The sequence below is a fragment of the Xenopus laevis genome, chromosome 9_10S, assembly GCF_017654675.1.
Source record: "Xenopus laevis strain J_2021 chromosome 9_10S, Xenopus_laevis_v10.1, whole genome shotgun sequence".
Classification (NCBI taxonomy): domain Eukaryota; kingdom Metazoa; phylum Chordata; class Amphibia; order Anura; family Pipidae; genus Xenopus; species Xenopus laevis.
In genome coordinates, this window is record NC_054388.1 from 10,574,585 (window position 1) to 10,718,763 (window position 144,179).

General features: G+C 40.7%; 1 protein-coding gene and 1 long non-coding RNA gene across 2 annotated transcripts; one reads left to right on the forward strand and one right to left on the reverse strand.

The window, feature by feature from the left end:
* Positions 1-26,393: 26,393 nt before the first annotated feature.
* zfp64.S (ZFP64 zinc finger protein S homeolog) lies at positions 26,394-38,833 on the reverse strand. Its single transcript, XM_018238181.2, has 6 exons — positions 38,365-38,833; positions 33,672-33,905; positions 31,616-31,774; positions 31,414-31,476; positions 29,528-29,779; positions 26,394-27,984 (listed from the first exon to the last, which is right to left on the reverse strand). The coding sequence occupies exons 1-6, from the start codon at positions 38,408-38,410 to the stop codon at positions 26,744-26,746; spliced, it is 1,995 nt and encodes a 664-aa protein (XP_018093670.1). The 5' UTR covers positions 38,411-38,833; the 3' UTR covers positions 26,394-26,743.
* LOC108702603 lies at positions 37,182-97,864 on the forward strand. Its single transcript, XR_001933316.2, has 3 exons — positions 37,182-37,472; positions 67,132-67,276; positions 97,394-97,864. It is a non-coding gene; the product is annotated as an uncharacterized LOC108702603 (long non-coding RNA).
* The last annotated feature ends 46,315 nt before the right edge of the window (positions 97,865-144,179 follow it).

Genomic DNA, 144,179 nt, shown 5'->3' on the forward strand with positions numbered 1-144,179 from the left:
ATGATGCTCTCCTCTTCCTCTGCTTTTGCCATCAAATGATTTGAAGTTGTATTTCATTTTTAATTCTTGACTTGGAGGCATTGGAAAGCATTCCACGATCCACTGCGCAACTCTTCCCAATTTGTACAGACCCTTCTAAGGTCTATGCCAGAAAAAGACGTACTTGGGGCTTGGCTGCTATAGTACTCTAGGTCTAGGAGAACTACAGTTGGGTTTGACAGCATGTGGATACTATTAGGGGGTTCTCTTTTGGTTAAATACACAACACTTAAATTCTTGATTTTAAAATTAGGATTTTGTTTGGACACATCTCTGATTCAACAAGAACAGTCCTCCCCATATCACAACTGCAATACCAAAACCGTGGCCAATTTGTCCAAAACCTTTAAACTCAAAGCCAAAATTGGGGTGTGTCAGGGGGCCTATTGGTTCCCAGCAGGAGTAGTCCGGACCAAGGAGGAAGCCCAGGGGACAAAGTCCAAGTTCGTGGTACAAATAGGGTCAGGCAAAATCGTGGTCCAAATCCAGGTAAAAGTCCAATAGGCTGGAGTCCACAATCCACTGCACAACTCTTCCCAATTTGTCCGGACCCTTCTAAGGTCTATGCCAAAAGAAAATGAACTTGAGGCTCGGCTGTAACCTAGGAGAACTACAGTTGGGTTGGCAGCCTGTGGCTACTATTTGGGGTTCTCTTTTGGTTATGAGTAAGTGCCCATTTTGGCACGAAACTCGTTAGGCTAATGCATGTCCTAATAAAGATTTTTAAATTTTATATATAACTTGGGCTACTGCTTCACTAATAGTGGGTCTCTTCCCATTTTGATTTTTCACTTATTCTCTTTTGGTTAAATACATAACACTTACCTAAATTCTTGATTTTCTTTCTGGACACAAAATAACCCTTCTCCCCATATCACAACTGCAATGAACTCCAAAACCCTAGCAGTTTAGCCAAAACCATCTCCAAAGTCAGTGCCAGAAGAAATTGGGGCTTGGCTGCAGAAGAAGATTAGGAGAAATGGAGTAGGGTTGTCAGCCTTTGGCTACTATAGAGGTTCCCAAAAGCAAAAAAGTGTGAATCTACTTAATGATGACGTTATAGAGCAGTGAGAAGCAACCAGTAGCCACATATCGCTCTTCTACCCCCTTTGATTTTTCTCCTAATCACAGCCTTTATTTAGAAGCCACCAGGATAATTATGTGGCTCCCCAACACTGTGGCTTACACCTACAAAAGTGTGGATACCACGGAACATTTAGTTATGACGAGACTACTAACCGATTATTTGGGGTTACAACAGAAGCTCACTTGTGTTTACAAATTCTCTTTAATAATGGAAAGTCCCAAGATAAGACAAATTTGTTGAATGTATGGAACATTGTCATTAGTTTTTTCCCAAAAGTCATATAGATACACAATAATAACAATGAACACCAGGATCTCTAGAGGGATCAAGGAGATATTCCCAAGTCCAGTCTCTCTGTTTTATCACAGGCTGCAGGAGTGTACCCCTTCTTTAATTGTGGAGTGAGTTATAGAACAAAATAACTTAATCTGCATGAAGAAGCCTGTTGCTTTATTCTCCCTCCACCCCCAACCCAAAAAAAAATAAAAGGACTGTTCTTTAACTCATTGCTTCATTACGTGGGGCCTTTTCCATAACACAGCAAAAAAAAAAAAAAAAGTTCAATTTGTTCTTAAGGAAATCTATTTCTTGTCATAAAACCTTTTAAGCCATCTGGTCACATTGAAAGAAACTCATAAAAAGCCCCCGTTCCTCCTCCTCTTCTCCCCCATAAAAGGCTAAAGGTCATTTTCCACTTTGGGTCAAGGGGCCTGGAACGGGGTTTGTGGTGGATGCTTGGACTTTCCTGAAAAACTTGTCAGAAGGGATTATTGACAAATTATTGAACATTCCATCTGCAACAAGCCCAGTTGTGGAAAAATAATAAAAGGAAGGGGGGGGGGGTGGTGGTGTTATTAACCTGGTTAACTTTCTAAACTTCTACTTTATGAGGGTTATTTATCAAAGTCCAAATTTATCTCATTATTTTCTGCTACAAACTCCGATCAAATCCGCTCAGGTTTTTTACGCTTATTTGTTATTAAATTTTACCGAAAATTTGCTTTGCGGAAAAAAATCTGATTTTCCAGATTTTTGGGGATTTTTCATCTGATTTTCACAATTTTTCAGATTTTTCTGAAACCCAGCGCACATCAAAAAAATCATTGGGACTTGACTTATATACAACCCTGACAGGTCTGAGGTGCCGGATTTTCTGATTCGGACTTTTCCATCCTCGGGATTTAATACATTCCGAAAATTTTTCAAAAATTTTTTCGTGAATTTTGCATTCGGAGTTTAGTAAATAACTCCCTATGAGTTGTGGGCACAGAAACTTTACCCTTGAAATTAATTTGCACTCTCAGTTTTGCCCATTGTATTGTACTGGTTGAGGGGTATTCTTGTTACTAAGATGAATGAGGATATGGAGGTGCTTTATGGAATCAGAGCTGGTAGCAGAGTCAGTAAATATGAATTAAATAGCAACGTGTCCCTGAGCAAGATAATCTTATTCCTTCTACTGAAACATATTTTCCACCAGGTGAAGTCCACCCTGCCTCACCATAAATCAACTAGGATTGGCACCTGGTCAGTATTTAACGGCCTGGCTGATATAAATGTTGCTTGATACTTGATATTAATTGGGTAAAACCATAAATAACTAGGAAGGCCGGTATTTTTTTCCCAGACAATGCAGCAACTCTAATGCCAACATATTTTAATGATCCATCCCACCTTGAAGGTTTGGTTCACCTTTTTATGAACTTGTAGCAAGATAAACCGAGTGATACGGGTATGGGACCTGTTATCCAGAATATGGACCGGAGAGGCCTGAATAGAAAGATTAGGAATAAAAAGTAGCAATGACAATACATTTGTAGCCTTACAGAGCATTTGTTTTTAGATGGGGTCAGTGATCTTTTGAAAGCTATTGAGAGTTGAAAGAATTATTAAAAAACGATAAAAAAAGAAAATAACGGACAATGTAAAAGTTGCTTAGAATTAGCCACTTTATAACATACTAAGGGGCAAATTTACTAACCTCCGAAAATTCGCCAGCGACGGCTTCGCTCACAGCGCAATACTTCGGCAGTCGTAGATTCGCCAGGACAACGCTAATTCACTAAAATCCGAAGTCGCGTCCAGGGCACAGAACGCTGGCGCAGTTGCAATAGTGTTACTGCGGCAAGCAAAGCGAAGTTGCACTAGCGTTGGCTAATTTGCATACGGCGGGAAGTTAAAGTTGAATGGACGTATATGTTGCAGCAAATACATTACAACAGGAAACCTTAATAAAATAAAATAAAGTTGTTATATTGCCCTACACATGAGCCCACTGTATAGTTTATGTGCCATATGTTAGGAAATGTAGGGGGGAAGCCGGTTACCTAAACCTAAAAAAAATTTTAGGCTCTTTTGCAGCCTATCACCCTGAAAAAGGAAAAGATGCCAGCGTTTTTTGGGACTTAGAACTATTTTTTGAGGAAGTTCTATCTACTCTATTGCACTTTGCCTGGTCTGTGGTGGCGAAGGCAAGTCTGGCGCAAGAGGTAACGTAAAATCCGCATCTTAGTAAATTTGCGTAGTTACGTCCATTCTTAGAGCGTAAATTTGCCAGGCGTTAGGGAGCAAAGTATCGCTAGAGGCTACCTCGTTTGCTAGCGAAGTTACGCTATCGACCATTAGTAAATCAGCAAAGTACTGAAATGACGTCACGCAGGCAAATTTCCGCTAGCGTTAGTAAATTTGCCCCTAAAAGTTAACTTCACGGTGAAGCAGCCCTTCAAAGGTGACTATACACTAGGCTTGTGGTGTATTGACTGATGAGAAAGTGAAGATGATCCACAGCTGCTGTTTTGATCACTCAAGATCTTCGCACAAACAACTGGAAAAATAGGAAGGCAGTTATACCATGTGTGGCCCCTTGGACACTCTCCATTTGGCCCATGGGTGATCATTTGGAGAACATACCTGATCGACCTGTGTATGGCCACCTCCCAAACTGAAATCTGCCATTGTCTGTTCTCTGTGGGTAAATAAGGCACTGACTGCAAATCTTTCCCACTTCCCATCCCACTTCCCTGCAAATCTGTCCCACGTTGCATCAGAATTGTGCCAAGATGGACTAAAGGTGGCATTCACGGAGAGATCTGCTCGTTTGGCGATGTCGCCAAACGAGCAGATCTCCCTCCGATATCAAGATCAACAATCGGATCCTAACGATGCCTAATGGGCAGTCGGATCGCGGGACCGCATCAACGAACAGATGCGGCCGTGATCCGACGGGATTTTTAGTCCCTTCCGATCGAGATCTGGCCGACTTTCGGCCAGATCTCAATCGGGGAAGCCCGTCGGGGGGCCCTATACGAACAACAAACACAAGGAGCCAAATCACACAAATCTCCATGTCCCATGGGACATAGGGTGAATTTATTACAGGTTGGCCCATATACACCACACACTTGGGTCTGTTTCAGGACCCAATTAAGGAATCTGTAAGTTCTCCAAGTGTAGATGGAAACCCACAGACATTAAGGGGGTTATTTATCAAGCTCCGAATTTATCTCAGTATTTCTAATATAAAAATCCCAATTCCCGAATGGACCTTATTTATCATTTAAAAAGTCAGAAAAAATAGGTTTAGCCAAAAATCGGAACAATTTGGACCTTTGCCCAAAAGGTCTGAATTTTTTGGACTTTTCCGCTAAAACTACAATTTTTTCGGACGTTTTGGTCCAAAATCCCCGAAATCATCAGATATCGGTACGGACAGCAGCGTAGACACTGGGACCTTCCCCGTTGACTTATACAGGACCCCGAGAGCTTTGAGATGCTGGATTTTGGGATTTTTCAGACCATCGGACTTTAATAAATCCCGAAAAATTAAGATTTTCTTTGAAAAATAACGGGCAGGTGGCAACCCTACCGCCAGCACATTCTGAAAAAAGAGCGCTCAGTGGGTGCCATGGGATATCTACTTGTTTGCAGCAAATGAGAATAAGCCACATAGCTGATATTAAGGGCCACACCTGCACAGACCATGACACAATTACTACTACGGCATGAAACGCGTGTCTGTCTGCGTTCATCTCCTGATGATTCACTCCTCTGGGTCAGGACACTGTTTCTGTTCCAGACAAAGAATAACAATATGCAATCAAAACACCACTTTTCTTTAATATATTTTATTCATTATTTTGAATCTGAATTTTAACTGATTTTAATTCCTAATCCCCCCGCCCCTCATATAATAGAAGCCGAATATCGTTTTTTTCTTTCAGGGTTTTGTTTAGACTCAGGAGACGGCGCTGGACTCAATAGGCGACTGTACAAAAAAAAAAAAGAAATCTTCAGATATGAAACATTTGCATGGCAATAGGGGCCCTTAACATAACAGTAGATGACACTTTCGCTGCCTCGGATTCTTGGAAGGAGTTCATGATTCTGCTTCATGCCTTGCTGAGCTCGGAAAAAGGAAGGGAGAATGAATTATTCTTGTAGGCAAGTGTCATATTTCTGGGGGAGATGAAGTTTGGGCTGTGATGGGGAAACGGCGCATCCTCAGATAAATCCAGAATTCTGTACGGCCCATTACACTCTGCAAGGGGAAAGGGGTTTTGCCAATTAATGTCTGGCCGGCCAGAATAAAAGCCAATGAGTTGGGATTTTGGATACAGCTGAGCAGAAAGGTAATCCTCTGTGCCCGGCATCATTTCGGAAAGGGCACAGAAAGGTCATAGAATGGTGGATTGGTCGACCAACTGTCTCTAGCAGGTGCCCTGTACCCAGTCTGGTGGAAAATGGGGTGAGAGGAACAGGGAGTTGCTTTAACCCTATGTCAGGAGAGAATGTTTAGATCCATCATCCAGTTTTCTATTTCCTATACTGTATATATCTGTCTAACTAAATTAGCGGCGAACTTACGCGTTCTGCTGCGTTTTGCAGCGACACTGCAGTGAAAATTCTCAAAAACTGTCAGAATAATCGCGCGCATTAATAATTGTTGTGCGCCAAAATGATTCAGACGCTCGTTGACTTTAATGCATTTTGACAAAATAGGCGCACGTATAAAAATTGTCGCAGGCATCAAAATTGACATACATCAAAATAATTTTGATGCCCATTGATTTCAACGTGTTTTGCAAACTTTTCGCCGTTACACGAATTTCGCAATAAATTCGCGAAATGGGACAAATTCGCCCATCACTAGTTATCTCCTGTTTGTTGCCCTACAGATTTTATCAGGGTGTCATTGGTTTAGCTTGTACTTTCAGCCTTGCCTACAATGCCATTATCTCAGGGTGGCTAGCCACCTCCTTATTAACCACACTAGCCATGTTCAGCAGCCAGGTCATGGCTTAGCAGCAATGGATCCTTTGTTTGACATCACATCAGTACTGGAAAATTCCAGGATTAACTGTAGCAGGAACAGCCCCCTAAGTTTGCTCATAGTCTGTACAGAGAGATCCCATAAAACTATGGCAGCATAGGTATTCCCCTGTACTAAGCACAATTCAGCAGGAACAGCCCCTAAATTTTCTCATGGTCTGTACAGAGAGATCCCATAAAACGATGGCAGCATAGGTATTCCCCTGTACTAAGCACAATTCAGCAGGAACAGCCCCTAATTTTTATTCTTATACGTTAAGGATATTTATGATCAATGAGCCTATACGTGGATACTGAAAAAAATGTTTAATTTGTCCCATGTAGGGCAGTAACGATTGTTAGTGCAACACCACACTGAGGTCAGTTTTAGGTCCCCATTTGGGTTTTAAATGTGAGAATATGCAACTCAATTATTTTTTGGGCATTTTCTTGCATCTCTAAAAAACAAAACGTCAAACACAATAGTAAGGTTTACTGCCTGCACTGCTCTCATTTCCCTACAGAAATAGGGATTGGTAACACTAGATAGGTACCTAATATATAAGGACAGAGACAAGAGGAAAGTGTTGGAAGGGTTACTGTCTGCTCTGCTCTCATTTCCCTACAGAAATAGGGATTGGTAACACTAGATAGGTGCCTAATATATAAGGACAGAGACAAAAGGACCTTAGCACAAACATCACCAATTGGCTAGATTAGAGAAGGAGGAGGAAATACTTCAAGAACGGTTCACCCACATTATAGCATGGGGAACTGCACCCATAATTCTTGATTTTCCTGAAATGTATTTACTTGTACATGATAATTGGAATCTAGATGATAATGTATTTTAAGAAGACTATTTTGTGATGACTTTCATATTATTTTTAGATACTAATCTATCTATCTCACTATCTATCTATCTCACTATCTATCTATCTATCTATCTATCTATCTATCTATCTATCTATCTATCTCTCTATCTATCTATCTCTCTATCTATCTATCTCCTTCAAGCTACATTAGGACACACACAGACACAATGAGCAGTTGAAGGCCCAGTATATCTAACAAAGGATTTACAGATTCCAGCATAATGATGTGATTACTTAGCATTGTTTAAATATCCTCTCTCTTTATGTTTCTATAACAATGTCACAGGGACCTCCAACCTTGTGTGTTTTTGTGTGTTTAAACACCGATGACCTCTGAGCTTATATATATATAATATATATAATATATATATATATATAAAACGTTTCTCTGAAGAAGCCAATATACTGTTATAAGGATGATTTGCAATCTTGCAATCAGCCTCTATTAAGATTCATACTCTGCTTCCTCCTATTAAGAAAGTGTTAGTCACATTACAGGAAAAGAGTTGCCTTTTTAGCTCATTATTGAATGACAATAGAAACATTGTGACTTTGTTCCCCCACCAGTTGGAAACACTTGCAGTCTAATGCCTTGTGTTATAGCCCCGAGGGGAGCTGTTGAAAATCTATTCTAAACCACAATGATATCCTTAAGGGTTAGTTCACACGAGGAGATTCGGGGAGATTTTGTCACCTGTCGACTAATCACCTCGTCTTCTGAGCGACAATCTCCCCGAACTGCCTCAGCGTGTCTTCCTATAGGCTATAATGAAAAGTCGCCTGCGCTAAAGCACGCGCGGCGCTGTGTTTTCTGAAGTCGCCCAAAGTTTCCTCCGTGAGGCAACTTTGGGGACTATGGAAAACACATTGCCACGTGTGCATTAGCGCAGGCGACTTTTCATTATAGCCTATGGGAAAACACGCTGAGGCAGTTCGGGGAGATTGTCGCTCAGAAGACCAGGCGATTAGTCGACAGGTGACAAAATCTCCCCGAATCTCCTCGTGTGAACTAACCCTTAGTCATGTGTCGGGCTGCAATATAACGTGTATGACAAACCCGGCAGTTTAATTAACTGCCAGGAAATCTAGCTCAGTGATCTTATAGCGTCTTAACAGTTGAAACAGTTGTACGGAATATAAAGCTACCAGCTAATTTATATTCCTCCTAAACCACTTCATAGAATGTCTTTACAGGTGACACCTTTTATGTATTCAAAATAAAAGAACAGAAAAGAACAGATAACGATTAACTGCCTGGGTGTTTGATTGCGTTTAAGATAAGGAAGTTACTAAATCATATTGGCTGTATTTTAACCAAAGGGGTGATATACTGTGTGTATATATATATATAGTTTCTGCTTAAAATAGAGACAATAACATGTAGGCAAAATGATAAATTATTATTAATTTAATCATTATATATAAGTCTGTATATGTATATACGTATAGACCTTAATTTTTATAATTTTTAAATGTTTTTCAAAAAGTTAAACACAAAGTATATTTTCTAAAAAAAAAAGCATAAACACATTTTTTAATATACAGGTATCCGTTATCCGGAAACCCATTATCCAGAACGTTCCGAACTACGGAAAGGCCGTCTCCCATAAACTCCATTGTAATCAAATAATCCAAATTTTTTCTCTCATATCATAAAACAGTAACTTGTATTTGTTCCCAACTAAGATAGAATTAATCCTTATTGGAAGCAAAACCAGCCTATTGGCTTTATTTAATTTTTATATGATTTTCTAATAGACTGAAGGTATGAAGATCCAAATTATGGAAAAACCCGTTAGCCAGAAAGCCTCAGGTCCCGAGCATTTTGGATAACAGGTCCCATACTTGTGTATAATTATTGTTTTGTAAAAAACATTTATTTTGAATTCCTGCACTTAAAGGAAACCCTTTGTTTATTAACTTTTTGACAAATAACAAAAGTTCTAATTAGATTTTTTAATGCAACATATATATATATATATATATATATATATATATATGTACATATATATATATATATATATATATATATGTGTATATATATATATATATATATATATATGTATGGGATCTGTTATCCAGAAACTCGTTATCCAAAAAACTCTGGATTAAGCAAAGGCCATCTCCCATAGACTGCATTTTATCCAAATAATCCAAATATTTAAAAATAATTTCCTTTTCTCTGTAATAATAAAACAATAGCTTGTACTTGATCCCAACTAAACTATAATTAATCCTTATTGGAAGCAAAACCAGCCTATTGGGTTTATTTCATGTTTACATGATTTTCTAGTAGACTTGAAGATCCAAATTACAGAAAGATCCATTATCCAGCAAACCCCAGGTCCAGAGCATTCTGGATAACAGGTCATACTTATGTGTGTATATATATATATATATATATATATATATATATATATATATATATATATATATATATATATATAGATATAGATATATATATATAAATGGTCGTTCAGTAGTGATGGGCGAATCTGTGCAGTTTAACTTTGCTGAAAAATCCACAAATTTATCATCATGAAATTATCGAAATTAATGCGCGTCAATTTTGACGCAATCATCATCAATTTTTATACACGTGACAATTTGGTCCAAGTGTATTAAAGTCAACGGGCGTCCGAATAATTTTGATGCAACAATTTTTATGCGAGCGCCAATTTTGACGCGCTTCAAATTGTTTTTTGATGCAGAGGATTTTTTGGCGGTGAACTGTCCACGCAGTTTCACAAATTAATTCACTTGCGGCGAAACACGGAAATTCACGGGGAATTAGTGTCTGACAAATTTATTCGCCCATCACTATTGTTCAGTTCAAAAAAGTTTATTTTTAATATGTGTATAATTAGTATTGTTGCATTCAAAAAATGTATATTTTTAATTTCTGCATTTTAAAAATAGAAACCTTTGTTTATTATCTTTAAAACACATCGCAAAAATTCAAACAAGATATTTTTAATGTAAAAATCATAGATATGTGTATAATTATTGTTGCATTCAACCTATTCTTTTTTTAAACCTCTTAAGGAAACATATTTATAAAACACTGTTTATCACAAAAATACACTTTATTCTAACACTTTTTTTTTAAATTCAGCATTAGCATCACATTTAAATCATTATTAGATTTCACGATGAGACTCAAGTCTTGCCTTTGAAATGCATGACTTTATTAAAGTAAAAGAAAAGCTGTAGTATATGTTAAACAATCTTTAAATCAAATCCAAATTGTGCTAAATTGCCTTGCAGGGACCTACACAAGATTTATTGTTCAGTGTCTTCTCATGAATACTGTTGGACTGTTTTCTATTTATTGCTAATTACTGTTAATCATTGAAACGTGTTAATCCCAAAAGAATCTAGCTGGAGGTGGAACTCCTGGGAAGTTACATTTTCTTGTTTAGAATGTCATTATCCCATGGTTTTCCAAAATATTTGCCTCTAACAAAAGAAATTGTCTTTAACAAAGCAACGAACAATGCTAACAGCAATCCCAGTAATCTGTATTTTTTTTTTTTTTTTATTAGCTGTAAAGATACAAAATGTTTTCTTTTTCACTGAAAATGATACATTTTGGGTCTATAGAATACACAAAAAACATGAATATCCTGTAAATTATATCTTTATAAATGGCTCTTAGTGATGCCATCGGTTATAAATGGAGCTTAGTGATGTCGTTTTTGTCACATGATTCACTAAAACGTGTGTATTATAATAAATATAGTAACCCTTTTTGGAAAATATGAGGATATTAGAAGGAACCTCTGACTTTTTTATGGTCATGAAACTCCTCGGTGACATAATATCCTTATTACCCTAACTGGCCTTCAGGCTGGGTCCCCTTAGCTCTTAACAAGGTTACAGATATATAGAAACATTGGGGTAACAGTCACCCTGCTATAGTTCCAGGGGTACCCAGGGTACAAATAAGCACTCACCCCAAATCTCCCCCTAACTGGCCTTCAGGCTGGGCCTCCTTAGCTCATAACAAGGTTACAAATATATAGAAACATTGGGGTAACAGTCACCCTGCTATAGTTCCAGGGGTACCCAGGGCACAAATAAGCACTCACCCCAAATCTCCCCCTAACTGACCTTCAGGCTGGTCCCCCTTAGCTCATAACAAGGTTACAAATATATAGAAATATTGGGGTAACAGTCTCCCTGCTATTATAGTTTCCTGGGTACCCAGGTGTAACATTAAAAAAAAATGATAACCCTCTGCTGTTTCATCAAATACATGGGATTACCTGATCAAAGCAATAATGGCTACTTGTAATCATGTGAATAAAACATGCAGATGAATACGAGAATATACAGAAAGATCAAGTTGGTTGACATTGTTACTTGTTACACTCTCTATATGGAGTTTGTCTGTTCTTTGCGTGTTTTGTGGGTTTCCTCTCTCAGCCCCAATATCTATTGGTTGGCTCATTGACTTCTGATGAAACTGATGTTAGTGCTGGGGATATTGGATTCGAAGATGCTTTCTGGCATAGATAGATTAGTTAGTAATTAAATATTATTTTGTGGTCACCTTCTTGCTAAGTCTATGCTGAGTGTTTGGTGGTGATTCTAAAAGGTATGTTCTAGCTATCCAACAGCTGCTAGGTATAGTCGGTCATGTTAAATGGAGGAGCCCCCCAATGTGCTTTGTTTGAAAATATGTACCATTGTAGGAAGCATTGGATGTCAATGAAGTTTTCAACGTCAATAGACTTTTCAGCCAGTTTTAGACAGTCATGAAAGGTGAGTGAGCACCACCTATTGGTCAAGAGGAGGTTGTCCAAAAATCGTGAAAAATTCTATTTTTTAACTATAAAACCAGAATTTTTAGTGGAAAAAACCCTGAATTTTTTGAGATTTTTTTTCCTCAGAGGATGGAAAAAGTCTGAATCTGAAAATACTCCATCTCAGACCTGCCTAAGTTGTATATAAGTCAATGGGAGATGTCCATATCGTATTTGGACCTTTCTGTGGTCTGCGCTGGAATTCCGACTATTTCTGGCTTTTTGGGCAAAAATCTGAAAAATTCTGACTTTTCGGGAAAAATTAAGCAACGTGGGAGAAAAAAAATTATGTTTTTTTATTAAAATAATAAATAAGGTCCAATCACGGATCCTAGTTTGGTTGGAATTTTTTATTTTCATTTTTTATTATATAGATTTTGATAAATAAAGCCCAGAATGTTTGTCCAACTCACATAGGAAGGCATCAATTAACAAGGAATCAGGGAAAATAAACAGCCTCACTGGCTGAGGTTTCCTAAAACTGACCAGAACTGCCTTTGTCAACCCCCCCCCCCTCACAGACCCTAAAGGCTCTAGGTTTAGCCATTTTAGCCAACATATTATATGACTGAGCCTTTCTTATTGTATCTCCTATAATACCCCAACAATCCCCTCAAAGTCTCAAACGTCTCTTCATTTAACCCTGGCAGCAAATACTAAGGAACCAATCGGGCAGATTTGAAGAACCTCTTGGACAAGGAATGCATCTTTGCATTGATGAAGCCCTCACCCGATGGGTCTCTGAAGCCTGAAGGCAACACTATATGAACCCTGGGCTAACAATCAGATCAGCTTGATGTGGCATGGGGTGGCCAAACTGGGCTGAGATCCGTTTTTTGTGGAAAGTATGGCTCACAAATGGAGCAGAAAGCCACAAAAACACAGAAAGCTGCCGATGGAACCTGAAGAAGAGGAGAAGCGAACACTCCAAGAAGAGAAGAATGAAGAAGACCTTTAAAGGTAAGTTCCAATAAACACCAATGGTCTTTTTTTAAAAAATAATTAAAATCTGGCCACCAATGGTCTTTTTTTTAACGTTTATGGAAGGCCCTGACCACCAATGAGTTTTTTTAAAAAACTTTTGTTGGAGACACTGGCCGCTAATTTTTCTTTTTATACTTATGGGTGGGGGGGGGGGCTGGCCACCAATGCTTTTTTTTAACTTGTAGGGGCCCTGACCACCAATGGCTTTTTATAACCTGTGTGTGTTTACCGTTTTTAGCGCTGATGTCTGTGTGGCCTTTAACTGTAGTGTGGAGTGGGCGGGATCTGGGGTGGGGCTTGGGGGCTGGGCTGTAGTGGGTAGGGACTAGGGGGCCCAGATCATTTTGTTGTATGGGGCCCCATGATTTCTGATGGCCGCCCTGCTCACATACACACGTGTTCTAATACACACTTATGATATTTGACATTCTGCTATTAAAGAGGGATCCCCATTTCCAGGGAGATGCATTTCCAGTAGACATTCATAAAAGAACAATATGAAGTATATTTTACTGAAGTCTGTGCAAAGGGCAGCCAGGAAAAGTCTCCGAAAATGTTTCCTATGCTGTTTCTATGGCAGCATAGGTGTTCCACTGTACTAATTCAGCAGGAACAGCCCCCTAAGTTTGCTCATAGCCTGTACAGAGAGATCCCATAAAACTATGGCAGCATAGGTATTCCCCTGTACTAAGCACAATTCAGCAGGAACAACCCCCTAAGTTTGCTCATAGTCTGTACAGAGAGATGCCATAAAACTATGGCAGCATAGGTATTCCCTGTACTAAGCACAATTCAGCAGGAACAGCCCCTAAGTTTGCTCATAGTCTGTACAGAGAGATCCCATAAAACTATGGCAGCATAGGTATTCCCCTGTACTAAGCACAATTCAGCAGGAACAACCCCCTAAGTTTGCTCATAGTCTGTACAGAGAGATCCCATAAAACTATGGCAGCATAGGTATTCCCTGTACTAAGCACAATTCAGCAGGAACAGCCCCTAAGTTTGCTCATAGTCTGTACAGAGAGATCCCATAAAACTATGGCAGCATAGGTATTCCCCTGTACTAAGCACAATTCAGCAGGAACAACCCCCTAAGTTTGCTCATAGTCTGTACAGAGAGATGCCATAAAACTATGGCAGCATAGGTATTCCCCTGTACTAAGCACAATTCAGCAGGAACAGCCCCTAAGTTTGCTCATAGTCTGTACAGAGAGATCCCATAAAACTATGGCAGCATAGGTATTCCCCTGTACTAAGCACAATTCAGCAGGAACAGCCCCTAAGTTTGCTCATAGTCTGTACAGAGAGATCCCATAAAACTATGGCAGCATAGGTATTCCCCTGTACTAAGCACAATTCAGCAGGAACAGCCCCTAAGTTTGCTCATAGCCTGTACAGAGAGATCCCATAAAACTATGCATAGTAGGTATTCCCCTGTACTAAGCACAATTCAGCAGGAACAGCCCCTAAGTTTGCTCATAGTCTGTACAGAGAGATCCCATAAAACTATGGCAGCATAGGTATTCCCCTGTACTAAGCACAATTCAGCAGGAACAGCCCCTAAGTTTGCTCATAGTCTGTACAGAGAGATCCCATAAAACTATGGCAGCATAGGTATTCCCCTGTACTAAGCACAATTCAGCAGGAACAGCCCCTAAGTTTGCTCATAGTCTGTACAGAGAGATCCCATAAAACTATGGCAGCATAGGTATTCCCTGTACTAAGCACAATTCAGCAGGAACAACCCCCTAAGTTTGCTCATAGTCTGTACAGAGAGATCCCATAAAACTACGGCAGCATAGGAATTCCCCTGTACTAAGAACAGAGCAGCAGAAAAAGTTGACTTTATTTGTCCCTTTAAGGGAAACTTTATAAACTTTTGTAAGTATATCCTCCCTGTTCCAGTGACAGAATTGCCCTTATAATGTTCCTTTCCTTGTCCGTCTGTTGGATACAAAAGTGCACCCAAATGCTTTTTTTGGGTCTATCATACTGTCAAGTGATGAGAATTTACATTGGGAAGGAAGGAGGGTCCATCTCAGGAATGGATAGTGAAGCCATTAGAGCTGAAAGCAAATCGATGTCGAGCTTTTTGCAGACGCTCATGGCCACAGAACTCTCCCGTTAGCACTTTTGTGTGAGCGTCACCCTGCAGCCGAAAGCCAGAACTGATTGCCTTGATTTAGAGGCAGCGTTTGATGTTGTTTCAGCTAATTAAAGGGTCCTTGTACTGTAACGATGTGTAGGGAATAGCAGCACACAACAGCCATGTGTTAACCCTTCCATAACAGGGAAGGAGAATTTGGCACCTAGACACCAAATGGGTTATTTATCAAAATCCACATTTTTCTCATGTTTTAAGTAAAAAAGTCCAACTAAACTAGAATCCACAAATTACACTTATCAATCATTAAAAAAAACACAGAAAAAATGCAACGAAAACCGCTACTTTTTAGGATTGTCACGTGAAAATCAGAATTTTTCGGAAATCAGCGGAAAAGCCCAAAATGTTTGGATTATCGTACAAAAACCCAGCACAGACCATAACATCTTCAAATTGCATATAGGACCCCTGCCATTGACTTCTACAGGACCTCGACAGGTGGAAGATGAATCATTTTGGATTCTGACTTTTTGCAGCCTCGGGGTATAATAAATGTAGAAAAATGCTAGTTTTTTTTTTCCCCATGGATTTTATAGTAAAAAACCTAGAATTTTCGAGTTTTTAGCATTCAGACTTTAATAAATAACCCCCCCCCAAGTGACCATCCCATCCCATTTTTGACGGCGTCAATTCGCGGGCGTCAAAATTCAACAATTCCGACGCTGGCGACAATTTGACACACAGCTATTTTATTCAATTACATTAAAGTCACTGGGAGTGCAGTAAATTGTCGCGAAACTCGGAAATTCGCAGGAAATTCACCCATCACTGCTCTCCTGTCTTTATCAGGCTGTTCCTGCAGAACTGGGCAGCACAGAACAGAAATGTACATACTGTGATCTCTCTTGTACTACAACTCCCAGCTTCTTGGCCAGCTCTCTTCATTGTTTTAGAAAGAATAGAAAAGACATATTTATGATAAGTCTGTCACCAGTTTTCCCTGGGAGAGATCCCGTTTCCCTGGGGAATGATGAAGGGCCCTTGGGAATGTAAGGAACGGAATTCACTGTCCATTTGTCTCCAGATCAATAGACCTACATCCCAGTCTCCTAGAAGAATAATCAAAAAGCTGAGGGTCCTAATTGAGCTGGGACATACGTAATGGTAAAACTATCCCCATCAGTTCCTGTCCCAATGGAGCTTACAATCTATGGGCCCTATCATCGTCACACACACACACAACAGGAGCAGTTTTATCAGGAGCCAATTGACCTGCCTGTATGTTTTTGGAGTGTGGGGGGAAAACCGGAGTATACGGAGGAATCCGCACAGGCAAGGGAGTAAGTAGTGATAAGCAAAATTTTCGCCGGGACAAAAGACGCCCATAGACTCCAATGGGAGAAAAAAATTGTCGAGAGTCGAAACAATTGGTTGTGCGTCAACAAAAATTGTCGCCCATAAACTTCAAAGCAAATGTTCTCCTCTATCACTAGTGAGGAGAACCAGGGTCGTAACTAGGGTTGCCACCTGTCCGGTTTTGACCCGGACAGGCCGTTTTTTTGGATGGCTGCCCGGGTCAAAAACTGCCAGCCTGGTTTTCCAAATTAGGAATATCGAGCAGGATTCCCTATGATTGACGCAGGGATTGGCCAATCGAATGTCATAGCCCCGCCCCTAATATCACAACCCGCCACCCGGTGCATCACAGCCAGTCCCTGTTATGTCACGTCCCCGCCCCTGGCCGGAGTCAGATCGGGGGGGGGGGGGAAGTGGCAACCGTGTTATAACAACAGAGGAAAAAGAGGGGGCCGGAATTATAGACGGCCCAGTAAGTCAATTTCAATATATCAATATTTTATTTACACTGGGCAGAACATACGAAATGCCTAACTAGAATTAGCCAGGCTTCAGCCTTTTCCAGCAGGATTTGGATTCGGCTGAATCCTTCTGGCCGATCGAACCAAATCCAAATTTGCATATGCAAATTAGGGGCGGGGAGGGAAATTGCGTGACTTTGTGTCACAAAACAAGGAAGTAAAAAAATTTTTCCCCTACCCACCCCTACTTTGCATATGCAAATTAGGATTCAGATTTGGTTCGGTATTCGTCAGAATCTTTCACCAAGGATTTGGGGGTTCGGCCAAATCCGAAATAGTGAAATCGGTGCATCCCTAGCTAGAATCAAACCTGGAATCCAAGCACGGCAAAATGCAGCACTGGAAACCACTGCACCGTCGGTACTGGATCCTTTACTGTATATAATGTCCTAGTATGTAGGATTTGGAGCCCCACAACCTGCACCCAAATAGGGTTGCCACTTTTGCAACGGTGGAGACAGGGCAGGGGGGCGGGGATGTGATGTCAGGGGGCAGGGCTGTGGTGTAGGCGGGAGTGTCTGTGATGTCAGTGGGCGGGGCTATGATGCAGCGATTGGCCGATCGCTCAGTCAATCACGGGAATCCTACCGGGACAGGTGGCAACCCTACACCCAAATCAAGGAAAATCCAATGTGTGGATTTACATTGATTTGTTAATGGGATGCACCATTGTGCCCCCTACAGGTTGGAATGGGAGGTGAGACTTTTAACCCTTAAACTTCCAACCTCTTGCTCTTATTCACCAAGAACCAGGCTAAATTTTATTTTAGGACTCCGTGATTGGAAGATACCAACCTGTAACTCATTAGCCAATCAGTTGCCCTTTAACTATTATCATTATATCTCATTATGTCGGCTAAATTACAATGACTAGTCAACAATAAAACATACAGCGCAAGCAAATAAAATAGATGTATTCACAAAAAAGGGATAAAAAAAAAACCCCACTGATATCCGAGACATTATTTTTGTGACCTTTAGGTCACTTTGCCCTGCATTGTCATCTTATCTCAGGTCAGCGGGGATAATTGATGGAGCAAAAGAAAACACAGTTGTTTCATTTGGTTTCTGCCCGGCATTTTCTGCATAACTTCATTAAAGCCCATCCTTGTTAACAGCAACAGGAAGAAAGGGCTTTACAGACACTCCGTCTGCTCCACTGACTATTAATTACTACCTACAATATACTCACTTATATTTGTATCCAATATATTTATATATATATAGGCTTGAAAAAAGAAGTGGAAAGCTCTAAAACGTCATTTTTTGCTATGTGTTTTTAATAATAAAACATACATGGGTTCAGGGCTTTTTTTTGGATATTTATATATATATATATATATATTTCCTGTAATTTATCCATATTAGGTTTCCTGAATTTTTGGACTTTTTGTTTTAGAAAAAATAAAATATACAGGCATGGATGGGACCTGTTATCTAAAATGCTCGGGACCTGAGGTTTTCCGGATAACGGATCTTTCTGTAATTTGGATCTCCATACCTTAAGTCTACTAGAAAATCATATAAACATTAAATAAACCCAATAGGCTGGTTTTGCCTCCAATAAGGATTAATTATATCTTAGTTGGGATCAAGTAGAAGGGACAGTTATTGATTATAATGGAGTCTATGGGAGACATCCTTTCCATAATTCGGAACTTTATGGATAACGGGCTTCTGAATAATGAATCCCATACCTGTATATATATATATATATATATATATATATATATATATATATATATATATATATTTTTTTTTTAAATGATTTGGCCACATTATGACCACATTCCTCAGGCAAGGGGACATAGAAAATATTTCAATATATATATATATATATATATATATATATATATATATATATATATATACACACACACACACACACACAAAAATAGAACAAAAGAAAAATAGTTCTGTTTACAACAGATACATACTATAATATATAAATATATTTATATAATATAACAATTTTAATGTTTTATTCCCATTAACGGGCAGATTTGTCAAGGGTCGAATTTCAAATTTGAAAAACTTCGAAATTTTAATTAAAAAAGACCAACCGAAATTTAAATCAAAGGTTTTTTTGGTCGAATAGGTCCGTTTTAGATCGAATTAGAATCATACGATTCAAAGTAATAGCGCATACGATCGAATTCGATTCAAGGTTTTTCCAAAAAATATAAAAAAAAAAAACTTTTGATTTTTCAAAGTACATCAATTGACTCCAAATAGGTCCCCCATAGGCTACAACAGCAATTTGCCAGGTTTTAGATGGCGAATGGCCGAAGTCGAATTTTTAAAGAGACAGTACATGTTAAATTTCGAAATTCTAATTGAATTTGTACTATTCCCTAGTCAAAGTACACAAAAATTTGCTTTTTCAAAGTCGAAGTTTCAAAGGGCAGTTATAAAGGGTGGAAGTGAAAATTTGAATTAAAAAAAATCGAATTTCGAGCTAATTTTTGTGTACTTCGACTACAGAATAGTCCAAATTCGATTTGAATTTGAAAAAAATGTGAATATTGAAACTTATCATGTATTGTCTCTTTAAAAATTCGACTTTAACCAATTGCCTATGGGGGACCTCCTAGAACCTATTTGGAGTCAAAATTTGATTCAAATTCGATTGAATGTGCTATTACTTTGATTCGTACGATTCAAATTAGAACGAAAACAGCCTATTCAAACGGAAAAAAACAAACGTTGATTTTTTTAAATTAATTTCGGTTGGTCTTTTTTTATTCAAATTTCGATGTTTTTTTTAATTTAATGTTTGACCCTAGATAAATCTGCCCATTAGTGTAGAGTTGCACGCCATGAGACAATAAGGGGGTTATTTATCAAGGTCCGAATTTATCTCAATATCGGCTGCTACAAACTCCGATCTAACCCGCTCGGGTTTTTAACGCTTATTTATTATTTCATTTTCCCTAAAATTACTTTTGCGGGAAAAGCTCAGATTTTCACGAGTTTTTCGTGAATATTTGTGATTTCTGGGAATTTCGGGTATTCGGAGCTTAGTAAATAACCCCCTAAGAGATTCTCCTATATGAGATCATAGTTAGTGTATTTAAGCAGGCCATGGTTCAAAACACCCATTAGTTTCAGTTGTTATTACCTTGGTGCCCAATAATTTCATGTTAAATACAGCTTCTGGCTTTCTTTATTATAAAGGAATCAGTCACACGGCTTGTTTATCTGCTGACCAGTTTGAACTGACCCCGACTGACAATGATTCCATTATGTGTAATTACAACTATTTTTTTCCCTTGGAATTGAATGAAGAAAAGCAGGTTTTTGAGAAAAAAAATCAAAACGTATTTATCTTCCACCCAAATGGATTTATATAACAAAAGAGGCTGTGAGCGAACCAAAAATAAATCTTGACTTTCCGGTTTATCTGAGAAAGAAAAGAAAAAGGGCGAGTGCGCTCGGGGCTTTTATTCTCAGATTCGGGGAGATTTAGTCGCCTGGCGACTAATCGTCTTTTCTTCGGGGCAACAATCTCCCCAAAGTGCCGTCCCCCTGCTATAATGAGAAAACGCCAGCGCAATGGCAATTTGATTTCCGAAGTCGCCTGAAGTTGCCTCACGAGGAAACTTCGGGCAACTTTGGAAATCGAAGCGCAGCAAGTGCATTGCCGCACGCAATTTTTCATTTTAGCAGGTGGAAGGCAGTTCGGGGACATTGTCGCCCCGAAGAAGAGACGATTATTCGTCAGGCCACTAAATCTCCCTGAATCTGCCCGTGTGCCCCTGCCCTTAGGGTCAGGGCACACAGGCAGATTTGGGGAGATTAGTTGCCCAGTGGCCTCTCCTGCCTTCCCGGCGGGAAGTAAATCGCCGGTGGGATGGCACTCGGAGCGATTCATTTTCCGAAGTCGCCCGAAGTTTCCTCGTGAGAAACCTGAATAGAAAGATGAGTAATAAAAAGTAGCAATAACAATATATGTGTAGCCTTACAGAGCATTTGTTTTTTTAGATGGGGTCAGCGACCCCCATTTGAAATCTGAAAAAGTGTCAGAAGAATAATTAAACTGCTAAAAAAAATAAAATAATGAAGACCAATTAAAAAGTTGCTTAGAATGAGCCATTCTATCACATACTAAAAGTTAACTTAAAGACAGCCCACCCCATTAAAAGCTCAATTGCGAATATTCCACGGAGGTGGGAAATTATGAATTACGGAAGGGGCGTCTCCCATAGACTTCATTAAATCCATCAAATCATCCGAATTTTAAAACATTATTTCCTTTTTCTCTGTAATAATAAAACAGTAGCTTGTACTAAGGGTTGTCAACTTTTCTTAAAAAAATACCGGCCTTCCTATATTTTTATGGTTTTTCTCTATAAATAACAGTGGCATCAAGCAACATTTTTACTGGCCAGGCCTGTAAAATCCCGGCCAGGTGGCAACCCTATTTGTACTTGATCCAAACTAAGATATAATTAATCCTTTTTGGAACCAGAACACGCCTATTGGGGTTATTTAAGGATTACATGATCTTCTAGCGGAGTTAAGGTATGAAGATCCAAATTATGGAAAGATCCTTTACCCGGAAAACCCCAGGTCCCGAGCATTTTGGATAATCAGTCCAATACCTGTACGATCCACTGCTGCATAAGCCCTGCCTTTTCTGCCCTAAACTTTTCTATCTTGGGGCACCCCTCTCCCACGAGGAACCTGAATGCTGTAACTCATTGATGGTGGCCCTGGCTGTAGAACTACAACTCCCAGCATACTCCAATATATATTCAGTTAAGAAAGGATTCTAGCAATATCAGGAATGGATTAATTGAGGGCCAGCAGTCAACTTAGTGCAACAGGGTCCTCCAATGAGAATCCTGCCTACTCTACTAAATATAAAAAGCCTTTTATATTACAACTGAGAGAACCAAATTATGGTGAAATTGGGATTTGGAAATCCGACAAACGAACTCATCGGTCAGTCTATGCAGCGTGTTGGTACCATTTTGATAATACTGAAAACGAAGCATTCCGATGCCATTCCCCTGGCGATTTACATTCTAGCCGTAAATCTTAAAAATTGTTTATTGACTTGTTTAATCTTCCCTGGGTCAGACACTCAAAGCTGCATGTGATATCACTGGCCTAGGGATGGGCGAATTTGACCCATTTAGTTTCGCCAAAAATTCACTGCCGGCGAAATGTCCACGACGCCCATTAAAGTCTATGGGCGTCAAAAAAATGTTGTCACGCGGGGAAATTTTGACGCGCGTCTTTTTTTTTTATTTAACACATTCGCCATACAAGTCTATGGGTGTCATTTCCGCAGTGAAGCAAGGTGAAAAAAAACCATCCGATATCACTGCCTTCATCAGAGACCTGCGCGGGTCCATTGTTTTAGACCCATATTTGATCCATACCCCCAACCCGCAAATTTCCCCCACTAAACCGGCTACCCAACCCCATCCTCAATAACCCAACTTACCCTCCGATCTGGGGCCCTGCGAAACCGGAAATTACATCACTTTGGGTCGGAAGTGATGTCACCCCCAGCGCCGAAAATGCCGAGAAAATGGAAGAAACCTCCCAGTACCACAGGGAAGGGTGGGAGAGATAAAGCCCACATCTCTACCCAGCTGAGTTACCTGCAGACTGCCCGCATGGCTAGGGAATCTGTAGGGTTGCCACCTGGCCAGTATTTTACAGGCTTGGCCAGTAAAAATTGATGGTTGATTTTATTAATAGGGAAAAAAGATAAATATATAGGAAGGCCGGTATTTCTTTTCAGAAAAGGTAGCAACCCTAACAATCGGTGACATTTTTACCCGAAACCAGAACACTTAGCAGGGTATTCCGCAGGTCCCCGACCCAGTGCAGGACTCTAGGCTACACATATACAGATATATATTTAAACACCTTCACACGTGTCACACATTGGACCCTGAGGAAGTGCCTGGTATAGAGGCACGAAATGCGTAGGATTTTCTTTGCACACCCACTGTTTGGATCACCTTGAAGGCTAAAATAAAGCCGGATTGATATTGTTTAAAGCGACTTCAGTGTGAATTGGTCTGTGCTCGGAATGGGAGATTGTTGCTGTTAGTATTGGAATCTTCAGACGAGTTACCGAAGTTTCGCGAGAGCCGCGACCAGCCTGAAGACGTGGAGTCCTGGTGCGTTCCGCCATCAGCGCTTCTTATTAGATACAGCCTAAATACTTTAAAGCACCCTATCTGTGCCCCTCTGTCCTATTGGAAGACAGGAACTTAAAGGAGAATTTAACTGTTTAACAAAAAACCCTCCCCCCCAGCCTAGTTGCCCCCCCCCAGGAAATGCCTCTAACTTTATACTTACCCCTCGGTGCAGATTCGGGGATCAGAGTTCATCACAGCCATCTTCCGTGTCTTCGGTAATCAGTCTGAGATGGAGACCAGCGACAACTGCGTATGCCCAGAAAATAGACGGAAATTGCAGAAAAGCCGGAAGATGGCTGCAGGGAACTCTGATGCCTGAATCTGCACCGACGGGTAAGTATAAAGTTAGGGGCATTTTCCAGGGGGCAGCTAGGCTGGAGGGAAGGAGGGAGGGGGGTCTAGTGGGGTGGGGGTTAGGGTTTTTTTTTGGTAAACGGTTGAATTCTCCTTTAAGGAGTTTAAGCAATAAAAGTGGCAGCATCTGATACTGTTCACTACTTGCAGCAGCCAATGAGCTGGTAACATCTACTTTTCAGCTGTTTAAACATCCGATTGGTAGCCAAGGGTTACTAGACCAGGGCAAAAGTTGGACATTGTCCTTTATGAGAGATTTGACAGTTCACTGCTTGTTGGCTCCATAGAAAGAATCCTTCTACCATTTCAGCTGAAGAGTAAGAACTCCATTACACCAGGGGAGGCTACACAAGGATTCCTTGTTCTCGTGTCCGATAAAAAAAAGGACATTTACATTAGATCCTGAGGAGGATTCCCAATTTCTCTCTGAACTTTACTTTCATTTCTGAAACTTTCCTCTTTCTGCATTACACTTTGGTACTTGATCTCTTGCGCCATCTGCCTGATAGACTGTGAAATTGCATCACTAGTGGCAATTGAGAACATCGTGTAGTGGGTTGGGTACCCAGAGGTCGGGCTGCGAGTAGAAAATCCCTGATTCCCTGACCATGCAGGTAGTCCATGGGTAACCCAATTGGGTACTCGGCAAATGTGCGGGACTGGTCCCTCCCTGGTGTTGTAAGGAAATTTTTTTCACTTTCCGGTAGGGTACGAGTCCCGGGTCGGGTGGTAAATTTGACTTTTAGGGGCTGGTAGTGGCTCTGGGTAGGGGAATGTGTTATTATTATTATTTATTAACATGTATTTATATAGCGCCAACATATTGCGTAGCACTGTAAAGTAAATGTGTTAATACAACTAAATCACATGAATTATATACATCGAACATATGGAGTTACATACATCACAATCAATACTGGTACAAAAGGTGAGGAAGGCCCTATGCAAAAGAGCTTACACTCTAAAGGGTGGACAAGATCAAATTAAGTGGGTGAGAAATGTGGTACTGTATGTGGTGTTGCGTTTGGTAGTTAAGCAGAGTGCGGGTAGGCTTCTCGAAAGAAGTGTGTTTTAAGAGATTTCTTGAAAGCAGAAAATTCAGGAGAAAGTCGGACAGACCGTGGGAGAGCGTTCCAGAGGAGGGGTGCAGCCCTTGCAAAGTCTTGAATGCGAGCATGTGAGGAGGTAATGAGAGAAGAGTTGAGTAGCAGGTCAGTAGAGGAGCGTAGTAAGCGATTGGGTGAGTATATAGAGATGAGTTCAGAGATGTAAGGTGGGGCAGAGTTATGAAGTGCTTTGAATGTCAGGGTCATTAATTTAAATTTGATTCTGAGAGGTAATGGAAGTCAGTGCAGGGATTGACAGAATGGCGAGACAGAGGAGGAGCGGTTGCTGAGGTGTATGAGCCTCGCAGCACTCAGGTGTCTCCAGGACTCCAGGCAAGGGAGTCAAATGTGTAGTCTGGGGAAGGAGCCGGTAAAAAAGGAGCTGGATGTAATCAGACAGAACCAGATAACAGGAGCAGAATCTTAAGGCAAACGCAAAGTCAGGAACAAGCTAAGGGTGTTGGGTGGCCAGGTCCAAATGGACCCCTGCAGGACTCCTACGTAAATAAAATATACACAATCTACACCAGTGATCCCCAACCAGTAGCTTGCGAGCAACATGTTGCTCACCAACCCCTTGGATGTTGCTCTCAGTGGCCTCAAAGCAGGTGATTAATTTTGAATTCCAGGTTTGTGGACAAGTTTTGGTTGCATAGAAACCAGGTGCACTGCCAAATAGAGTCTCCTATAGGCTGCCAGTCCACATAGTGGCTACCAAATAGCCAATCACAGCCCTTATTTTGCACCCAGGAACTTTTTGTGTTGCTCCCCAACTCTTTTTATTTTTGAATGTGGCTTTAGGGTGAAAAAAGGTTGGGGACCCCCGATCTACACAAAAAGACTTTGTTCCTTTACAAAAGAAAAATTGCCTCTAAGAACATGGTTACTCCTTCAGCGCTAACATTTTCTGAAATTTTTCTAAAGCCGATTTAGAATTTCTTTAGAGATATACTATTTTTATAGGGAAACTTTTTGCCAATTGTGTATTTTGTACACTGTATATTTAAACAAGAACTAAAGGAGGCAATACACAGGCAGAAAAACTGCTGACACATTGGAGGGGGATTCACAAAAGTATCGGGAACAAATTTTTTTTTTTTTTAAATGTCGTAGAAAGTGTCGTAGTAACAGCCGACAAATTCACAGAGCATTTACCCGCCAATTTTCAGACACTTTTGAAATAGCGTCTTTAAAAGTGGTCGTGGTTTTTCCGTCGCCACTTTTCCCGACATTGCTCGTAAATTCATTTGTTTTGCCGACACATAAGGCTCTCCCCGAAATGAGAATGTCGGTCAAACTGTCTTTTGAAAACGCTCGGTAAAATGTCTTCTGTCCGCTGAAAAGATATACGACATTTTAGAAAATTGTCGGACTTACGAGACGGTAACATCTGCCTTTGTGAATTTGCCGTTCGTATGACATTTTACAAGTTTGTCGACCACCACTTCTGGGTTACTTATTTTGCCGACACTTTTGTGAATTCCCCCCATTGAGTTGGCAGCGTATTTTGGGCCCCTTCAATGGGCATCACTTTAACGATATCTGAATGAAAAATCAGTTGGCTGATGTTGCCCTCACTCCAACCATCGGTATTTCCCTCGTTGTGGCCTAGGGCCTGGTTCAGCTCAATCTCACCCACCTCAGGGTGAACATATCAGAGAAAGATCATTTCGCCAAACAAGCGAACCTTCAAGTGTACAACCAGCTTTAATCCAAACCCATCTAATAAACTGCGACAGTTCTCATCTCCGGAGAATAATTTAAGGGAAAAATGTTTTAGAAAAAAAAAAAAGAACATTGGTTTATTTTGGACTACTCCACTTTCATCGGAATAAACCACCACAGTACCTACTAGTCTTTGTCATGAGACGCCGCCATTACTTTTATGAAACAATGAATAATCGACCACAGTACCTACTAGGAGGCCAACAGTCTTTCTCATGGGACGCCGCCATTACTCATGTATTTCTACATACAGACAGCTGTATGCCAAGGCAAAGGAACATTTCAGTGTTCATTATAAAGAGCCAAGCGGGTGTCAGTCCGGTATGGAGTCTGCTGGACACAGAAGAGCACAATGAGGATCCTCCTGGACAACGATGTAACTGCGTTTGGGTGGGTTAACAAGAGGGGACGGAGAAAAGACGGGAAACTGATGAGGTTCCTCCATTCCGATATAGTCTCCAGCGTCACTAACAATAGTCACTTCTAGAGGCTCGTCTTTGATTATATGAAGATGTTCGAGGTCAGGGCACTCATCGATGCTGGAGGCCGACATAAAAGCCTCGTTGTTGGTCTCCTGGCCATTGTCCGTACCACTTTCATCCAGATGATGTTGGATGGGATTGTTACTGATATCAAGAAGTTTTTGGGGAGTCCTTTGGACAGCAGAAGGCGATGCCATCAAATTGACCTGACTCAACAGTCTTAGCTGGCTGGTAGCCATGTGCTCTTGGACCTTGGACACAACATCTAAAGCTCTAGCAGGCTCTGATGTGGTCTCTGCCGTACTACCTTCTATTAGGGGATGGTCGGCCATGAGCTTTACTCCATCTTGCCCAAAAGGTAGAATCGCAGGGGGGAACTTAATATTCCTGATTGCGATGGTACTGGAACGTGGCGCCTTGCTCGGCAGAGGTAAAAAGTCCAGGCCTGAAGCCTTCTGGGCAGCGATGATCTCCCTGTGTTGTTTCTTATGACTGCGCAGAGAGTCTTCCCTAACAAACGACGCATCGCAAAGGTCACAATTGAAAGCTTTCTTCGCTTCTAACTTGGAGCCTTTCCGGAAAGTGTAAATCCTTGGGGAGTCCTCTTCTTTTCTGTGCAGAGAGCTCTTTCTGGGTTTCACCTGATCCCCGTGACATTTCTTTATGTGGGTGGCCAAGTTGCTGCGTTGTTTGGTATCAAACAGGCAGACGTTGCATTTAAAGGGGCGGTCTTTAGAGTGAATCCGCTCGTGCACTTTCAAGGCGGCTTTGCTGGAACAGGAGTAGGAGCACTTGGCGCATTTCACCGGCTGCTCCGGGAGGTGGGACCTCAAGTGTTGCCTCAAGTCGGCTTTGTTGCTGCACTGGAAATTGCACTCCAAGCACCGGAATGTGGTCTCCGCGTTGTGTTTCATCCGGATATGGGACTTTAAGTTGCCTTTCATGGCGCAGACGAAGTTGCAGAAATCACAGCGAAATGGTTTCTCCCCCGTGTGAACCCGCAGGTGCCTTTTTAAGTCAGAGTTTATTTTGAATTTGGCGTTGCAGAGGATGCACTGGAAAGGAGCGTCTCCTAGAGGAGAACAAAATGAACACATTTAAGGGCAGATTTATCAAGGGGCGAATTAAAACTTCTAACGTTTTTATGGTCAAAACTGTCAATTCGACTAGGGTGTTTATTCAACTTCGGTTCAAGTTTTTCAAAAAAAAAATTAGATTTTCGAAATTTATCATACTCTGGTCGTTTAAGAACTCGAATTCGACTATTCGCCACCTAAAACCTGTCGAATTGCTGTTTCAAGTCAATGGGAGACGTCCAAGGACCATTTTGGAGTTGTTTGCAGTAGGTTTCCCCCCCTCGAATCCTTTGCAAAAGATTTGGCCGAATAACGAACCGAATCCTAATTTGCATATGCGAATTAGGGGTGGGAAGGGGAAAGTCAGACGATTTCCCTCCCCACCCCTAATTTGCATATGCAAATTAGGATTTGGTTCAGCCTGGATTTGGTGCATCCCTAGTTTGCAGCCTTCGTGGCATTCTTAAAAATCGAATTCTGTTCAAACTCGATTCGAGTTTTCAGATTGATCCTATTCACCAGAGTTGAAAAAATATATATATATTTTTATAATAAATTTTGGTTGGTTGGCCCTCATTTCTTTTGTGGTTTTTGAATTATTTAGCTTTTTAAATCAACAGCTCTCCAGCAATCTGGTTGCTAGGGTTCAAATTCCCCTAGCAACCATGAACGTATTTGAATAAGAGACTGGGATATGATTAGGGAAGGACCTGCATAGAATGAGTAATGAAAAAAAGCAATAATAGAACATCTGTAGCTTTGCAGAGCATTTGTTTTAGATGGGGGGTCAGTTACCCCCATTTGAAAACTGGAAAGTATCAAAGGAAAACAGCAAATACTTAAAAAAAAACATAAAAAATAAATAATGAAGACCAATTGAAAAGTTGGTTAGAACTGGGCATTCTATTACATACTGAAAGTTCACTGAAAGGTGAACCACCTATTTAAAGAGCATAATTTTAGTTGGGGTGACCCCCATTTGAAAGCTGGAAAGAGTCAAAGGAAAACAGCAAATAAAAAGACCAATTGAAAAGTTGCTTAGAATTTGTCATTCTTTAACACACTAAGGGGCAGATTTATCAAGGGTCGAATTTCGAAGTGATAAATACTTGATGAAATTCGACATATCGAAGTCGAAGCTTTTCTCACCAAATTTGACCGTCTTGCGGTCGAAGTAAAATCGTTCGATCGGACGATGAAATCCTTCGAAACAAATGATTCGAAGGATTTCATCCATCGTTCGAACGATTTTTCTTCGACTTCAAAAAACTGCAGGTTTAATTTGGCGAAGTATTGAAGTCAAAGTTTTTTTTAAAAAGACAGTACTTCGATTATCGAATGGTCGAATATTCGAAAGAGTAGTATCCTATTCGATGGTCGAAGTATCCACAAAGTATCTTACTTTGAATTTCGAATTTTTTTACTTCGAAAATTCACTTAGACCCTTGATAAATCTGCCCCTAAAAGTTAATTTAAAGGTGAACCACCCCCTCTAAGGTACAGCAAGATGAAGTCCAGCTGCCAAAATGTGAGACTGACCCGTGTGGGAGCGAAGGTGTACAGTGAGCTGGCTGGAGTTTCGGCTGGCGTACGGACAGATCTGGCATTTAAACGGTCGCTCGTTGGTGTGAATTCGCTGGTGTTTGCATAGGCTGCTGCTGTCTGCCACCCTGTAGTCACACTCCTTGCACTTGAATGGTTTCTCCCCCGTGTGGGAGCGCATGTGGGTTTTTAGCTTGTCCTTCCTGCTAAACGCTTTATCACATGTTGGGCATTTGTGGGGCTTATCACCTGCACAAAAGAAATACAAGTTCTCATTTCTACATGTATTACCAGATAATAACCACAAGGGGGCAGAATAGCTTGCAGCTAGGGGGCAGCGGAGGATATTATTATGCCAGGTGTCTGCAGAGCTTACAATCAGGAAAACATTAAAGGGTAACTATCACGAAAATGAAGATTTAATAGAAGCTTCCTCGTACTGAAGTAAGAAACTTTCTAAATACAATCAATTAAATATTCTGCATTATTTCTGAAATAATCAAGTTTATATTCACTATCCCTCTCTCAGCATCTGTTTCTCTTCATTCTCTCTTCATGCAGCAGTTGGGTGTCAGATATTAATTGACAGTTAGATCCAATATATCTTATAGGGGGGCTCCTTTCCTAGCAGATGTATTAGAGCTCACTCAAATAACTGATTCCAGTACAAACGAAATCTAACAAAATAACTGCCTTTTGCACAAATCCTGCATGTAGAGAGACATGATGTCTGGTGAGTTTAGTAGAGTGAGCTCTAATACATCTTCTAGGCAAAATGAGCCTCTCTATAAGATATATTGGATGTAACTGTCAATGAATATCTGACACCCAACTGCTGCATGAAGAGAGAATGAAGAGAAACAGATGCTGAGAGAGGAATAGTGAAGATAAACTTGATTATTTCAGAAACGGTACAGAATATTTAATTAGAAAGTCTCTTATTTCAGTACACTGAAGCTAATATGAAATTTTCATTTTGCGATAGTTTGCATGTAAAGGCAAAAAAATTAAATCCCATTTTTACTTTCTTTAATGAAAAAAAAAAAAGTCTATCTTCAATATACTAAAAAATATGTACTGTTTTTATAAGAAACCTGACTGTATGCGGTGAAATTCTCCCTTCATTTACTGCTGTGGATAGGAATTGTCAGACGGTCCCTAACTGCTCTGCAGGGAAACAATCATACTTATGAACAGCAGGGGGAGCCCCCGCCTTACTTCCCAGCCATGCAGAACTCAAGCAGCTTTGTTTGTTTCCCTGTAGAGCAGTCGGCGACTGTGTAGAGATTTGTGTTGGATTTTATTTTTGCCTTTACATCCCCTTTACTGTTTCCAACTCCAGCTGCAGGGACAAAGATCATGGAGCCAGATTTAAACAGATAAACTGGGATTCTATTTGGAGGATTATTTTGCTGCAGCCACTGGTTCTGCAGAGTTGGAGAAAGTTTGTATTAAACAATACAAAAACTATAAAATCCACATTAGATTACATGACAACACAGGACCCAGTGCAGTCTGTATATTCTGATTATTAATCAGTCTTGCTGTATCGGCTTCTGGCAGATATTATTTGACTTGTGCTGTTTTGATCATATTATGACGATCCCTAAGCAGCCCAGATCACACTGAGCATGTGCACAGCCTTGGTCTTGCAAAGATGTATAACAAAGTTACAAGATGGTGACCCCCTGTGGCCAACTTTGAAAGAATAAATCATTTGTTTGATTAGGCTTGTGGTACAGTAAGTTCATGTTTATGTTTAGTATACAAAATACAACATTTCTAGCCTTATACTATTTTACACTTTACTTCCCCTTTAACAAAAGTCAGGGAGAAGCTTTGGAGATAGGTTTCCCCATCACTAGCCCTGAGAGCATCGTTACCCGTGTGAGTTCTTAAGTGACGTTCCAGATCTTTCAGCCCATACGCAGTCTTGAACTGACACCCTGCAAAACAATGGGGGGAAACAAGACTTTAAAACAAAACAGGACAAACATTTCCGCACACTGTGTCTGTGCTAGAGCATTAGCGCCCTCTAAAGGCTACACAAGGTACAGACAATGGCAGCTCATTGTAAAGATCTACCAGGGTAGTTGCAGCAGTTTTTCCTGCGGGATGAGGACCCCGACGCTGTCCTACGGCACTTGGTGGGTGGAGAGACGCGTTCTGAGGTCTGGGACTCTGCCTTCTCACTCGGCAGAAAGCTCTGATATCCGTGCTCAAAGACAAACTCCGGAGCAGAGACTGTATAAAATGAATTTAAATTTAAAAAATGTTAGAGAAGTAAATGTTGTTTAAAGGAGAAGGAAAGGTTAAAACTAAGTAAGCCTTATCAGAAAGGTCCATCTAAATATACCAGTAAACCCCAAAAGTAGCGCTGCTCTGAGTCCCCTGTCAAAAGAAACACTGCATTTCTTTCCTTCTATTGTGTACTCATGGGCTTCTGTATCAGACTTCCTGCCTTCAGCTTAAACCTCATTGCCCTGGGCAAGAGCATGCTCAGTTTGCTCCTCTCCCCCCACCCCTCCCTTCTCTACTGTAATCTGAGCCCAGAGCAGGGAGAGACTCAGGCAGGAAGTGATGTCAGACCATGTTAATACTGCAGCTCCTATCCTAAACAAACAGAGAGCTTCTAGAGCTATTTACTCAGGTATGGTAAAACATTCTACAGAATAAATATAGCATTCTAGCTTGCACTATTGCAGCTAATCTATTGGCAATAAAATACCTCCGTAGCTTTCCTTCTCCTTTAAAGGGATTCTATCATGATTTTTATTTCTAAATTACACTACAAATAATTCACTCTACAATATAAAATTTCATTCCTGAACCAACAAGTGTATTTTTTTTAGTTGTAATATTGGTGTGTAGGTGCATCTCAGGTTATTTTGCCTGGTCATGTGCTTTCAGAAAGAGCCAGCACTTTAGGATGGAACTGCTTTCTGGCAGGCTGTTGTTTCTCCTACTCAATGTAACTGAATGTGTCACAGTGGGACCTGGATTTTACTATTGAGTTCTTAGATCTAACAGGCAGCTGTTATCTTGTGTTAGGGAGCTGCTATCTGGTTACCTTCCCATTGTTGTTTGGCTGCTGGGGAAAAGGAAGGGGGGGTGATATCACTTCAACTTGCAGTACAGCAGTGATTGAAGTTTATCAGAGCATAAGTCACATGACTGGGGGCAGCTGGGAAACTGACCATAGGTCTAGCCCCATGTCAGATTTCAAAATTAAATATAAAAAAAATCTGTTTGCTCTTTTGAGAAACGGATTTCAGTGCAGGATTCTGCTGGAGCAGAACTAAAAATGTGTTAAAAAAAAAAAAAAAAATACCCATGACAGTATCCCTTTAAAGGGAAAATAAAACAAGCACCCACCAAGATTCTCTTCTGGAAACTCACTCGGCCAATACCTCATTAGGGTCCAACGCACACAGAGAGATAGCGAGGCCTCATTCTTTATGTTTGTGCACCAGTGATATACACAGTAACTAGGTAGTATATAGCATAAGGTAAATCTGGAGAGTCTTCAAAAGTATGATCAATGTAGTTTTTATTACAGCACTATGACTAGGTAGTAACCTATAGCAACCGCACATTATCAGATCCGAAAGAACAGACGACAAATTTGTCCTGCTGATTGGTTGCCAAGAGATACTAGACCTGGAGCAAGTTTTTAGCTCCTACATTTCACTTAAGGGCAGAGGCACGTGGGCAGATTCGGGGAGATTTAGTCGACTAATCGCCTCTTCTTCGGGGCGACAATCTCCCCAAACTGCCTTCCCCCTGCTATAATGAGAAAACGCCTGCGCAATGGCACTTGCGGCGCTTCAGTTTCCGAAGTCGCCCGATGCTGCCTCACAAAGAAACTTCGGGCGACTTTAGAAATCGAATCGCCACCAGTGCATTTTCGGCGGAAGGCAGGGGGAGGGCAATTCGGGGAGATTGTCGCCCCGAAGAAGAGGGAGGCAATTAGTGGACTAAATCTCACCGAATCGGCCCGTGTGCCCCTGATTCCGTACCAGTAAGAAGTTTTTTACCAGTGAGAAGTTTTTTACCAGTGAGTTTTTTACCAGTGAGAAGTTTTTTACCAGTGAGAAGTTTTTTACCAGTGAGAAGTTTTTTACCAGTGAGAAGTTTTTACCAGTGATGGTTTGGGTCTCTGAAGTGATGGTCCGGGAAGAATTCTGAGTGGGGGTCTCGGGGTCATTCTGTGCAACAAACTGTACAGCGGCCGTCGCCCCAGATCCAGAGTTCAGTTGGCACCCGCTCTGCTTGTGGCCAACGAAAGAGTCCAAGTTGGTGAACTGCTGCTTGCACAGGCCACAGATGTGGATGTCTGTAGTGATCTCCACCAAAACGGCGGCTCCACCGTGAACTGGAAACAGAAGGGAAGAAATAAATGTTATGACAGATAACACAGTCCTGCCATAGAATCACCACTAGGTGGGGCTGTTATTTTGTTCAACTCCCCACAGATATCAGTTATGCAAAAAAAAAAAACTATTTCGTGATTTTTTTTTATATAATATCTGAAAAAAATCACAAATTTTTCACAATTTATTAAACCCCCGAGGATGGAAAAGTCAGAATCTGAAAATCCGGCATCTCAGACCATCTCGAGGTTGCATATGAGAGAAGTCCCAATGATCTTTTTGATGTGCGCTGGGTTTTGTGCAATACCCCGAAGTTTTCTGAGATTTCGGGTGAAAATTCCGGAAAAAACGCGAAAATCGGATGAAAAAATCGCGAAACTCGGATTTTCTCCCGCAAAGCAATTTTCGGGAAAATTTTATAATAAATAAGACGAAAAAACCCGAGCAGATTTGATCGGAGTTTGTAGCAGAAAATATTGAGATATATTTGGACTTTGATAAATAACCCCCTCAGTGTACTTCAAATAGGGAATAGTCCAAATTCGTTTTGAAATTAAAAAAAAATCAAAAATTCGAATATCAAAATTTATCATGTACTGTCTTCTTAAAAACTCGACTTTGACTATTCGCCATCTAAAACCTGCCGAATTGCCGTTTTAGCCTATAGGGGACCCCCTAAAACCTAATTGGAGTAATTTGGTGGACTTTGAAAAATCAAAGTTTTTTTGTTTTTTTTTTAAATACTTCAAATCGATTTCACTCGGTTAAAAAGTTTGATTTTTGAATGAGCTTCGGTTGGTCTTTTTTTTATTGGAATTTTGAGTTCATGGGAGTTTAAAAAAAACTCCCATCACCTCGAAATTCAACCCTTGATAAATCTGCCTCTTCGTATGTCATAGAGTAGCAGCTTCTAAGATATTTTTTAACTGGTCGTCATTTTTAAATAATTTACCTTCTTCTTGTGACTCATCCCAGCTTTCATATGGGGGGGGGGCGGGCAGGGGGTCACTGACCCCAGCAGCCAAAAAGCTACTGTTTTATTGTTACTGTTATTTTGTATTTCTTTTCTTCCTTTTCATATACAGATAAGGGACCTGTTATCCAGAATTCTTGTGACATAGGGTTTTCCGGATAACGGATCCTTCTGTACTTTGGATCTTCATAACTTAAGTCTACTAGAAAATCATGTAAACATTAAATAAACCCAATAGGCTGGTTTTGCTTCCAATAAGGATTAATTATATCTTAGTTGGGATCAAGTACAAGCGACTGTTTTATTATTACAGAGAAAAAGGAAATCATTTTTAAAAATTTGGATTATTTCATTATAATGGAGTCTATGGGAAACTGCCATTCTGTAATTCTGAGCTTTCTGGATAACAGGTTTTATACCTGTACCAATCTCATATTTAAACCCTTCCCTGCTTGTTAAGGTAATTTGGGCCCTAGCAACCAGATGGCTGCTAAACAATAAAAAAAAAAGATACTAATAAAAAAACAAGACCAATTGCAGTTTATCTCAGCTCTACATCATACTTAAAAGTAAAGGTGAACAACCCGTTTAAATCACAAGCTGATCAGCCAATGGAGGCCTAGCACCGCAGGGCTGCCATAAATATTTTATCAGCCTCTTCAATTAAAAAGAAAAGTCTAATCACACGCTCGGTAGCTGCATTATTGATGTACTTGGAATAGAAATGAAAAGGCTGCCGAGTCCTAAGCATTACGGGCAGTATATTGCATATTGCATTCTCACTATTGCTTCGTTGCATTTGTACAATCATTAGTTATAAAGGGAAATAGAAGCTTCCCCTGGCCCAGCTCATCTCTCCCTTCCTCCTTCTATACGGAGTGTAATGTCATTAATGGGGATGCCCACCCTAAAATTAACTCTTAGTATCATAACAATTAAATTCTGACACAATCTGCAATTGGTGTTAGTTTTTAGTATTTTTTTTTAATTATTATTTGTGTTTTTTTTTTAAATTATTTACCTTTTGGTTCAGCAGCTCTTAAGTTGGGTATTTCAGAAGCTATTTGGTTGCTATGGTCCAAATTACCCTAGCAACCAAGCAGTGGTTAGAAAAAAAAGAGACTTAAAAATGAATAGGAGAGGGTCTGAATAGAAAGCCATGTAACAAAAAGTAACAACAATAATAAAAATGTAGCCTCAATGAACAATAGATTTTTGGCTGCTGGGGTCATTGCATCCCCCCCCCCACACACACACATACTTGAAAGCTGGACAGAGGCAAATTAAAAATAAATAAAAATAAAAGCCATTTAGAAAGGTGCTAATAATTGACCATTTTATAACATAAGCGATTTTTATTAAGTGACAGAAAATCATACCCTATGCTGCATTAGTAACAGACGTTTTTCTGCAGCAAAGAGTTACATGACCTGTGTAAAAGCACTTCTAATATCCTTATCATACTCAGAGTTCCTTGTATAACTCAGCCTGCAGCCTTGTGTTTTTATATGGTCACAGAACAACCCCTTAGTGACTTCTAATATCCTTATCATTTACAGTAGGGGGTACATTATCCCTTATAATACATGTGTGATACTCAGAGTTCCCTGTATAACTCAGCCTGCAGCCTTGTGCCTTTATATGGTCACAGAACAACCCCTCAGTGACTTCTAATATCCTTATCATTTACAGTAGGGGGTACATTATCCCTTATAATACATGAGTGATACTCAGAGTTCCCTGTATAACTCAGCCTGCAGCCTTGTGTTTTATATGGCCACAGAACCACTCAGTGACTTCTAATATCCTTATCATTTACAGTAGGGGGTATGTTATCCCTTATAATACACGAGTGATACTCAGAGTTCCCTGTATAACTCAGCCTGCAGCCTTGTGCCTTTATATGGTCACAGAACCCCTCAGTGACTTCTAATATCCTTTTCATTTAAAGTAGGGGGTATATTATCCCTTATAATACATGAGTGATACTCAGAGTTCCCTGTATAACTCAGCCTGCAGCCTTGTGCCTTTATATGGTCACAGAACAACCCCTCAGTGACTTCTAATATCCTTATCATTTACAGTAGGGGGTACATTATCCCATATATATATCTATATTATATTCACGCACACATGTTTTTGTCAATTGTACACCAAAATACAGCGATATAAATATATAAATGCTTCCATTTATACTGCACGAAAACTCTATAACATCAGACACATTAGCATCATTACAAGTTAGGGTGCCCTAAGTCACATGTTTGGGGTGCCTAGTTTGGAAAGCTAGAGGGCACGACAGATATTTTTAACCAAAGCTTTGAGGAAGGGGTTAGTCTGCCCTTTCCTCCAGGTGCCACAGGTGTAGGGTTAATTAGCAATCAGTCTCAGGTGCTACAGGACAGGTGAGTGATCACTTGCGGCTGCTCGTGGTTCAGTGAGAAGCTTGTGGCCCAGTTATACGGCCTGTTCCTGGGTACAGAATACTGTATAGATGCCCTGCAGCGGGCGTGTTTTATAAGTGCTGCTCTCCCCACTCATGAAACGTCACCTCCGAGGAAGCTGCAATGGGACTCAATTCCTGCAGGTGGAAAAGGTAAGAGATTATTAAACCTAAAATTCTCTCATTAGGTTACTGTGTGCCATGACTTATGCTGTAACTAGGGTTGCCAACTTTTCTGAAAAAAAATACCGGCCTTCCTATATATTTATCTTTTTCCCCCTATTAAGAACATTTGGGCTCAACCTTCGTTTTTACCGGCCAGGTCAGTAAAATACCGGCCAGGTGGCAACCCTACCTGTGTTTTAGGTTCAGGGCACACGCTCAGATTTGGGGGGGTGGTTTAGTCAACCGGCTACAAATCTCCTCTTCTCCAGGGCGTCTAATTTCCCCAAACTGCCGGCTAGAATGTAAATCGCCGGCGGAATAATGGCGCTCGGAGCGCTTCGTTTTCTGAAGACGCCTGAAGTTTCCTCGTGAGGCGACTGTGGAAAACGAAGCGATCCGAGTGCCATTATTCCGCCGGCAATTTACATTCAAGCAGGCGGGAGGCCGTTTGTCGCCGGGCGACTTATCTCCCCGAATCTGAGCGGGTGCCCTGACCCTTAAAGGGGTAATTCCATTGTGAAAGGACCAAGTATAATAATCCCAGGAATCCATTTCCAGACACAAAGCGACTACAGGCTGGAAAATTTACTTGTGATTTACAAGGGTTCATTGTGGGCAGAGAATCAGAATGACAGGGCTCTGGGAATAAGGAGATATTTGAGGGGGACAAGCTTAACCCACAACTAAATGACAATTGGACTCCTCAGCATTAAAGAGATCTATAGTGTCACGTGGTGTCACGTGTCGCTACACAATAAAGTCACAGATAGAACAGGAATCCCCGGAGCGGCAGTAACAGTGAGTGTCATTGCCGCACACACATTCCGGGGCCGCCCGGGAACCAGCCTGTCCCTCCCCCACTCGTCAGTCACATACTCACACTGCACCGCGGGGAAGGCCTGGCCGGTCACTGCTCCGGGGTTCATGGCCGCGCCGCCTCCTCCTGCAGCTGCTACTGGGGCTTGTGGGGTCGCTGGAAGGGGCGGCGGATAAAGGAAACACCGAGACTTCCGCTAACTGAGGTGCCTGGTTCTTTATACCGGGAGCCTCCCCCAGTGTATCGGTCTGACCGCCCCGCGCATTGACTATAATGTAACCCGCCCCCTGTATAGACTATAACACTGTCTCGTCTGCACATTATATATACATTATCCTGTGCCCTGTATATCTGATACTCCCTCCCTACTGTGCCCTGTATATCTGATACTCCCTCCCTACTGTGCCCTGTATATCTGCTACTCCCTCCCTACTGTGCCCTGTATATCTGATACTCCCTCCCTACTGTGCCCTGTATATCTGATACTCCCTCCCTACTGTGCCCTGTATATCTGATACTCCCTCCTGTGCCCTGTATATCTGATACTACTCCCTCCTGTGCCCTGTATATCTGATGCTCCCTCCCGTGCCCTGTATATCTGATACTCCCTCCCGTGCCCTGTATATCTGATACTCCCTCCCGTGCCCTGTATATCTGATACTCCCTCCCGTGCCCTGTATATCTGATACTCCCTCCCGTGCCCTGTATATCTGATACTCCCTCCCGTGCCCTGTATATCTGATACTCCCTCCCGTGCCCTGTATATCTGATACTCCCTCCGTCCCGCACCCTGTATATCTGTATATCTGATACTCCCTCCTGTGCCCTGTATATCTGATATTATGTAGTTTAACCATGTCTCGTGCACCCAAAATTTGCTTGTATACTATAGGATGTGCAGCATTACTGGCTGCTAATTATGTATATATGTGAATATATAGAGCGAGAGAGATTCTTTCAGTGCGTGAACCAGTAAATATACTGTCTTGCATTGTAGACCTGTGTGATGCCAATCCACATCATACGCTACATTGGTTCAAATAACAAACTCCCCTAGTATGAATTATTGATCTGAGCTCTATAAACATAGGCTGTGCTTATGAAAAATGCATGTTCCCAGCCTCCGCTGCCTCCTCTGCTTTATCTTTCCTGAAGGCTCCGCATCAAGTAGTACTGTCATCTTATGAAAAATACATAACCCAGGCCTGTGTGGTTAATGGCAAACGGAGTTACGCGTTGCTTAAAGTCAGCAGGGGAATATTTAGAGGCTATAGCATAAGCCTGTAACAAAATCCTGCATTTAGCACAAGTTATAGGGTAAAGTGTAAATCAAAAAGTATAAAGATATGGGATCTGTTATCCTAATACTCCAAAAAATGATTTCCTTTTCCTGTGTAATAATAAAACAGTAGATTGTACTTAATCCCAACTAAGATATAGTTAATCCTTATTGGAAGCAAAACCAGCCTATTGGGTGTATTTATTGGGTATGAAGAACCAGATTTTAAAAATTATGAAAAAATCAGTTACCTGGAAACCCCAGTCCCTGAGCATTCTGTATAACCGATCCCTTAACTGTACACATTTATATTCATATAAAATGACTGCTTTTATGCTGAAACACTTTGCTTTGATACAAGTAAGCTTACAGTTATGCTTACAGAATCAGCAACCAACAAATAGTTAGAATCTCAGCCATAAAGCAGGACAGGACTGCTGCTTACAATGGGGATCAGATAGGATCTGTGCAGCCACTGGGACAGAATGTTCTGTTATACAGATAGCTAGAATCTCAGCCATAAAGCAGGACAGGACTGCTGCTTCCAATGGGGATCAGATAGGATCTGTGCAGCCACTGGGACAGAATGCTCTGTTATACAGATAGCTAGAATCTCAGCTGCCATAAAGCAGGGCAGGACTGCTGCTTACAGTGGGGTCAGATAGTAACTGTGCTGCTGGGACAAAACGCTCGTTTCCTTCTCTCTAACAATGTCATTTTAACAAAAGAAACTTTATAAAAATTACAAGGTCTTTACCTTTGTCCATGTTCCACTGTAGATCTCTCTATACAATTCCCCCACCTAAATGGAACGCAATTTAAAGGATCCTCTTGTGCCTTTCTCCCAGCTACGACTGAGGCAGAGGGTTTTATACAAGAGAGCAACATGAGAATCATGTGATAATAACGCAGGGACACTTATGGAGGGGGGAAAAATGCAATTAACATGGCAGCACTGATTGCATTTCAATGCCGATTATCAGACCATCGGATGATTTTTGGACCCTTATAAAGAATGCAATTAGCAGGGCTGCATTGATTGCGCTTTATTAAAATTGCAATCAGGGAGGCCCTGTGTATTTGTGTTTTTTCTATACAGGTCTCCCAGATTATGTGGATGATCAGTATCTGTAGATTCAGGATCAGGAATGGTGTGATCAGAGGTGTCAGTGTAGGTGCCGGAGGCTTTGCAAGGTGCTGTTATTATTGGTATAAAAGGGACCAACACTATGTTTAAACCCCAGGCTATGTGTTCCATAGCACGTTTGTCGTAAGCCGTATAAAGTCCCTGTTTTAGGTTGACCCAAAACCCACATTGGCGCAAAAAAGGTGAATCCCGTTCTTAAAACCAGCAAAAGTGGCAACCCTAGATTGAGCCTATTTGCAGGGCCATTCCTGCCACGAGGCAAGGTGAGCTCAAGCGGCAGTGAACGGCCAGTTACAAGGGGTGGCCAAAAGCCGTCTCCTGTAACTTTAAAGGGATACTGTCATGGGAAAAAAAAATTTTTCAAAATGAATCAGTTAATAGTGCTGCTCCAGCAGAATTCTGCACTGAAATCCATTTCTCAAAAGAGCAAACAGATTTTTTTATATTCGGTTTTGAAATCTGACATGGGGCTAGACATATTGTCAATTTCCCAGCTGCCCCAAGTCATGTGACTTGTGCTCTGATAAACTTCAATCACTCTTTACTGCTGTACTGCAAGTTGGAGTCATATCACCCCCTCCCTTTCCTCCCCCCCAGCAGCCAAACAAAAGAACAATGGGAAGGTAACCAGATAGCAGCTCCCTAACACAAGATAACAGCTGCCTGGTAGATCTAAGAACAACACTCAATAGTAAAAACCCATGTCCCACTGAGACACATTCAGTTACATTGAGAAGAAAAAACAGCAGCCTGCCAGAAAGCATTTCTCTCCTAAAGTGCAGGCACAAGTCACATGACCAGGGGCAGCTGGGAAATTGACAAAATGTCTAGCCCCATGTCAGATTTCAAAATTGAATATAAAAAAAATCTGTTGGATTTCAGTGCAGAATTCTGCTGGAGTAGCACTATTAACTGATTCATTTTGAAAAAAACATGTTTTCCGATGACAGGATCCCTTTAAGAGCCAAATTTCCGGTTTTTAAACCGGAAATTCGGCTCTGCTAGTGCAGAAAGCGCAGTACGCGCTCGCTGCGCTAGCGGCATCGGGGTTGCTGCCTCAGGCGTCAGCAGCGTATCGCCCCTTCCTATTTGGCTGATGAGGCCTCTATCAGTCGAATTCTTATTCCAGGGATTTTATATTAGAAATACTGCCACCCGTATGGGGTGACTTGAGTTTGGGACAATTAAATGTACTGTAATTGCTGTTTGTTTATCCATTTGAGAACATTAGAGGATATTATAGACAAATAGCAGGGGACCTTATTACCCATAAAGAGAATCACCGTACCAGAGGCCTCCCCTTTAGACTAGAAGAAAAGAACTTTTAATTAAAGCAACTAGGGATGCACCGAATCCACCATTTTGGATTCTGCGGACCCCTGAATCCTTCGTGAAAGATTACCGAATACCCAATCCTAATTTGCATATGCAAATTAGGGATGGGAAGGGGAAAACATTTTTTACTTGTTTTGTTTCAAAAAGCCTCGCGATTTCCCTTCCCCAGCCTAAGTTGCATATGCAAATTTGGATTCGATTCGGCCAAATCCGAATCCTGCTGGAAAAAGGCCGAATCCCGAACCGAATCCTGGATTTGGTGAATCCCTATAAGTAACGTAAGTGGTTCTTCACAGTGAGGTTGGGGAATGCACTGCCGGGTGATTTTGTGATCTATTATACAGAAACTCATTATCCAGAAAGCTCCAAATTACGGGAAGGCCGTCTTCCATAGACTCCATTTTTATTAAATAATTGATTTTTAAAACTGATTTCCTTTTTCTGTGTAATAATAAAACAGTAGCTTGTACTTGATCCCAACTAAGATATAATTAATCCTTATTGGAGGCAAAACAATTTTATTGACTTTTTTTTCATGTCAGTTTTTAGTGGGTTTTATAAATGGAGATCGAAATTATGGAAAGATCCCTTATCCGGTAAACACGAGGTTCCAAGCTTTCTGGATAATAGGTCCCATCTCTGTATATAGTTGTATATGTGAGGGTATAGATATGCAGGTATAGGATCCCTTATCCGGAAACCCGATATCCAGAAAGCTCTGAATTACGGAATTCCCATAGACTCCATTTTATCCAAATTTTTAAAAATGATTTCCTTTTTCTGTGTAATAATAAAACAGCAGCTTGTACTTGATCCCAACTAAGATATAATTAATCCTTATTGCAAGCAAAATCAGCCTGTTGGGTTTATTTAATGTTTAAATGAATTTCTAGTAGACTTAAGGCATGAAGATCCAAAGTACAGAAAAATCCGTTATCCGGAAAACCCAATGTCACAAGAATTCTGGATAACAGGTCCCATACCTATGTATGTACAGGGATGGGAATCGGGATTTATCGGGAAACCCGTTATCCAAAAAGCCCCGTATTACAGAAAGGTAGTCTCCCAAATAATCCAAAATGTTAAAAATTATTTCCTTTTTCTGTGTAATAATAAAACAGTCGCTTGTACTTGATCCCAACTAAGATATAATTAATCCTTATTGGAAGCAAAACCAGCCTATTGGCTTTATTTAATGTTTACATGATTTTCTAGAAAACTTAAGGTGTGAAGATCCAAATTACAGAAAGATCTGTTATCTGGAAACCCCCAGGTCCCAAGCATTCTGGATAACCGGTCCCATACCTGTACTACTGCTGGCAGTGAAAGGGTTAAAACCACAGCTTTTCGAAGAATATTACTTCTGATTCCGCTTTCTTTCATTAGACGAAAATGTATTTTTGGGTTAAGCCCACATTATAAATATATAATACAGGTATAGGACCTGTTATCCAGAATGCTCGGGACCTGGGGTTTTCCTTATAAAGGATCTTTCCGTAATTTGGGTCTTCATGCCTTAAGTCTACTAGAAATTCATTTAAACATTAAATAAACCCAATAGGCTGGTTCTGCTTCCAATAAGGATTAATTATATCTTAGTTGGGATCAAGTATGAGCTATTGTTTTATTATTACAGAGAAAAAGGAGATTGTTTTAAAAAATTTGGATTATTTGATTATAATGGAGTTTATGGGAGACAGCCATTTTTATGGGAGCTTTCTGGATATCGGGTTTCTGGATAAGGGATCCTATACCTGTAATAATAATAATAAAAAAAAACAAGGAAGACCAATTGCAAATTGCCATTAAATATCGCTACATGCACAGCCTGCCAAAAGTGTTTTTTTAAATTTTTTTTTTTGAAGGCGGATGTTCCCTTTAAGCCATTACTACTTATTTTATTTGATATTTAACAATAACTCTTAAATCTGGGAACATCCCTGGACTTGTCAGGCATCTCGCCGAATATCCGTGTCGTTAGTCGGGGGGAAATGATTTTTCTCGTACTCGCTGGGTGACACTTGTCAATTAGCGACTGAAGTCGAAATCCCCCGCTGCTGCCGGCAGGAATAAAAAAGGGGGGAATAAAAATTCCTTTAAGGAACAAGCTGATCAGCGTTTGACATATTTGTGTCCTAAACTGGAAAGTAGAAGGTTTCCCACGAGAGCTTTTTTGGCATTAATAAATAATAGATCCCCCAGGCTTCGGAGAAAACTGCTCTTTCTAAATTTCACTTTTGTTTTCTGACGTCTTTTCCTGGCGGATTAGAAACCGACGCCCCCCCCTCAAAAAAAAAAAAGAAGAAAAAAAAAAACCATCTCTCAATGACTCGTTAGTTTGATAAACTGTCACAAATGACTGGCTACACTGGCAGCCGCCAGCACAACTGCGCTTATAGCACTCCGGGGATTTGTGCTCAACACAAAAAGTCTTTAGCAGCTGAAACGCAGCCAACAGTTTGGAATTTTTATCGTTTTTCATTTTCGTTTTGCCACAAAAAAAAAAAAGTATCGGACCTGAAATATGGAATCTTCTGTTCCCTGTGGATTCCTCTTACTTACATCAGATCTAGAGGGTTATTTGCTTTGTAATGTGAATATGGAAGTGCAAGTGTTTGTGACTTGTGTTTGTTATGACATTCTGCAGCGCTGTACATGAAGCTTACACTCCAGGAACAGCCCACTAAGTTTGCTCATAGTCTGTACAGAGAGATCCCATAAAACTATGGCAGCATAGGTATTCCCTGTACTAAGCACAATTCAGCAGGAACAGTCCCCTAAGTTTGCTCATAGTCTGTACAAAGAGATCCCATAAAACTATGGCAGCATAGGTATTCCCCTGTACGAAGCACAATTCAGCAGGAACAGTCCCTAAGTTTGCTCATAGTCTGTACAGAGAGATCCCATAAAACTATGGCAGCATAGGTATTCCTCTGTACTAAGCACAATTCAGCAGGAACAGCCCCAAAGTTTGCTCATAGTCTGTACAGAGAGATGCCATAAAACTATGGCAGCATAGGTATTCCCCTGTACGAAGCACAATTCAGCAGGAACAGTCCCTAAGTTTGCTCATAGTCTGTACAGAGAGATCCCATAAAACTATGGTAGCATAGGTATTCCTCTGTACTAAGCACAATTCAGCAGGAACAGCCCCTGTTTTCTCATGGCCTGTACAGAGAGATGCCATAAAACTATGGCAGCATAGGTATTCCCCTGTACGAAGCACAATTCAGCAGGAACAGCCCCTAAGTTTGCTCATAGTCTGTACAGAAAGATCCCATAAAACTATGGCAGCATAGGTATTCCCCTGTACTAAGCACAATTCAGCAGGAACAGCCCCTAGGTTTGCTCATAGTCTGTACAGAGAGATCCCATAAAACTATGACAGCATAGGTATTCCCCTGTACTAAGCACAATTCAGCAGGAACAGTCCCTTTGCTCATAAAGAGATATTATAACACCAAAGAGTCTAAATATCTAAACTTTAGAATAGGTGGGTTAGAGGGGAGCAGATGGATAACACTGTACTGTCTTGTAGTTATGCGCATGATTGGAGTCTGTAGTAGATCCACAAGACGTTAAACTTCCTAAAACTTTTCATAGAGTGTGTGAATGCCATAGGGATTCACACTAGATTACATTAGACATTAGATTGTAAACTCTAGGGCAGGGACTGATGGGAATGATATATAATCAGCGTACACTATTGAGGTGAATGTTATTACTAAATAATGAGTTAATTAATTTTCTTTGCTCATTTCAACTACAGTATTCTCTTCTTTTAGAAGCACTTAATTGGCTTTACGTATAGTTCGCATGTCTTCCCCCATCAACCAAACTTCTTAAATGAATAAAGGGAAAATATTCTGACTTTAATTTTATACTTTGAACAAGGACATTCATTTCAAATTCCTTATATACAGTATTATCTGCAAAAGGACACTGGAGCAGCTAATTGCCATAGGATTCGTTTTATTAATACGATTATATGAAGATCTGCAGTTTTCAGATATTTTAGATACAAGCCTTCTCGCAAGACCAGCTCAAATTTGCAGATATATAGAAACATTGGGGTAACAGTCACCCTGCTATAGTTCCAGGGGTGCCCAGGGTACAAATAAGCACTCACCCCAAATCTCCCCCTAACTGGTCTTCAGACTGGGCCCCTTAGCTCATAACAGGGTTACAGATATATAGAAACATTGGGGTGTCACCCTGCTATAGTTCCAGGGGTACCCAGGGCACAAATAAACACTCACCCCAAATCTCCCCCTAACTGACCTTCAGACTGGGCCCCTTAGCTCATAACAAGGTTACAGATATATAGAAACATTGGGGTAACAGTCACCCTGCTATAGTTCCAGGGGTACCCAGGGTACAAATAAGCATTCACCCCAAATCTCCCCTAACTGGTCTTCAGACTAGGCCCCCTTAGCTCATAACAAGGTTACAGATATATAGAAACATTAGGGTAACAGTCACCCTGCTATAGTTCCAGGGGTACCCAGGGCACAAATAAACACTCACCCCAAATCTCCCCCTAACTGGCCTTCAGGCTGGGCCCCCTTAGCTCATAACAAGGTTACAGATATATAGAAACATTAGGGTAACAGTCACCCTGCTATAGTTCCAGGGGTACCCAGGATTGGAAAGAGAGATCCAAGTTCTAAGACGGTTGAACCCTCACAAAGATGCTGGTATGGATGATGTCTTTGCAGTCCTGGAAATGCATCTGGTTGAAGTCTGTGCTATTATCATTCATGTTCCCCAGAAAACAATTCTAAATCTTCTCATGGAACGGTCAGTAACCAAGGAACCCCTCTACCAACACATAACAACCTAGACCAGTGGTTGTCAGACTCTTTTAGCTTAAGTTCCCCTTTAAGGTTCAACCTTTCATCAGGTGACCCCCAGGGATGGACCAACCCAACCAAGACTGCGCACACCATGAACGTGACAGATGAGAGGGGAGATCTAAGAGGCCAACGAATGCAGACTAGGCTTAGGCAGAAGACACTTTAACAAGTACCTGCTCAGCACCCCCCTATTGTTGTGCCCTAGGCTCGTACTTCTGCCTACTCCTAGTTCTGGCCTGGGGGAAGCCCTTTAGTTATTAGCATGGTTACAGAGAAACATTCACCTGTCAGCTATAGTTTTAAGAATATACAGGACATAGGCTTTCACCCCAGAGTCTCACCTAAATTATATTCAAGATGGGCTTTCAGGGGTATCTGGTAGAGGAAATAATTATTCTATCTCTAACCTACATCTATATGACCTTCAAGTTGAGCCCCCTCGTCCCAAGCACCCTTATGACACCCTACAGCTCCCACATGGTTCACTTTCATATATATTGTTGTCGTAGTTTTTTAATAGTATGGCACCTCCTTCCCATATGTATAAATACTATATACAGAGAAGGAATGTTCTGGGCACACAATAAGCTATAACCTCATACTGTACTGTCTAAGGGAAACAATATGGCACCTCCTTCCCATATGTATAAATACAAATATACAGAGAAGGAATGTTTTGGGCACACAATAAGCTATACCCTCATACTGTACTGTCTAAGGGAAACAATATGGCACCTCCTTCCCATATGTATAAATACAAATATACAGAGAAGGAATGTTCTGGGCACACAATAAGCTATACCCTCATACTGTACTGTCTAAGGGAAACAATATGGCACCTCCTTCCCATATGTATAAATACAAATATACAGAGAAGGAATGTTCTGGGCACACAATAAGCTATACCCTCATACTGTACTGTCTAAGGGAAACAATATGGCACCTCCTTCCCATATGTATAAATACAAATATACAGAGAAGGAATGTTCTGGGCACACAATAAGCTATACCCTCATACTGTACTGTCTAAGGGAAACAATATGGCACCTCCTTCCCATATGTATAAATACAAATATACAGAGAAGGAATGTTTTGGGCACACAATAAGCTATACCCTCATACTGTACTGTCTAAGGGAAACAATATGGCACCTCCTTCCCATATGTATAAATACAAATATACAGAGAAGGAATGTTCTGGGCACACAATAAGCTATACCCTCATACTGTACTGTCTAAGGGAAACAATATGGCACCTCCTTCCCATATGTATAAATACAAATATACAGAGAAGGAATGTTCTGGGCACACAATAAGCTATACCCTCATACTATACTGTCTAAGGGAAACAATATGGCACCTCCTTCCCATATGTATAAATACAAATATACAGAGAAGGAATGTTCTGGGCACACAATAAGCTATACCCTCATACTGTACTGTCTAAGGGAAACAATATGGCACCTCCTTCCCATATGTATAAATACAAATATACAGAGAAGGAATGTTCTGGGCACACAATAAGCTATACCCTCATACTGTACTGTCTAAGGGAAACAATATGGCACCTCCTTCCCATATGTATAAATACAAATATACAGAGAAGGAATGTTCTGGGCACACAATAAGCTATACCCTCATACTGTACTGTCTAAGGGAAACAATATGGCACCTCCTTCCCATATGTATAAATACAAATATACAGAGAAGGAATGTTCTGGGCACAAAATAAATGATCTGTCTATGGTAAACATACAAAAATAAGGTGGATCAAGTTTACAAGGCTACTTCAACATACTCAGTATGACGTAGGTATTAGTGGCATACTGTAAAGCGTTTTGATTATACTTCATACTCTATCCTTAAAGCTGCTCAATAAACGCAGGATTAAAGACTTTTTTTTTTTTTTTTTAATCATGGATTTCCTTTTAATACTGGAATTCATTGTACATTATGAATCTGTCTCCAGCCTTTCCAATTCATTGTACAACAAATGAGTGACCGGTCTAATTTATAGCAATCTGTGTTAACAGATATGATTCATTTTCCATGCAGGGAACATCCTCTTTATACTCATTTACTGCCCATTACAATGTGTTTTACTCTCTTCCATTAACCGCCTGATAATGATTCCGTATTCTTGCTGTCTGACCGTCAATCCCATTTGTAGTCAGAAACTTTTTAATGGCAGGATTTATGCCTTGAGACTTGCAGCCGGCCACACGTTGCTTTACATACTTGTTTGGGTGAAATGATGTTTTTTGTTTGGCTTCTGCAAACACTGATGGAACGTAATGTCCTGTGCCGCTGTAATAAATGAGCTTTTCTTCTAAATCATGGGAGGAGAAAGGTTGCGGAATATATGGGGTTCAGCTGAGATGGGGTGACAGATGGGATAGGGTAGAGCTGAGAATGGAGAGTGAAGGAGGAGATGCAGGGGATACAGGTATGAAGAGTTTAGGGCTACATTAGAGTAGGTACGAAATAGAGAAGATGGAACAGGGAGGAGCCATGGAGACAGGCTGGGTTTGCTGTGGTGGGAGTAAAGGTGGAAAGGAGATATGGATTGGGGCAGATTTACTAAAGAGCGAAGTGGCTAACGCTACCAACTTTTCGTCAGCGTTGCCAGCCGCAGGGACATCGCTAATTCCCTAACAGGTGCAGGCGCCAATTCGCTAGCAAACAGGACCGTCGCTACCGTTCATTCACACTCTATCGCCAGGCGACTTTTCGCTCTGGCGAACGGACGTTACTCTGCAAATTCACTAAAATGCGTTTTTTACCGAACGTTACGTCTTTAGCCAGAGTTGGCTTTGCCACCTCAGACCAGGCGAAGTGCTATAAAGAAGGTAGATCTTCCTCAATCTTCTGTCACTTACATCATATCCCGTGTGCCGAAAATGCATAAAAAAACGCTGGCGACTTTTCCTTTTTTTTTTAAGCAGGATTGGCTGCAAAAGTCCTAACTTACTTTTTTGGGTAACCGGTTTTCTCCAGACATTTTATAACATATGGAACATTCATTTTACAGTGGGCTCATGTGTAGGGCATTATATTAACTCTCTTGTCTTTATTAAGGTTCCCTGGACATGTGTAATAAAAAGTGGTAACTTCAAGCATTTGCAGCAACATTTATAATAAAGACGTCCATACAACTTTAAATTTCCCGCCGTATGCGAATTGACCTAAGCGCAAGATCACTAGCGAAGTTTCGATAGGCACAAACTAACGCTAGCACAACTTCACTATGAAATGCTCACACTGCCGAAGTAACGCTAGCGAAAAGTCGCCAACGTTCGACGCCCAGGGCGGAATTTTGCGTATTCATATTGCATTTGTGCCTGGCGATGGGTGCGGTGCGAAGCTGACGCTGGCGAAAATTTCCCGTTGGTGAATCTGCCCCCATGGAACAAGGTAAAGATGGCGGAGAGACAGCATTGGGAATAAAATGTTGAAGTAGGAATGGTATAGAACAATGATACGATGTTGATGACAGCAGGAAAAGGAATGGGACAAGAGTTGGGCAAAAAGAAATAAAGTTTGGGAATACAGGTATGGGATCCGTTATCATGAAAACTGTTTTCCCGAAAACTCCAAATTATGGGAAGGTAATAGACTGCATTTTATCAAAAAATCTACATTTTTAAAAACTGATTTCCTTTTTCCGTGTAATAATAAAACAGTAGCTTGTACTTGATCCCAACTAAGATATAATTAATCCTTATTGGAAGCAAAACCAGCCTATTGGATTTATTTAATGTTTATATGATTTTCTAGTAGACTTGAGGTATGAAGATCCAAACTCTGGATTGATCAGTTACTAGGAAAACCCCAGATCCTGAGCATTCTGGATATCAGGTCTCATACCTGTAGTACTAAAATGGGGTACAGTAGGGGTGGTTGGAGAGGATAGAGTTGAAAAGCAACTGGTACAGCCTTTCCTTCCTTCCACATATATCTATTTCATAAACACAATAGAATATATTACACAGATTGCCACCATTCTTTTCCTTCCAACCTCCTTTCTAATCTCAATCCTACTTTCTTAAATCCCATGTACTGGATCCATGATCCGGAAAACCATTTATCTAGAAAGCTCCAAATTGCAGGAAAGCCATATCCCACAGACTCATTTAAATCAAATAGTTCAGAATCCAAAAGCCTATTACCTTTTTCTCTGTAATACAGGAATAGGATCCCTTATCCAAAAAGCTCCAAATTACGGAATGGCCATCTCTCATAGACTCCATTTTATCAAAATAATCCACATTTTTAATTTTCTCTGTAATAATAAAACAGTATCTTGTACTTGATCCCAACTAAGATATAATTAATCCTTATTGGAAGCAGAACCAGCCTATTGGGTTTATTTAATGTTTACATGATTTTCTAGTACACTTAAGGTATGAAGAGCCAAATTAAAGATCCTTTATCTGGAAAACCCCAGGGCCCGAGCATTCTGGATAACAGGTCCCATACCTGTACTAAAACAGTACCTTTTACTTGACCCCAACTAATATATAACTCATCTTTATTGGAGGTAAAAAATCCTATTGGGATTAATTGATATTTAAATACAGTTTTTTTAAGCAGATTTAAGGTATGCAGAGATCCAAATTAAGGAAAGACCCTTTATCCAGAAAACTCCATGTCCTAAGCATTGTGAAGAACAGGTCCTATACCGGTAATGTCTTTATTCCATCCTTTTTTTTTTAGCTGTAATTTTCTTTTTCTTCTTTCTCCTTCTTTTTTTTCTTTTATCCCCCTCTAGACTTTGCATCAACCCTCCTTTGGCATTCCTATCACATACATATCTGTGTGTGTGTATATATATATTGTATATATTATATATATATATATATATATATATAAATGCTAAGCATTTTTTGTTAATGTATTAATTGTCTTTTTCCGGGCAGCTAATTTACTATCAGCCTGTTAGCTGCTTGGAAATGCCCAAAGCGCCTGGATTTATGGCTTAAGTAATGTTACCTCCACTGGCACATTATTCGGAGGTTTAAGATTAGTTCCCAGTAGTGTTTAAATAAATTCACACCGTGGCTCAGACGGAATACAGGTCAATGGACCTTCGTGATCCTCTGTTGTATAAAAGGAATATTCTTTATTATTTACCGTAAGGAAGCTGCTTTACAATTGCAGCATGTGGGAATAGCTTTTGCCTCTGTAATTAGAAACATTTGCCAAGTGTCCAGGTAGACTTTCATTTCTGGAAACGGTTCCATCTTTAGGGGGACAATGAAAACTGCCACTGTCTTTGCCTCGGAATATCGGGTATCCCCCTTATGTAATAAAAGGCACTGAGTTTGCGCAGGAGCAGTAACACATAGCGACCAATTACAGTAGATGTTTGCTTTTAAACAGGTGACTGGGAAATTCTACCTGCTGATTGGTTGCACTCTAGGATAGGAACCAGCAGTGTTACTTCTCTATCTTTCCCTACTGTTATTTTCTTGCCCTACTGTCTCCATCTTGCTAGAACGTCTTAATACCCATATTATTTACAGTAGGGGGTACATTATCCCTTATAATACATGAGTGATACTCAGAGGTCCCTGTATAACTCAGCCTGTAGCCTTGTGCCTTTATATGGTCACAGAACAACCCCTCAGTGACTTCTAATATCCTTATCATTTACAGTAGGGGGTACATTATCCCTTATAATACATGAGTGATACTCAGAGTTCCCTGTATAACTCAGCCTGCAGCCTTGTGTCTTTATATGGTCACAGAACAACCCCTCAGTGACTTCTAATATCCTTATCATTTACAGTAGGGGGTACATTATCCCTTATAATACATGAGTGATACTCAGAGTTCCCTGTATAACTCAGCCTGCAGCCTTGTGCCTTTATATGGTCACAGAACAACCCCTCAGTGACTTCTAATATCCTAATCATTTACAGTAGGGGGTACATTATCCCTTATAATACATGAGTGATACTCAGAATTCCCTGTATAACTCAGCCTGCAGCCTTGTGCCTTTATATGGTCACAGAACAACCCCTCAGTGACTTCTAATATCCTTATCATTTACAGTAGGGGGTACATTATCCCTTATACTACATGAGTGATACTCAGAGTTCCCTGTATAACTCAGCCTGCAGCCTTGTGCCTTTATATGGTCACAGAACAACCCCTCAGTGACTTCTAATATCCTTATCATTTACAGTAGGGGGTACATTATCCCTTATAATACATGAGTGATACTCAGAATTCCCTGTATAACTCAGCCTGCAGCCTTGTGCCTTTATATGGTCACAGAACAACCCCTCAGTGACTTCTAATATCCTTATCATTTACAGTAGGGGGTACATTATCTCTTATAATACATGAGTGATACTCAGAGTTCCCTGTATAACTCAGCCTGCAGCCTTGTGCCTTTATATGGTCACAGAACAACCCTCAGTGACTTCTAATATCCTTATCATTTACAGTAGGGGGTACATTATCCCTTATACTACATGAGTGATACTCAGAGTTCCCTGTATAACTCAGCCTGCAGCCTTGTGCCTTTATATGGTCACAGAACAACCCCTCAGTGACTTCTAATATCCTTATCATTTACAGTAGGGGGTACATTATCTCTTATAATACATGAGTGATACTCAGTTCCCTGTATAACTCAGCCTGCAGCCTTGTGCCTTTATATGGTCACAGAACAACCCCTCAGTGACATCTAATATCCTTATCATTTACAGTAGGGGGTACATTATCCCTTATAATGAGTGATACTCAGAGTTCCCCGTATAACTCAGCCTGCAGCTGAGTTGAGTATCACTCATGTATTATAAGGGATACCCAGTCTATAGTCAAACCCCTCCCTCCTAAAAACCAGTTGTTCTGCTTTTTTTCATTTATACCCTAAGGTCCTGATAATCAAGCATTATTCTGCAATTCCCATTGGCATGTAAAATACAATGAGTAGTAGGAGTTATTAGACTGTACCAGCAGATGGCACACAGGGAACACGTCATGCAGAAGAATCCTTAGCAGTTGTCACTAGGACAATAGAACATAAATCTCAGATGGATGGAGTACACACACGTCTCGCACACACGTTTGTATTTAGGCCGCAGGAGATCACTGCAGCAGAAATTGAACACACATAGTGGGCATCGCTAATAGTTGCTCTCTAATAGGCTTACCCCTTATTTCAGAAGACTAAAAAAAAAAAAAAGGGTTTTCCAAATATGTCACATATGTCTTCAATCCACAAGTTCAAGGATCAAGACCCATACTTTCGACACTCATCGTCCGTCTCTCACGTTGGGTTTTAGACCTAGAGGGGGGGCAAGAGATCAGTGAACACTCACACATGGACAGAAGAGACAGTCACAGCACTACAGTGGCTTATATGGACTGAAAGACTGAGCAACCCTAAGAGCAAGGCCAGATGTGGTGTTTTTACGTTGAGTTTTTTAAAAAAGAACCGCCGGGTGTAAATACGCCACTGAAACCACACGCGACCGTCAACATGTGTTTTTCAGCACGTAGGTTTCTTTTCCCGACATGCACTTCTCATTGTTCTCATTGAGAATTTGGACGCCATATTTAAAATACACTGCAAAAATGAAAAAGAGAGAAGACAAAATGGGACAATGGAAATGGAAGGACTCGCACAAAAAAAAAAAAATAAAGCATAGCGAAAGAGTTTTCTCTCTGCTCTTGAGTTGGCTGCTAATTAGATATATAGAGTTCACATCCGTGGCACAACTAGATGTTACCGGGCCCACGGCAAATCATTTTTCAGGCCCCCAAAATGTCTAGAGGTTGACTTGTTTTACCAATATTTATTGAAATTGTATACGAAGTAGGGTCACATGTGGCCCCTATATCTCCTGGTCCCCTATATCTCCTGGGCCCCTCTGGTTCAAATTGGTTGCAAATACATCCTATTCCCAAGATCATAAGCTTCCATGGCCCCTTGCCTCAGAATTAGTGAAGGGCGAATCCGTCCCGTTTAGCTTCAGCGAAAAACTCGCGAAACTACGACAAAATTTGTGAAATGGCATAACACATTGAAGTCAATGGGCGTCAAAATTATTTTGACGCACCTCAATTTTTACACAAGCGACTTATTTGTCCAAATGCATTAAAGTCAATGGGCATCAAAATAATTGTGACGCGCGGCAATTTTTATGCACATCAGTGGTGTAACTAGAAATGGCGAAAAATCCACAAAACACATTGAAGTCAATGGGATGTCAAAATTTACACAAGCAACTTTTTTGTTGCAGCGAATTTTTGCAGCACTTTCGCGAAACCATTCGCAAGTGGTGAAATGGACATGGAGATATAAAGAGCAGAGCCCCCCCGCCAGCAACCCTAGAGGTCATGGCTTAGATAATAGACTCTACTGTTCCCTTAATGAGGTTGGAGCAATTGCATTAATTATTGGCTTGATCAGTTCTAATTTCCTCTTTAATTATTCATTCGCTTATTGCAGGAGAGAGCTGCATAAGCAAATTTGGGTAGAAAGGGGAACACATTTTTTTACAAAAAGTCACGCGATTTTTATATGCAGATTATGATTCGGATTCGGTTTGGCCGGGCAGAAGGATTCCTACTGAAAAAGGCCTAACCACGAACCGAATCCTGGATTCGGTGCATCCCTAATTTTGACGCTGGCGTTAAAGTCAATGGGCGTCCAAATAGTGTTCACGTTCGTCGGTTTTGATGCGAGCAACTTTTCCGTCACGTCCAAATTTTTTTCGACGCTGACGATTTTTTGCCAGAGTTTCACAAATGTATTCGCCGGTGGTGCAATGTGGAAATTCGACGCAAACTCGTGCCTGGTGAATTTATGCGCTCATCACTAATAAGGATACGATACAGGGAAGGTGAAAGTTTGTTCCCTTCAGTCCCATAAAGTTGTGTCGCATAACTGGGAAATAATCAGTCTGATTGTAGAGAAAACCAAATTTGTAGCTTAGCCGCCCTGATACATATTCTTTTATTGATCCTTATAATTATATAACGGTGACTATGAATCATGGAATGTTTCTTATTCACATAAGTCCCTCCTGCAGTGGAACTTTTACATGTTTGTTAATCTTTGAAAGCTGGAAAAAAGCAGACATTTACCGTTTTACAAAGGTGCATGGGAAAGTTTCTTGGAATGACAATTGTCAGAAATGCTAGTTCCGGGTTTATGTCCCCTTTAATTTTGCAGTCAGAGTTGCTGTCCAGGATATTGAACCTTAGGTACTGACCTTAGGGAGTTTCAATTCAAATCACTGCAATTAACATGTTATAGCAAGGAATGTGGAAACCCACCGCATATGCTTTCCAAGATTTGCAACCAGTAAAGTAACTACCCCCTGGCGGGGCTGGGTTCAGACGGGCCTCCCCACCCCCTCAAAAAGCGATTTTTGGGGCAGATTCACTCGCTCACTAACCACCGGCAGGAACGAAGGGGCGTGGTCCCTGGTGCAGTTGCACCCCCTGCATCCCCCGTAGTTCTGCCACTGTTTGTAACAGAAACAAATATCCTTTGTGACTCCAATAAAAACAATGGCCCAGGTCTCGAGGTCAGTATCACTACATGTAACCTTGTATTTTTCTAACTTTCTTAAAGGGGTAGATCACCCTTAAATGAACTTTAAGTATGATGTAGACATTGATATTCTGAGCCGATTTCTAATTAGCTTTAATTTTTTGGGGTTTTTGGAGGGGGGTATTTCAGTAGCTATCTGGTTGCTAGGGTCTTCCCTAGCCCAAGGCAGTGGTTTGATTGAGAGATGGGACCGTGAGTAGGAGAGTAGGGATGTAGCGAACCGCCGATAATGTGTTCGCGAACGCCGTTCGCGAACACCGGCAAAAAATGCGAACAGTTCGCGAACAGTTCGCGAACTTCGAACATCCGAAAATCGTTCGATTCGAGCGATCGAAGGATTTTAATCGTTCGATCGAACAATTTTGACGCGAACGCCTATTGGTGAACGTCGCAAACTTGCGGCGGACGCGAACAGCCGATGTTCGCGCAAACAAGTTCGCCGCAGAACAGTCCGCGACATCCCTATAGGAGAGGGCCTCAATAAAAAGATAAGATATAAAAAGTAACAATAAAATTGTAGCCTCACAGAGCAATAGTTTTTGCATTTGAAGATACAGAAGAATTAGGAAAATAATATAGGGAATAAAGTACACCCTATTGTAAAATATAAGGATATTATAAGTCACTGAGGAGTTCCATGACCATATAAAAGAACAAGGCAGAAGGCCGAGTGCTTTTATATAGGTCATGGAACTCTGAGGTTACTTCTAATTAGAAATGCACCAAATCCACTATTTTGGATTCGGCCGAACCCCTGAATCCTTCGCTAAAGATTTGGCCGAATACCGGTCCAAATCCTAATTTGCATATGCAAATTAGGATGGGAAGGGGAAACATTTTTACTTCCTTGTTTTGTGACAAAAAGTCATGCAATCTCCCTCCCTGCACCTGATTTGCATATGCAAATTAAATTCAGATTTGGTTTTGCCAGGCAGAAGGATTCAGCAGAATACGAATCCTGCTGAAAAAGGCCAAATTCTGGATTCGGTGCATCCCTACTTCTAATATCCTCATATTTTCCAACAAGGGGTACTTAATTTATTATAATACACATGTTTTAGTGAGTCATGTGACAAAGATGACATCACTGCTCACCATTTATAACTGATGACATCACTGGTCACCGTTTATAAGGATATAATTTACAAGATATTCATGGCTTTTGTGTATTATATATAAATAAATTTATTTTTTTGTTGCAGTCCTAGAATTAGCAGAATTCTACCATCTTTATAGTCCTGCAGATCAATCGTTTGGGCCTGAAGACAATTATTGGATCACACAGAGGCCTGTGCAGAACCATCAGGGAAAGCCCATGTCTGTCATCTATTTACTGAGCTTCAAGTTGGATTTTTCTAGTCTTCATTAAAGGGGCGGTTCACCTTTAAGTTAACTTTTAGTATGTTTTAAATGACCAATTGTAAGCAACTTTTGTATTGGTCTTTATTATTATTATTATTATTTATTTATTTTTCTTTTACAGTAGAACTCCCATTTTTTAGTTTTATCAAGGGACCAGAACAAAAACATGTAAAATCAGGGAAAGAATTATGTATAATATAGAGGTGGGACCACAAAAAAATAATGTCAAGTGAGGGAAAACTTAAAATCAGGAGATGTAAAATTAAGGTTACAATGTATTTACCTTTTTCTGGCTCTTTCCAGCTTTCCAATGGGGGTCACTGACCCCATCTAAAAACAAATGCTCTGTGAGGCTATACGTCTATTGTTATTGCTGATTTGTATTACTTATCTTTCTATTCAGGCTTCTCCTATGTCTATGAAATCTATGCATGGTTGCTAGGGCAATTTGGAGCCTAGCAATGACATTGCTGAAATTGCAAACTGAAGAGCTGCTGAATAAAAAGTGAAATAACTTGAAAACCACAGATAATGCGAATTGAAAACCTGATAGCAAATTGCCTGAGAATATCACTCTCTACGTCATACTAAAAGTTAATTTAAAGGTGAACAACCCCATCATTTAACACTAGACTGCAGCATTGTATGGAAGAATAAAAAAGTAGCCGCGTTCAATATGTATTGGCAAAGCTCTAATACTTTGTAACATCCCACAAGATCTGAGTGAGTTGAACATTGATGTTAACAAGGTCTTGGTGATATGTGGACGGCGTCTCTCTAACTGATAAATACAAGACTCTCTTTGCTCCAGCAACATCCCCACTAACAAATAAATCACACCAGCAGCAGCCCTATAACACAGCCTGTAACTCACTACATTGTAATATCCATGGCAGCATATGGGAAACATCTGACAGCTGCTACACAGATGTGGCAATTAGCAAGCCGTATGGCCTCGCTGTAAGAATTTCTATACAACACGAAATTCGGAGGGTTTTCTCACTCTGCTGATAGGCTCATGTTGAGTCCTAATTTAAAGTGATGCAATCATCAATGTTAATTAAAAAGTTTTTCCATTTGTCACTGGAGCCATACAAAAAACTGCACTGCTACCACAAAAGCTTCTGTTTTACATTTATGTAAAGTTTATTTAGCAGGTTGTCCAGGCGCTGTTTCCAGCGGGCTGTCCCAGTGCTGCTTCTAGCAGGCAGTCCTGGCAATGTTTCTAGCGGGCTGTCCAGGCGCTGTTTCTAGTGGGCTGTCCAGGCGCTCAGGGCCGGATTTACATAGCGGACGCCCCTAGGCCCACTGCCATTTGTCGCCCCTGTCCCCTCCCCTTTATTAGTGCAAATTTTCATGGAGATTGTATCTCCTGTGCATCCCCAGTGTTTTCGAACCAATGTGGGTGTGGTTGGGCAACATGCCGGCCCCTTGCAATCCTGCCGCCCTAGGCCCGGGCCTAGGTGGCCTTCCCACAAATCCGGGCCTGCAGACGCTGATTCTAGCGGGCTGTCCAGGTGCTGTTTCTAGCAAGCTGTCCAGGCGCTGTTTTTAGCAGGCTGTCCAGGCGCTGTTTCTAGCAGGCTGTCCAAGCGCTATTTGTAGCGGGCTCTCCAGGCACTGTTTATAACAGGCTCTCTAGTCGATGTTTCTAGCGGGCTGTCCAGGTGCTGTTTCTGTCAGGCTATGGAATCTAGCGGGCTGTCCAGGTGCTGTTTCTGTCAGGCTATGGAATCTAGCGGGCTGTCCAGGCGCTGTTTCTAGCGGGCTGTCCAGGCGCTGTTTCTAGCGGGCTGTCCAGGCGCTGTTTCTTGCAGGCTGTCCAGCCACTTTTTCTAGTGCTGTCCAGGCGCTGTTTCTAGCGGGCTGTCCAGGCACTGTTTCTAGTGGGCTGTCCAGGCAATGTTTCTAGCGGGCTGTCCAGGCACTGTTTCTAGTGGGCTGTCCAGGCGGTCAGGGCCGGATTTACATAGAGGACGCCCCTAGGCCCACTGCCATTTGTCGCCCCTGTCCCCTCCCCTTTATTAGTGCAAATTTTCATGGAGATTGTATCTCCTGTGCATCCCCAGTGTTTTTGAACCAATGTGGGTGTGGTTGGGCAACATGCCGCCCTAGGCCCGGGCCTAGGTGGCCTTCCCACAAATCCGGGCCTGCAGACACTGATTCTAGCGGGCTGTCCAGGTGCTGTTTCAAGCAGGCTGTCCAGGCGCTGTTTCTAGCAGGCTGTCCAGGCGCTGTTTGTAGCGGGCTCTCCAGGCACTGTTTATAGCAGGCTCTCTAGTCGATGTTTCTAGCGGGCTGTCCAGGTGCTGTTTCTGTCAGGCTATGGAATCTAGCGGGCTGTCCAGGCGCTGTTTCTAGCGGGCTGTCCAGGCGCTGTTTCTAGCGGGCTGTCCAGGCGCTGTTTCTAGCGGGCTGTCCAGGCGCTGTTTCTAGCGGGCTGTCCAGGCGCTGTTTCTTGCGGGCTGCCCAGCCACTTTTTCTAGTGGACTGTCCAGGCGCTGTTTCTAGCAGGCTCTCCAGTCGCTGTTTCTAGCGGGCTGTCCAGGCGCTGTTTCTAGCAGGCTCTCCAGTCGCTGTTTCTAGCGGGCTGTCCAGGTGCTGTGTCTAGGGGCTGTCCAGGCAATGTTTCTGTCAGGCTTTGGAATCACTGGGGGCAGCTGAAGGAATGGTCTCAGATAACTTGTATCCACAATGCAGACAGTACTGTGTCACAGGGGCCTTGTAGCTTTAGGGGGATCCTATTTATATAAGAAAAAAAGGATCTCGTATTATCTGATATCCTGTACATGGGAATGGACTCTGCACAGGCTCCCTTGTTTCTCACCCTTTTGGACTGCATCTTTGCCTTAGTCCTCCTTTCAGGATTTACGGTTCAGTTACAAAAGCAGAATAATGCCCATAATTAAAGCACAAGTCACCGTGTATTTTACCAATAATGAAGTATTTCCCGCTCCTACAATTCCAGCATAGCGGCTGTTGTCTGCTACAATTTGCATTTGATAAACATTATGGAAGACAATCAGCGTCTCTTTTAGCAAATTGTTTGTAAGTTGTGTAATATGTTTTTATTAGTAGGTCTTGCTTCTTCCATTCTTCTTTTTTCTACTACTTTAATTGAAATTTCTCCTCTAGACCCCCCATTTTTTTTTCAACCCGTCATCTTACTGCAACATTCTCCCTCCAAACCATCTTCTTCTGCCTCCTTCTCTACTGTCCCGACTTTCTCTGGCCTTCTAATAATTCTTCCCCTTTTGGTTTGGCAGTTCTCTCTTCCCTTGTTATCGCTGGGTGACTAATCTCCCCCAGAAGCCTTGTCTGCCACCACCCTAATTCTCTTTATGCCATTTCTTTCTTTTCTTTCTCTTCCCTTACTTCTTCCATTATGGGTCTTTTCCATCTCTCTTATGGACTTTTTCCACCATACTCTTGCCTTTCCCCTCATACCATTCTCATCTAGTGATGGACAAATTTGTCCCATTTTGCTTTGCCGAAAGATTTGTGAATTTCCAGCGAAACTGAAAAATTTATAAAACTTGATTTTTGACGCCCACCTCAATTCTGAAGCTCGCGTAAATTTTGACGCAGATATTGTTATTTAACAGCTTAAAGAATTGTTGTGTCAAAATAGTATACCTTAAACTAGAGTCCTGCGAGGAACCAATTTGTTAAACCAGACCCGTGACCCACATACTTACCCACTTGGACCTGCTACCCGACCCGCAAGTACCTTATCTGCAACCCGATCCTCAACCCGCTGACCATCAAGAAACAGGAAGTGCTGTCATTGTAAACTGGAAGTGACATCATTAGAAGTTGGTGTGATCAGAAAAAAAGGCGTGATGTAATTGTAAACCGGAAGTGACATCATTGAGAAGACCAGCGACCCGACCCGTGACCTGCAAACCCAGATAACCGCCGACCCGCGTCTATACCCGCTCCTGAAACTTCTACCTGCAACCAGCAGGGTACCGCAGGTTTTTGCGGGTAACCTGTGAGTACCCCGACCCGCTGCAGGAGTCAAACTCTAAATTGAATTAAATGATGCCACTATACTTTGCACATTTCCCGTAAGATCCAATAAAGCCTGGAAACCTAGAATCCTTGTTTGCTGGCATGTCAGTATGAACTCAATTTATTATAAAATGTGTGGCCCTTTAAGAGTTACAGCATCATTTAGATCTGATTTCCTCAAAAATCTTGATCCCTTCTACAAAATTTAGAGAAACTTTAGACTTACATTATTAATTCAGCTGTGCCGCGGGGGCCCCAATTAGAATGGCTAATGGACAATTCACGAATTAAAAAAGTCCTCTATCATGTTGAAAAATTCAACGAACAGTTTTCAATTAGGAATGCAAGTCAAGAAAAAAATAAAAAAAAGAGGAGGAAAATGAGAGATCTTTTTCCCTTGATGTCAGTGGCATTCGACGAAAAAAGAGATGAGAGAAACGTTGGGTTTTTTCATTATACAGTAGAGAAGAATCAAGTAATGATGCGCATTTAAATTATGAATCCGGCCAGTATCTGTCATTTGGAAGCAATATCAATTAAGGCGGCATTGGGTCCGTAAGACGTCCTTATATTTAATGACAAAACGAAGACCGTTAATCTCCCCATGGAACAAAAGGATAATTTAAAGCCGCGAGAAATCAAAACGTGTTGTCACCAAAATAGACTCTCGCCGGGCTTTTTGGCTGGTGATATTATAATTAATAGACTACATATGACTCTTTTTTTCCATTCGTTATGGGGTTCAGAGAGGCAATTTATTGCAGACATAAAATATAAGTTAAAGGGGGAAAAAAAAAGCGAGGTTGGCTAAGGGTCCGTGGGCATCTTGCAATAGCATCGGCCTTCAAATGAATAATTCAATTAGAATCTGAGATAATAATTCAATTTGCAGACTGTGTCTGATAATGTTCCCTTAATACCAGTTCAAGTTCCATAAATCAGACTCGGAGGGAGATCCAGTTGTACATCAGCTCCTGCCGATGATTTGTAAAAACGGTCTTGCTTTAAAACAGGTCGGATATATATGAACCGACTCCTTCTCTGACGTGTGTTAATAGACGTAAAGGGCAAGTATTCTAGATGATTGAAAGGCAATTAAAGTCCAAGGATTAGGACAATCTGAGACCCAGTACAAACGCAATCTAACAATATAACTGCCTTTTGCACAAATTCTGCATGTAGAGAGACATGATGATTGGTGAGTTTAATAGAGTGAGCTCTAATAGATCTTCTAGGCAAAAGGAGCCCTCCTATAAGATATATTGGATCTAACTGTCAATGAATATCTGACACCCAACTGCTGCATGAAGACAGAATGAAGAGAAACAGATGCTGAGCGTGAATGAATAGTTAAGATAAACTTGATTATTTCAAATTTTTTAATTGATTATATTTAGAAAACTTCCTATTTCAGTATGCTGAAGCTTATATTACATTTTTATTTTCATGATAGTTCCCCTTTAATGGCATTGCGAGATGTTTGAGCACTGATCCAGGATTGTTGGGCAGTATGTTGAAGCCCAACACACCCTGTGCACCACTGCGCTAATGGTATCAGCTACTGGTTTATGGATGGGGTTACAAGGTTGTGTGTAGATGGAGCTGCGGGTTTGGGTAGATGGAGCTGTGGGTTGATGGCACTAATGGAATTTCTGCTGGCTCAATTGCCGGGCACTGGTCTTTCTTATCTTTATTGCATCGGGCAAACTTGGCTAAACATATTTCCCTAAATACAAACAAAGTTATAAAGTAAAGTGTTCAGTGGTGGAAATAAATTCTTAAAGGACCAGTAACACAATTTTTAATTATTTAAAAAACAAATGTATATACATAGGGGTGATGGAGGTGCGCTGAAGATACACGGGGGAATCCTATAGGAACAAGAATAGACAAAGCCTCTATGGTGTATTATCCTTTGTGTATTATCCTTTGCATGAAGATGTGTATCTTCAGCGCACCTCCATCCCCCCTATGAACTTTTTTTGAAACGTGGATAAGTGGATCCATTAACTGAATATTGGTGCAGCTCATCTCCCCTGTCACATTTGGACTAAGCGCAGTTTTTACCTCATTATTAATTGTATAAATGTATATACATGACTTACCTACAATATGCTGATCTTTCCTGCTGTTTGGGTAAGAGGTTGGAGAAATCTCCAACCGACATGGCTGATGTTTCCATAAAAGCCGATGACGTTGACCAATTTGTACATTTTTTTTTTTTTAAAGGAGAAGCAAAATAAGTTAGGTACCCCCAGGTGATTGTATTGACTTACCTGAAACCCCAGGCCGGTGCTCCTATCAGTAGAAAACTGCACCGGTCCGGGGTTATTCGAGGGAGCACCACGGAACGATCGCTTCCTTCTTCCCTCTTCAAATTTCCCGAGGCAGACGCATGCGCAGTAGAACTAAATAGCGACTTCTTTGTTAAAGTTCGGCTTTTTGCAGTACTGCACACGCTCACTTGCGCGAAGAAATAAGAAGCCGGAATCTGATCGCTCCATGGTGCTCGCTGGAATAACCCCGGACAGGTGCATTTTTCTCCTGATAGGAGCACCGGCCCGGGGTTATATACTCGAGTATAAGCCGAGTTTTTCAGCCCCCAAAATATGCTGAAAAACTCTACCTCGGCTTATACTCGGGTCAAGCGCAAAAATGGACGCCGGCGTCTAAGAATAGTCGCCGGCATCCAAGAATAGCTCCAAGAATAGTTGCCGGCATCCAAGAATGGTCGTCGGCATCCAAAAACAAGACGCCAGCACCTCCAATGGGAGCAGAAACCCTCAATTTTTTGATTGAAACTTACCAGAAGCTGATGCATTTCTCACCCTAGGCTTATACTCGGCTTATACTCGAGTCAATAAGCTTTTCCAGTTTTTGGAGGTAAAATTAGGTACCTTGGCTTATACTCGAGTATATACGGTATATACAATCACTTGGGGGTGCCTAACTTTTGGCACCCCCAAGCAGCCCAGTTTTAGGAAATCCTGACAAGACATTTAAGTAAATGACGTGGCGATCAGCCAATCGCCCCTTGACATCACCGGCCCACCCCTCCGACATCACTGGTTCACCACCCTATGTCATTGGCCCTTCTGACCATTTTTGCAAAAAAAAAAAAAAAAAGGTGGCAACCCTACCCCCAAGTAAATACAGCCTTTCCTTCTCCTTTAACCAAAATAACCAACATCTCCCTGTTGGGTGTAGTTTAATGAATACCAATAGCGCACTATTTTTATTACAGGGTAACAAAGTCTGGGCACCCCTGCTCTAAGTCCTTCTGCTCCTAATAAATTGCCATTTGCTTTTTAAATGTTATTGAGCCAAAGCCATTGAAAACCTTCAAGTCCTGTCATTCACCCTCAGATGAAATATAGAATTAAATAACATGTAATAAAGATGAAGAGGCCGCTGTCCAAAGACATCATTCTCAGTCTAATGGCTGACTGTATTCATAGATTTAGCAGAGCTACCCAAAGGCAAGACAGCGCTGTAAAGTTTTTTGTTACCCTGATGGAGAATTTTCAGATTATAGTGACAGAGATTTCCAGAAGGGGAGAGATTTATTTTCTCATCAGAATTTGCTATATTTGCTTTTATCCCCTTTTAAAAACTGTTGGGGCTTTATCAAGCCCTGTGGGATTATGGCGTGTTTTCAGTGTAACATGAGCAAGTTAAATAGTAAGGAATACCTGTGTTACTTTAATGTTATATTTTGTACAGTCTATCTGTAAACTTAGGGGCTGTTCCTGCTGAATTGTGCTTAGTACAGGGAATACCTATGCTGCCATTGTTTTATGGTATCTCTCTGTACAGACTATGAGCAAACTTAGGGGTCTGTTCCTGCTGAATTGTGCTTAGTACAGGGAATACCTATGCTGCCATAGTTTTATGGGATCTTTCTGTACAGACTATGAACAAACTTAGGGGCTGTTCCTGCTGAATTGTGCTTAGTACAGGGAATACCTATGCTGCCATAGTTTTATGGGCTCTCTCTGTACAGACCATGAGCAAACTAAGGGGGCTGTTCCTGCTGAATTGTGCTTAGTACAGGGAATACCTATGCTGTCATAGTTTCATGGGATCTCTCTGAGAAAACATCGGATAAACATGGCAAACTTAGTTAACTTCATAAACCTAGAAACAAAGAGCGACAAAGCAAAGCAAAACTTTTATAGACTAATAGAAAGGTTAGCATTGAGATGAGTAAGAAAAAAATGTGCCTTCAAGATAGCTGGGTCAGCTGAAACATTTATTAGGTACAAAGAGGCCAATCTAACATACATGTGCGCTTGCAAAATTAAAAAAAGACTATTGCTGAGCAGAGTTTAAGAAATCCCCAAATCCTTGTTTAAATGTGTAAATAGTAAAAAATAAAACAAAGCAGGGCGATGTGGGACTCCTGGTAACAGAAGCAGATAGAATGATATGACATGGAAACAGGGAGAAAGCAGTGATTTTAAACCGCTACCTTTGTTCTACCTAAAACATGAACAGTCAACCCATAAATTAGGGTCACTGACACTCTGGTTCTGAAAGAGAGCTGATGATCTGAAAGCCTGGTATAAGAAGCCTAAAATGTTTAATATCTCAGAAACCACTAAAAACACAGGATTAGGAGCACCCTAATTAAATTTGCATTCATTTTCTTTTTAGAACCCCAATAAATCAAAGACACAAATGGTTATAAGAACTTGAGTCCCACTTCTTTGTCCGTGTGTGCATAACTCACTCACCAACCTTCTCTGCCGTCGCCATGGGATCAGGCAATCTCATCTGGTGATGGTGTCACTCCTTATAGTAGAGTAGGTACCCGCCGGTCACCCGCAAAAACCTGCGAGTTGCAAATAGAAGTTTCGGGAGCGGGTATAGGTCTGTTAATTAAAAAATATTTGCCTTATGAAAGAAAATATACATTCATTACAGATTTAAGGGATTACACGTAATTACAATGGAACATCATATCTGTCTGACTACGCACCTATTAATTACCTGGCTTCTGCTACATAGTTTCCGCAGTCAGAATGAGCAGAGAGCAGAACATTTACAAATAATGTATGATGAATATATATTGAAGAATTGCTTAGAATTTTATCGTTAGATTCGGGGTATCGTTTGAGGCCCTGGAGGATTTTGATTGGCCGGAGCAAACAGCCAGTGTCTGTGGCTGGATTCATTCTCTCATTGTCTTCATTTACAACACTGCGTTTTACATTATCCGTTCAGCTGCATTGATTTCCCCCGTTCTGTTTGTATTTCAGTTTCTGCACCTGTCTTTTCTCATTGCCCCCCGGGCCTCTCCAGTAAGTCGAGTGTCAGGGATACATTCCCCTCGCTGCTTCGATTATTGACAGTGCGAATGATGGAAAGATCATCTGGTCTGAGAAGGATGAGAAGCAGATACAGGTAAGATCATCGTTTAATGTGATCGCTTTTAGCAATAAATCTCCCAGCATGCCCCCTTATAGAGAATTCCATCAGCCCATTTTTATTTCAGCATGGGCCTATATAAAAACTAGGGATGCACCGAATCCAGGATTCGGTTCGGCCAGGATTGGGCCTTTTTCAGCTAGATTCACATGTGGCCGAATCCTTCTGCCAGGCCAAACAGAATTCTAATTTGCATATGCAAATTAGGGGCAGGGAGGGAAATCGTGTGACTTTTTATCACAAAACAAGGAAGTAAAAAATGTTTACCCCTTCCCATCCCCTCCCAACCCTAATTTGCATATGCAATCTTTCACGAAGGATTCGGGGGTTCTGCTGAATCCAAAATAGTGAATTCGGTGCATCCCTAATAAATACATTATATAAATATATGAACCATTTGCCACAATCTATATCAAATTGCTAAGAGTAGGCCCAGGGTGTCGGGGGCTCTGGTGGGGCATAGGAGACCCAGTCAAACACTGGTTTGCTGTACTTATAAAATTCTGACATATTACACAGTGATTAACAGAGCATAATAACATTTACATCAGTCCCGACCCCAGTGGAACCTATTTTAGGAACACATCAATATCATCAGAAGCCAATTAACCTACCAGGATGTATGGGAAATCCAGGCAAGCATACAAACTCCAGTGTTGGACTGGCCCACCAGGATACCAGGAAAACTCCCGGTGGGCCCAGGTGTCAGGGGGGCCTTGTGCTGCTAAATATTTGGCCTCTTTCATGGCCATTTCCTATTTCCTTGAGAACAGAGGCTAAATAGATGGAATAATAGATTATAGTATGTAAAGAAAAGAGACTAGGAGAATAGCGGTTGAGTGAGGAGAAGAAGAATAATAGTACTGAGAGTGGGCCCCTGGTTATGGTTCTTTGGTGGGCCCCTGGTCTAAGGTGTTTGGGTGGGCCCCTGGTGTCCCAGTCCAACACTGCAAGGCTCCCAGACTGGAATTTTCCACTGTACCACAATGCCATGTACATTCTTTTTTTAAATATAATGCTATTCAGGGTCAGACTGGGCCAGCGGGACACCGGGAAAAAAATGGTGGGCCTGGCTATTTTTGGCCCCCCACCCAGACCTGCTCCCTGTACTCCTTATTCTCAACTCCCTCCCTGAACCCGGTTGCATCCCTAACATGTCTGGAAAAGGTATGTGTGCATGCACACACGTGTGGGTGGGAGGGCTGATGCTATTAGAAAACACTGAAGAGTTTCATGACCACCAAATGGACTTTCAATGGCCATGGATTGCCAAGGTGACTTTGTAAGGGTCATGGAATGCCAAGGTGGCTTCTAATTGTCATGGAACACTAAGGTGACTTCTATTGGTCATGGAATGCCAAGATGACTTCTAATGGTCACAGAATGCCAAAGTAATTTCTAATGGTGAAGGAAAGCCATGATGACTTGTAATGGTCATGGACACTCCAAGGTGGCTTCTAATTGTCATGGAATGCCAAGGTGACTTCCAATGAACACAGAATTCCAAGGTGACTTCTAATGGTCATGGACACTCCAAGATCACTTCTAATGGTCATGGAATGCCAATGTAACTTCTAATGGTCATGGAACACCAAAGTGACTTCTAATTATCATGGAACTTCAGGTTGACTTGGGGAGCTGCTGCCACAAGGTAAATTTAGTGTCTGGCCTCAGGCGGCAATGCTTTGCAGGTTACCTAGGGATGGCCGAATTTGACCCATTTCGTTTCGCCAAAAATTCGCAGCCGGCGAAATGTTGCAGACGCCTGTTAAAGTCTATGGGCGTCAAAACATTTTTGTTGCACTGTGAAAATTTTATGACGCCATACAGGTCTATGGGCGTCATTTTCGCGGCAAAACCAGGTGAAAAAATAGATGCACAGGCATATAGATGTTCAAACTTCAAAGAAAAAGCCACATATCTAGTCCTCACACATACATATACAATAATTTAGCACTTCTTCCTTTATTCTATCTCGTTTAAGCCTTTAAGACAATGGAAAATGCCAATATGTGCACATGAAACTGCTACTGTGCCAGGTGATCAGCCACTGAACTGATATTTACTTTGAAGATCCTTCCCGCGAGCGCCGTTTGTTTGTTCCAATTTAATTAGCTTTGCTTTTGCTCCTTCCGCTTTTTCCCCTCTCTCCTTTTTAAATTGCTCTTATTTTGGATGTGCTGTCTTGTGGCCTAAAATGTATATTTATTGCCTTTATTATTCTCTCTAAACTTCTCTTTGGTGCCTCCTGTCTCTCATTGTTTCCACTGTGTCATCAAAAACCAGAGGATTCAGTCTGCCAATTAGCCTTTATCTGTCGCCCCATTCATCAGAGCCTTGAAGGTGAAATTTGAGTGGCAGGTCTTTAAAGCATAGTCTGATGTGCAGATGGGTGCTATACAGAGTGGGAGATGTACTGCGCAGTGTGTGTAACCATATTAAACACTCACTAATACACTCATTTATAGGCTTGTTTCCCTACAGAAATAGGGATTGGTAGCACTAGATAGGTACCTAATATATAAGGACAGAGACAAGAGGAAAGTATTGGAAGGGTTACTGTCTGCTCTGCTCTCATTTCCCTACAGAAATAGGGATTGGTAGCACTAGATAGGTACCTAATATATAAGGACAGAGACAAGAGGAAAGTATTGGAAGGGTTACTGTCTGCTCTGCTCTCATTTCCCTACAGAAATAGGGATTGGTAACACTAGATAGGTACCTAATATATAAGGACAGAGACAAGAGGAAAGTGTTGGAAGGGTTACTGTCTGCTCTGCTCTCATATCTACTACAGAAATAGAAATGTAGTCATTGCAAGTCAGATAACTTTGTAGCTGAAATTTTTTTTCCATTAAAAGTGCTTTCTTAAGATGAACTGTTGAAATTTTCGTAAGGCAACCTCTCTAAGTGAAGTCATTTTCCAGTAATTCCAAATCAAGTCTTAATTCTAACCGGAGCCACGACTGCAATATATCACACTGAGCGTTGTTGTTTTTTTTTTTTTTTCATTCCCCGTGATCAATATTTACTTGATCTCATCTAGAGCATCTTCATTCCCCAGCGCTGCGCCATCGGATCTGACAAAACAATGGTCTCTAAGAAGAGGAGGTTTCGATAAAAGGCGACTCTGGGTACAGATTGAAGTAATGTCTCAAACGCTGACCAAATAAGCCTTCAGTCACTTTTCTACCTCTGGTTGAACTCTTAGGGCTTTAGCACACGGGCAGATTCGGGGAGATTTAGTCGCCTGGTGACTAATCGCCTCTTTTTCGGGGCGACAATCTCCCCGCGTCGACAATGCACTTGCTATGCTTCGATTTCCGAAGTTGCCTCACGAGTGCATTGCCGCAGGTGGAAGGCAGTTCGGCAGATTGTCGTCCCGAAGAAGACGCGATTAGTCACCGAATCTCGGGGAGATTTAGTCGCCTGGCGACTAATCGCCTCTTCTTTGGGGCTTTGGGACTAATCTCCCTGAGCTGCCTTCCTCCTGGTAAAATCAAAAAAAGTCTGCGGCAATGCACTCACGGCGCTTCGATTTTGGAAGCCTCCCGAAGTTTCCTCGTGAAACGCCGGAAATGCATTGCCACAGGCGATTTTTCATTTTACCAAGCGCCAGGCAGTTGGGGGAGATTGAATGAAAAATCGCACTCGCTTCGTTTTCCGAAAAAATGGCACTCGCTTCGTTTTCCGAAGTTGCCTGAAATCTCCTTGTTAGGGTGGTTTGCTTGTTATTATCAACACATATTGCTTTAACCCCATACAAATTTATAAAACAGATCAGAGTATTTATTTTAGGTCACTAGTTATATAATACTGTTTATCATTCCCATATCAGGGCTGTAAAGCCTATCTATCAAGCTGTCCGGACTCTCTTTCTGATATTGCTTTGAGCAGGCAAGTAAAATAAATACATGAGCCAACTAAATGCACCACTGCACATGTGAAACTCAATGAGCAACTATTTTCCACCAACCGACCGGTTCCCTTTCGATTATGAGATTTAATTGCATGTAAACTGCAGCAGCAAATAATTAGTGTGATCAAAGTAATGGGCACGTCACACCTTGTCCCCGAAATAATCATTCCATTGGCACCAAACCCTTGACTTATCCCCTGACAACGAGACAAATATATCAAATGATCACCTCCACATTCAATTTTCTATCCCCGTGGTTCTTTTTGTTGTCCTACATATGTCTGGCAATTCTTGCAGACTCTGATGATGTTCCCTAAATAATCCCGTGGTGTCATCAGTTATAAATACACGACATGATATACGTGTACCTTTATTATAACCTTCATCGAGAGTGCAAGGGCTGCAATCATTTAACTCGTAGGGTCTGTAATGGTGACGCAGTGTTTAAAGGGGTGTAAACCCAAGGGAACCCCAGGAACTGCCAGGAGGTGAAGGTTCAGGTGGGGAGGGCAGGCAGACATTTCTGAAATGACCTCAAATTATGCTCAAACTGTTTTATGGGCTGTATGAATTAATGCAGCATCAAAATAATTTTTTAAATATATTGACAAAGTTCTGCACAATTTACATAGTTACATAGTTAAATTGGGTTGAAATAAGACAAAGTCCATCAAGTTCAACCCCTCCAAATGAAAACCCAGCCCCATACACACACCCCTCCCTACTTTTAATTAAATTCTATATACCCATATCTATACTAACTATAGAGTTTAGTATCAGAAATTTGATCCCATATTAATATTTATTGCATTATTACTAATTAGATTAATTATGTTACTATAATATTTCTCTTATTTGTTACACACTTGAAACTATCCTAAATTCCCTTCTCTTTATTAGCAGTGCTGCAGGATCAGGGTAGTGGTCCTGTACCACCGGATTGTGGTTTTGACCCTTCTCATACTTTGACTTGTCAGGAAGCTTACCCTGCCTATCCTGCTTTAAGGAAGAGGCAGAGAGAAAAGCACACCAAGCTAAATGATAAAAAATAGTCTTGACCTACGATCTCCATTTGTTCTACTTTCTCCATCTTGCCCTACTATCATTACCTAACCCTACTGTCTCCATCTTGCCCTACTATCATCACCTAACCCTACTGTCTCCATCTTGCCCTACTATCATCACCTAACCCTACTGTCTCCATCTTGCCCTACTTTCATCACCTAACCATAAAATCTCTAGCATGCTCCACTGCCTCCATCTTGCCCTACTATCATCACCTAAACCTACTGTCTCCATCTTGCCCTACTATCATCACCTAACCCTACAATCTCTAGCATGCTCCACTGCCTCCATCTTACCCTACTGCTTCCATGTTGCCCTACTATCATTGCCTTACCCTAGGGTTTCCATCTTACCCTATGGTCTCTATTTTGCCCTACTATCAACGCCTTACCCTACGGTATCCAACTTGCCCTACTATCATTGCCTTACCCTACTGTCTCCATCTTGTCCTACTATCATCATCTTACCCTATTGTCTCCATTTAGCCCTATTGTCTCCAACTTACCTTACTGTCTCCAACTTACCTTACTATCATCATCTTGCCCTAAGGTATGCATCTTGCCCTACATACAACACCATACCCTACGGTCTCCTTCTTGCCCTACTATCATCGTCTCATCCTACATTCTCTGTCTTGTTTACGGTCTCCATCTTGTTTTACTGTCACCATTCTGCCCTACTATCATTGCCTTACCCTACTGTTTCCATGTTGGTCTTGTGCAACCCCTTTCCCTAGTTTCATCACCTTGCCCTAATGTCTTCATCTTGTCCTACGGTCTCCATCTTGTTCTACTGTCTCCATCTTGGTCTTGTTCTACTGTCTACATCTTTCCCTAGTTTCATCACCTTGCCCTAGTGTCTCCATCTTGTCCTACGGTCTCCATCTTGGTCTTGTTCTACTGTCTATACCTTTCCCTAGTTTCATCACCTTGCCCTACTTTTTTCATCATGTCCTACTGTTTTTATCATCCCACCCCTGCCACAATCACACACATATCTTACCTACAATGGCTGGTGTGTGACTCCGTTATGGAAGCAATAATACATAGAGAAATTGGAATTGCACTGCCTCGATCACCTCAATTTGTGTTTGTCCCGGCAGGGGACATAAGTATCATATCTGAGCATATGTTGCTGATTCGGGCAACAACAGATAATGTAACCTAAGCATGTCCTTTCCTCTCTCTCTCTCTCCCTGTTGTCTTTTAATTTTTTATTTCAATTGTTACGATGATTCTGGAACATTTCGGGGCGGTTTATTGTCGTACGAGGCAGAGCAAGCTTTTCTGAGAACCTTTTGATTGTGAGAGGCAAAGACCCCTGCAGTAATATATCAAAAGCGGCTTAACTTTCATCAATGGATGTAGCGGACAATAGGACCTCGGCGCACTGTTGAGAAGAACAAAAGGAAATTTCTCTAGAGGGCAGTATTATATTTAAAGGTTGCTTTATTTCCTGCAAGAGGTGCAGCAACGAATATTCCCCTGAAAAATACATCAGGACAATAGCAACGTTTTAGAGAGCTGTATATCACGGCTGCCTTTAACACTTTAAAAAGAAAAGTATAGAGATCTATCTACTTTCAACGTAATTGAAACATTTGGATGAGACCATGAAAATCACTTTTAAGAGTAATAGGAATCGGGCTCGGTGCAGAACAGAAGCAAAGTTATTAGTCTAAAAGCAAATTGGAAATCTGCATAATGTATAAATCTCGTTAAAATCTATTCTTTTTTTTTTCCTTTACAAAAATAATTAGTGCTTTTGGTAAAGTCATCAAGGTCAATTTGCATCAGTCTGAGAGGTTCACTAGCAATTACAGAATAGGGTGGCATTTTTTTATTTACAGTCTGGCAACTTAAATCTATCTCTAAATATAAATACACAGAGAAGGAATGTTCTGGGCACACAATAAGCTATACCCTCATACTGTACTGTCTAAGGGAAACAATATGGCACCTCCCATATGTATAAATACAAATATACAGAGAAGGAATGTTCTGGGCACACAATAAGCTATACCCTCATACTGTACTGCCTAAGAGAAATAATATGGCACCTCTTTCCCATATGTATAAATACAAATAAACAGAGAAGGAATGTTCTGGGCACACAATAAGCTATACCCTCATACTGTACTGCCTAAGGGAAACAATATGGCACCTCCTTCCCATATGTATAAATACAAATATACAGAGAAGGAATGTTCTGGGCACACAATAAGCTATACCCTCATACTGTACTGCCTAAGGGAAACAATATGGCACCTCCTTCCCATATGTATAAATACAAATATACATGGAAGGAATGTTCTGGGCACACAATAAACTATACCCTCATACTGTACTGTCTAAGGGAAACAATATGGCACCTCCTTCCCATATGTATAAATACAAATATACAGAGAAGGAATGTTCTGGGCACACAATAAGCTATACCCTCATACTGTACTGTCTAAGGGAAACAATATGGCACCTCCTTCCCATATGTATAAATACAAATATACAGAGAAGGAATGTTCTGGGCACACAATAAGCTATACCCTCATACTGTACTGCCTAAGGGAAACAATATGGCACCTCCTTCCCATATGTATAAATACAAATATACATGGAAGGAATGTTCTGGGCACACAATAAACTATACCCTCATACTGTACTGTCTAAGGGAAACAATATGGCACCTCCTTCCCATATGTATAAATACAAATATACAGAGAAGGAATGTTCTGGGCACACAATAAGCTATACCCTCATACTGTACTGTCTAAGGGAAACAATATGGCACCTCCTTCCCATATGTATAAATACAAATATACAGAGAAGGAATGTTCTGGGCACACAATAAGCTATACCTTCATACTGTACTGTCTAAGAGAAACAATATGGCACCTCCCATATGTATAAATACAAATATACAGAGAAGGAATGTTCTGGGCACACAATAAGCTATACCCTCATACTGTACTGCCTAAGAGAAATAATATGGCACCTCTTTCCCATATGTATAAATACAAATAAACAGAGAAGGAATGTTCTGGGCACACAATAAGCTATACCCTCATACTGTACTGCCTAAGGGAAACAATATGGCACCTCCTTCCCATATGTATAAATACAAATATACAGAGAAGGAATGTTCTGGGCACACAATAAACTATACCCTCATACTGTACTGTCTAAGGGAAACAATATGGCACCTCCTTCCCATATGTATAAATACAAATATACAGAGAAGGAATGTTCTGGGCACACAATAAGCTATACCCTCATACTGTACTGTCTAAGGGAAACAATATGGCACCTCCTTCCCATATGTATAAATACAAATATACAGAGAAGGAATGTTCTGGGCACACAATAAGCTATACCCTCATACTGTACTGTCTAAGGGAAACAATATGGAACCTCCTTCCCATATGTATAAATACAAATAAACAGAGAAGGAATGTTCTGGGCACACAATAAGCTATACCCTCATACTGTACTGCCTAAGGGAAACAATATGGCACCTCCTTCCCATATGTATAAATACAAATATACAGAGAAGGAATGTTCTGGGCACACAATAAGCTATACCCTCATACTGTACTGCCTAAGGGAAACAATATGGCACCTCCTTCCCATATGTATAAATACAAATATACAGAGAAGGAATGTTCTGGGCACACAATAAGCTATACCCTCATACTGTACTGTCTAAGGGAAACAATATGGCACCTCCTTCCCATATGTATAAATACAAATATACAGAGAAGGAATGTTCTGGGCACACAATAAGCTATACCCTCATACTGTACTGTCTAAGGGAAACAATATGGCACCTCCTTCCCATATGTATAAATACAAATATACAGAGAAGGAATGTTCTGGGCACACAATAAGCTATACCCTCATACTGTACTGTCTAAGGGAAACAATATGGCACCTCCTTCCCATATGTATAAATACAAATATACAGAGAAGGAATGTTCTGGGCACACAATAAGCTATACCCTCATACTGTACTGTCTAAGGGAAACAACATGGCACCTCCTTCCCATATGTATAAATACAAATATACAGAGAAGGAATGTTCTGGGCACACAATAAGCTATACCCTCATACTGTACTGTCTAAGGGAAACAATATGGCACCTCCTTCCCATATGTATAAATACAAATATACAGAGAAGGAATGTTCTGGGCACACAATAAGCTATACCCTCATACTGTACTGTCTAAGGGAAACAATATGGCACCTCCTTCCCATATGTATAAATACAAATATACAGAGAAGGAATGTTCTGGGCACACAATAAGCTATACCCTCATACTGTACTGTCTAAGGGAAACAATATGGCACCTCCTTCCCATATTTATAAATACAAATATACAGAGAAGGAATGTTCTGGGCACACAATAAGCTATACCCTCATACTGTACTGTCTAAGGGAAACAAAAATATACATGAGAAGCATTAAGTTAATATAACAAATGCATACATCATTCTAAGGCCACAGTCAAACCTGAAAGCAAATTCTATGGGTTTTAAGTATGTTTCAAGCAAGGTGCCCGTCCTGTTGACATCATATATAATATGTGCATCACAACTTGGCTACAAACTGCAGCCTTCTCCATAAGTGCCACTATCTCATTGTTCTTTCAAAGACTCTCGAACATATAATTGTTGAAACTGCGTCTGTACCTTGTTTTCTCCCCCTCTGTATCGTTAAGTGGAGAGATTCATTTAGGCCTTTTTTTTTTTTTTTTAAGACAATCATAATGAAAAATTGCAGTTTTTAGCAGAAAACATAATTGTCATTTCATTTTTCCTATGAAATGAATAATTCATCAATTAAAAATATATAATAGCATTAAAGCATTAGTGACCCCTCCGAAATAACATCAGAGGCATTAACAATGCAGATTATAATTATACCCTGACAATTTTCAATCATCTCATCGATCAAAATGGTGAAGGCGCTGAAAAAAAAAACATTTAAAGAAAGTGCCGCAAGCAGGAGATTCATGGCATTCTGTTGATTTCAGATCTATGCATTTGCAACTTTTGTCTTATTCCACGGTATGTATATGGAAAATAATCTGGTTTCTGGGGCTGGTGAAGCAAATGAAGCTTTTGACTTGTTTCAGGAAATGGTAAAACCGGCCTAACGTTGGCAGTTTTAAAGGGGAAGTAAAGTCTAAGATAGAATAAGGCTAGAAATGCTGTATTTTATATACTAAACATAAACATGAACTTACTGCACCACAAGCCTAATCAAACAAATGATTTATGCTTTCAAAGTTGGCCACAGGGGGTCACCACCTTGTAACTTTGTTAAACATCTTTGCAAGACCAAGACTGTGCACATGCTCAGTGTGATCTGGGCTGCTTAGGGATCGTCATAAATGATCAAAACAGCACAAGTCAAATAATATCTGCCAGAAGCCGATACAGCAAGACTGATTAATAATCAGAATATACAGACAGCACTGGGTCCTGTGTTGTCATGTAATCTAATGTGGATTTTATAGTTTTTGTATTGTTTAATACAAACTTTCTCCAACTCTGCAGAACCAGTGGCTGCAGCAAAATAATCCTCCAAATAGAATCCCAGTTTATCTGTTTAAATCTGGCTCCATGATCTTTGTCCCTGCAGCTGGAGTTGGAAACAGTAAAGGGGATGTAAAGGCAAAAATTGAATCCAATACAAATCTCTATACAGTCGCTGACTGCTCTACAGGGAAACAAACAAAGCTGCTTGAGTTCTGCATGGCTGGGAAGTAAGGCGGGGCTCCCCCTGCTGTTCATAAGTATGATTGTTTCCCTGCAGAGCAGTTAAGAACTGTCTGACAATTCCTATCCACAGCAGTAAATTCCTATCCACAGCAGTAAAATAAGGTTTATTGGAGGTAGGGTTCTTTTTCATTAAAGAAAGTAAAAATGGGATTTTATTTTTTTGCCTTTACATGCCCTTTAAGCTGCCAATTCGATCCCTTCAGACAAAATTCAAGAACCCTACCAGTTGGCCTGTCCAATAGATATCTGACAAAAAGTTTGGTAGATACCCATCGGGCAGGTTTGAAAATCTCAACAGATTGCGTGTGGGCACTGATGTAGGTCTCTCCTGACGTACCTCCGTAGGAGTATAGGAGCCCTTCACGATCGAGATTTTGACCTAAGGGCCAAATGATCAGATCAGCCTGATATGGCCCAGAACGTCGGTGGCCAGAACAATTTTGTCCCTTGGGGGATTTTAGTGACCAGACAAGATTGAGATCTTCTAAGGATGTTGATACGCAGGGCATTTTTGGGGTGTCCCTAATTTGGCACCTTGGGGCTATGGAGTACTTCCATTATGACCAAAAGGTGCTCCAGTCAAGACAGTTCTTCAGGATTGTACAGGCAAGTTGTGTAGCCACCTGTCCAGTGTGACTTTAGATGAGATGGGAGCTCTGTAAGGATGTGTAATATTGCTTTACACAAGAACCTCAATTATGCTTGATGTTTGCCACAGAAAACCAGTAACTTGACGCACACCAGCTGCAGACAGAAAGGTATAACATGCACTTTTTCTATCCAACACCATATATCACCCTTGTTTACTTCAGGTCACTGGGTTACAGTGCTGGCTAAATACCTCTACTGAGCTGAAATGAAAAACAGCTGCTTTATACTCTGTATTTTACAGCCTGTCAGAAAATTGAAAACATTATTTTTAGCAGCTTCCAAAGACGTGTAGATTTCTTTTTAAATAACATGGGACAGGCTTATTCCCCTGCAGGCGCTAATTAATAATAAACTTACTTGCTTAATTACAGGTGGCCATACACTGACAGATTAAAGCTGCTGATATTGTCCTTAAGACCGACCCAGTGTATGGGGGCTTCCGACGGGTCTTCCTGATTGATATCTGGCCAAGATATAGATCGGGGAGGTTTGATTTCTTTTGGCGATCGTGGACCGAATCGGCTAGTTGATGTGGTCCTCATCCTGTCGGAGCCTATTCTCTTTATTGTAATCCGATCATTCGGCCCTAGGGCAGAACGTTCAGATAAACCAGATAACGGGCATATTGGGGAAAGATCAGCTCATTTGGTGACCTTGCCAAACAAGCAGATATTATCATGTATGGCCACCTTAAGTGATGTGCTCCTTGCCAAGCACAGGGTGGGTATTCCTGTCCAATCACAGGGTGGTGCTCTCCTTCCCAGGCACAGGGCAACTGCTCTTGTCCAATCACAGGGTGGTGTTCTTCCCTAGCATAGGTTGGCTGCTCCTGTTCAATCACAGGATGGTGTTCAACTTCCCTAACACAGGTTGGATGCTCCTCTCTAATCACAGGGTGGTGTTCTCATTCCCAGGCACGGGGTAACTGCTCTTGTCCAATCACAGGGTGGTGTTCTCCTGCCCTAGCACAGATTGAATGTTCCTATCACAGGAAAGTGTGCTCCTATCTAGTTACAGTATGGTTTTACTCTGTGTGTGGCTTTTTTAATAATCCAAGTCAATATCCTAGGGCCCTATTCAAGGAGGACATCAGACTCCCTCATCTTACTCAGTAGATAAATATGACTTTATTATGACCTCACTACACTATACCACTATAGTGCAGATTACAGTGTAGGGGAACAATATAATGTCAAGGTGACGAGAGATAGAAGAAGAACCAAGGAGGAGGAAAATGAGATTAGAAATAGAGAAACAAATGGAAAGGAGTCTAGACTGGGAGATAAAAAGATGGGGGCAGAGCAGGTAGTAATGGGGCAGGAAAGTGAAAGAAAGGACATAATGGAGTAGACAAGACAATAACTGATAAAGATACGAAGAAGATGGGCGAATAAAAAGAGAGAGGGAGAAAGATGCTGTGTGGAAAGCTGAGGGGTAATGAACTGTCTAACGTCCGTGAGAAGACTCTAATAAAGCACTAGCTTCTGTTTGGAAACAACGGCTGTTGAGGGATGGTGAGAGTTCAATGACAGTTTACATTATAAATAATGGGGCTCCACCAGTAAGGATAGCCCTGACCAATACACCCCCCCATCTCATTTTAAAATCAGCCTTTGGCTTTATGGTGCCTGCATTTATAAACATTCTCCTGGCAGGATTCCTGCTCTTCCCTAAGCGACCATAGGACAGGCTAGAGAAGACTACCCACCAGACATTTGTTGTACGCTATGTAAATAAATGCATATTTCCCTGTGATGCTCCCCTTAAGAACATTAAATAACACTCATCACATACTGCTTTTCCTCTGCAGCATAAAACATATTTCAGCTAAAATACCAGAAATGCAGCGAACTTTATTGCATGCTATGATTAATGGGCTCCATTAATTCAAGTTGTTTGACCAGATGGAAAATCACAGAAACTCACTTTAATTTGCGAGGCAAAGCACTTTTGAAGAACTTGGAATGTCAACATGATACGTCAGGTCAAGCCATGCGACTGTTGATAGGATCATGGATTGATGGGAACCAGAGTTGTTATTTTAGGGTAAGGGGCAAATAAAGGTGATTGCATTCACCCATGTGCATAGAAGGGCCCCTGAGACCAGCAACTGTAAACCATAGTGAAAGATGGTAATAGTAGGGCAAGTATTGCAAGATGGCTTAGGACAAGGTGATGGCAGTAGATCAAGATTACTAACAACAAGGCAAGATCATGGTCGCAGGGCAAGATGACTGATGTCCAGGCAAGACATCCAGGCAAGATTGTTGGGGTCAGACCCTAAACTATCTCACACAAGGGGGTTGTGGAGGTGTGGCTAATATAGTGGTGTCAGCCAAGAACTGCATGCCTTGGTTGACTATTGTCTGGAGTGTTGGGCCTTCAGTTGTGCCCAACCAGGACCTGCATCCCACACTGTAAGGCCAAGTGATCAGACTCATCCAAAAAGAAACAGGTGATATTTCTGATATGTTCCATTAGCAGATTGTGTGGTGAGACCAGAAGCTTGTTGCTGTACTGTAAGTGGGCTTCTTTCAACAATTGGGGTTGTTGGGTAGTGTGTACACTAGTGATGTGAGGATTGACCACTGGGCTTAGTGGGTTCAGGTTGAAATCAGGTCAGCAATTGCACTAGGGTTGCTACCTGTCTGGTTTTGACCCAGATAGCCCGGTATTTTAAAGGGCTGTCTGTGTGAAAACTGTCTTCCTGGTTTTCCAAATTAGGAAAACTGGGCAGGATTCCCCAAGATTAATGCTGTGTCAAAGCGCAGCCCCTGACATCAACAGCCTGCCCCGATACGTCATGGCCCCACCTGGAGTTAAAGGTGGCCACCTTAAATTGCAGGTTAGTCTAAGGTGTGGGTCAGTCTGGGGAAGTACACTCCTCTACTGCTCCAGAAGATCTTGGAACCAGAGTCAAGCACAGAAGTAGTGAAATAATGTGGGTACAGGTCCTACAATGACAACATTTTGCAGGTTAGGGTCAGGTGTGGGTTAATGTTTAGCAGGCTAGGGTTGGGTATGGGTTCTTCCTGACCCTCACATCACTAGTGTACTTTAATATAGGCTGATGTAACAAGGGTTAGTATGTATCAAGTTGCACACACTAGGGGTTGTATATGTATAACAACCTCATGTTGCTAATGGGAGTTGCATTTCATTAACAGCTGGAGAGCTGGAGGCCACTTTATAAATAATGTGGGGGGCATTTTCCCCTTTATTAAGCTTTTCCCAAAAGTTCTCCCCAACCCCCCCCCCCCCCACAGCTGCCAATGAATTAATTTCCTCAACCACAATGGCCCCGGGGTGACAAACAGAAAGTCAGCACATCGGTCTGTATTTACAGCCACTTTCCTTGGGCCGTATGCCGAGCAACTGTTTCTCATTGTTTGCAGAAGATTTTGACATGCAACTAAGTAATGATGTCTCCGCAGCCATTTGTCATATAAATGCCTCATATCATCGGAATGCTGTGGAATGTTGCCCCGCTACAGGATGGAACATTTATTAACGAGACAGGCAGATTCTGAGATGTCATCAGTCAAATTTACATCTGTATAAGGGAAAAATGCAAATGGTTTCACTCAGCATCTGTGCAGGAGTCGACTGAAACCGGAATATTTATCCATTTCTTTGTAATCATTCTTTTACATTTGGGGACATGGCATAGTCAGAGTATTGGCCAACCCGTGGCTGTCCTTTTGCAGCAGGAAAATCTCCTGGGGGCTCACAGTGGTTCACCTTTTTCCAATAAATGTAGCTCTTTGCCATTGAAGGGGATAGAGTTACATAGTCGCTAAAGTTGAAAAAAAGGATCATCGGCTTCAACCCTTTGCTAAGGTAATTCCCATATGACTTCTAGCTGACCAGGAGGAAAGGAAAAAAACCTCTAAATCTGTTTCAGGTTTCAGTATGGATAAATTCTGCTAAAATTAAACAGAAATGTTAAATAGAAATAAAATTAAAACAAAGCTTTGAGCAAACTGAAAATAAAGCAAAATTTGTATTTGTATAGGATGATGACAAGGTGGAACATATCATGGTTGTTGCCATGCCACCTGACTATTACATTATAGGCACAGCTCAATATGCAATGCTCAACTTAGGGCCTTCTTTAAATGACTGGGAAGTAATAGCTTTATTAGATAATTGAGAATCCAGGTGATCTGTGGAATCTTGGTTGAATGGTCTCCAGACAGGGGAATGAATTTGAAGAAATTCTTCACTTATCTGCTTTATCCTGTCTTCAGCCATCACCTCTACTAGTCAACACTTCCATCATTGTTGCCATCATGCACTGATCTCCACTACAAGCTATCTGATCTTGAGATCCAAGATGGTCTCTTGGATCTCAAGATCACACAAGATCTCTTGATTGGGAACTAATAGTCTAGCTTTATTCGATTATTGAAAATCCAGGTGATCTTTGGATTCTTGGTTGAATGTTCTATGGACAGGGGAATGAATATGATTAAATTCTTCACTTATCTGCTCTATCCTGTCTTCAGCCATCCCAATCTCTTGATTGGAACTAATAGGCTAGCTTTATTAGATTATTTAGAATCCAGGTGATATGTGGATTCTTGGTTCAATGGTCTATGGACAGTCGAAAGTATCTGATGACATTCTTCACTTATCTGCTCTATCCTGTCATCAGCCATCACTTCTACTAGTCAACACTTCCATCATTGTTGCCATCATGCACTGATCTCCACTACAAGCTATGTGATCTTGAGATCCAAGATGGTCTCTTGGATCTCAAGATCACACAAGATCTCTTGATTGCGAAGTAATAGCCTAGCTTTATTCGATTATTGAGAATCTGGGTGATCTGTGGACTACTGGTTGAATGATCTCTGGAAAGGGGAACGCATCTGATGAAATGCTAAACTTATCTGCTCTATCCTGTCCTCAGCCATCACCTCCTCTAGGCAACACTTCCAACATTGCTGCCACCATGCACTGATATACCCTGCAAGCTATGTGATCTATGTGATCCAAGATGGTCGCTGAGAGTTGGTCCTGCGGCTTTCCCCTCTGCTACTCAAGCTACCAACTAGTTATTTTTTTTCTGCAATGGTTGAGAATGTTTCGGTCGGAGACATCATCAGTAGTTTTGGCAGAAAAGGAAACGTTTGCAAATCAAGTCCTGCAATGCATTTTAAGACGGCCTGATTGTCTTGTGAAGGGCCCAATTGCCTGTATGGGATTGATGGCACTGCCTGTGCAGACTTAATCTTTGCAGCCTCATTTGTGCATTTGTTTAACTGCACATGGAACCAAGGTGTAGAGGGCATAGACAAGGAGAGTGCATTTCTTCCCACAGCTGTTGACGGTTTTGCCTCCATCTATCCTGCATCTTCCTAACTTTGTCTTCTGTCAAACCTGCCCCATGATCCCACCCACTAAACATATAATCTATGCTTTTGGCACTGGGCAAGTTAGGCCTCCTCATTGTATCTCCTGCCCAATGTAACTGTAAGAAACTTACTGATGCGGCGGGGACGGCCGCCGCATGGTCCTCGAGCCGGCGCTGGCACCGGCGCCATCTTGGAAACTAGGGTGTGCGCCTCTTAAAGGCGCAGGCACGCTGGCGCATTTGCGCCAGCACATTTCTGACGCCCGTTTGAACCTATTTAAGGCCCATTCAGTTTCCCAGCCAGTGCCCGTGATAGAACTTGTTTCTAGTGGTTTCCTGAGCCTTGTGCATCTGATCTTAATCTCGTCTGTCTGATTATCCGTGTTTGACCTTGCCTGTATCCTGACTATTCTGAAATCTGTATCCTGACCCTTGCCTGCCTACGACAACTCTTCCTGCTTAACCCCTTGATTGGCAACCCGGTTTGACCCTTGCCTGCCTGACGATTCTGATATCCGCCTGCCTCGACTCTGCTTGTCTGACGATTCTCTTGCCTGCTCCATTTGTACCGTGACCTTCAGCCCAAAAGACTCTCTACCTGCTGTGCCCCTCTGCTAGCCAGAACATCTCGCTTTGTACCCCTCGTTAAGTCCAGGTGGCACCCAAGTAAGCTGAGGGCTCCTCCCGAAGCTCAACAGTGGTCACACTACTGGTGAAGCCGAGCCGAGACCAGGGTACTTAGCACCTGTTCTGGTATTGGGTGCCGGCCGTGACAGTAACCTCTTGCCAAGCTTACCCATCTCTTCCCTCTGGAAGGCCAACTGGGCCTACCCAGAATTTTATATATGACCCTGAGCATGATGGGATGTTAATTGCTTATCAACTTAGGAATCATATCTGTGAGAAAACAGCTGCTTTCTGTATGCTGTATCCCTTATTTAGGCAAGAGCTGGCCACTCTTGGTCCTACCGTAGCTTCTTCAGGCCAAGGTGGTAACTTTTCAGTAGATGCCAGCCTGTCCACCAGCAGATATACATTGGATAAATTAAGAAAGAATGCAATTGTACAAGGACTCCATTGACCCATTGATGTTGCTTTTTGTTGATGGGTCTCTTTGCCATCCAAAGTGTCTACTTCTGAGCAGGAAATGTGTGAAACACTAAACCGATTCCATCCCACGCTAATCTTATTTTTTTTTTATACTAAAAGCATCTTAAGCATAGTTCCCTATAAATCACTTTCTAATCTTTAGCATTTATAAACCTTCCGCTCCAAGAACCAACTTCTCTTTTTCTCATCATTCATCAAAATTATATTATTTTTAAAATATTATCACTTATGCCTTTTGTTTATGGTAGTGCCATGGCAACATGTCATATTCCCCAAACAAATAAATGATAGCCATGCAGATATACGGCAGCCACGATACATCTTGCCTCCCATTTTAATGTTCATTACCTTAGCTGACAATGGGTTCATAAGAAGGGTCATTCGCTTTATAGGTCGCCGTTTTAATTACAAGGCTAGTTCTCTTCCATAACAGTCTGAAGAGCTGGATGACTCCATAAATCATTGACAGCATGCTATCTTCCATATGAATCACTTTGACACTCATTTCATTACATTGCCTGACCTGAAATTGATATGAAATTAAGGCAACAGTGGGATTGTCCTCCTCCTTGAGTATTTTTTTCAGCACAAGGGACTTAATGAAATAGCCATTGGGTGGTTCAACCCCCTTAAGAAGTAATGATAAAGGGGTCAAAAAGTTTTTTTTTTATTGCACCTATCAGGCATATTTATGTAAAACACTATTCCATTAAAACAATTCGGTCTTTTGGGAATCATTTAATATAATTGGTGCAGATGTTTAAAAGTAAAAAAGCATGAGTGGTTGCTATGGCTTACTAAAAACTGGTGCAACAGTCACCCTGCTATAGTTCCAGGGGTACCCAGGGCACAAATAAGCACTCAACCCATATCTCCCCCTAACCGGCCTTCAGGCTGGGCCCCCTTAGCTCATAACAAGGTTAGAGATATATAGAAACATTGGGGTAACAGTCACCCTGCTATAGTTCCAGGGGTACCCAGGGTACAAATAAGCACTCACCCCAAATCTCACCCTAACTGACCTTCAGGCTGGGCCCCCTTAGCTCATAACAAGGCCAGAGATATATAGAAACATTGGGGTAACAGTCACCCTAATATAGTTCCAGGGGTACCCAGGGTACAAATAAACACTCACCCCAAATCTCACCCGAACTGGCCTCCAGGCTGGGCCCCCTTAGCTCATAACAAGGTTACAGATATATAGAAACATTTGGGTAACAGTCACCCTGCTATAGTTCCAGGGGTACCCAGGGTACAAATAAACACTCACCCCAAATCTCACCCTAACTGGCCTCCAGGCGGGGCCCCCTTAGCTCATAACAAGGTTACAGATATATAGAAACATTGGGGTAACAGTCACCCTGCTATAGTTCCAGGGGTACCCAGGGCACAAATAAGCACTCACCCCAAATCTCCCCCTAACTGACCTTCAGGCTGGGCCCCCTTAGCTCATAACAAGGTTACATATATATAGAAACATTGGGGTAACAGTCACCCTGCTATAGTTTCAGGGGTACCCAGGGCACAAATAAGCACTCACCCCAAATCTCCCCCTAACTGACTTCAGGCTGGGCCCCCTTAGCTCATAACAAGGTTACATATATATAGAAACATTGGGGTAACAGTCACCCTGCTATAGTTCCAGGGGTACCCAGGGCACAAATAAACACTCACCCCAAATCTCCCCCTAACTGGCCTTCAGACTGGGCCACTTGGCTCATAACAAGGTTACAGATATATTGAAACATTGGGGTAACAGTCAACCTACTATAGTTCCAGGGGTACCCAGGGCACACCCCAACTCACCACTATGCTAAAATGTATTGAGTATCTAGGAGGATAATAAGCATTCTGCTCAAGTCTTACGTTCAGCACACAGTTTAGGAACCACTACTCTAGTCACTGAGCCATTCCACCCTATGAATTCTCATCAGTCGGTGTCCGGGGTGTCCATTTCTAAGGTAAAATTACTGTCCATTTGACCAATTTGTCTTTGTTAATAAAATAGATGGTGTTGTGTGCAGGAAGGGAGTATAAAAGACAATTTTATTTTATTTCTATGATGTTTACATCCCATTCATATCCCATATTGTTGGTCAGCACACCACTCATAAAGTATACGTCTCAAAGAAAAAACTATTACCCCCAATTAAATGAATTATCTGCACGACAGACATTAGACATTCCTTGTCCTAAACTTAACATACATCCTTCATTATTTCCTCCTTATCCAGAATAGAATATTTCTATCAAGCAAACAGGCCGCTGTCCAAGGTCTGTCTCCTCTTCTCGCGCCGCAGAAACACCAAGTTGACATCACAGCCATCTGATACAGTTACTGCATCTTTACATTAGCTTCAATGACTCCTCTCCTTCTCACAATTACATTTTTGAGCCTTAATGCCCAGAAAGGATTATTTACCGTGACAGGACACTGCGGGATAAACAGAGCAGATTAAATCTATATTGGCAGTTACCATTATGTTGCTGTTGTGACTAATAGGAGCTGACTAGCAATAAAACAAAATTTAACAGGGAAAGAAATATGTGGATATGGAGATGGAAATGTCTATATTTCCCCGCTGTTTGGGGCTAAAACTGATCATTTTTTATATCAATTCGGGGAAAGATTAATGGCATCATTATATACAGAGATTCACTGAGTATCTTGTTATTGGATATTCATAACTCATCAAGTCTTTTTATGATATACATTTTGTAATATGAATGCACACCTTGCCTTAGGATGGGTTTAAAAACCCGATCATCATCTATCTATTTATCTATCTATTTATCTATCTATTTATCTATCTATTTATCTATCTATTTATCTATCTATCTATCTATCTATCTATCTATCTATCATCTATCTATTTATCTATCATCTATCTATCTATCTATCTATCTATCTATCTATCTATCTATCTATCTATCTATCTATCTATATGTCTTCTATCTATCTGTCTGTCTGTCTGTCTGTCTGTCTCTCTATTTATCTGTCTATCAAGAAATAGAACAATAACCTTTGCATTGCCACCAAGTCCTTGTACATGTTTGGGATCTGTTATACAGAAAACCTGTTAACCAGAATGCTCCAAATTATGGATGGCCATCTCCCATAGACTCCATTTTAATCAAATAATTTAAAAAAATGTATATTATTTCTGTATTTCCTGAATAAGAAGACAGTAGCTTGTACTTGATCTAAACAAAGAGATAATTCTCAGAGGAGGCAAAAAAAATCCTGTTGGGTTTAATGAGTAAGTGATTTTTTTTTTTTTAGTAGACAATCCAGATTAAAGGAAAACCCCTTATCCGGAAAACCCCATATCCCGAGCATTCTTGATAACAGGTCCCATACTTTTACCAATAGACGTTTATGAAGCCTGGGGAGAAATTCATCTTTCAATGAATGTTTAAACAGACTTGCATCTAGTGATGGGCGAATCTCTCCCGTTTCGCTGAAAAATGTGTGAATTTCCTGCAAAATTCGCGAAATGGCGAAAAAATTCACAAAAAAACGTGAAAAAAAATTTGTGAAATTCAGACATTTTCACAAAAAAACTTGTGAAATTTGGAAATTGCCACAGGCGAATTATCGTCACCGAATTTTCGCGCGAGATTCACTAATTTATTCACTGGCGTGAAACACGGGAATTCATGGCGAATTTGTGCCTGGCAAATTTATTCGCCCATCACTACTTGCATCAGGTAGGGTCATAGTTTAACCAGGGTGACCATATTTTATTTAGTTTTCAGGGCTTGCGGAACATAATTGGTTGTATTTGGAACTGCCAGAGGCTTATTGTTATCACTTGAACTGAAACAGTCTCTCCTTTGCCCCCATCATATACATCTACTCTAAGTTCTCTTGCCAAGTTGGGGATCTTCTACATATACAGATGCCAACTAGGGATGGGTGAATTTTTTCGCCTTGTTTCGCTGCGGAAATGACACCCACTTGTATGCTGTTGCGCATCAAAAAAAATTGCAGACCATAGACTTTAATGGGGCGAATTTTTGCCGAAACGAAACGGGTCAAATTTGCCTAAGCCTTATAGCAATTACTCTATGGCAGCAGGTCCTTCGTCCCAATCTAATAACCGTTCACTACTTTATAACATCAGCCGGTGTTGTGATGTATCCGTTCATTTACAAACCAAAATCCAAAGAACTACTTTTTGTTATTTGTTGCAAATAAACGCGCTTTGATCAAAAGAAGCAGCTTTAATTTTCCTGAGTTTTTCCCTGTACAGAATGATCATTAACAGCCAGTTGTTCAGTAAACCAAAGCATATAGGCAATTAAATTAAATTAGTATAGCTAGACGCACAAGCAGTGCTCCTTCATCCCATTCATGGAGACATCGTGCTGAGGGATGACAATAGAATCTTTACAAGCAACTAAAATTAACATTTTCATCTCATTCCCTTTCTCTCGTATTCTCTCTCCTTTTTTTTTTTAATCTTTAAACATTTAAAACACTCATTGTCCACATAAAACCGCATAAGTGAATCTCTATTTCTGAGACTGTTTAATGGGATGGAACTGGTTGCGTTAGCATTTAAACTGTTGAAAGGAGAATGAGCTACTACTAAACTACAACCGCCTGTAGATCAGCAGTCTATTAACCCTTTGCATGCTGTAGGTTTTAGTTGAAGTCAGAAGATCACAAGTTGTTAAGCAATTCCTGGTCCACCATTGGGTAACGCAATGGTGAAATGGGAAATCCATGGTGCTGGTATAATAAAAGCATCTCAACATCTAATTCTTTGTGTAACCCTCAAAAAAACAAACAAACACCCAAGCTGAGACTAAGGTTTAAGTTAGTAATACATTTCTGGCACATTCAGTTCTATCAGTTCCTGTCTAAGGGTACGACTACACGGACGATTTTGGAGCGATCCGACGCGCTGCTCAAAACGCATGCGCCAAATTCGACGCGAAATAAGGTAAGTGAATGCATTGTCTGTGTCTGCATCCGACAGTCGTGTCAATGCTGCGACTTCATCCAACAATGCATTCACTTACCTTATCTCCGTTGCATCCGATTTGACGCCTGCGTTTTTTCCCAGCGCGTCGGATCGGTCCAAAATTGTCCGTGTAGTCCTACCCTAATATGGATGCACGGAATCCAGGATTTGGTTTGGGATTCGGCCAGGATTCTGCCTTTTTCAGCAGGTTTCGGATTCGTCTGCAGCCTTCTGTCCGGCAGAACCGAATCCAAATTTGCATATGCAAATTAGGGGTGGGGAGGGAAATCATGTGACATTTTGTCGCAAAACAAGGAAGTAAAAAATGTTTTTCCCTTCCCATACGTAATTTGCATATGCTAATTCAGATTCAGATTCAGATTCTTTTTTTTGGGGGTTCGACCGAATCCAAAATAGTGGATTCGGCGCATCCCTACTTTCTAACTACTGCTTCACTCACCAATATTGTCGGCCCTGGAAACTGGATAATGGGTTGGAACATGATTTGTGAGGGTCCCTCATAGAATGAGATTACTTGGAACATGTAAGAACTGAGCTACGCATTTGTCTGAATTAAGGAAAATAGTGGGGTGCGTATTATTCAGTCTCCCATGTCACCCCACTATATCACAACGGCCTCTTCGGCGTAACTTCACCGAGGCAAATTAGGAAGTCTACCTATCTTCTGCTGATGAAGCTATAAATGAGTAGGGATGCACCGAATCCACTATTTTGGATTCGGCCCGAACCCCCGAATCCTTCGGGAAAGATTTGACCGAATACCGAATCCAAATTTGCATATGCAAATTAGGGGTGCGAAGGGAAAATCATTTTTTTACTTCCTTGTTTTGTGTCAAAAAGTCACGTGATTTCCCTCCCCACCCCTAATTTGCGTATACAAATTCAGATTCGGCATGGCTGGACAGAATCCGAATCCTGCTGGAAAAGGCCGAATCCTGGATTCGGTGCATCCCTATAAATGACATAGCAAAGTTAGACCTCATAGTGGCCCCAAAGAGCTAAAAGTAAATATCAACCCCAGAATTAAAGTAATAGCAACAATGTATTGTTTCTGTAAGTGACAAGTCTAAAGCAGTTGACCACTCATCACACCAGCTTCTTCAGGTCAACTAAGGAAGCTCATCAGATGAGTGTGTTCAAGGTTTCTCATCCAGTCCATGTGCTTTTAGGCTTAATATTATCAGATAACCTTCAATCATGAATTTGATAAGTGAAAAGCTTCACAAACATATCTAAGAAGTCGTGCGTCGTCCTACAGTATCTAGATGTCCCATCATCAAGTAGGATGGAGCTGTTCCTCCATTTCACTAGTATCAATAGAAGAAAAGTCAAACCAGTAAATATTATATATAATATACGATGGTGCCCCCTGGATCAAGACCCCTGTCCAATATCGTTGCCATGTGACAAAAGACTGAGCCAATCACAGACAGCTGGTGACCTGGAATCATTTTGGATTCTTAGGAAAGTTTCTACAAAGTCACTTTGGAAATTTGTTCCAGATGGGATTTATCGTGTGAAACTCTTACACCATTTTTAAATGGTCTTGTTGGTAGTGGACCAATCTAACCAGTCCGAAAGATATTTTGCCCATTCATTTTTTTATTTGACAACATAATATAGGTATGGGACCTGTTATCCAGAATGCCTGAGACATGGGGTTTTCCGGATAACTGATCTTTCCGTAATTTGGATCTTCATACCGTAATTCTACTAGAAAATCATGAAAACATCCAATAAGGATTAATTATTTCTTAGTTGGGATCAAGTACAAGCTACTGTTTTATTATTACACAAAAAAAGGAAATCATTTTTAAAAATTAGGATTATTTGATTATAATGGAGTCTATGGGAGACGGCCTTTCCCATAAAACAGATTTTTCTGGATAATGGGTTTCTGGATAACGTGTCCGTTTCCAATATGCTTATACACATATACTGTACTAGTACGTGACCTATAATCCAGAATGCCTGGGTTTTTCGGATAACGGATCTTTCTGTAATTTGGATCATCATACCTTAATTCTACTAGAAAACTATTTAAACATTAAGGGGCAGATTTATCAAAGGTCGAGCTGAATTTTCGAATGAAAAAAATTAGAATTTTGAACTATTTTTTGTGTACTTCGGAATAGTCCAAATTCAATTTGAATTTGAAAAAAATGCAAAAATTCCAATATCAAAATTTCTCATGTACTGTCTCTTTAAAAATTCGACTTCGACCATTCTCCATCTAAAACCTGCCGAATTGCTGTTTTAGCCTATGGGGGACCTCCTAGAACCTATTTGGGTCAATTGGCGGACCAATTCGATCGAATGCGATATTCCTTCAATTTGTAGGATTCGATTTTGGCCGAATACGGACAGATTTGATTAAAAACTGACCTATTTGACCAAAAAAAAAAACCTTTGACTTCATTTCGGTTGGTCTTTTTGAATTATGAAGTTTTTTCAATTAGAAATTCGACCTTTGATAAATATGCCCCTGAATAGACCCAATAGGCTGGTTCTGCATCCAATAAGGATTAATTATATTTAGTTGGGATCAAGTACAAGATACTGTTTTATTATTCTAGAGAAACAGAAAATAATTTTTTAAAATGGAGCATATGGCATGACGGCCTTTCCGTAATTTGGAGCTTTCTGGATAACGGGTTTCTGGATAACAGATCCCATACCTGTATAAAGATAGTGAAAATAATAATGGCAAGAGAAGCCTATAGACATCTTTATGTCTATTGGGTTTTTGTAATAATCTTTTTTCTTATTTTATATTATTGTTCAAAGCCATTAAATCACTCAGATTCCCGTCGGCGGGAGGAGAGAGCCTGATTGAAATTCATAAGGTCAAAATGGAAACGGAAAAATCAATTTATAAGCCATGAAATTTGAGGTTACAACTATATCACAGAGAAATAAAATAACGCACACCAGCGAATTTCAGGAATCAGTCGCAGAAGTGATGGGGCCAAAGCGACTTATTAAGTTCTGCACTCGCGGAGCGGAGTCATTTTGTCAGGCATTAAAGGCAAATCTTGGCTCTGATACAAGGAGATGTGAAATGTCGTGCTATTAAATCATTATTAGGTGGCACATCCTAGGAATTTGTCAGTTAATGATTTAATAGGAGGATATTCCCATAACAGCCGGAAGGATATGATTTTCGAATTCCTGCCTTAAAGAGACACTTTAAACTAAATTGTTCCTATATATATATATATATATATATATATATATATATATATATATATATATATATATATATATATATATATATATATATATATATATATATATATATATATATATATATATATATATATATGGGGGCAGCCATTCAAGCACAGGATACACAGTAGATAACAGATAAGTACTACTATAGTTTATATAAACAAGCTGCTGTGTAGCCATGGGGGCAGCCATTCAAGCACAGGATACACAGTAGATAACAGATAAGTACTACTATAGTTTATATAAACAAGCTGCTGTGTAGCCATGGGGGCAGCCATTCAAGCACAGGATACACAGTAGATAATAGATAAGTACTACTATAGTGTATATAAACAAGCTGCTGTGTAGCCATGGGGGCAGCCATTCAAGCACAGGATACACAGTAGATAACAGATAAGTACTACTATAGTTTATATAAACAAGCTGCTGTGTAGCCATGGGGGCAGCCATTCAAGCACAGGATACACAGTAGATAACAGATAAGTACTACTATAGTTTATATAAACAAGCTGCTGTGTAGCCATGGGGGCAGCCATTCAAGCACAGGATACACAGTAGATAACAGATAAGTACTACTATAGTTTATATAAACAAGCTGCTGTGTAGCCATGGGGGCAGCCATTCAAGCACAGGATACACAGTAGATAACAGATAAGTACTACTGTAGTTTATATAAACAAGCTGCTGTGTAGCCATGGGGGCAGCCATTTATGTTGATAAAAGGGAAAAGACACAGGTAACTTAGCAGATAACAGATGAACTCTGTAATAGAATGCAATGAGATTTTGCAGAATTATCTGCTTTGTAACCTGTACCTTTTCTCTTTTTTCCAACTAAATGGCTGCCCCAAAAAAACGGCAAGCACTCCTGGAGCCACTCGTAGGTAAAAACAGCTTTTATTCAGTCGGTTAAAACATGGAATCCTGACGCGTTTCGTATCTTAACGATACGTAGTCATAGGCATAATGAACAAGGTAACATATCGGCTTATTTAAGTTACTAAACCGGAAATGACATATAGGATGACACTATATTTAAATCTCCATAGGTTTCTTTAACCATTTCGTGTACATCTACTAAAATGTGTTATATAAAATACAAAATTACACAGAATGTTTTCAAACTGACTGAAGAAAAAGACCGAAAACAATTTTCTTGCAACATATCTAACTATGTAACCAAATGACCTACTCCTGCGATGTGTATCAATCTATGTTTCCAAGATATATTAATCTCTTAAACTAATGTTGCCATTTGAAAATCATGGGGCAACAAGTTACGATTTGTATTTTAACCTTTTTGTACTTGCTAAAATTAGCTACATTCACTTTTCAAAAGGAAACAAACTGTTAAAAGTTAAACTATAACTTTCACAAAAGATTGAAAATACACTATATGCACCAAATAATGAAATATAATATAATGAACAAATGAAAAAATGAAAGGAATGAAAAAAATGAAAAATGAAAAAAAGAAAAAATGAAAATTGAAAAAATGAAAAGAATACATATTATAGGCAAATGAACAAAATGTAATTAAATACAGGCAGGCACTACATATGTGTAACCCACTAATATCCCATTTTTGTGGGTCAGACGCAGCAGGAGATATCAAACCTACAATTCAAACCCACTGGTTGTCGCGTTCCTAAAGAAAATATCCAAAAAGCCTCCCTATGGAGGAGCTTGTCCATCAAGCTCCCTCCTCTATATGCAGGCTCGACTTTCTCTATGCCCTGTATGGTAAGTTTGTAACATCACCACCATTACACTCTAAAAAATGTCTAGACACTGCCGTTGATTTACTTTTTGATGCAATTTGATGAATGTGCTCTCTCATTCTATCTTTTAATTTCCTTGATGTACAACCAACATATTGAATCTTACATTTTTTGCAGTTCAAAAGATACACTACCCCTTTGCTATTACAGTTAATATAATTCTTAATTTTAAAGGTCTTCCCCAAACTGTTACTTACAAAATCCGTAGAAATCATAATCCTTTTTTTCATTTTTCATTTTTTTCATTCCTTTCATTTTTTCATTTGTTCATTATATTATATTTCATTATTTGGTGCATATAGTGTATTTTCAATCTTTTGTGAAAGTTATAGTTTAACTTTTAACAGTTTGTTTCCTTTTGAAAAGTGAATGTAGCTAATTTTAGCAAGTACAAAAAGGTTAAAATACAAATCGTAACTTGTTGCCCCATGATTTTCAAATGGCAACATTAGTTTAAGAGATTAATATATCTTGGAAACATAGATTGATACACATCGCAGGAGTAGGTCATTTGGTTACATAGTTAGATATGTTGCAAGAAAATTGTTTTCGGTCTTTTTCTTCAGTCAGTTTGAAAACATTCTGTGTAATTTTGTATTTTATATAACACATTTTAGTAGATGTACACGAAATGGTTAAAGAAACCTATGGAGATTTAAATATAGTGTCATCCTATATGTAATTTCCGGTTTAGTAACTTAAATAAGCCGATATGTTACCTTGTTCATTATGCCTATGACTACGTATCGTTAAGATACGAAACGCGTCAGGATTCCATGTTTTAACCGACTGAATAAAAGCTGTTTTTACCTACGAGTGGCTCCAGGAGTGCTTGCCGTTTTTCTGCACATTTCCTCACTCACCCCAGCTACGGGTTCGGGGCGATGCACCCGGGCCACCCTGCACGTTCGGTGAGTGTTTTTCCTTATTAGCCGTGATTGAGTTAATTGCGGGATTGGATCTATGTGCTGGACCCGGGGTTTCTTACACACCTGGGTCAAAAGAGTTTAAGGGTGAGCTCAAATGAGTCATAAGATTGATTCTCACCTTTTTTTGAATGTTTATTCATTGCACAATTAGAGAACTTTTGTTCCTTTCCTTTTCCCGTTTTCTAGTATCAGTTATAGGACCATTTGAGCCGATATAATTTCTTTTTCCGTATTATAAATGGCTGCCCCCCCTTAAAAATTTCAACTATTTGATTATAATGGAGTCTATGTGAGAGAGCCATAAGTCAGAGCTATCTGGATAACGGGTTTACAGATAACGGATCCCATACCTGTACTTGCATCAAAATTCACCCATTGCCCGTCAGTATAGCTGTCAGCACTGCTAAGTCCTTCATGTCTTCTGTTCCCAATCGAGGGCTGATGTGCCTATTGATGTAGGTTAGACTGGGGTACTAGGGGCCCACTGCATATCTATCTATATCTATCTATCTATCTATCTATCTATCTATCTATCTATCTATCTATCTATCTTATCTATCTTATCTATCTTATCTATCTTATCTATCTATCTATCTATCTATCTATCTATCTATCTATCTATCTATCTATCTATTATCTATCTGTCTGTCTGTCTGTCTATCTACTGTATATATAATATCTCTTAAACGATCACCAGTAGAAGGTAAAGAAATACCATGTCAATTATTCATTAAGTTCATTAGCTCAGGTCTAAATCGTTGGCGTGTTCCTATGGTGTTTGGTGGTAGATGAGACAACACTGTGCCTATTGTTATAAGCCCACATGAAAAACGTATTTAATCTGTTACTTTAACCAACAACATGGAAATAATGAAATTCAATACATATTTTTCTTTTGCCCACATAAGAAAGAAAAAAAAAAAAAAAAACCATTCATAATAAGGAACAAAACATTCAGCTCGGCTTTGCCTGCAAAAGAGAAGAAATGAAAGGATAAATTAGATAAGGTTAAGAACCTTGCTGAGTTTCTGTAACAAAGCTCCAGGGGATTCTAAAAGCCTGTGTTCTTCTAATCAAATAGATAAAGTGTAGGGTGAGAGACCACTGGAAGTTAAAATAAATTAACATGAAAAATGTGAGCATCGCCAGGCTGAGGTCACAAACACAGAGCAGAGATACAGGTTCAAACTTACCCGTGGAATGAGGAATAAATTAAAGCGATACTCTTTGGAAATTATCCTTTTTTCATTTGTTTTACTTTTCTCACCTACTTAGAATTCCCTCTGTTGTTGCTGTGAAGCATGAACCTACCAACTGTCAGCATCTTCCATTACTCAACATAGATATGATGAAGAACCAGACAAAGTGTGGTGGCCCAACCAACATTGCCAGACTGCATATTCCTGAGGTAGGGCCTTTTATATGTTCTACAGTGTCGATTTTAAGAGTTGGGTTGGGTAACCTTTGTTGGTGATTTGATCCTCTAAAGAAGATATTTTGAACATGCACAGGGCTTCCTGAATGGTGGAACGGGACTGGTTTAAGTGACATCAAATGCACATTTCTGAGAACTTTGCACTGGTTCTGTTCACCTCTAATGTCCACTCATAGTAAACTAATGAGCAGAGAATATAGAGAGAGTGGAACTGATGAACAGTATGTCCAAGGCTGAAATTTATGAGACCTTTATTTGAGGTCAAAAGTGTTTTTGTATTTTTGTTATCCACTTGAAATGAATCATATCGATTAACCCCAAACGATTGTAAGAATTACTGTCTGATCGATTGTTCCTTACATACAATTATGTCAATGCCATTATTAAGACAAATGAAAGAGTCTGGTCAATCACGATGAAGACCAGTGTTGGACTGGCCCTCCCGGTGGGCCCAGGTGGCCTATTTCATGGTCATTTCCTATTTCTTTATGGGGGAAAAATTCTTAATAATAGAAGAATGTAGTGATGGGCGAATTTGCGTCGTTTCGCTTCGCCGGAAAATTCGCGAATTTCGTGCGAAATTCGCGAAACGGCGAAAAATTCGCGAAATGGCGCCGGCGTCAATTTTTTCGGAAATTTTTTTTATGACGCCGGCGAATTTTTGCCGCAAATTTTCGCGGGCGTTTCGCGAATTTATTCGCTGGCGGCGAATCACGCAAATTCGCCGCAAATTCGCACCTGGCGAATAAATTCGCCCATCACTAGAAGAATGTAGTAAATCGATATAAAAGTCTAGGAGAATAAAGAGGAGAGGAGGAAAAATAGTTTGGAAAGTGGGCCCACAGTCTAAGGTTTTCTTGCATTCCAGCCCGTCACTGGTTGATAGTAGTGATGGGCGACTTCGAAAGGCACAAATTCACACCGAATTTCCGCATTTCGAATTCTTAAAATTGCCGCAAAAATTCACTGGTGACAATTCAGACGCCGGTGACAATTCCGAAGCTGGTGACAATTAAAGGCAATCCAAGAAGTACTCGCACACCCTGGCCCTCCCGAAAGGTAGAGATCCCTGGTGCACAGCAAAATGGAGGAAACGGCAACCTCACGATCCAATGGCGACAAGAAGTTCACCGGCACACAGGTAATGCAAGCATCGAAAAAATTTACGCCGGCTGCCTAATTCGTGTTTTGCAAATTTTTAGCCGTTTCGCGAATTTCACTGGAAATGCACGAATATTCCAGTGAAACGAAATGGGAGAAATTCGCCCATCACTAGTTGAGAGAACAACTTCCAGCTTTGAGATTATACCTGGAATAGAGGAAGAGAACAATCAGGATTGGTACCATTCCAGGGGGTGGCAATTAATGCTTTATGGCTGTCCAAGAACACAGTTAGGGGGTTATTTATTAAAGTCAGATTTTTTTATGGTCGGACTTTTAAAGGGGAAAAAATTACATTTTTTTTGTAAAAAAAATAACTCTAATTTTTTATAATTTATTAAATCCTGATGGTGTTAAAAATCCAAATAAAATAAAAAAATAAAACTCAGACCTGCCGAGTTCATGTAGAAGTCAATGACAGATGTCCCCTTTATATACTTGTCTGCGCTGGGTTTCGTGCAATAATCAGAAGATTCTATGGTTTTCAAGCGTATATTAACTCAAACATTGTAGATTCTGATTTTTCACCCAATATTCCATTATCTACCTTGGTTGGAAATACTTGGCTTCTTCACTGTCTCCATAAAATGCAGATCATAGCAACTTAGGAGTCATTTACAGAGAACAAAAATATATACTGACAAGATAGTTAGTTTACTGGATAAGGTGGGATCTTTTTTTTAATTAAAAGTGTCATTATATCAAAGGTATGACTGACTATCTGGAGGGGTTGTAAATGGGGGAAGATCAATTCAATGTAAAGTTGGACAGGTTGAGAATCGCAATACTTGTACTGCCTTCATGGGATTCTTCTCTTAGGGGCACATTTACAAAGCTCGAGTGAAGGATTCGAATTAAAAAAACTTCGAATTTCGAAGTGTTTTTTGGGCTACTTTGACCATCGAATGGGCTACTTCGACCTTCGACTACGACTATGAATCGAAGGATTCGAACTAAAAATCGTTTGACTATTCGACCATTCGATAATCGAAGTACTGTCTCTTTAAGAAAAACTTCGACCCCCTACTTCGGCAGCTAAAAGCTACCGAAGTCAATGTTAGCCTATGGGGAAGGTCCCCATAGGCTTGCCTGAATTTTTTTGATTGAAGGATATTCCTTCGATCGTGTCAGGGAGCCGGGAGCCCCCTCTGGGGAGAAGTCCGGATCTAGGAGGAAGCCCCTCATGAGGAATCAGGGTCGTGGTATCCAGGGGTAAGGCAAGAGAATAATCAAAGTCCAGGCACAGGTCAAAAGACAGGCAGAAAACAAACAAAGTCCAAGGCCAGGCAGGGGGTCAATGGCAGGCAGAGAATCAGCGAAGTCCAGGTCCAGGCAAGGGGTCACAACAAGGAATCAGGCAGATAAGCAGAGGAAACAGCAAGGGAACCCAGGAATACTCAGGGAACAGAATCCTATTTTCGGGCGCCATCTTGGCGCCTCAGGCGTCCTTTTATATTCGAATTTGGCGCCCTTGCGCCAGCGTCAGCGCGACCGTTGCGCCGCGCTGACGTCACGGCGCCGGCGTCGGAACCCACGTGGGTTGCCTGGGCGCCGCCATTTTGGATTCTTCGCCGCCGGGAGTGGACGCGACTCCTCGCGCTCCCGGCGGTCTTGACAGTTCGTTGTATTAAAATCCTTCGAATCGTTCGATTCGAAGGATTTAATCGTTCGATCGAACGAATAATCCTTCGATCGTTCGATCGTAGGATTAGCGCTAAATCGTTCGACTTCGATATTCGAAGTCGAACGATTTTAGTTCCTAGTCGAATATCGAGGGTTAATTAATCCTTAGTAAATCTGCCCCTTACTGTTCTTTGTTGATTAGTTCTATATGTAAGTCTTGATCATGGAAGAGGTAAGAAGGCATCACTGTTTTTAAAAAAAAGCAGTTGCCTACATAGGATTCTTCTCATACTGTTCTTTGTTGAGTTGTTCTATATGTAAGTCTTGGCCATGGAAGAGGCAAGAAGGCATTACTGGTTCTTAAAAAAACAGTTGCCTTCATGGGATTCTTCTCATACTGTTCTTTGTTGAGTAGTTGTATATGTAAGTCTTGACTATGGAAGAGGCAAGAAGGCATCACTGGTTCTTAAAAAAACAGTTGCCTTCATGTGATTCTTCTCATACAGTTCTTTGTTGAGTAGTTTTATATGTAAGTCTTGACTATGGAAGAGGCAAGAAGGCATCACTGGTTCTTAAAAAAGCAGTTGCCATTAACTTCCGCATAGCACCATTTCACATGGTTCCTAAGTAACTGTAATTTGGGTTTTGAATTCTTTTCTTAAAATTCCAATACGTTCACCTTGGTTGTCTCCCTATGTTATGTGTTAGGCACCCAGAGCCTTCCGAAATACTCATCATTAATAAACTGTCCTCTTTCGGTCTACCAAAGCTTTGCACGTCAATCTGACCATTTCTAATGAGATATGGGATACAACACGGCGAAACCCTCGCTGTCAGCCACCAGCTGATGGGTTTAGAATAAGAAACGATCCTTCATTAATTAACCTTCACTTTCTATGTAGATTCACTCATTGAGATGCAGGTAATTAAACCAAGGTCATTTCAAGGTCTGACAAGGGAGAAAAAAAAAACCATCTGTACGGACGTGGTACAAAAAAAGATTCAGCATGGTTTAATGCAGTAATACGATGATTTCAGATCTGCCTTTCCGTATCATTTCTTCACGTCACCACAGTTTTAGCTGTTGTCAAAAAAGGCTTCAATTGGTGATCAGAGTCGAGCTTCATTAAATTAGTTCTGAAAACTTTGCCGTACTTTTTAACGGGGTTTTGCTGCATTTTGTGAATTCTCCAGGGCTAAAAAAGTAAGAAGTAGTGATGGGCGAATGAATTCACCAGGCGCAAATTCGCGGGGGAATTTCTGCATTTTGCCAACAGAGAATACATTTCGAAATTTCGCGTCAACATTATTCGGATGCTCATTGACTTTACACCGGCCTCAAAATTTAAGCGATCGTCAGAATTGATGCAGGCGTCAAAATTCGCATTTTGCTAACTTTTCGACTTTCTCGCGAATCGAAATGGGACTACTTCGCCCATCACTAGTAACAGGCTTTTTCATTAGACAAACCCAGTACAATAGGCAAGTTGCAATTCTCAAGGACAAAGTGGGACACAAAAAGTTTCTTTGGCTTATGGAAATCTTTCAAATATTTCTTTTTGGGTTTTTTTCTGTAAGATTTTGAATATTCTTGTCTTCAACTGTCTGCTCAAAATAGGTTGCCAAAATAAAATACAGGTATGGGATCCGTTATCGGGAAACCTGTTATCCAGAAAGCTCAAATTACAGAAAGGACATCTCCCACAGACTCGGTTTCATCCAAATAATCCAAATTTTTGAAAAAGATTTTTCACTGTAATAATAAAACAATAGCTTGTACTTGATACAATTAATCCTTATTGGAAGCAAAACCAGCCTGTTGGGTTTATATAGGTGGTTTATTTATCAAAATCTGAAATGTTCTCACTATTTTCTGAAAACCACTCCATCCAAATTTGCGAGGACTTTTTTCCTCCTATTTATCAATAAATTGTCACTAAACTTTCTTGTGCCGGAAAAGACTTGATAATATCATGTAAAAATCTGAATGGTATTATTTTTTAAAATTTGTCGCTGAAAACGGCGTTTTTCGGATTTGACGCCCGGAACCTGTGACTTTTTCAGATTTCACGCCCAAAGCCACAAAATCTTTGGATTATTGAATGAAACCCAGCACAGATCTTTAAAATGTCAACGAGACATCTGCCATTGACTTCTTCATAAACTCAGCAGGTCTGAGTTGAAGTGCTTTTTAATTCGGACTTTTAACAATAATAAATATTGAAAAAATTCAAGTTTTTTTTCAATCTAAATTTTTTTTTCTCCTTTAAAAGTCTGACCAGAAAAAATTGAACTTTAATAAATAACCCCCTCCATAATGTTTACAGGATTTTCTAGTAGATTTAAGGTATGAAGATCCAAATTACGGAAAGATCCATTATAGGGAAAACCCCAGGTCGCGAGCATTCTGGATAACATGTCCTATACCTGCACTAAAATCACATTTTAACTGTAAAAATATTATGCTTCATTGAATTTTAACGCATAAGAAGGTTGGTGAAAAGCGAAGCATGAATAAGAGAAAATAAAGACAGAAAGAAACAAATATACAGAATTAAAGAGGAACGTTGAGGGTGGAGTTGTCCTTTGAGATGTGGTTTAGTGATGGGCGAATTTGCGCCGTTTTGCTTCGCCGGAAAAAAAATTTTTTGACACCGCCGAATTTTTGCCGCGAATTTTCGCGGGCGTTTCGCGAATTTCTTCGCTGGTGGCAATCGCGCAAATTCGCAGCGAATTCGCGCCTTGCGAATAAATTCGCCCATCACTACTGTGGTTGTGTTGTCCATTCTCCTCCCACCCATCAAACAAGAATTACACTGCTCCTTGTTTATAACCTAAACATTCTATGTGATTTTAAAAAAGATTTTAATTGGCGTCACTATGGTAATATCAAGCCACTAATTTAGATGCAAGATAAACTAATTGGCTTTCTTGTGTTTTAGATGCCGTGTGGCAGTTGATCCCAAGATACGCGGTTTACAAATGTTAAATACTACTGCAGCCTCTCTGTAATAAATCTGTCTCATAAACCACATTTCATATAAAAAAAAATGCCAGATAAATCAAATAATGTTATTGTTGGCTTAACTGAGACACTCCATACAGTATATGTTAGCATAGGTAAGGGGACCTGTTATCCACAATCCTGGGGTTTTTGGGATAACAGATCTTTCTGTAATTTGGATCTATGTACCTTAAGTCTACTAGAAAACCATTAAATAAACCCAATAGGATTGTTTTGCTTCCAATAAGGATTAATTATATCTTAGTTGGGATCAAGTACAAGCGACTGTTTTATTATTACAGAGAAAAAGGAAATCATTGTTACAAATATGGATTATTTGGATAAAATTGAGTCTATGGGAGGCGTTCTTGATAACGGGTTTCCATATAACAGATACTATACCTGTATACATTTGTAGCCTTACAGAGAATGTGTTTTAGGGATAAGGTCAGTGACCCTCCCTTGATGGGCAAAAAGTCAAAAGAAGAAGGCAAACTATAAAAAAAGAAAAAATGAAGACCAATTGAAAAGTCACTTAGGGGGATTTGATTTTTGCCTTTACATCCCCTTTACTGTTTCCAACTCCAGCTGCAGGGACAAAGATCATGGAGCCAGATTTAAACAGATAAACTGGGATTCTATTTGGAGGATTATTTTGCTGCAGCCACTGGTTCTGCAGAGTTGGAGAAAGTTTATATTAAACAATACAAAAACTATAAAATCCACATTAGATTACATGACAACACAGGACCCAGTGCAGTCTGTATATTCTGATTATTAATCAGTCTTGCTGTATCGGCTTCTGGCAGATATTATTTGACTTGTGCTGTTTTGATCATTTATGACGATCCCTAAGCAGCCCAGACCACACTGAGCATGTGCACAGTCTTGGTCTTGCAAAGATGTATAACAAAGTTACAAGATGGTGACCCCCTGTGGCCAACTTTGAAAGCATAAATCATTTGTTTGATTAGGCTTGTGGTGCAGTAAGTTCATGTTTATGTTTAGTATACAAAATACAGCATTTCTAGCCTTATTCCATTTTAGACTTTACTTCCCCTTTTTGTGATTACTCTGTGAAATTACTCTCACATCAAAAAGCCAATATTACCTTTAAAAAGTAATTTACATCTAGCTGTGTTTCAAGCTATTTCTTGGTATAAAATGAATCAATCCAAAATGCAGGCGCTCCCGTTTTAATATACCACATCAGACCCTGCAAGGATATAAGCAGGCTTACAACTTTGAATGGAGGGACTCCTATATAACTGCCCAAAGACCCAGCGAATATCTACAAGTTAAACCACCAACCCCTGTTGAGATTGATAGAGACAGAATGTGCTAGATGGAGAGTAACATCTGTTTTATGGCTGGGGGGATAGTCGCAATTAGGGTTGCCACCTTTTTTAAAATGTTTACCGGCTGCTGGGGGGCCGGGTCACAAAGGGGCGGGTCATGATGTTAAAAGGGGCGGGGCTGCGCAATCGTCGCTAGAAGAAGTAAAAGATAAGGTAAGTTCCAGGGGATTGGGGGCAGGCCGAGGGCTCCTTTTAATGGTATTACAAATTTACCGGCAGCTGCATTGCCGGTAAATTTGTAATACTGGCCCCGGCCTTGGCAACCCTAGTCGCAATAAAAATGAACCTGTTACCAAAGATATTGTATCTCTTTAGGACCCATCATATAGCATTGCCTGCGCAATTTTGCCCGGCGATTCAGAAAATCTTTAACCGATTTATTTGGGCCCACAAACCCCCAAGAATAGCATTTAATTGTGCACAATTTCCGAGGAGGTCTGGAGGGCTCGGCATCCCGAATATTAAAATGTATTATTTTGCAACAAGTAGTTGTGAGACTACATTCCCCACAGGCCTTAGGAACTGGGTAGAGTTAGAACAATCACAAATATGGAGCGCTCACCTCCCAACTCATCTCACAGTTGTTGTGCCAGGTGCTGAACCGGAAGACCCCAATCCTGTCGAAGGGTCACATCAATACTCCAAGAAATTACCAGCAGCACACTGTTAGTCTTGCATAAGTGCTCAAGTGCAGATTTATTGTGTAGCCCATAGCATATAAAGGCAACGTTTCGGACCTCCCAGGTCCTTTGTCAAGCTTAGGAACTGGGTAGAGTTAGAGACTGAATATGCGGAGGAAGCTAGATGGACTCAACTATTTTGGCTCCCCAAAGGTTTAGACCTCCCAATCTGGATCTGTTACAGACAACTAAAGTACTTCTGCACATATGGGACGTTTTGGACTTAAGCTGACAACCTTCCCATCCCTGAATCGCCTAATTACAAATGTTAACCTAAAAATCTGGGAGTCCAAAGGCATTTCCACTATTGGTCATTTATATTCTGCATCTTCCTTGCAGAGATTAGATGACTTCGTAGACAAATATCCGCTCCCTAGAAACCAATACTATACATATCTTCAAATCACTCACTTTCTGCAATCTAATCTTAAGCCGGCCATAGACGCAAAGATCTCATCGTTGCGAATCGAGGATTCGTACGGTTTTCGGAACGTGTGTGGAGAGTCCGGACATTTTTCGCCCGGCAGAGATCGGTCGTTTGGTCGATCGGACAGGTTAGAAAATTTCTGTCGGCTGCCGATAATATCTCTGCGTATTGCCGATCATACGATTTTCAGTGGGAGACTGTCACTAGCTTTGTCTATCGTACGATTGCTGTCAGGGGCAGAACATCGGCGGATCTGTTCTTTAACCACTTTATTTGGTCGGAATGGTAAGACTTTCATCTGAATGGTTAGTGGCAGGTCAGGAGATGGGAAAGTCCGATCCAGGTCTGGACTGAGAATTAAAATAGGCCCTGGCATTTCAGGTACACAGAGGCCCAAACAGCCCACATAGAGGCCCAAACAGACCTCACCAGCCCACTAAATATTGACTTTCTATAGGACCTTTTAGTAGCCCCTCTGGCATTTGCCAGAACCCACAGATTGCCAGTCCGGGCCTGGTCCGATTGTACATTGATTCGTACGATCGGATCTTTGCGTCTGTAGCCAGCTTTACCTCCCAAATGTAAAAACTAGGAGACCACGTACCAGAATGGAATACCTATGTAACACAGCATGGGATGGCAAAGCCATCATCTCAGACTGTTGCCAGCAGCAACTTCAATTAGCGGAAGACTTCAAATTTCCATAAATGCCAAAGTGGGAAGTAGATCTTAAAACCCAGTTCACGACTCATCAATGGCAAAAGATCCTTTCAGCTTCAAGAGGAGCATAAACCATGTGGAAACGCATACAAAAATAACGCACCGCTGGTACCTCACTCCACAGCGTATAGCCAAACTAGCGCCTCACCATTCTCCATATTGCTGGAGGAGTTGTGGAAAGGTAGGTTCCCTTTTACATATGTGGTGGCTCTGCCCTACAGTTCAGCCATTCCGGGTCAAAGTGTTTGACTAGACTGGACTGTGAGCTCCCTTTCCAACCCCAAATAGGTTTATTGCAAATATACCCGGAAAACCACTCCTATAATAACCAAAAGTTGTTAATCCATGTTTTTAATGCAGCTGCCCACCCTGATCGCACAATCTTGGAAACTCAATGTGACTCCGAGCATATCCCGTCTAATCCAACAGATGGACTCGAGAGAAGTTATGGAAAGAATTCCAGCAGGGTCAATAGACACTTAGGGGCCGATTCACTAAGGGTCGAATATCGAGGGTTAATTAACCCTCGATATTCGACTAGGAATTAAAATCCTTCGACTTCAAATATCGAAGTCGAAGGATTTAGCGCAGATAGATCGATCGAAGGAACGATCGAAGGATAATTCCTTCGAACGATTCAAAGGATTTTAATCCAACGATCAAAGGAATATCCTTTGATCAAAAAAAGTTAGCCAAGCCTAAGGGGACCTTCCCCATAGGCTAATATTGACTTCGGTAGCTTTTAGATGGCGAACTAGGGGGTCGAAGTTTTTTTTAAAGAGACAGTACTTCGACTATCGAATGGTCGAATAGTCGAACGATTTTTACTTCGAATCCTTCGATTAGAAGTCGTAGTCGAAGGTCGAAGTAGCCCATTAGATGGTCGAAGTAGCCCAAAAAAACCTTTTCGAAATTTGAAGTTTTTTACCTTCGAATCCTTCACTCGAAGTTAGTGAATTGGCCCCTAAATGTGGTTTATTTATGTGATTAATACTAAGCACATGTTTGTATTACATATAACTTTATTGCATAATGTACCTGCAAATTGAAAAAAAAAACCATATAAAAACAACAAAATTTCCCCTGTTTGCGTGTTTACTTTTTTCACAGAAAATCCTCTCAAGTCAGATGAACTTGAACGCAGCTCTAAATATTTCAGGCTTCTGCCAAATGTATTCGCGCTTAATTAGATTATGATATTTCAAAGCTTGCCCAGTTGTTGTAATTTGTTTATGATACAGAGCTGGTCTTTGATCATGCATGCTCATTTTTATGGAAACCACGTTAGCGTGCGCAGGATAGAAATTAAGCGCATGGATTTGGCGGAAGAGAAATCCAGCAAATTAAGTCCTACTTAAAACAGGGCTTTATAAATAAAATATGTGCTTGTGAACTTGGGAGATAAAAGGAAAGATTTTGTCTTTAACTTAATTTTGGGTTCCAAAGATGTGCAGATTTACCTGCAACTTTTTCTTTTGTACGCATGTTCATAGTAGCAATGTAATAAAGGCAATGGTGTCCTTATATGTGTCTTTATATGATCACAGAACCCCTCAGTGACTTCTAATATCCTTATCATTTACAGTAGGGGGTACATTACCCCTTATAATATATGAGTGATACTCAGAGTTCCCTGTATAACTCAGCCTGCAGCCTTGTGCCTTTATATGGTCACAGAACCCCTCAGTGACTTCTAATATCCTTATCATTTACAGTAGGGGGTACATTATCCCTTATAATACATGAGTGATACTCAGAGTTCCCTGTATAACTCAGCCTGCAGCCTTGTGTATTTATATGGTCACAGAACAACCCCTCAGTGACTTCTAATATCCTTATCATTTACAGTAGGGGGTACATTATCCCTTATAATACATGAGTGATACTCAGAGTTCCCTGTATAACTCAGCCTGCAGCCTTGTGTATTTATATGGTCACAGAACAACCCCTCAGTGACTTCTAATATCCTTATCATTTACAGTAGGGGGTACATTGTCCCTTATAATACATGAGTGATACTCTGAGTTCCCTGTATATCGCAGCCATGTGCCTTTATATTGCCGTGTTCTCTATACCCTGACTCTGTACTTCAGTTCTTTTATCGAAACGCTTGTAAATCAGCAGCGTTTGAGGGTCTGGGAGCCAACAAGGCTTGATCTCTCATACAGTGTAATAATCCGATTCCGTTTGATTCTTACACTTCAACATCCCATAACCAGCGATGAGGGAAACGCCCTCTCATTATCAGCCTTGGGCATCTGCTGTAGAGCCAACCAACAGGGCAGGTGCCACCAGAATCCGGCAGAAATTCTTCTCAACTGGCTCTTCTTTATCACATTCAACAGAAGGTTAAGCTGAATAAATCAAGCAGAGCGTCTGTGAGTGGCCCATAAATACCCCGCGCCATATCTCTCACAAGAACGCCAGTATAATTGATAGAAGAGGCAAGGTAACTTTGCAAAGGAGAGAATTACAGCCTCTATAAAGCAAAGTTCTGCAGGTCTATTACTGCTCCTGTCTGCAGCTGCTTTACCTTTCAACCTTTGTCCGAGGGGGAGAAAAATGAAGTTTCCAATAATGTTTATATCCTTAATTAAACTCAGGATCAGGGGATTGGGCTGGTGGGACACCAGGAAAAAACCCAGGGGGCCCAGACCCTGAAAAGAATGCGAACAGCTAAAAATAAGTGTTACTATAAAAATAAGTACTACTATAGTTTATATAAACAAGCTGCTGTGTAGCCATGGGGGCAGCCATTCAAGCACAGGATACACAGTAGATAACAGATAAGTACTACTATAGTTTATATAAACAAGCTGTTGTGTATCCATGGGGGCAGCCATTCAAGCACAGGATACACAGTAGATAACAGATAAGTACTACTATAGTTTATATAAACAAGCTGCTGTGTAGTCATGGGGGCAGCCATTCAAGCACAGGATACACAGTAGATAACAGATAAGTACTACTATAGTTTATATAAACAAGCTGCTGTGTAGCCATGGGGGCAGCCATTCAAGCACAGGATACACAGTAGATAACAGATAAGTACTACTATAGTTTATATAAACAAGTGGCTGTGTAGCCATGGGGGCAGCCATTCAAGCACAGGATACACAGTAGATAACAGATAAGTACTACTATAGTTTATATAAACAAGCTGCTGTGTAGCCATGGGGGCAGCCATTCAAGCACAGGATACACAGTAGATAACAGATAAGTACTACTATAGTTTATATAAACAAGCTGCTGTGTAGCCAAGGTGGGCAGCCATTCAAGTACAGGATACACAGTAGATAACAGATAAGTACTACTATAGTTTATATAAACAAGCTGCTGTGTAGCCAAGGGGGGCAGCCATTCAAGCACAGGATACACAGTAGATAACAGATAAGTACTACTATAGTTTATATAAACTAGCTGCTGTGTAGCCATGGGAGCAGCCATTCAAGCACAGGATACACAGTAGATAACAGATAAGTACTACTATAGTTTATATAAACTAGCTGCTGTGTAGCCATGGGAGCAGCCATTCAAGCACAGGATACACAGTAGATAACAGTTAAGTACTACTGTAGTTTATATAAACAAGCTGCTGTGTAGCCATGGGGGCAGCCATTCAAGCACAGGATACACAGTAGATAACAGATAAGTACTACTATAGTTTATATAAACAAGCTGCTGTGTAGCCATGGGGGCAGCCATTATTGTTTTCCGAAGTTGTTTCACGAGGAAACTTCGGACGACTTTGGAAAACGAAGCACTCCGAGTACCAAGCCAGTGATTTTGATTCTAGCCGGCGGGATGCAGTTCGGGGAGATTAATCACCCCAAAGAAGAGCTGATTTATCGACGGGCGACTAAATCTCCCCGAATCTTCGCGTGTGCCCTTCCGCTAAAAGCTAGAAAGTAAAGCAACAATTTGGTTGGTTGCTAAAAAGCACAGGTGAAGTTGCGTAAATCAGCCCCACTGGCGCATTTTTTACAAATGCAATTGTGACTTTTATAAATATTCTATTTTTTTGCAGAGAACCCAGATAGTTTTCTCTATGATATGTGTCTATACAGTTAATTCTTGTGTATATGAATAAAAACAAATGTCCCTTGTGAAACAAAAAAAAAAAATCCCCCCGAGTGGCTGGAGAGTGAGGCTCAGTAAATAAAGGCAGTGCTTGATAATGTGCAACGACCGTAGTGCTTAACTCTGCCCTAGGAGATCGTTTCCATCAAACCAGCGATCAGAAAGCTCTGCAGATAAAATTTGTCACTGGGGATTTCCTTACGAAAGAATTACAGTGGAGAAATGGCCCGATCGATACCATAGATTTTCACTGCAGGGGCTCACAGTCCAATTCCAACGCTCGCACATAGATAAAGGCCAAGGCTTCCAAATTCACAGACAGCTGATTCAGCAGCAGCCTTGTCAGGTATTTATAGCTAAAGTCTTACAGAATTATCACCTTGCAGCTCCCAAGCGCTTGTTAGTTGCGACATCGCCTTCCTTTATGGGGCTGCTAAATGCAGGTGCCTGGCCCCCCAAAAATTGACTTATAGCTGCCAAGCACAGAGAGCTTAAATCTTCTTCTTTTTCCAATTGATGTTTAAAATGACTATAGATCCTCAATATAGGTCTTTCAGCAAGCAAGGGCAATTCGTTTGACATTCCTCACGGAGGCAACTTCGGGCGACTATGGAAAACGCATCACCACGTGTGCTTTAGCGCAGGCGACTTTTCATTATAGCCTATGGGAAAACATGCTGAGGCAGTTCGGGGAGATCGCTCAGAAGACGAGGCGATTAGTCTCCTCGTGTGAACTAACCCTAAAGGGTAACTAAACTTTAAAATTGATTTTTATTTTTAGGGCTGGATATAAAATCATCAGATTAATTTTACTTCACAACTGCTGTAACCCCTTTTTTGAACTCCATATTGATATATTCCTTTTACTGCAGCGCTCTTTGTTTTAGCCCAATGGAGTCACGCAAGATTAAAGGGGCAGTATATCCCTTTGTTCAACATGAGTGCAATGGACACAGTTGCTTTCTGTCGGCAGGTTCTCAGAGAGGTATTTCTACAGCCAGAGGGTCACAGGTTAAATGTCCCTAATGTTTAAAAAAAAAAATAAAAATATATATATATATATATATATATATATATATATATATATATATATATATATATATATATATATATACAGGTATCGTACCTATTATCCAGAATGCTCGGGACCTGGGGTTTTCTGGATAACAGATCTTTCCCTAATTTGGATCTTCATACCCTAAGTCTACTAGAAAATCGTGTAAACATTAAATAAACCCAATAGGCTGGTTTTGCTTCCAATAAGGACTAATTATATCTTAGTTGGGATCAACTACAAGGTACTGATTTATTATTACACAGAAAAAGGAAATCTTTTTTGAAAATGTGGATTATTTAATTATAATGAAGTCTATGGGAGACGGCCTTTCCGTATTTGGAGTATTCTGGATAATGGGTTTCCGGATAACTGATCCCATACCTGTGTGTGTGTATATATATATATATATATATATATATATATATATATATATATATATATATATATATATATATATATATATATATATATATATATATATATATATATATATATATATATAGTTCAGTGAAGAGCCAGCCAGTGACTTTGAGAAAGGCCTTAGGATTGGCCAAAACGTTAGTCCTTACCTTTTAAAAAATAAATAATGCTGAATTTTTAAGACCCATAAGTGTGGATCATTTTCTATGGATATATATATATATTTCCTATTGTTTAAAGGGCCAGTAATGTCTGTTACTAGCCCCATTTCTTATCCCTCCGTGTTTAGTAGAAGGTGCTGGTTGATATTACCTGATGTGAGGGTGAGAAAAGACTTTGTCGCTTCTTCGTTCACGGCTCATCATCTCCACCATATTTGTTTTCCCGTGGATCCCTTCCAGGGGGTGTTTGGGTGGGGGTGGCCCAGGCTGCATGGGGGGGACCAGGCTGCATGGCCTGCACCCGGGTTCCCATGCCCTGTAGTTGCGTTACTGCGTAGACCTCTTAGAAAAAAACAACAAAAAAACTATTGCCCTATTGCGTAAGCCATTGATGAACTAGAAGATGGATTTTATGATTTATGAAAAATAATAAAATGTAAGCTAGTGCAGGATAGACATGTTACTGCTAAATAGGTCAGTGTGCCATGACTCCTAATTCTAATTGACACCCGGGGCTGCAACGAATCCTGGTCATTCTGTATAAGTGATAATGATATAATCCCTTGTCATCCTCATAAACATCCCTGCTTGGCTTGTGTTGACTCGGCATCTGTCAGATCAAAGTCAAGAAAGAAAACCTCTGGGCTCTTGGTGGTGTGACTTTTGGACAAGAGTAGGAGACATTTGTGTATGTGGTTCTAATCATGGTGGGAACAAGCACTGAGCATCACAATGGAGAATAGGGTGCAAGTGTGTCCTGCAGCAAAGAGGTCCTTAATCAACTTGTTTATTAATGACCTGGAGGTGGGCATTGAAAGTACTGTTTCTATTTTTGCTGATGATACTAAATTGTGCAGAACTATAGGTTCCATGCAGGATGCTGACACTTTGCACAGTGATTTGTCTAAACTGGAAAACTGGGCAGCAAACTGGAAAATGAGGTTCAATGTTGATAAATGCAACAAGATAAGAAATAATATAAATGCAAGTTATACACTAAATGGCAATGTGTTGGGAGTTTCCTTAAATGAGAAGGATCTAGGGGTCTTTGTAGATAACACGTTGTCTAATTCTGGGCAGTGTCATTCTGTGGCTACTAAAGCAAATAAAGTTCTGTCTTGTATAAAAAAGGGCATTAACTCAAGGGATGAAAACATAATTGTGCCTCTTTATAGGTCCCTGGTGAGGCCTCATCTGGAGTATGGGGGCAGTTTTGGACTCCAGTCCTTAAGAGGGATATAAATGAGCTGGAGAGAGTGCAGAGACTAAGTGCAACTAAACTGGTTAGAGGGAGGGAAGACTGACAAGGTTGGGGTTGTTTTCTCTGTGAGGGGACATGATTACACTTTACAAGTACATTAGAGGACATTATAGACAAATAGCAGGGGACCTTTTTACCCATAAAGTGGATCACCGTACCAGAGGCCTCCCCTTTAGGCTAGGGCCACACGGCGCGATTTTGCCGCGATTCTGCGCTGGGCGAGTTACGAGTCGCTGCGGTTTTTAAGCCGAAATAGCTTTGTTAACTTTGGCGCTGGCGTCAATGCAAATCGCGGCGAAATCGCTGCGCTAATTCACACGCGGCGATTCTTTTTCTACTGTCGCCCGGAAACGCCCAGCGAGGCAACTTCGGGCGACAATAGAAAACAAATCGCCGCGTGTGAATTAGCGCAGCGATTTCGCCGCGATTTGCATTGACGCCAGCGCCAAAGTTAACAAAGCTATTTCGGCTTAAAAACCGCAGCGACTCGCAACTCGCAACTCGCCCAGCGCAGAATCGCGGCAAAATCGCGCCGTGTGGCCCTAGCCTTAGACTAGAAGAAAAGAACTTTCATTTGAAGCAACGTAGGGGGTTAATCACAGTCAGGACAGTGAGGTTGTGGAATGCACTGCCGGGTGATGTTGTGATGCTGATTCTGTTATTGACTTTAAAGGAGAACTGAACCCTAAAAATGAATGTGGCTATAAATGCCATATTTTATATAGTGAACTTATTGCACGAGGCTAAAGTTTCAGCTTGTCAATAGCAGCAATGATCCAGGACTTCAAACTTGTCACAGGGGGTCACCATCTTGGAAAGTGTCTGTGACACTCACATGCTCAGTGGGCTCTGATTGGCTGTTGAGAAGCTAAGCTTAGGGCTCGTCACTAATTATCCAGCAGAAAATGAGCTTCCCTGGCTGTAATATAAGCTGATGCTACAGGTTTGCTGATTATTAAATTCTGATGCTAATTGCACTGGTTTCTGTGCTGCCATGTAGTAATTGTCTGTATTAATTACTAATCAGCCTTATATTGTGACATTTCTATTCTATGTGTACTGTATATTGTGAGTGGGTCCCTAAGCTCAGTAAGTGACAGCAGCACAGAGCATGTGCAGTGAATCAGCAGAAAAGAAGATGGGGAGCTACTGGGGCATCTTTGCAGACACAGATCTTTACTGCTAAAGGGCTGTGGTTGCCTTGGGCTGGTACAGAAGCTCAAAACATAATTTACAACATTTCTACCTACTTCTTTAGTTAGGCTTTAGGTCTCCTTTAAAGGAGAAGGAAAGCTACGGAAGCATTTTATTGCCAATAGATTAGCTGCAATAGTGCAAGCTAGAATTCTATATTTATTCTGTAGAATGTTTTACCATACCTGAGTAAAAAGCTCTAGAAACTCTCTGTTTGTTTAGGATAGGAGCTGCAGTATTAACATGGTGTGACATCACTTCCTGCCTGAGTCTCTCCCTGCTCTGGGCTCAGATTACCTTAGAGAAGGGAGGGGGGGGGAGAGGAGCAAACTGAGCATGCTCTTGCCCAGGGCAATGAGGTTTAAGCTGAAGACATTAAGTCTGATACAGAAGCCCATGAGTACACAATAGAAGGAAAGAAATGTGGTGTTTCTTTTGACAGAGGACTCAGAGCAGCATTACTTTGGGGGTTTACTGGTATATTTAGATGGACCTTTCTGATAAGGCTTACTTAGTTTTAACCTTTCCTTCTCCTTTAAGAGGGACTTAAAGCTTTAGTTCTCCTTTAAGAATGGCTTGGATGATTTCTTGGACAGACATAATATCAAAGGCTATTGTGATACTAAGATCTATACTTAGTAAAGATATAGAATTTAATTAAAAGTAGAGAGGGGTGTGTATATGGGGCTGGGTTTCATTTGGAGGAGTTGAACTTGATGGACTTTGTCTTTTTTCAACCTGATTTAACTATGTAACGGTGATAGTTCCTGGATTTCTATTTTGTGTTGCACAGTTGAATTTTTGTTTTTGGGGGGGGGGGGGAATGTTGGCACAACAATATAGATGGGTGCAAGTTTTGGGCTTGTATCGATAGCATCTAGTGCAAGAAATAAGCTCTTACCCTCCTGTTTGTGTCGATGCAATTACACTGGAATGCAGGGTAAATAATTGCATTTTTGGGAAATGAGCCCTTTCGTTTAATATTGATCCTGGGACGGTATGTTTAATGACTGGTGTCAATTTTTGACACCAGATGTTGGTTATATCTGATATAAAGCCAGTGTGTGCGCTTGTTGAACTGCCCAGAGACATATTTTAGTTCAGGCTGAGATTTTGCAGCTGTAAGAAAAGAGCTGATGGTTTAAATGGCAAAGCACCATCTGTCTGTAATAAAGAGCCTTCTCCAGCCAAGAATGTTTGCCGCTCTTCTGTTATGAGTTGGGAAATGTTGAATAACCTTCCATGCATTTGTAAACCCATAACACTGCTGATAGATAAATATACGGCGAATACAGGGAAATGCACTGAAAATGTTGAATATTTTTCTGTAGATTGATATTGGTACTCTCTGGGGTTGGAGTTAGGAATAACAGTGGGTGGGCACTTATTTGCACCTTGGGTACCCCTGGAACTATAGCAGGGTGACTGTTACCCCAATGTTTCTATATATCTGTAACCTTGTTATGAGCTAAGGGGACCCAGCCTGAAGGCCAGATATTGGGAGATTTGGGGTGAGTGCTTATTTGTGCCCTGGGTACCCCTGAAACTATAGCAGGGTGACTGTTACCCCAATGTTTGTATATATCTGTAACCTTGTTATGAGCGGGTCCCAGCCTGAAGACAATCAGGGTCACATTTGGGGTGAGTGCTTATTTGTGCCCTGGGTAGCCCTGGAATAATAGATTAAAACTAATGGCCCATTCTGATTTGAAGCCATAAATTAATTTACAGTGCTGACTGTTTCTGTTTCCATAAAAAAAACATTTGTCGTGGATGTCCCGGGGGCAAATCCAATAGGAATCTGAGTGATTATGAGGACAAATTTAATTCACCATTCTGCTTTTTTTGTGTGATTCCTTTTCATTACAATAGAAAGACATGGAGACAAAACAGCTGAAATCCTGAGGAAGCCAGACACAAGGAAAAAGCCATAAAGACAGGGGAAGAAATAAGTAGGCACTTTGCATGAAGCTGTTATTGGTGATCAACATAAGCGAGCGAGCACTCTCTCATTATGTACAATATTCATATCTTCTCGGGCAGCTCTTCTTCCCTCCGTAGCTCCTGTAATGCGCACCAAGCAAATAAGCAGAATAAAATTCCATCTTCCAAACAATAACATAAATTCCCCATTGCTTTGACAAGTACGTAATTTTGTGCAGCGATGCTCTTCACGTCTGGAGAGTTATGAGCCAATCTCATTCCCATCTGACAAATTTACAAAGAAACATTAGAGGCGAAGGATTAGCAAAGCGAGAAAAAAAAATTATAGACTTTATCCTTTCGGCTTTTTGATTTTTTATTTTTTGTGCCACTTCCATCAGGAATATGTAGAAATGAGTCCGACCAGGGAACACTTAAAGGTAGTAGATCTCCTTCCGCTTAAGTGATAGCTTTGCTACGGCTCAGCCAGAGAAAAGATATCTGCATGACTGTGAAATATAATAAAATTGTAGTCGTTTTTTAACAAAAAACAGGTCATTAGAGGGTCATGTGATCTTACAGGTCAACCTCCATTAGTGGCACAGAGCTGCCTTAATGACTGCTCTGTAAAGATGAATTGGTCCCTTTGTTATTATCAAGTATCATCTCTTTATCTGTCAAAGTTTTGGGGTGATGTAATTCAAAGTACAGGTATTCCTGTAATTTGGATCTTCATACCTTATGTCTACTAGAAAATCATGTAAAGATTAAATAAACCCAATAGGCTGGTTTTGCTTCCAATAAGGATTAATTATATGTTAGTTGGGATCAAGTACAAGCTACTGTTTTATTATTACAGAGAAAAAGGAAATCATTTTTAAAAATTTTGATAAAGTCTATGGGAGACAGTCTTTTCGTAATTCAGAACTTTCTGGATAACGGGTTTCCAGATAAACTATCAGAGGCATTCCCATTGACTTCCAGTGAAATTTCTAAGATATATTGTTAATTCATGGATTTTCCCACTGTTTTATGAATGTTTTTGCCCATCCTCTCCCCATACCACCATGGATTACTTAGACTTGTCCAGCACCCATTCTTTTCCAATACCACCATGGATGACTTAGACTTGTCCAACACCCATCCTCTCCCCATACCACCATGGATTACTTAGACTTGTCCAACACCAATTCTCTCCCCATACCACCATGGATGACTTAGACTTGTCCAACACCCATCCTCTCCCCATACCACCATAGAGGACTTACACTTGTCCAACACCCATTCTTTTCCAATACCACCATGGATGACTTAGACTTGTTCAACAGCCATTCTCTCCCCATACCACCATGGATGACTTACACTTGTCAAACACTAATCCTCTCCCCATACCAACAATGATGACTTAGACTTGTAATACTCTGTGACATGTCAGAGGGGGTGTGGATAGAGTTGAATAAATAATGACAATGTGCCTTTAAGTTTTACACCAAGGTAAACTCTTATTCATTGTGCTCCATTTATTCAGTCCCTTTCTTCTTTCCCCTTCGCATAAGTTACGTCTGTAGAGAATGCAGCTCTCCCGTCGCACTACTTAGTAAAGCATTTCTAAATCAAGCCTTGTATCACTCCTCAAAGGTCTGCCAGTAATTTCCAATGAGGGCAGTGATTTGAAAGATCATTTTTTTCCTCCCCTTCAAACCTAATATAATAACAGATGGTGTACAAGTGCAGATGAGAATTCTTTATGACCACAATTCTACAGCAGGAAGACAGAATCCGCAGTGCAGTTTTAGTGGCCTTAATTGTAGGAGCCATGGCGTTACGTGGCACGGCTACCTAGAGGCTTCATTGCTTTGCCAGAATGGAAAGACGGAAAGCAGCAAATTGATGGGACACAAATATGTTTTTGTGTGTTTTTGCGCAAAAATAATTATTTATAATAAGCTTAAAAATGGTATAAAATAGGCCTTCAGTATATGGAATAGGTGTCGAGGGCAATACATAACAACAATATACTAAAATAATATAAGTAGCATAACAGTGGCTGTGCATTTTGCGTTAAAGGTATTTTTGGAAAGAAGCTGCCATATTAATTGTTCTAATAATCTGCAATGCTTATTGCTGGCCAGTAGGTGGCTCTGATCAGTGTTTTACTGCTGACTAATAGAAAATGGTTTATAACTAAAAGTTAGCCTGTCATTCCTTCTCCCGACAGGATGGTGGAGCTCTTCTCACCATGAAACCAGAGCAAGGAGATACGTCTAATAAGGGGATTAGTTCAATAGAAAGGCATCATTTCACAAAAAATAGTTATAAACTTATAAAGAGATGATACCTCAATTTGATTTGTATTCAAACCTCTTAAAGGGGCAATATACCCCCTTGTTCAACACGAGTGCAACGAATAGGGTTTGCGAAGAACATACTTTCTGCCTATTGTTTTTATCAAAGATTTTTCTTATTTCTTGAGCTAAACTGGGCAAGCGGGGACACTAAAGCTACCCATGTTTGGTCCTTTTCAGGTAGACACTTAGGCGCAGATTTCGAATTTCAAAGTAATGGGAGTTTTTTTGCACTCCCATAACTTCGAAATCTGAATACAAAAAAAGACCAACCGAAACGTATTAAAAAAATCCAAAGTTTTTTTCTGCGGGTGAATAGGCTGAATTCGAATAGTTCGAATCAAAATAAGATTGTATTCTATCGAATTTAATTCAAAGTACTTTTTAAAGTCCACCAATTAACTCCAAATAAGTTGTAGAAGGTCCCCCAAAGGGGACCTCCTAGCAGGTTTTAGATGGAGAGTGGTTGAAGTCAAAGTTTTCCAGAGACAGTATGTGATAAATTTCAATATTCAAATTTTTTTCAAATTCAATCCGAATTTGGACTATTCCTTAGTAGGAATTTTTTTTAATTTTTTTACTTCAAATTTTCAATTCGACCCTTGATTAAACTGCTCGTTAGATTACCATTAAGAGTACAGGTAATCACCCTTCATAATGGATTTGTACTTACAAAACAGTCACAACAAAGCATGGCCAGAACTAGAGGTAGGAAGAAGAGGCACATGCCTAAGGTGTAACAATGTGTGTGTGTGGGGGGGGGGGGGGGTTGGGCATGTAACCGATTTCTGGCCCTCGGTGAGCAAAATGAGGATTTTTGCATTTGCATTTTTCTGCACTCTCCAATATGCAAGTGGGGGCAGTCTGATCAAACCTCCCTTTCTTGGGCACCTGAATGACTTGGCCTGGCTATGCAACAAAGGCTAAAGGAAGGGATTTTTATACTGATAATCTCATTCTAAATTAGCCATTATAAAATGTACTTAAGGGAAACAGTGCTGTAATAAAATGTTGAATTAGCTATTTGTGACTTCAACCTAACCTTTGTCCAGCAGCAACCTACACATTGATGCTGTGAGTCAATGACAGGTCTCCTCTGCTCTAAATGATTGATTCCAGCTTGTGTCAGGCCAATGAAAAACCATGGATCTCTTACAAACTCTAAGAAAAGAACACTAAAACGTATAGACTTAACTTTGAGTGTATCTTTATGCCACTTATAGGGATGGGCGAATTTGACACGTTTCAATTCGGCAAAAATTTGCTGCCGGCGAAATGTCGCAGACGCCCATTAAAGTCTATGGGCGTCAAAATTTTTTTTTGACGCGTGTCTTTTTTTTTTTTTTGGGACGCACGCCGCCATACAATCTATGGGCGTAATTTTTTGGGCAAAACAAGGCAAAAAAATACGCCCATCCCTAGCCACTTACAGTCCCCTTTAATTATGCAGCATATTGTATAAAGTCTTCTTAAGGGAGGACCAACATGTTATTGCCTGTATTGCAGGATAATATAGGAAGGAAACTGGAAGCAATTATGTTCTGTTTAAGGACGTTTATCACATCCCAGTCAACATCAACAGAGGAGGTATTTGTAAAATCCTGATGGATATTTGGATTTTCACATTAAATAATTTTCTAATTCAGTTCCAGTCTTTTTTTCCCGTAGACTTCAGCAGAGTTTCATGTGATAAACAGTGAGATACATTTCTCTGAATTTAATTGAATCTCCTCCATGTTTTTCATGTGATAAAACTTTGTCTTGCTGAATTAAACCGATTAAACTGAAACAATTTTATGTATTGTTTATTAAACCATTGAACTGTTAGTAAAAAAAGACAGAGAAAGTAAAAAAAAACAATATCTATTGGACAAACAAGATAAAAGCCTTTTCAGGGCCAAAAGCATAAAGAAAAGAGCATCATCCCAATATGGAGGGGTTATTAGAAGAGAAAGATGGAATAAAGGAGAAAATATGGCAAAAGGAGATAGTACAAGAGCATAATAAGCATTGATTAAAAATTCTTCTAATGGTGAAAAAAGAAGGAAACAGTAAGGAGATTGGGGAGTGAAGAAGAGAAGAATATATTGTAGAGTATATAAGAATATAAGAGTAGAAAATTCTGAAGACTTCTCTACAAGTTTTACAAAATGAATAATGAAAAGAAAAAAAGGTTGGCTGAGGAAAGCACAAACGAATTATGCAAAAAGGTGGAAAATATTAACAAAGACTTAATTAAGGAACCATGTTGGAGTTGACTTTCAATGAACACATGCTCATCTGCCATTAAAATTTCACTCATCGCTAATGACTACTAATAAATGGGCTATACACCCTGCAAAAATTGTGTAACCCCACTAACAATGTTGGTAATGTCAGGCAGTGCCGGGCCAAGTCGCCCGGGTGCCCTAGGTGACACGGCCACCCAACGCGCTCCCCTCCATGCGAGCACCCCCGAATGCTGTGTGCACAGAGCACTGGAGGGGAGATCGCCAGAGGGGAGGGAAGAGGAGGGGAAAAGCTGGAGGGGACGGGAGAAAGAGGGGAAAAAGACAGAGAGGAGAGCGCCGGAGGGGAAGGGAGATTGAAGGAAAGTGCCGGAGGGAAGGGGAGAGCAGCAAACATGGACCAAGGGTAGGCAGAGGACAGTTACCTGACCTGCCTACCCCTAGTTCCGGCCCTGGGCAGAGGATAAGTCATTTTGTGGCTCTTGGTTGGATCCACATATTACAAGGTGATTTAGAGCTTGCCTCATTCAGGCATTCATGTTATCAAAGTATACAACCAAAGTGCACTGCAAAGGTCTATCCGTGTTCTATCTATCTATCTATCTATCTTTAATCTCTCTCTCTCTCTCTCTCTCTCTCTCTCTCTCTCTCTCTCTCTCTCTCTCTCTCTCTCTCTCTCTCTCTCTCTCTCTCTCTCTCTCTCTCTCTCTCTCTCTCTCTCTCTCTCTTCTCTCTCTCTCTCTCTCTCTCTCTCTCTCTCTATCTATCTATCTCTCTCTCTCTCTATCGATCTGTCTATCTATCTATTGCTACATCTGGCTCTGTATTCATCTATCTTTCTATGTCTCCATCACAAACATACACAGTCCGATAAAACCTGCCAAGACAGAATGGAGCAGATTAACGGATGATGTAAACAAACTGACAAACTGGTTTCCCAGGTTACAAATGAGCTATTTAATGACAGCTTGATGAGCTATGTGGTCATTTGCTGTCAGATCTTCTGTTTTGTGTAATAAAACTGCAAACACTGTTAAACAAAACCCCTCTGAACAGTGCCAACCGTGAGGCGTTGCTCGAGGTTCCTTTAATTGGCCAAACTGCCTCATTTAACAAGTTTAAATCTGTTACTTATGCATATTATTCAGCCTGCCCAAACCGACTTTTACAGTTCAGTGCTGAGATCACATAATTAGAAACACAGATTCCTAATTGCCTGAACCAGATTTGGAAAGTTTAAATACCCAATCCCGAGTGATTCAAGATGTTTTTGACACTAATAACAATGCTATTGTGCATAAAACAAGCAGGGGGAAAGAAACGACGTGTCACTGAAGCTGAATGCAAGATGCCGAAACTTTGCTCCCAGACATTTCCGCGTGAGCAAAGCAGAACTGATATGCTAATAAACATATTTGTGATGGAAATTTGTTACTTCTCCCCCTGCTTCATTTTTCTAATAGTACTGGAAAAAAAGAGTTCTGAAAATGACAAGCAGGAAGAAATCATTTCGCTTGGAAAGAAATACATTTTAGTAAGCTATGAAGCTACTGCAGGAGAATCACTTTGAGGAGAGCAATTAAGATGCACACACAAAGCCGACTCAAAAACATGAAAAACACTTAGAAAATAAGTAACTCTTTATAAATAGTGGACTTGTTTTTAGGGGAGGTGGCCTGTCCAAACAGCAGCTTAAACCTATGGGGTCTTTAGTTTACATCCAGCAATTAGGGGCGGATAAAGCAGCAACAGCCAGGAGAAGACATGGCATTCCCAACAGACAACCTCCCATAAGTTCTACCTTTCCTCAATGGTCCTTTCATCTTCTTGACACCTTTTGCTATGACTAGTCGCCGTAAGAAGCTTGAATTGGAATTTCAGAAATTAATGGGCCATTTTATGACTTATTTGAATATACTGCAGCGACGGAGCTGCTAAACCTAAATGGAAATAATAAAAAGCAGCACAAATAAAAAAAGAATGGAACCCAACTGCAGATTGTCCTCCATCATACAATAAGTTCATTTCAAGAAGAAGATCTTTAAGATATCCAGTTGGCATTTCTATTTTTTAAGCTATGATCGTTTAGTTAATTTTGTTTGTGCTCGTTTTGCTCGTCATAGAAAAAGCTGTCAAGAAGATGAAACGACCATTGAGGAAAGGTAGAACTTATGAGAGGTTGCCTGTTGGGAATGCCATGTCTTCTCCTTTGGCTAAAGCACCATGGGCAATAAGGAAACAACAGAGTCAACAACTCACATGACTACCTAAACTGATCAACGATGGTCCAGCAGAAATGTAGTAGATTAGAACAAGGCTACATTCCTTTGATGGATTCTTTTTAGGAGTTAAAATCATTAGATTATTTGGTGGAAACATGTCAATGTTTTTTTTGGGGGGAGAATAATTCCAACTTCAGGAGAAGTAAGCCATTTCTGGTGGAGATCAACTTTAAGTAGAAACCCCAGTCATATTAGGGTACCTGGCACCAATCAGAAGATCTGATCTTAGAGTTCCCAGGTGTCAGGTTGGACAGGAAACTCCCTTTCCCCAGAGAATTGAGATAATCTTGTTGAATTAGTTTTAAAAGAGTTACTTGCTTATTTGTAGTACATTATTAGGTTTGGCAGTTCTGGGGGTGTGAGCAATTAGACATCAGACATGGAGACGTGGTGTCGGGCAGTTCCAAAGCTATTAGATCAACTGAAAATTCTTTGAGTTGGTAAGGCTTAACAGCTCGTCTTCCAATATATTGCACTTGCTCCTCTACCTTAGTTTCACTAGCAGTCATTCATTCTCTCAGATCATGGACCTCAACTTATAGCTCCTAACTGAGGTTTATATCAGCTTTCAGATATAAAGGAAATATAAAAAGTTGAGACTGGATTAAAGTAGACTTTTCAAGGGCCAGTACTTCTGGTTTGGGTGCATGTTTTGGAAGATTGTTCTAAGGACTCATCCTGGATGATCTCTCGTTCATCTGCAGACCTCTTGCTGTAAACTTGAGATGAGAATGCTATTTTTTCATATTTTATTTTTTCGTTTTTCAAAGCAGAGAGACAAGGGGTTGTTCAGTGTTGAGTTTTAGAGTTGTGTGGTGTTGCTCAAATGGTGTTTGCCCAGGAGCCACCTCCTACTCAGTTTGAGATCAGGCTCTGCCCTCTCTTGTAAGTGGATTTAAAATAAAATAGTAGTGCTTTGTTGAGCTGATAAGGAAGGATGTGTCCAGCTAACCTTAGAGATAATGACAACTGAACTGCAAACTGAGATGGGAAAATATAAAAATTAGCGGATAAATTAAAAAGCGTTCACTCAAGGGCAGATTTATTAAGGGCCGAATTTTCAAACTTTTTTATGGTCAAAACTCTCAAATTCAAATTATTGAATTATCCAAACTTGATTCGAGTTTTAATTTCGAATTTCGAGATTTATCAAACTCTGGCCATTTAAAAATATTAATTTGACTATTAGCCACCTAAAACCTGTCGAGTTCATGTATAAGTCAATGGGAGAGGTGCAGGGACCAATTTGAACATGTTAGTAGCCTTCCTGAAATTTTCGGAGAGAAAACTCGAATCAAGTTTAGTCAAATTTGATTCGAATTTGATCTGAGTTTCGGGGTTTTGGATATTCCATTTTATTTATAAATAATCCCCCAGTCGAATTTCGAGTATAATCGAATTAAATAGTGTTTAAAAAAAACTCACATGAATTTGAAATTCAACCTTTAATAAACGTGCTTCTCAATTTCATTCCACGAATCGAACGTACAATAAAAAAAAATACAATGGCCCCTTAAATTGGGTAGAAATAATGATTTCTCACAATAGAAGTTCATCAAATTTTCTCCTGAGTGACTTGAAAAGTTTCAACTTTAAAAATATTATAAAGCGTGCAGAAACTTCTACTTCTACGCTGTCAGAATTCAGATAAATAATTACAGATTGATCAAACGTACTTTTTTTTCCTAAAAAAAAAAAAAACACATTTACAAATGACAATGAGAACTTCACAGGGAAATCAGACAGAATCCTCCCCTGAACAGAATTAAACCTCAGAACTTTGTTGGTCTCATGAAAGCGGAAATTCCGTGAGACCTCAGACAGCGACATCGTTTTAAGGATCTGCAAACGAGCCGAGATTTCACTCTGATACCATCACGGATGTTTGCCAGTCTGATTTGAAATTCATATTTTTCCATTGTTCTGACTCAATTATCATATTAGCGAACAAGAGCATCATTATCGTATTTCATCTCCGACACCCTTTGATAAGATGTTTGCAAATGCGAACGCCAGAAATATATCTTATTGCGTTGTGACAAATAAGACTTTTAAGCAGTTAGTAATTAAGGTTTAATATGGGAGATGCAGTCTTCATTTGTTCATATAAATATTCATATGGAAAGCTGCGTTTGCATTTAATAAACATTTTTGGAGCTATAGAGATATCAATATCGGTGCCTCCATGGCATCTTCTAGAAAGGAATGATAGATTGTTGGATAAAGTTGAGAAATACAGTTGGTTGTGTTCATGGTCACTTAAGTTGTGAATTCACAGCACCATCCAAGTTTTTTAAATATAAAAAGCCTTTATTGGAATCCTGGCTCAAAGTTTCAGGCCTGCATGGCCTTTTTTTCAAACTTGAAAAAAGGCCATGTGTAGTAAAAACAACTTGCCCTGGTGGTCCAGTGGTGCGGCGGGGACGCCCGCCACACCATCGGCGGAGACGCCGACACGCCGCTCCCATCTTGGATCCTTAGGGTGCACGCGCCTCTTCGTGATTTGCAGGCGCGCTGGCGTTATTACACCAGTGCGCAATGGTGCGAAACTTGAACGCTATAAAAAGCTCAATTGTGCTGCTAGACCTTGCCCGTGATAGGATCTGTTTTCCTGTGGTTCCTGAGCATTAAGCTATCTGTATTCTAATTGATTCCTGTTTTGACCCCTGCCTGGCTAACGACGATTCTGAACTCCTGATTCCTGACCATTGCCTGTTATACGACTACCTCTTCCGCTGATTCCCTTCTGATTAATTAACCAGTTTGACCCTTGCCTGCCTGACTACGCTTGTTCTCTGCCTGCCTAGACCCGGCCTGTTTTGACTATGATTCTTTTTTATGCCTTGTACTTTGACCTTCTGCACAAAGACTACAGTTGCGCCCCTCTGCTTGTTTAGAACCCCTCACCTTGCACTTCTCGTTTTAAGACCTGGCGGCATCTGAGTAGCTGAGGGCTCCTCCTGAAGCCAAAGGCGGCTGCTACAGGCAGAAGCACGAGCCGAGACCAGGGTGCTTTGCATCCGTTCTAGATTTAGGGTGCCAACCGTTACACCATGCAGACCTGAAACGTTGTTTTGGACAACTTTGTACGTGCACCTGCTAATTGAGAGTCTAAGGTTTGGGTGAGTGCTGACCAATAGTTCTATATTGTGTTCATGGTCATGCAAAACCAAATCCCAGAGCAACGTTTGCTCCATTCAATCAGATGTTTTTCAAAGAAAAATGGTAGAAGAAAAAAGAGAAGAATAGTAAATTCTACATGCTGATTGGTTGATACTGGAATCTAAACTTGGTTACTCTGTGGACCTGTACTATGTTTTTAGTAGCATCCAATATTTTTGAGCTCTGAATGCTCTAGAACTTCATAGACTTCTTTTGAAGGACATCATCATCTTCTTATTTTATAGTGGCTTATTTCAGGGCCAGAACTAGGGGTAGGCAGAAGAGGCATGAGCCTTGGGCACCACGATAGGCCTGTTCTCTTGGCATTCCCCTAGGTTCAGCTCTTATCCAAGTGCATTGAATCTCCCTGCTTGTCAATCTGTGGGGGGTATTTGGTGCATGAGTTGCAGTATATGTTTAGGTTGGGTCGGGGCAATCCGGGGCAGGGGCTTGGATGCCCTCTACCCTCACCTGTAGGCCGGGGACTGGCAAATTATGAACAGAAATATCTTATTAATCTTAACATTTCCATCACTGAAGACTATATAAGAGCATGTTGACCAACATTGCCATCTTAGAGGACTATATATATTATTTTTGCCTCTTGGCATCGTGGTTTGCGGTGTTGCTTAAACAAACCTGAAAGTTCTAAATTATTTTTAAAGCTCACAATGTGCATGGTAATTGATGACCAGACACGCTACAATTACGACCTTTCCTGGAAAAGATGTTCCCAAGAAAGATCGTTTGTTTCAATACTCACGTGTAGAGCTGAATGGCCAGATATACAGTTAGAAACTATAGAATTCTACCTGTATCCGATGATTCAGCACTAATGCAAACATGAAGAGATCCATTTGTCTGGCGTTATCGGAAAACTAGGGGATCTTTTACCGATCTATATCGTGGCCAGACATCGATCGGGAAGACTTTTCGGAAGCCCCATACACGGGCAGATAAATTGCCGAATTGGTCTAAAGGACTCATATCGGCAGCTAAATCTGCCCGTGTATGCCCACCTTAACAGTGGTTGATGTTCGGGTACCTTCAAAGGTGCCCAATCAAAATTTCCCGGGCAAACCCGATGGACGAGCCAACCGATATCCAAGTCTTCTGCCTGTATCGGTTTCACTCGTCTCCCACCATAGACACACCGAATATCGTACAAAAAATTGTTTCTTGCGATATTATTGATGCGTCTATGGCCACCTTTAGGCATATCTCACTGACCAATCAAGAAGACCAGCTGGCTCAGGAAGATGCAATTACCCAGAACCCTCTTAGCAAAGGCTAAGACAAAAGGAAACTTCTCCTGTGACTCCAGAAAATGCGCATCAGCATACCTTAACGAAAAGACAAATAAATCTTCAAAGTTTAATATCTCTATTGCACAGACCTAAATAGGCCCCTTTGGAAAATGATTTTATTGTTTCTCATTGAATTAGAATTGTGCTGAGGTGCGTCTATCTAGGCTTTCCTATTATTATTAATGTACCAAAATCTGTGCATATTCAGCTTTTTTTTGCTGTTAAGACAAAAGAAGGAAAAAAACAAAACAATTCTCCCACCAATCTCCAGTGGTTTTTTTTTTTTTTATATATATGTGTTTTCTACTTGGATTTTTAGATGAATTCCCCATTTCATGTTTCCAAATAGATTTACACATTCTATGGCTTGTTTAGAAGCTTACAGAATAAACATTACTTTAAATATTCACTAGAGAGCTGTTATAATGTGACCTGATATTAAAGTAGGGAGTGGGGGGAAGAAAGGGAGATACTGAAAAATATTGCAGAACACTTCACCCTTTCTTTTCCAATTGTCAAATGGATTCTGAAAGGGTAAACATCATTTTCTGCCTTTCAGTATTACTTCTGATGATATTTTCCAGTAAATTGCAGCATTATACAGTGTAAAATAGACTTTGGTTTCTTAATGGCGCCACTTTACATAAATTCCTTGTTTCTGACTGTGGTATCGTTGCTTGAATCATATCTACATTATACGTTTGTATCTCTTCTATGCAGCTTGGGGGGAAAACCCTACAGCAATTTAGATATATATATATATAAATAATATATAAAAATATATTTGTAATGCCCAAATACTCTTATATTAATATTTGCAATAATTTTAATGGACATCTGATTAGAATTGTACTGCTTTTATGTTACTTAATGTATGTTTTAAAAAAATAGCCTACTGCTTGCAGTGGGTATAGGGATCTGTGCAACTTGGACAGAATGCTCTGTTAAACAGCTAGAATCTCTGCCATAAAGCAGGACAGGACCGCTGCTAACAATGGGCATCAGATAGGATCTGTGCAGCCACTGGGACAGAATGTTCTGTTATACAGATAGCTAGAATCTCAGCCATAAAGCAGGGCAGGACTGCTGCTTACAATGGGGATCATTTAGGATCTGTGCAGCCACTGGGACAGAATGCTCTGTTATACAGATAGCTAGAATCTCAGCTGCCATAAAGCAGCAGGGCCGGCCTTAGGCCAATTGGACCAATTGGGCCCAATTGGGCCCCGCACCTCTGGGGGGCCCCGCACCACAGGGCAGCACAGATAATATTTCCCTCAGCACATGATGCTGCCTGGCCTGCCCCCAACTTTGAGAGTCCAGCCCATCCCCAAATCCATAGGTCTAGCCTGCCCCCAACTCTCATAGGCCCAGCTTTCCTCCAACCTTGATAGGCCCTGCCTGCCACCAATCCAACCAAGCCTGCTCCCAAGCTGAATCGGCCCAGCCCCAAACTAATTGGCCCAGTCCACTCTCCTATTTCCTCCCTCTCTCTCTTACCCTGTGTGCCCCTATTATGTTACCTTGTCTGCCGCTTTCCTTTCTATTTTTGCCTGTATGCCCTTATTTTCCTAAATACTTGGTGTGTCAGTAGCCAGCAACACTTTGTCTAGGGGCCCCGCCAACATGGTCCCAATTGGGCCCCACATTTGATAGGACCAGCCCTGTAAAGCAGGACAGGACTGCTGCTTACAATGGGGATCAGATAGGATCTGTGCAGCCACTGGGACAGAATGCTCTGTTATACAGATAGCTAGAATCTCAGCTGCCATAAAGCAGGGCAGGACTGCTGCTTACAATGGGGATCAGATAGGATCTGTGCAGCCACTGGGACAGAATGCTCTGTTATACAGATAGCTAGAATCTCCGCCATAAAGCAGGACAGGACCGCTGCTAACAATGGGCATCAGATAGGATCTGTGCAGCCACTGGGACAGAATGTTCTGTTATACAGATAGCTAGAATCTCAGCCATAAAGCAGGGCAGGACTGCTGCTTACAATGGGGATCATTTAGGATCTGTGCAGCCACTGGGACAGAATGCTCTGTTATACAGATAGCTAGAATCTCAGCTGCCATAAAGCAGGACAGGACTGCTGCTTACAATGGGGATCAGATAGGATCTGTGCAGCCACTGGGACAGAATGCTCTGTTATACAGATAGCTAGAATCTCAGCTGCCATAAAGCAGGACAGGACTGCTGCTTACAATGGGGATCAGATAGGATCTGTGCAGCCACTGGGACAGAATGCTCTGTTATACAGATAGCTAGAATCTCAGCTGCCATAAAGCAGGACAAGACTGCTGCTTACAATGGGGATCAGATAGGATCTGTGCAGCCACTGGGACAGAATGCTCTGTTTTACAGATAGCTAGAATCTCAGCCATAAAGCAGGACAGGACTGCTGTTTTACAAGTGAAGGCATCCTGTGATGTACTTAACCCAGAAGTAAATTCAGGACTCCATCAAATGTGTTTTTTTTTTTTTTTTTTGAATATTTAACCCAACCAAATACCAGACTCGGTTGATATGACTAGAGCAACGAATATCCAACTAAATCCCAACTACTGGAAGCTAAAGTTGTAAAGATTTCACTTAATCTGTAAGTAAACTGGGTTCTGTTACATATTTAGCCACATATTTTGGAAGAATTATTTATTTACCAGTGTACCTCATACCTCCCAACTGTCCCTTTTTCAGAGGGATAGTCCCTCTTTTGACAGCTCAACCCGCAGTCCCTCATTTGTACTGGAAAGTCCCTCTTTTCTCTGCACTGAACAACCAGAAAAAGAACAAACTTTCTAACTTTAGCAGAGAGCCCAGAACAGCTAACAGGTGCAAATAAGATACTTTGTAACAATCTTGAGACACAAAAACACAGTTTAGATAAGGAGAAATATTTTCAAACTTTCATAACCTGCCAAATTTTGTAAAACAAACATGGTAATTAGGGGGTGTGGCCACAGAAAGGGGTGTGGTCAAAAATTGCTGCATCTTTTTACTTCCAAAATGTTGGGAGGTATGGTATCTAAATGAAATAATGGAACTATGACGGTAGAATGAACATAAATAATGCAATGCCGCTGCCTAATATAAACATTGCCGACTAGTGCTGCTAATGATACAAAACAAGCGACCGGAAATTAAAAATGACGCCTCTACTATAGTTACTTGCCACGTAAATTTAGTTTCCAGAAAAAAAAAATTGCAGCTGATAATATGCAACTTGAAGAAGCCCCTTCTTCCCACCACCAAGGCCTTCTCCACTATTTCCCAAAGCCCTCGATTGTAGTGAAATTTCCCTCGAAATTCGCGAAACTGCGGAAAATTTGTGAAGCTCGTATTTTGCCGCCCATGTTAATTTTGACGCTGGTGTTAAAGTCAATGGACGTCCGAATAGTGTTGACATGCAACGGTTTCGACGCAAACGACTTTCCCAACTCACATCCAAATTTTTTTTTGACGCCGGTGAATTTTTGCGGGAGTGAATTTATTCGCCGGTGGTGAAACGCGTAAATTCGCCGCAAATTCATGCCTGACGAATTTATTTTCCCATCACTACTCAGTAGAAACCTCCTGAGCACTTTGGATCATACAGAGATGAATATAATTTAGTATGAAGTCTAGCTGAACTCTTACAGGAAAGCACTTCCATCTTCAGTTTTCAGAATCAATGTATCTAGCGCTTCAATGGCCAAATGCTTCAGGTCACAATTAGCAGCACATCAGTCAGAAGAATCAAGCGAGAATGAGGAGGCACACGGAGGATCAATCAGGGCACTGTTGTATGCGGCTGACCGTCTCCCTTTTTGCTGACCAAGCATTTGGACCACTTCATATCTGATGAGTTGCTGTCAGGCTGAAGACTGTTGTATTGAGTAGGAACATCAGGGAATCACTTCCCGTTAAAGCGGATCAGAGACACCAATGTTATTTGTTCTGGTGTTTCACTCTGCACCTCCTCTAATTCGAACAACCTCAGCACATAGTCCTACTGGTTTTGGTTAAATAATGTAGAACTTGACTTCTTTTCTGAATTCTTAGAAATATATGAGTTAAAAACTTGAGTCCAGGGACTGTCTGACAATTCCTATCCACAGCAGTAAATGAAGGGAGAATTTCACTGCATACAGTCAGGTTTCTTATAGAAACGGAACACATTTTTTAATTAAAGTATATTGGAGATAGGGTTCTTTTTCATTAAAGAACGTAAAAATTGGATTTTATTTTTTTGCCTTTACATGCCCTTTAAGAAATAAATATCTGGTTTTCAAACTGGAAATTCGGCTCTTCGAGGGCAATTGTGCTTCTCTACACTAGCGGTGGACCCCTTCTGACTACAAAAAAGGGGGACAGCAGCAACTAACCGCATCAGGTAGGGAAGGGGCACCTGTAGGTACCCATATTATAACCAACGTGGATAGGAGCAGGACTGGGCATGTATGTGGGTAGTAGTTGGATTTTGAAGATTTTAACAAAATAGCTTTTATGTTAACCAAATATCTCCAGCTGTCGCCCTTGGCTTATACAGTATGGATTCAAAGAAAACACCAAGTGAATTATGGTAACTTACCTCGATATTATGAGGTTGCACACAACTGTCCTCTTTTGTTCACCTTCCAAAGATAAGTAGGACTAGTGCCGATTGTGGGTTGATGTTGGTACAGGTATAGGATCCCTTATCCGGAAACCCGATATCCAGAAAGCTCCGAATTACTCCATTTTATCCAAATAATCCAGATTTATAAAAATGATTTCCTTTTTCTCCGTAATAATAAAACAGTAGCTTGTACTTGATCCAAACGAAGATATAATTAATCCTTATTGGAAGCAAAACCAGCCTATTGGGTTTATTTAATGTTTAAATGAATTTCTAGTAGACTTATGGCAGGAAGACCAAAATTACGGAAAGAACCGTTATCTGGAAAGCCCCAGGTCCCAAGCATTCTGGATAACAGGTCCCATACCTGTAGTACAAAGGATCTTGGGTCTGGGTGGGTGAAGACCAAACTTATCTTGGACCATCCAAGCTGCTACTATGGTTTTCAGTTATATCTAGTGCACCGTAGCCACCGTACCCCTTTAGCAGATCTTTTCCTCTGAAGATGCTCCAGTAGCTCCCTATCATCTTTTCTGCTGAATTCCAGTACATACTCTGCACTGCTATTAACGACAACTCACAATAGTCTGTGTATATATATTAGGGATGCACCAAATCCAGGATTCGGTTCGGGATTCGGCCAGGATTCGGCCTTTTTCAGCAGGATTCGGCCGAATCCTTCTGCCCAGCCGAACCGAATCCGAATCCTAATTTGCATATGCAAATTAGGGGCGGGAAGGGAAATTGCATGACTTTTCGTCAGAAAATAAGGAAGTAAAAAATGTTTTCCCCTTACCACCCCTAATTTGCATATGCAAATTAGGGTTCAGATTCGGTTCTGTATTCGGCCGAATCTTTCACGAAGGATTCGGGGGTTCGGCCGAATCCAAAAAAGTGGATTCGGTGCATCCCTAGTTTAAAAGGTATACCTTTAACTTAAATCTATTATTATAATTTTTTTCACATTTTAACTACCATATATAAAATATATATATAAATATATATATATTTTGGATTATTTGGATAAAATGGAGTGTATGGAAGACGGCTTTTTTCGTAATTCTGAGCTTTCTGGATAACGGGTTTCCAGATAACGTATCCCACCATTGTAGAACTATGGCACATACATTGTCAGTAAAGTCATCAAAACACATACTATTTTCCATATCCATAATTTGACAGTATAAGTGACAGAAGCCTTACCCCCAAATGTAATAAGAGGCACTAAGTTTGCCCAGGAGCAGTAATACAACCAATAAGATGTCTGCTTCTAAACAGGTGACCAGCAAATGCTACCTGCTGATTGGTTGCTATGAGTTATCGCTCCTGGGCAAACTTAGTGCCTTTTATTACATAAACCCCGAAAATGTCTAAATCGGATCATCCCAATTGTGGAACCGATTTCATATTCCTCAGTAATATTTTTTAGGACATTTTTTTTTGCTGCCAAAACTTCAACAGTTTATTTCCAAACTCTGTTACACAGTTTGACAATGGGCTGTTAAGGCATGATTGAGGTTTTTTAAAATCATTTCAGAGACGTGGCGGTGCATTATGTATTTTTATATAACACGTCCCCTTCCATTCTGGGGCATTTTTCTCCGCGGCAGAGCCTCTTGTCACAAAAACTCAACCCTAATTTACCGCAGGTACTGCTGTTTCCACTTCTAAACTGCCGTGTTTACAGCCCACGGCGAGAGCATTTCCTCGGATAGAACAAAAAAAAGACTTTTTCAGAATTAAACAACCCCCCTCTGTTTCCTTTAAGGCCCACTCAGTCGCACAAAGCAAGAAAATGGGCCAATTCCTTGATGGACGGCACAGAAATCGAATCCAACCAGAGCAGCCGCATTGTAACTATTGTGATACCTGAGCTAAGAGCATGTAATTTAAAACAGTGTGAGCAATTCTTATTAAATTATACCATGCGGCAAGTTGTAGTTGTTGGCTGATTCAGAAAAACACAAAAAGCTTCGCACAAAGACTTAAATATAACGTCCGTAAAAAAGCAGAAGAAAGAAAAAAAAATAACCAGAATGGAGGGAAAGGAAAATGACTGAAAGCCGCTGGAAGGGACCTCAATTCTGGAATTTTTATGTTAAACACCCCAACTTGGATTTAGCTTTTTTTTTCTAATCTTATAGGAAAATGTCACCTACAATGTCTGAAGTCACTGTCTTAACTTTAATTGGCCTTTATTTCATTTTTATTTTTTGATTTATGGTAAAGTAGGTTTATCGTATTCAACACATTATTTACTGTCACCTTTTCCGGGCGATTAAATATATATTCGATTTTAAAAATCCATGGGTTTTTGTCTGCTCTGATCAGGTTGGGCTGGTCCAAAAGAATTTGGTGACCGCACACCCTACATACCCAAGTGACGGGGGAATCGGAAACCTCCAATACAACTGATGAAGTAATTCCCCGGCACACAAGACATGCGTTAGCTTGCTTGACAAAGGGCCGTGTCTGCGAAACATTGCACTAATGCATTATTAAAACTGCAAGGGCTGGTCCTGCTAACTCAGGGTGGGACTGGGACATCAGGGCCCACTTAGACATAAAGCGTCTTTCATACATACTGAAGGGCACTCCCTCGCCACCATCCTCACACCCTCACCTCCTGGGAGTGGGCCTGGGTCAGTTTTGCCCGTGAAGGGCTATGGCCCTCCATTTTTTTCCCAGCGTCCTGCTGGCCCTGTCCAACACTGGGTCTGCTTCAGCCACAGAGAAGTCCATGGGTGCCCTCCCTGCAGGCTTTGATCTTCTCACCACCCCGAGGAAAAAATGTTAAATGAATATTGTCCAGTCAGTGTATAAGCAAAGGCACAAACTAGGGAATTGTAGTGTGACCAGGGGATCTGAGGCCCTCCTCCTATTGGCTTCCTGTGCCCATTCTTTATATAATATGGGTGGGAAAAGATCCTTTGTAGTCTTGGCAGGGATTCAGAAAAGTCTTTATTTTATTTGCTAGGGACCAGGGTATACCACTTCCCTCCTCGTTGCCACCAGGTTTTGGTTTGGGCTGTCCAGGTTAGCTTTGCCTGTCTGGCTTTTAATGACCTGAAATCTGGACAGAACTCTGCTCCAATGCTAATCCAAAATATTGTTTCCCTGTCCTCTTATGTCTAAAAGTCATCAAACCTTCCTCAATACCATCGACATACTTCTTACATCACTGTCTAACATCACCACCATGTCTGGTTACTGTCTGTTTAGCAAAGGTGGAACTACAGAGGAAGCGGACCCTGTGCTACAGGTGGGCCCCCGTAAGGCCCTAATTAATGAGCAGTTTCAGTATATCTTGGTAGACTAGGTCAACTTTCCAAAATATAAATATCATTTATATTATTATATAAATTATATATTTATATAAATATAAATGATTAAATGTGCCCTAAACTGATTTTGCTGTGAGGTCCAGTAACATCTAGTTACGCCATTGCTCTGTAGTGGCTTTTATAGCTGGTAGAAAATGAGACCAAATCTAGAATTGCTTTTAAAGGAGAAGGAAATTAAAAGGAGAAATTAAAAAAAAAAAAAAGAGTGTAAGGGAGTCGGCCATGCCGTATTTCGGAGCTTTCTGGATAATAGATCCCATACCGGTTTTTTATCCACATATGTTGTTTATGAAATTTAAAGGAGAAGGAAAGTCGTTTCACACTTGGGGTTGTCAAATGTTAGGCACCTCCAAATGATTGTATTTACTTACCTAAAACACCGGGCCGGTGCTCCTATCAGCAGAAAACTGCACTGGCCTGGGGTTATTCCAGCAAACCCCACAGAGAGATCTTCTTCCGGCTTCTTCTTTCTTCAAATTTCCACATGCAAAGTAGAATGAAATAGCGGCTTTTTAGTTAAAGTTCGGCTTTTCACACTAATGCGCATGCACAGCTGCGAGAAGAAAGAAAAAGCCGGAGGAGGATCGCGCCGTGGTGCTCGCTGAAATTACCCCCGGGCCGGTGCAATTTTCTGCTGATAGGAACACTGGTCCAGGGTTTCAGGTAATTAAATACATTCACTTGGGGGTGCCTAACATTTAGCACCCCTAAGAGTGAAACGACTTTCCTTCGCCTTTAAATTTCATAAACAACATATATGGATAAATAAACCGGTATGGGATCTATTATCCAGAAACTTGTTATCCATAAAGCTCCGAATTACAGCATGGCCGACTCCCTTACACTTCATTTTATCCAAATAATCCAAATTTTTAATTTCCTTTTTCTGTATAATAATAAAACAGTAGCTGGTACTTGATCCCAACTAAGATATAATTAATCCTTATTGGAAGCAAAATCAGCCTATTGGGTTTATTTAATTTTTACATGATTTTCTAGTAGAGTTAAGGTATGAAGACCAAAATTGCAGAAAGATCCATTATCTGGAATAACCCAGGTCCTGAGCATTCTGGATAACCATACCCATATTATACGTTTGTAGAAGTTGCATTAGGTTTGTGTCCGAGACTTTGGTGCAGAATATCCTCCGCTATTCACATTTTGTTAGAAAAATCACACCGCTCGCTAAGCAGATGTTTTGCCAAATGTTCAAGAACCATTATTGTCTTCAGCCAACTGTCTGTGGAAATGCTGATGGAGGTGACGCCTTATATATTTATTTCTTTTCTCCAATTTGCTTCACTGCACAATTTTCAGATTATGTGATATCCTAAATCAGCATTTCTTTAAACTCGGCACCAGCTAATGATAAGTAAACGCGGTGTAACACCATAGCAACAATCTGCATAAAAATTAAAATATATCCGAGGGCTCTTTGCAAAAAAAAAAAAAGAAGAAGAAGAAGAAGAGCACATTGTTTCTAAGCCAAGGGCTGTGTCTTATGGAGGGGGATCAGACTTTCGTTAGATCAGAGATTTACATGCATGTCTATAAATGCCTTATTAAATCTATAGATAATAACTTTTAAGAAGGGTCTCAGTGATTAAGTTAAAAAAAAAATATTGTCCCATGTGCACTCCGCATGACCCAAGAGCTGTAGCACCCAGTATATGTCACTATTACACTAATCTCTAACAAGTGGGGAATTGTATTTGACTGCTGCATTGTGACCATAGTGGTCACAATGTTCAATGTGCTGGTGGTGTTTTTGTGATCTAGAATTAGGTAAAAAATCACTGGGGTAGCAGTCACCCCATTATAGTTTCAGGGGCATCCAGGACACAAGCACTCACTCCAAATCTCCTCCTAACTGGCCTTCAGGCTGGGCCCCCTTAGCTCATAATAAGGTTACAGATATATAGAAACATTGGGGTAACAGTCACCCTGCTATAGTTCCAGGGGTACCCAGGGCATAAATAAGCACTCACCCCAAATCTCCCCCTAACTGGCCTTCAGGCTGGCCCTCTTAGCTCATAACAAGGTTAAAGATAGAAGAAAAACAAGACGGAGGTGTGAAGAACCTATGTGTCATGAGGGAGATATTAAGTCAATGCTGACTTGTTTGGTGTTAAAGGTAGGAGTAAACAAGGGTCAAGATTGGACCTTACGCCCCTAATGACATCAAGGAGTTAGCTAATGTATTCGCCAGAAGTGAGAGACATAAGTTCCCCATGCCCTTGACTGGAAGGACCTTCTTTGGTTAGATAACTACCAAGTGTGATACCATACACACCTGCTTCTTAAGGTTTAGTTTTCTCCCGAATTAGACTTCATTGTCTAGCACTCATCCTTGCATGAGATGTAGTCCCTTCTACTCAAAATACAACGTGGGTTAAATATGCCTTGTCCCCACTGTTTCTGCCTACTACAGAGCACCAAACTTATGACCAGAAGGAGCTTCCAAAGGGGATTTAGGTGACTAGACCATGGATGTCAGAATGGGTCAGGCATCCTGTCTGTTATATGGCTTGAAGTCCATAAAGCAAGGACCATTCAATGGGAAAAGGATACCATGGGTGACAAGAGGCTTCTGTTGTTCCCTGCTGTATAGCAGTGTAGCACCTTAACAGAAGGACCATCCATGGGGGATTCAGGTGGCTAGACAATGGGATAACTTTCGTATCAGGCTTCCTGCCTTTTGTATAGCACTGAGGCCCCTGACGAGAAGGACCTTCCATGGGGGGATTCAGGTGGCTAGACAATGGGATACTATGGGTGTCAGGCTTCCTGCCTACTGTACATCATTGAGGCCTGTGAAGAGAAGGACCTTCCATGGGGGATTCAGGTGGCTAGACAATAGGATACCATAGGTTTCAGGCTTCCTGCCTACTGTATAGTATTGAGGCCCTTGGCCAGCATGACCTTGCAAAGGCAATTTGGGTTATAAGAGGCTTCTGCTGGAGAACTTGTATGAAAATTCTGCCGCAAAGAAACAAGAGACACACAGAGGTGAAAAAAAAAAATTCTAAACTGCTGTTTCCAATCCCATGAATATTGACACCCGAGCAGTAGATGGAAAGAGCTGCAGAGTTAAAGCCTGGAGCCCAACGATTCGTCATTGTCACTTCTATAATGTTCGGCGCTGTTAAGAAATTGTATGTGTGAGGCAAAAGCGCCCGTGACCGGCGTATGACAAGGATACAGGGGTACGAGGGTGTTTGTGACTAAAAACAGAGGTTTTATGTGTCCTATTATCTGCCCGGCAGGAATCATAAATAACTCTGACAAGATTCAGATTTTTATTTTATTTTTTTTGTTTTTTCTTTGCCTGAGAAAGTCCTTGACCATGTCTCCCCCCCCCCCCCCAACCAAAGGCTCCTTTTGTCGTCCGTTAGGGGCGCCGGGCAGCCTGATGATAGATAATACTGTACAGCAAGTGACAGGCGGATAGATTTTTCAGTTTGTGCCGGGGAAAGAATCAGATATGCTGCATAAAGCAATAATAAGGCACACTCACATAAACAGCATTTTAACTCCCACCCTACGGGCGCACAATCCTCTGTCTTGTCATCACATTCGTTCTTGCGGCGACTTCTTTATTTTTTTAGTACAGATATGGGATTTGTTATCCAGAAACCCGTTTCAGATTTCAGGAAGGCGGAATCCCATAGACTCCATTATAATCAAATAACTCACATTTTTAAAACTGATTTCCTTTTTCTGTGTAATAATAAAACAGTAACTTGTACTTGATCCCAACTAAGATATAATTAATCCTTATTGGAGGCAAAACCACCCTATTGGGTTGATTTAATGTATACATGGTTTTCTAGTAGACTTAAGGTATGAAGATCCAAATTATGGGAAGATCCGTTATCCAGAAAACCCCAAGTCCCGAGCATTCTGGATAACCGGTCCCAGTTACAACTTCCTGAGAAATCACATTGTCTGGTAAATCTAATCTGGAATAATTTTCCTTAGAAAATCATATTATGAGGAGTTTCATTTACTTTATCTTCATGCAAATATTTAGTTCAGGTATAGGATCTGTGATCCAGAAAACCATTATTCCAGATGCTCCAGCATACAGGAAGACCACAGGTTTTAGCTTTTACTTACGTTTGCTGCCATAGTTTTATGGGATCTCTGTACAGACTATGAGCAAACTTAGGGGACTGTTCCTGGTGAATTGTGCTTAGTACAGGGGAATACCTATGCTGCCATAGTTTTATGTGATCTCTCTGTACAGACTATGATCAAACTTAGGGGACTGTTCCTGCTGAATTGTGCTTAGTACAGGGGAATACCTATGCTGCCATAGTTTTATGGGATCTCTCTGTACAGACTATGAGCAAACGTAGGGGACTGTTCCTGGTGAATTGTGCTTAGTACAGGGGAATACCTATGCTGCCATAGTTTTATGTGATCTCTCTGTACAGGCTATGATCAAACTTAGGGGACTGTTCCTGCTGAATTGTGCTTAGTACAGGGAATACCTATGTTGCCATAGTTTTATGGGATCTCTCTGTACAGGCTATGATCAAACTTAGGGGACTGTTCCTGCTGAATTGTGCTTAGTACAGGGGAATACCTATGCTGCCATAGTTTTATGTGATCTCTCTGTACAGGCTATGAGCAAACTTAGGGGCTGTTCCTGCTGAATTGTGCTTAGTACAGGGGAATACCTATGCTGCCATAGTTTTATGGGATCTCTCTGTACAGGCTATGAGCAAATTTAGGGGGCTGTTCCTGCTGAATTGTGCTTAGTACAGGGGAATACCTATGCTGCCATAGTTTTATGGGATCTCTCTGTACAGGCTATGAGCAAATTTAGGGGACTGTTCCTGCTGAATTGTGCTTAGTACAGTGGAATACCTATGCTGCTATAGTTTTATGGGATCTCTCTGTACAGGCTATGAGCAAATTTAGGGGACTGTTCCTGCTGAATTGTGCTTAGTACAGGGAATACCTATGCTCAGGCCCGGACTGGCAATCTGTGGGTTCTTGCAAATGCCAGAGGGGCTGCTATAAGGTCCCATAGAAAGTCAGTATTTAGTGGGCTGGTGGGGCTGTTTGGGCCTCTTTGTGGGCTGCTTGGGCCTCTGTGTACCTGAAATGCCAGGGCCTATTTTCATTCTCAGTCCGGACCTGCCTATGCTGCCATAGTTTTATGGGATCTCTCTGTACAGACTATGAGCAAACTTAGGGGACTGTTCCTGCTGAATTGTGCTTAGTACAGGGGAATACCTATGCTGCCATAGTTCATACCTCCCAACATTTTGGAAGTAAAAAGAGGGACAAAAAATTTTTTCCCACATGTAGCGCAGCAATTTTTTGACCACACCCCTTTCTGTGGCCACACTCCCTAATTACCATGTATGTTTTACAAAATCTGGCAGGTTATGAAAGTTTGAAAATATCTAAACTGTGTTTTTGTGTCTAAAAATTGTTACAAAGTATCTTATTTGCACCTGTTAGCTGTTCTGGGCTCTGCTAAAAGCCAATTAAGTGAGAAACTTTGTTTCTTTTTCTGGCTGTTCAGTGCAGAGAAAAGAGGGACTTTCCAGTACAAATGAGGGGCTGCAGGTTGAGCTGTCAAAAGAGGGACTATCCCTCCGAAAAAGGGACAGTTGGGAGGTATGGTTTTATGGGATGTCTCTGTACAAGTTACAGCAGCTTGGCTAAAGCACAGCCAATGAATGCAGCACTGTATTCGTCAGGGGAACACAGGTCTCTGAGCGCAGACACATGCAGAGATTCATCTCTCATGTAGGGCAGGGTACAAAGTGCATTGTGTGTGCCCTTCACTTGGTAAATAAGCCTTACTATTAGCCAAGCAAAGAATGAAATGACAAACTGAGCTAATAACACCTTTATTGAAGTCTGGTTGAATAATAATATGTTAATCTATCAAAACGTTCAGAAGAAAAATATATAAAGGGAAACTAAAAAAAAAGGTCTAATTACCCTTTTCTGGATTACTTTACTTTAAAATAATTTAATAAATATGAAAATACTGGTAAATGAGAAATTTTTTTGTAAACTTGTAATTGGCTGATTAACATCAAACGGAAAAGCCTGGGTGAGACGAATATGTTTATACTAATAACAGATTCCTTTATTTGTTCTTAAAGGTTTTTTAGCCGCGTTCATTACGGAATATCGTGTGAATAATGGTTTCCGCGTTACTGTTGGCGAAAGTTGTTATAATTACAAGGAAGGGTGTTTGCCAGTATTGAGTGGGTAATATAAACACCGGCGTATGATTTCAATTATTTGGCCAATTCCACTCATCACAGTTCGATGAAGAACGTCCTCGTATATGTTACGGCATAAATAAAATATAAATCAGGGTTTTACTACAGTGATTATTTCCAGAAGGTGTTTCCTTAATGACTTTAAGGACAATGAAACGATTTTTTTTAAAAAAGTTTTACAAAATAAAATGTTTTGCAACTTTTGCCGACATTCTATTTCTATTTTTTCACATCACTTTTTTTTTTTAAAAAAAACCACACAATAAACTCCAATAAAAAACAAGTAAAAGCAGTTGAGGTCCCATTGAAGTCAATAGGAGATGTAATACTAATGGAAGCAATTTTTTCTTGGCATTCAGAGATTTATGGGTTTATGTAATAAAAGGCACTAAGTTTGCCCATGGGCAGTAACCCACAGCAACCAATCAGCAGTTAGCATTTACTAGTCATCTGTTTAAATGCAAGAATCTTATTGGTTGTCATTGGTTACTGCTCCTGGGCAAACTTCGTGCCTTATATTACATATGGGGGTTAGAGGTTTTCATTTTTTTTTTGACGTTTTTTGTGCTTTTTATATTTTAATCTTTTAACCGGTGCCGTAACTACAGAGGAAGCAGACCCTGCGGCTGCAGGAGGTTCCAAAGGTATAGGGGTCCCATAAGGGCCTTATTCATATACAATTTCAATAAATATTAGTAAAACTGCTCAACCGCTAGACATTTTGGGGCCTAAAAAATAATTTGCCGTGGGGCCCAGTAATATTGAGTTACGCCACTGCTTTTAACAGATTACAAGACATTCATGATTTTAGAGAAATAGGGGGGAACATAATGAAAAATTGCAAGCGGTAATAAAAATGGTGGTTTTGCGAATGTTTAGCGCGAATATTACATTGCTCATTATCGCTCAGCAGAGGTTAGCGTTAACGCCTGCTCTGGAGTTTTTTAAATATTTTGTCGAAAAAAACGCTTTGAGATTGCGAAATGCTATTACATGCACTGCGCATGTTTGCAAAAGCCATTTGATCGTAAACATTGCAAGGAAGCTGTTGAGGTCTCTAATCGGTATGAAAGGATGCAAACATGTTCGCTAAGGTTCGCAAAAGTTTTTGTGCGCCCTATGCAACTCAGCCGCCCCCGTGTGCGCTTATTCAAAAATAAGCACCTGCTTTGAGACCACTAAGAGCAACATCTAAGGGGTTGGTGACCAACATGTTGCTCACAAGCCCTGGTTGAGGACCACTGAGTTAGGGGATCCTCTACCAACTGCTATGTACAGTATCTATGCAATTCATTAGAGCACACTCATTTGTGTTCCTAAGAGCATATATATGAGCACAAGGACATTTGTGCCCATGCAGGATTTTGCTTTGGCCTTTACAGTTGCCCTTGCAGTTGTACTTGAGCCCACCAACCTGCCCGAAAAAAAAGTCCATATTAGGGTTTATCTCCAAGTGCATATCCTGAACATTGAAGTTCTTCATACCTACAATGGCACCAGTTTGAGACAATACTATATCATTCTGTCACCAAGTTTCCTCCTCCAAGAAAAAAGATAAAAAATAAGTCTGTACAGAAACCCTTACATTTGTATCCTTCATTTTTCAAAGCAAACCTATACATCCCCCCCCCCTCTTGAGACTAAATAAAGAGCTGAGATTGTTAAACTGTGGTCATTTCAAAAGGCATAAGCAACAACACAAGTGGGTTTCTCTTCTTATTTTAGAGAGCAGATATTTATTTTCCTACCTGAGTGGGACCAACAAGCGGATCATCAATCATTGGCCAGAACGTGTCACCAGGGCACAGATGAATGATGACAATCAATTCCTTGTCGGTTTCACATACCTTTGATCAATCAATGCACTCTGGGTGAACCGAAGATAAGTATTTCTGAGATGATATCTACATTTCTAGTGGAAGTCGAAAGAGGAGCAGAAATGGGGAGGGGGTGGAATGAAGAGGGAGGCAAATTAGAAAAGACCTGCTGTTTAGGATCTAAATGAAACTGGCAGCTGCAACAATAGATCAAT

Coding starts and splice junctions, on each gene's coding strand:
- zfp64.S (XM_018238181.2), bottom strand. CDS start 38,410: ATGAACCCCGGAGCAGTGACCGGCCAGGCCTTCCCCGCGGTGCAGT. Junction 33,906..38,364: donor GGCCTTCCCCGCGGTGCAGT/GTGAGTATGTGA, acceptor TTCTGTTTCCAG/TTCACGGTGGAGCCGCCGTT. Junction 27,985..29,527: donor ACACCTTCGCTCCCACACGG/GTCAGTCTCACA, acceptor GTTCTCCTCTAG/GAGACGCTCCTTTCCAGTGC.